The sequence below is a fragment of the Beta vulgaris genome, chromosome 9 (assembly GCF_026745355.1).
Source record: "Beta vulgaris subsp. vulgaris cultivar EL10 chromosome 9, EL10.2, whole genome shotgun sequence".
In the NCBI taxonomy this organism is placed as follows: Eukaryota; Viridiplantae; Streptophyta; class Magnoliopsida; order Caryophyllales; family Amaranthaceae; genus Beta; species Beta vulgaris.
Window position 1 is genome coordinate 8,953,279 of NC_079210.1, and position 144,179 is coordinate 9,097,457.

A 144,179-nucleotide genomic window follows, 5' to 3' on the forward strand; every position below is an offset into this window, starting at 1 on the left:
GCTCAATGGTGTAAGGGTATTTTGGGTTCCTATTAATAGTAAATCTTAGCTGATTTAGTTGGTGATCAGTATTACGAAGTGAGCAACGTCAATGGATTATTTACGCTGTTAGAAAGATCCTCCAAAAGCAATCCTTTTACTTGTGCAATTAAGAGAGAGTTTGCTACTGTAGAACTTTTGTAAGGAAATGTGAACTTTCCTTCTTCTAATTTGTTTGAGTTTCAAAGGGTATAAATAGTAGATTTTTTTTTCTTTCACAAACATTTGTATAAAACAGGCTACACTTTAAACAAATGGTGTGGCCAACTAATAAAAAGGTCCGAGCAGCAGGTAATAGCCTAGTGGTGTTGGATTCACTTCTGATCCCAGATGTCATGGGATCGAGTCTCACCCCTTACAAGGAGGGATCCCCAATTTTCCCCTTTCCTTGTAAGGGACTTCATCTTACCTTTTAAAACAAAAAACTAATAAAAAGGTCCAAATTAAGCCTTATAATGAAGCATGCGTCCCCTAAAAAATAGCATAAGCGTAAATCCATTTTCAGATGGGTTAATTTTTGTAAGCGGGATTACTTTTGAATCCGTTTTCAAAGGGGTTACTTTTTGTAACAGGGGTTATTGTTGGTTCTTTTTTCTTCTAATTTTTAGGTATTATTTTAAATAAAACTAGGAGTTACTTTTTCGAATGCTAAGGGGTTACTTTACAGAAACTAGGGATTGATTAGTTTTTGTAACGCTAAGGGTTTACTTTTACTGAAAGTATCAGTTACATTTTGTAATTATAAGGGGTTACTTCTATGGTTAATAGGGGTCACTTTTTGTAATTATAAGATGTTACTTTTACTGAAACTAGTGGTTACTTTTTACATTTATTATAGGGTTACTTTACACTTATGGAGGGGTTACTTTTTGTAATAGGGGTTACTTTTATTGAGAGTAGGGGTTACTTTTTCAAATACTACGGGTTACTTTTTTTTGTAATGTTGATGGGTTACGTTTTTTACTGAAGTATGAGTTACTTTTTGTTACTATAAGAGTTACTTTATACAAACACCAAACTATTTCTCAATTTCCCTCCCCTATCTTTGATCAAACCATGGAAGAATCACGTCCTCCTCCTCCCCATCACAATCACACCACCACCACAACCACCGACTCAAACAACCAACCACCATCATTGGCCTCTTAGCTCCTACATCAAACTGTTTCAAATGCGGAGCCTCCACTTCCATAACCCCGCCACCATCATTAGATCGCGAACGAGGTTCTTATGGCCTTATCAATTGGCAAAAAGGCGGCACCAAAATTGCCGAAAAAGCCTACAATCTTCAGTCTCCAGGGAAATCACGTTCACGAAGTCAAAGAACTTCGTGAATCTTGTCGGAGATCTTCTCCATCAATGACAACTACTCGTGGTACTCCTCAAGATCCGCCATTGTAGCTTTAATGGCGGAAGAAACTGAGGAGAGAGAGAGAAAGAGAATGGACTGTGATTTTTGTTGGGAGGAGGAGAGAGAGAAAATGACAAATGTGAGGAGAATAGGAATTGGGGCGGGGAAGGAGAAAGAGGAAGAGGTACAATAAAGAAGTCGAAGATTTGAGGAAGGAGGAGGGAGGAAGGAGGATGGGGATGCTTTGGCCGCATGGTTTGTTTGTGTGTGGTGTGTTTTACCAAAAACGAACTCTTTTTTTATATTGGAAAATAGATTTTTCAATGTTAGAAGAATTATAATCCTTGGTATTACTCATATTTCTCTTTCTCTCCCCCTATCCAATCTCTCTCGTCTATTGTACATTATTTCTTTCTTCTCTTATCTTTCTTGTAAGGAACCAAACATATAAATTTTTCCTTATAATTTTTCATTAAGGGAAAATTACTCATTTTATCCTCCTTTTCAATCCTCACTATAAGACAAGCCCCCTGTCTTATTTTTACTCGAATGACCTATCCCCATTAAAAATCTTAATATAGTTTATGAAAATCGAGTACTCTAATCTTTATAACTATGTTAAAGTAACTTTAAAACAGGTTTGAAGATATTATGTTTTGTTGGAATTTTATTAGTATACTTAAGAATTTTTTTAAATTTTTATCACCTTTTAAAATCACAATTTTCAAGATAACCACCTTATATAACCTAAATCTCTTTAAATACATACCAATTGATAGATTTCGTACAAGAAATTGGTCTTAAATAAGGGTTAAAACCTTATATACATTTTGATGAATAAAGGTGGAGGTGATGGAATCATTCTTAAACCCTTTTTAAGGATGATTTCCTTGACGGAATCTGTCAATTGTAGGTACTTAGACGGATTTAGGTTATATAGCGTGGTTATTTAATATAAGGTGGTTATTTTGAAAAACTTTATTTTATAAGCTAGTAAAAGTCAAAAAATCATATACTTAAGGTGGATTTTAAATATTAAAGTTCTTTAAGGATTTTAATGACTATTATGATAGTACTATATTAAGGGATACTATAGGTTGAATTTTTAATGCTTAAGAAAATTTTAAAATACTTTTTAAGAGGGTTAAAGTATTTTATAGTTGTTATAATTTTTATCTTAATTAGAGTATTAATACTTGGATGTTTAGTATTTGATAGGTGGAGACTTTACTTTGAGTAAATTCTAAGCTTGAGAAAGTGGCCTCTCATATTGTCTATACAAGGTACGTACATATCTATGTGTTATTAGACTATAGTATCATGTCCTAAGGTTAGGATTCATGTAGTATCATATATAGGGAACTTTTTATAACTCATACGTGGCTTATATTCAAGCGAAATTGCATATTTTATGCCGTTGTGTGAATCATGTTGCGTACGATGAATATTATATGTTTGTATGGATGATTCATGCAAGCATGTGGGATTTGGAAATGTTTATTACATGAGGGATTGATGAATATTATTTATTGGATCATGAATTATTTCATTTTATTTCCTTGAGATTTATTACTATATTTACTTTATAAGAATCGTGGACCTTATTTGGTAAAGTTGGATATTCACCTATTGACAGCTTGGTTGATTGTTGATTTAAGTCAACAAATAAAGATCGGTTGATTATTAATTAATTAATGGGATTATTCTTGGATTAATTGAGTTGTTGACACTAGTGGAAAAAACCTTATATGTCACTTTGTACCAGATGCGGTTTTACAAAAACCACATCCGAAAATGAACAAAAAATGCGAGGGAAGCTTGGCAAAGAAAAGCGGATGCGGTCCAAAAACCGCATCAGATTTATTAGGGGATGCGGTTTTTTCGTACCTGATGCGGTTCATAGGACCGCATCCGCTTTTCTGTTTAATGACTACCTTCCCTCCCACCAAAAATCCCGCGTCCAAAACAATTCTTCAAAAAATCCTTCGACCCACAAAACCCTTCACCCAACTGCGACTGCCACTCCCACTCCCACTCCCACTACCACTGCGCCTGCCCCACCAATGCCCACGCCGGCGACTTGTGCACCACCACCAATGCCGGAGACTTGTGCACCAACACCAACGCTGGAGACTGCCCCAGCTTCACACCTCAGTTTTGCACACCACCACCACAACTTTCGCGCCACCACTGTCGCGCCACCACTGCTTCTCCCTAGCTTCGTTCCTTTTTCTCCCCTCCCTAAACAACTACATTACCACCTTTTCCTAGCTATAGGTCACTAAAATTTCGTAACTTTTATTTTAATTTATTTGAGTTAATTTGAGTTTAGTTTAGTTTGGTTTAGTTTAGTTTAGTTTAATTTAGTTTAATTTAGTTTACTTTGGTCACTTATACTAATTTGAACTTTAAAATTTGTTGTTGATTATTGAAGCTAGCTAGTAACGGAGTGTTGAGTTCCATTTCCCTATTTACAACCTTGATATTGGTATGTTATCGCTCATACTTAACTTTCTTTAATTTCATATATTAGTAAATTGGTTTATATGTGTAAATTGGTTTATTATGTGCAAATATGTATATATGTATCGTTGAATTAAGATTAGATGTAAAATGCTTTGCTGTTCAAAAACTTATGTATATATGCATCATCATATCATATGCCTAGATACCCGTTCGAGACTTACTCATTAGGAGTAAGTCTTGAATAGTCCCCGGTTTGGGACTGTTCTTAGATGTTTAATCTCACTTAGGTGGTGAATGTATGTCTTTATTTCGATTCTATAGAGGAAAATCCTGGCTCGTCGTTTCCCTACTTTTGCTCTCTGGGTACATATGTAGATATAAGTAACTATATATCTACATCGTGTACTTGGAGAACTATAAGGAAATGTCGGATTTTCCGTAGAATCGAAAAGAAGACATACATTCACTAGTGAGATTAGACATCTAAGGATGGGTTAGGTTGGAGTGATAAGGATCCTTGGAAAGCATGCCTTATTTCATTGAATGTATATCGTTCATATATAAACTATAATCATGTAGTTAAGTTCGTTATTGACATGAGGTACTTGTTGCTTGTGTGTAATTAGAGGTGTGATTGAAATGAATCGTGCATGGATGTATGGTAGTCGTGACACGAGTGAGTTCGTGGATGGGGTATTTGAATTTTGTGATGATGCATTAAGTGTAATACCCCTCATGATTGCTTCAAAGGGATTTAGCAGGCTACTCATTCCAACAAGATGCATCTTTTTTTTAGGGAGCTTATTTCCTTAATTACTCCTCGTGCTTGGCTGGGAGTAGTCCGGGGATGGGTGACCTCCTGGGAAGTTTCTCAGGGTGCGCATGAGTGAGGACAAAATGCGCCGGAAGAACTTGTATTGGTTATTGAGGACAGTTGTTGGCCCTCGATGCGCATTGGTGACAATATACTCGACTCCGTATGGGTCGGGGTGTTACAAATGGTATCAGAGCAACCCTACGACCGCGTGCTGGGGCGACCCTAAGGCCGTCAGCCCGAATATTCGGAGTCCTCAAGCGCCTAGTGGGGGAGGATTTTGGGGCTGCATTGTCATAAGGAGCGATCTAGAGGTCGTCAGACCGAATATCTGGAGTTTTCGGCGATCAGTTTCAAGGCTGGGGCGACCCACAGGTCGTTGTGGCCAAATATGTGGAGTCCTCAGGCGCAATGAGGGCATTGCTGTTCTCAAGTGGGGGTGTATGTGATACCCCTCATGATTGCTTTAATGAGATTTAGCAGGCTACTCATTCCAACAAGATGCATCTTTTTTTAGGGAGCTTATTTCCTTAGTTACTCCACAGTTAGGCGTGCTTGGCTGGGAGTAGTCCAGGGATGGGTGACCTCCTGGGAAGTTTCTCAGGGTGTGCATGAGTGAGGACAAAATGCGCCGGAAGAACTTGTGTTGGTTATTGAGGACAGTTGTTTGGCCCTGGATGCGCATTGGTGACAATATACTCGACTCTGTATGGGTCGGGGTGTTACATTAAGTCATCAGGATGCAACGAGAACTGAGGGGTTTTATTGTCCTTGTGTTGATTGTGGCAATGTGGGGATGGTTAATAACATTGGGTCGCTGAGGGAGCATATCTTTCGTCGTGGGTTTAGGCAACACTACTATGTATGGGTTTCGTACGGTGAGGAGGGTATATATGATGGTGGGAATGCCGTTGTTAACGATGTGCATGAAAGAGGAGAATTTGATGTCATTGAGAATGACAAGAACCTCGAGGACGAATGTGAGAATATTGAGGATGATGATGATGATGGGGACCATGTCGAGAAGATGATGGAGGGGGTGGATGATCATGCTGGGAAACGACCTCGTATCTTTGAGTGCATGGATGAGGCATCTCGGAAACCGTTGTATCCCGGTTGTACGAGGTACAGCAAGCTGACGGCCGTGATAACACTCTTTAACATCAAGACGAAAGCCGGTATAAGTTACTCAGCTTTCACTTCCTTGTTGCAAGCCTTTGGCGATATGTTGTCGGACGACCATGAACTACCCAAGTCGAACTACTATGCGAAGAAACTGATGTGTCCCTTCGGTTTGGAGTACCAGAGGATACATGCTTGTCCAAACGATTGTGTGCTATATCGAAATGAATATACGGATATAGATGAGTGTCCTCGATGTGGGAAGTCGCGTTATAGGCGTGCAGGGGTTGGTGATAAGAAAGGGCCTCCAGCAAAGGTGATGTGGTATCTTCCGATTATACCACGATTCAAGCGCATGTTTTCAATCAAGAAAGATGCTAAGAACTTGAGGTGGCACTCAGAAAGAAGGACAAAGGACGGTTTTCTCAAACATCCGACTGATGCTCCTAAGTGGAAAGGTATCAATCGTCTGCATAAGACCTTTGCTGGCGAGGATAGAAATTTGAGGCTTGGCCTATGTACGGATGGGATGAACCCATTTGGCAATCTTAGTTCTCAAGATGGTACATGGCCGGTTCTTCTAGTTATATACAACTTGCCTCCTTGGTTCTGCATGAAATGGAAGTACATCATGTTGTCGATTCTTATTTCAGGGCCGAAACAGCCTAGAATCGACATAGATGTCTACCTCCAACCACTTGTTGATGATTTGAGAAAAATGTGGGATGAAGGAGTTTCTGTATATGATGCACATGCTGATGAGGTTTTCACATTGCGTGCCATGCTTTTATACACTCTTAATGACTTTCCTGCTTATGGGAACTTATTCGGGTGCAAGAACAAAGGGAAGAAAGCATGCCCGATTTGCATCGACGACACAGAATCTAAACACATTTCCACTTGTCACAAAGAAGTTTATATGCGGACCCGAAGGTTCCTTCGACGCGATCATCCTTATTGTAATAAGAAGAAGGCATTCGATGGAACAGTTGAGGAAGGGGTTGCTCGTAGGCCATTGACTGGTGTTGAGGTTTTTGATCAGGTCAAGGGTATGGAAACGATATTTGGCAAAGGAGCGGATGATGGTGGCAAGGGACTTTAATTACAAAATGATTGAGGAGATAATTCAATGTTAAGAGCCTTGAAAATTTTGGTTTGTCGTTTCTAAACAAGAAAAATGACGATTTTGCCCTAATACTAAACAAAAATCATGATTTTGCCCGTACACATTCTCCATATTTATGTGACCAAGGCCCCTTGTTCATTTCATCAGATTTAATTATATAAAACACAAAAAAAACTACACAAAACTCCTCCCCCTTCTTCACGCCAGTTCTAGCGAGTTGAAGAGTTGTTGTTGGCAGCTTGGTTCCTTTGGATTCTAGCTCTGAATCTTGCATGAAAATGTTGTCTTAGTCTTGTAAAGTTAATGTCCATTCTGGAAAATCGTTAGTTTTGAGGTTTGACTTCAGTAACGTCAAGAAAAATCAAGAAAGGTGAGTTATGGCTGAATTCCAGCACTTAGGAGATTTATTAGATTGAAATTTAATTATTTTGGGTTGATTGGTGAATTTTAAGTTATGAATATTTTATTTAATGTTTTATGGAGTTTATGGAGAAGTTCTAAAAGTGGTTAAAGAAGATTTGAATCCCAAACACTGGATTAATTTACACAAGGACCACCTTCAAACCCTACTTTCCTACTTTGTTTGTGTAGCATTTGCTTTGTGAAAATTTTGTGATGTTCGAGTATTTTTTGATGCAACCTACCAATTTTTAAATAAGTTTCAAGTAATTTATATCAATGTATTGCATGTGAATTTTGGTAATGATATTCGAGATATAAATCGATGCATGCCAAATTCCTCTAAAATCGATCAAACCTTGCTGCTACCTTGGTTGTACCTTGATTAATGGTCTCAATTGTTGCTGGTATTCCATGATTTACTTTTGAAAAATTCATATCTTGATTATCAAGTAAAACTTTGTTTCGTTTCCCCATCATATGTCACATACAACCTCCGTTTGAGAAGTACAAAACACTTGAAAATCTGATTTTCGCTTTGTTGCTTCTCGAGTTAATTAACCTTTGTTTCTTTCATTTCTCACATGCTTCTGAGTGATGAACACCTAATGCACCTATTATCTACTAAGTTGTATATCAAAACTTTAGCGAAACATAAAAGTTACAAGTGATTTCATGTGTAAACCACTATTCTTTAACACAAAACTGAAAACCATAAAAATTGACATATGTTCACTTGTGTGGCATAATCTTTTCATATAATTAAGAGCCTTTTTATAATACCTTTGCATGATGCCATGTCATGATAAGCATATCCTTTAACCACCTCTACTAATCTCAATATACTTTTGAAACCTTGTTGTTAAGTTACCTTTTCGCAACGGTGGAACTTGACATAACAAGCTTGTTTACGAAACTTATTTTGATAAGTTAAGTTGTTTTAAAAGTTGATACCATAAGTAAGAACGAGTAATTAAGTCACGTATTTGAGTATAAGTTTCTCATATACTAAAAAATTAGTTTTAGAAAGGAAGTAGCTATGTAAGCAGTGATGACCAACAATCATTAAGCAGGTTTGCTATTTAGGCAGTTAGAGCGGGTATAGCTCCGGAGAGGGTATTGCTCTGTTAGATAAAGTCATGACCTAGAATGATTGCAAGCAAGAAGTAAGAAAGGTGGGGAGACGTCCCTCAAAAGTCTTTGCCCTCCATTCTTGTTCCTTCCTAGAGTTGAAAATATTTTAAGACGTGTATAGAAAATGTTGAAGTAATTGTTAAGAAGGGTATAGTTGCTATTCATGGATAGTTTTATTGAAGATTACTCAATAAAATAAAATGAAAATGTTTGATACATTGATTATGTTGTTACATTAAAATAAAACCTATTTTAGCCACCTTATTCTTTTAGAACTGGTGGGGACTGTGTACTAGTGTAGACTGACCATTTTGTTCTCTTGATCGTGTCGTGGTGGTGGCAGTTTCAACTATTTTGCTTGAGTAATCTAAAGGTCAAGATTAACTTTGTGTGAAATGTTTGTCTTAGGTGTTATTCGGCTACGATATATGCTTGTCTATATAATATTAACTATGTTTTGTAACTTATGTTTTGAGCTCGTATATCTAAATACTTAGACTATGTTGTAATATCTAAATCATTTAGTTTGTTTTCACAACTATGCTTTGATATTTTCAGATTTCCTAACTCCCCAAGGGTAGGGTGGTGTAAAAGTCTGACTAACAACATCTCTAATTAGCAGCTTAGTTTCTTAAATAATTATAGTTATTGCTAATTAAGTTTTTATTTAGGTAGGGTTGTTACAAATTCGTTCTATTACTTCCCAACCCATCTTTGGTGAAATTACTAATATACCTCTACCTTTAGGGTAGACAATCCTCCACCAACTTGAGCTAAATCAAATACCCTCATTTATTGGAAGATGGGTTGGTCCATGAAATGGGCCTAAACAATTATCCCCACGCCAATCAAATGTAGTAAAAATCGCAATTTTTAGTGCGGTTGATTAGCGTAATAGCATAATAATATTTTTTATAGAGGTCGAGCGGGACCCGCGAATTCCCGTAGGATGAGTCGGTAGCCGAATATTTGCAGAGAAAGTCCTCAAGATCAAGGGAGGCACCCTTATGCGCTGGCTGAGCCACAAGGAGTACTCTATGCAGACAAAGGTCTCCCATGGGCCTATGAGGTGGGCCACGAGGCGAATGCTTAAGTACGTCAACTGTGCGCTCAATCCAGCACTCATGTGAGGCCCATTTAAGCCATGCACGAAACGCTTGAACACTACATTCAAAACGACACATGAACGCGCAACACATGCTTCCTACGGTCTCTATAGAAGGTTCTTCTCTTGCAGGCGAAGTTGGTTCTTAGACCGAGGGGGACGACTTAGATCGTAGCAAAGAGTCCCTTTCAGTCTAAAGGTATTAAATTATCACCTAGTCAATCAGAGTATATCTCTCTACAAGTAGTAATTTTTCTCTCTCCACCTCAATCACATCTGACTTGAACATCGTGGGATTCTCCCGGAAAACCCTGGCTCTAGGTTTTTATTTTATTTTGCAGGATTGGCGGGACCACTTCCCTAGGACGTATAGGACTTTTTGGTATATTAAGACTCTCAACACTATACTCATTTTTTACCAGAATCTATGCAGAAACAAATGGTAATTAAGGAAAAAGAACCCTGTGTAGACCCAACCTGCATGGTATGTTAGTCCAGGATTTACAGGCCAATTACTTGGGAGTAAGGGGAAAGATAAGGGGAATCTCCATTCCCAACTGCTGGATTTGGAAGGATCCATTTGTTGTGTCACACCCACTACACCAAGCAAATTTGATTCATTTGTTGTGTTACAATGATAATGATTCATTTGAAATATAATGGTAATATAAGTTATACATAATCGTACATGAGGTTGAGAGAAACAACATACACCAACTTCTTTTTTTGAAGATATGTTTTACTTTTTATTTCGGTCCTGTAGTTATCCCGACTTCCTAGACTAGGATTAAAACTGATAATCCGAGATTATTTGCCTAATAATTATCAATTAAGTTATAATTGTTACGTTTTGAAAAAAATGGTGAATTAAGGTGAGCACTATGTGAATCTTGTTGTAAATGTAGATATTATGTGTAATTAGCTAACTAATAACATGAACTATGTGATAATTGAGTAATCCGTGAGTTACATTAGGAGCATTGAGTATCGTTCCTGAGTTGTGGGATTTGTAGTAGTTATTGATATCACTCTGTTTTATAATATTTTGGAAAGTGAGATTAAGGACTTACTAAGCCAAGATAATTCCATTAAGGTATAAATATATCTTGGGCATTTAGCCAAAAATAATTAAGGATTAGAAAGTGATTGAGGTGATAATCCAAAGTTAAGAGCCTTGAAAATTCTAGTTTATTCCTAAACTAGGGAAATAACGATTTTGCGCTAATATTAAACCAAAATCACGATTTTGTCATTATTCATTCTCCATATATACGTGACCAAGGCCCCTTAGTTATTTAATTAGATTTCATTTCACAAAACACAACAAAAACTACACAAAAGCCCTCCCCTTTTTCACGCCAGTTTTGGTGAGTTGCAGAGTTGTTGTTGGCAGCTTGGTGCCTTTGGATTATCGATCCAAATCTTACATGCAAATGTTGTCGTACGCTTGTCAAGTTGTTCTTCATTATAGGCAATCGTGAGTTTTGAGGTTTCACTTGAGTCACATCAACAAAAATCAAGAAAGGTGAGTTGTGGATGAATTCCAGCACTTATGAGGTTTATTCAATTGAAACTTGATTACTTTGGGTTTAATTGGTGAATTTTAAGTTATGAATGTTTTATCTAAGGTCTTAGTGAGTTGCTGGAGAAGTGATAAAAGTGGTAAAATAAGATTTGTTTCCTAAACACTGGATTAAGGTATACAAGGACCACACTTCAAACCCTTACGTTCCTAGTTTGTTTATATAGCATTTGCTTTGTGAAAATCTTGTGATGTTCGAGTATATTTTGTGATGCAACCTAGTTATTTGTAAATAAGTCGCAAGTATTTGATTTCAAAGTATTGAATGTGACTATTGGTAGTGATTTTCGAGACATAAATCGTTGCATGTCAAGTTCCTCTAAAATCAATCGAATCTTGATGCTACCTTGGTTGTACCTTGATTAATGGTCTCAAATGTTGCTGGTGTTCCATGATTTACTTCTGGAAAATTCATATCTTTATTATCAAGTAAAACTTTATTTTTTTTCCATTATATGCCACGTACAACCTTCATTCGAGAAGTAAAAAACACTTGAAAATTTTATTCCCGCTTTCTTGCTTTTCGAGTTAATTAACCCTTGTTCCTTTCGTTTCTCACAAGCTTCTGAGTGACTACAACCTACTGCACCTATTCCTCTACTAAGTTTCACACCCAAAGTAAACATAAAAGTTACAAGTGATTTAGTGTATAAACCACTATTCTTTAAAAGTGAAAACCATAAAAATTGACATATGTTCACTTGTGTGGCATAATCTTTCATATACTTAAGAGCCTTTTTGTAGTACCTTTGCATGATGCCATGTCATGATAAGCATTTCCTCTAACTAGCTCTAGTAATCTCAATATACTTTTGAAACCTTGTTGTTAAGTTACCTTTCCGCAACGATGGAACTTGATATAGCAAGCTTGTGTTACGAAACTTGTTATGATAAGTGAAGTTGGTTTAAAAGTTGATACCATAAGTAAAAACGAGTAATTAAGTAACATATTTGAGTATAAGTTTCTCATATATTAAAAGTTTAGTTTTAGAAAAAGGATGTAGTTGCGTAATTAGTGATGAACAATAATCACTGAGTGGGTTTGCTGTCTAAGTGTTTAGCGCGAGTATAGCGACGGAGTGGGTATTTGTCCATTATGTAGGATGACCTAAAAGTCTTGCAAACAGGAAGTAAGAAAGGTGGGGAGGCGTCCCTCAAAAGTCTGGAGATATAGCTTTAGTCCTCCATTTGTGTTCTTTCCTAGAGTTGAAAATATTTTGATATGTGTATAGAAAATGTTTAAGTAATTGTTAAGAAGGGTATAATTGTTATTCATGGATAGTTTTGTTGAAGATTACTCGATATACTCATGATGCTATTGTTACTTTAAGGAGAAATTATCTTTGTAATAAAACAAAATCAAAAATGTTTGATACATCGATTATTTTGTTACATCAAAGTGAAACCTATTTTTAGCTACCTTATTATTTGACTGACGGGACTTGTGTACCAGCGTAAGCTGGCCGTTTTTTTCTCTTGATCCTGTCGTGATGTGTTCATATTCAACTGGTTTGGTGGACTAATATAAAGGTCAAGATTAAATTTGTGTGGAAATGTTTGTCTTAGGTGTGTTTCGGCCACCATATGCTTGTTTAATATTAGCTATGTTTTTTTAACTTATGTTATGAGCTCAGATACTTAAAAACTTAGACTATGCTGTAATAATTAAATTATTTAGTTTGTTTTCATAACTACCCTTAGATGTTTTCATATTTCCTAAATCCCCGAGGATAGGGTGGTGCGAAAGTCTGCACTAACAACATCTCTAATTAGCAGCTTAGTTCCTTAATTAATTATAGTTCGTCAGTCCTAATTAAGCTGCAATTTGGGGAGGGTTGTTACAAGTATGTTCTATTACTTCTTAGTTAAGCTTATTTCTCTTCAACTTTCTCTAACCTGCAAGTTGTTGGGACGGAGCAATACTATTTACTTCCTTTGCTCCAAAATTATTGCAACACTTTCCTCTTATAATAGTTATTTGATTAATGCAATACTTCTATAAATGGAAGAAAGATATACCCATACTCCAGAAACATAAATATGTCTCCCCATTTAACACTCGAGGCTGAAACATACAACCGTCCTACTTGATCAGGACCCAAGAGGAGGAATCATCAAAGCCTTGCCCTTTTTGAGTATCAAATATGTTTTAAAGGTCATGTTAAATAAACCAATTTCAATTCCTATCAATTATTCTCGATAATTAATTAATTTTCAAAATGAATCATTTATTTTATTACTTTCATAAAATCAGAGTTATGATTTAAGTCTATTATTCAATGATAACTATCAATAAAAGATAAGTCAAAACGGTTATTGAAGATAAAAATTAAACATCGAAAAAAGCATAAATCTGATGCATGCAAGGACAACGCGCTCTGCGACGATCTTGCGTCTGAAGTGAGGGTGTTGCATTAGCACCCAACGTCCATGCGACTTTGGCTCTTGCGTGGCACGCGACACTGATGTGCTAGCTCACCGATCCTACTCAGAGTGCAAGCTTCTTTTTTATCCGCAGCTTCTACTTTTCAAATTCTAATTGTATTTTTAACTATAAATACCTCGTTTTCGCTCGTATTTTCTTAGGGACTTTACATGCACTTCAGTATATGTAAACACTCAAGATATCTCCAAAAACACATTCAAACGCATTCAAACTATTATTTCATTCTTCCTTCTTTGAATCTAGCTTCCTTCAAGAACTCACTTTTTCAAAGCTAAATATTGATTCCTCCAATATTTGTACAGTTAGACTTCAGCAACAAAGAAGTAATTATTAATCATCATTTCCTACTCAGTTCCCTTTTATACTAACAATTTCATTTTCACAATGTAGCAATCAAATTCATTAAAACATGCAATCTTGTACATATTTTGTACAATCTTTCTTATCTCTTTTCTCATTATCATTTTCATGATTAGTTATATGTATGTCTGGATTATTTTCTATGCCTTCTTTATTGCAATTTTCCGATCACAATTATTATATTGTTTGCTATATATAACCTTCAAATTAATAAAATCATGCTTAAAAAGTTATTTTCGACAACATATCTAGGCACCTATTAATCTTTTAAATTTAATTAAGTGATCACAAAATTAGATCTTATGTGCTAAAAAACAACCTTGAACATATTTGTGTTTGTCTGCAATCAAACGAATCTATGTGCATGTATTTGACTACTTCATTTAATAAGTAAGCAAATTGAACCCGAGCTCAAAATCTCATCTTTTGGTTTTATTGATTTTTCCTGAAAAATTAAGTAGCACTCTCTTCGAAACAAAACATGATTATCACATGCCAACACACACTTTAGACCACTCACAGCAAACAACTTTTCTTTATGTTTTGACATAAATATCAACGCAATACTCCACTTCCAACTCCTTCCTAAATTTTCATGCCAAAGACAAGTGTTGCATTAATTTTGGAGCGAAGGAAGTATTATATAATATATAGCTGAATTTGTAACAATCATAACAACATTAAGAAAGCGAAAAATAGATTATCGTAGTATAGAAGTACACAATAATGCTACTTATATTTGATATTAATAATTTGAATTATATTATTGATTATATTATATTATTGGTTTATTGTTATTATTATAAAAAAATTCCAAAATTTTATTACATTTATTAATTATTTAATATAATTACCATTATTGTAATGATATAATACTAAATAATAAGTTATTGGACTAATCAAAAGTAGAATTTCTATAATTTCTTGGTATTACCTAATATAATTAGCATCAATAATTACAATAATATAATACTTCTCCCACCGTCAGAAAATAATCTGAATACTTTTATTTTTTTGTTTGTTACAAATTAGTTTTAACACTTCTATAATTGGGTCTTCCGTTATTATATTAGTTTTTTACATCATTTTTGGCCTCCCTAGCTCTTATCACATCTACTTTTGCAATAAAAAAAAAATCATCAACTCTTTTCACATACTCCCTCCGTTTCCTAAAGATTCTTCCTTCTTTCCATTTAAGTGCGTTTCCAAAGAATCTTCCCTCTTTTACTTTATTCCTTATTTGGAAATTTTTTTCTCTTTTTACTCTCTCATGTCCCTATCATATGGTCAATTCAATTTTACTTCCTTTCTCTCTCCTACTTTAACCCGTTTTTATTTGTTTATTTATCTTCTCTCTTACTTTACCCACCATATACCCCACACAAATGGATCCTCCTTGGTATCTGTAAGAACAGTAACAAGTAAGATCTTTAGGAAATGGAGGTAGTATATACTTGTCAATCAAAAAAAAAGTTTGATAACTATAAAACAACTTATCTCCTTAACCTACATGTCCCAACAAGTGTTTAGTTTTTCTGAGACAGATGAAGTATTATTTTACTAAACTAATTGAAACTCGCTATATTTTACTAAAAGTCAGATTCAAAAAGTAATAATGAATTTCAATCAATTCAGTAAACATCAACTATTGTAACAACCCGATATTCCCTCTTTTCCAAAAATACTTTTTAAATATAAAACTAAAGAATCGTCAAAACATTATCGCCCGTGTGATAACGTATCGGCTTATTCAGAATTTTGCAGCGGAAAACATATAACTAACTTTAGAATTGAAATTTAATATATAATAACAAAGCCAACTTTAAAACCAACCAATAACAACGTTGACGTTAACTTCAAACCAACTTAATATAAATGTATCAACTATAATACGATAAATTAATCAACATGCTGCACAAGTTCTCCATTCCCGAACCCACATGATGCATCATCTTCACACCTTTAAATGACAATGTACTAGAGAATCTGCTCACCAAGAATGAATCATCACAGGATCAATAAGGCAAAGTCATGATCAACACATACAAACAAAACACGTAATTAGCAAAGCTGAGTACATTTAATAAATAAATAAACATTTCTAACATAATACTAATAAATAGTAAGCAGAGATTAATAACAACATAACAATATGCAGTAACTTTTACTGAACTAAACTTTAACAACATTTTTATTACTTTAATGGAATAGTCATTGGACCGAGTTGTCTAACAAAAAACCAGCATTCCCTTTGAAAGACAAAATACGGGCGCGACTCTGAATTCCCATAACCTACGATATCGAGGAGTCTTTTAAATAAAAAACAAGAATGATGATTAATCCGAATCCAGAAAAAGTCATGGCCCGCTCACCATGTACCCCAACTCCTAATTGTCCAACTTCACACGTGGACCAGTCTAAATTTTATTACTAGCCAAGTTTCACTTTACATGATTTACCATTTATTACTTGTTATGACACACAAGCAACACAGATAATATATGATCAAACATTCATAACTTTATTTTTATCTTAGGATTAAATAAGTGATCATACAACTTACAACCCAAGATTAATTCCTTCTTTAATCCAATCTTTCTTATTTATTGAACCTAGCCAACAACCAACTTACTTTCACTTACCAAATAAGACCCTCGGTCCTTATAGAGTAATGAAATGATAATAAAAGGGAACAACATGATTCAATCATGATCCATACCAATAAATATATTAATTCCCCCATGTGAATTAATAAAATAAAGTTCCCAACCAACATGCTTGCATCAATCTTCCATACAAACATGATATAAATCTCATACTTAACATGTTCGCACACATACATAAAACATGCAAAATCCAACATAATAGCAATCATATATGAACTCACAAACTTCCTATACATGATACTACATAACTTTCCTTCCTAAAATCATGATACAACGCCAATCAACACATAGATATGTACATACCTTGTGTAGGCAAATTGATATGGCACTTTAGCAACTTTAGAAGTCACCTAGAGAAAATTTTCGCCTAAACAACCAATAAAAATTTATAATCAATACTCCAAATAAATTCCAGCAACTTTAAAATACTTTAAACCTCCTTTAAAATATTTAAAAAGTTGTTTCCATCATTACAACTCTAATTACTAATACTTTCTAACATAATACTACTATACTAGTCATTAAAATCCATAAAACTTCATTAAGAACATCCTTTTGAAAATTCCAGCAACATAGAATTTATTAAAACTCCTGTTAACATACCTAAACATACTTAAACTTATAAGTATAATCAATTTCAAAGTTTATAACATACTACTATGATTTTCCAATCTTTAACACCCTAAAAATTCATACTTTGATAATTAAAAATCCGATTTAAACATAATAATTAAATCTGAATTTTTATTTCTCCAATACATAAATTATATAATCATAAATTCATAATTAAATCATTAAATTAGAGCTTCTAAATAAACATAATTAACACTTAAAACAAATCATAAAAACATAATCTTTAAATAAAACTTGAGGAAGAAAGGTAATGAAACCAACACAAAGAAAGAAGAGGACAAATAGCGTCGGCTGGATGACATGGCAGCAGCAGGCGGAAACTCGATGGTCGGCGGTGGTGTAAAGTGAAGGAGGAAGGTTTCTTGTTGAGGAAGAAATCATTTCTTGAAAGAGAAGAAATGAAGAGAGAGAGAGAGAGAGAGAGAGAGAGAGAGAGAGAGAGAGAGAGAGAGAGAGAGAGAGAAAAAACGTGAGAATGAGATAAGGAAATAAGCACCAATTTTGTGAGAGGGAGGAGAGAGAAAGTTTGTGTGTGGTCAAATTTGGATCTAATGTATGTATATGTGTGTTTTCCTTTTGGGCTTAGGAAAAAGCAATTGGGCTTTAAATAGGGTTTCATGATAAATAGGATTGATGATTAAACTCCTAACATCACTAGAAGTCCTTTTTTTAATCTAATTAGTATTATGGTTCCTCAAGCCCATTTCAACTCGTTTTTCAAATCCAAAAACTATTTAAATGTTTTTCAAAGCATGTCTTAACAAAATAGATTAACTTCCTTAAATCCTTAAAATCATTCCTTTGACTTTCAAACAGTCAACCTTTAAAGAAATAAATTATTTTCAACTAAATTATGTATAAATATAAAAATATATATACTAAAATATATTTATACAATCCATAAATTTACGGGGAATTACAACTATAACCAATAAAATTCGATTATAGTCATCACTAATATGTTCAATTCAATAATAAGTTTAATTTAGGCAAAAACGCAGGTGCACGCAACACCATCGACTACGGCTTATAGCTAGAATACCGCCAAGTATAGAATTGGGTGCAGTCCGTACCATGAATGAGGTCGGAAACCTAATTTCTTGCCAGCCACGCAGGATTCTTGTTATTTTTTTAATTTTTTTTTCCGATTTTCACCCTTTTCTGAATTTCCCTTTTTTTCACCGCGTGACCTCTTCTTCTTTCTAATTCTTCCCCAACAGAAATACTGGGAAGGATCCCTAAGATGAAGCATTCATCAACATAGAAACCAATTTACTAAAATAATAGACCATCCATCCCCGAGAGCGCTACTTCAAATCTCACAAGTTTTGGTCTACTATCCACCTTGTAAAACCAAACATAATAAGACATATATTTCCTTTAATTTGGTTGAAACGACTTATAGATAATAAAAATGCTAATAAGGGGAAGATATCAAATTTAAAATCTTGCCAAATTTGTAAAAAATGTAGTCTTTTGTCCCCTTTTTCTCTCCTCGAAACTTTAAGTTCGCCTTCATCCATGGCGAAAAACTCTTCCAAGAAATCACCAACTGTCACTTCATTCATGTACTGGTGTTGGAGCTTCGACTTAAAGGACGCAGTGAAAGCGACTTAGGAATTGAGTCGTCTGACGAAAAATCGCCGAGTTTCAGAGCGAGATATGATTTTAGATAATTCAAGTTATTATGGTTTGAATCGGGAGAAGGAATATCTCCATAACGGAACTCGAGTCATTGATACAAGCTTTACGATCGAAAAATTTGGCGAAGATGGTGATGGAGGAGATGCTGATTTCACTCTTTCAACCTTAATCTATATTATATATATATATATATATATATATATATATATATATATATATATATATATATATATATATATATATATATATATATAAACCTAGAAAATTTTTGCCTACATGTCATGTCCACATCTCTTCCGTCCACATGTCAAGTGCAAATGAATTTTATGCCACATCAGCACAGTGTATTTTTTGGACAAGTGGCAACATGGTTGCAGTGGGCATTGAACTCACCAGATAATTTCCGTGCAAATCTCACCAAATCATGTCTAATTAGTTCCATGATCATTGCCAAGCTTGGTAAATTTCTAATGCTAATTTTAATTGCCGCTTTAATCTAGATATGTTTTAAATGCTATTTTTTTAATGCATCAACTAAAATCCCCTAAATATTCGTAAATTTATAATTTAATCTACCCATTAAAATTATTTGATCTATGCAAATATAATCACCACTACATAGTCCATATCTATCACCTTATTTTTTAAGGAAAGTGTCAAACAGAATATCCTAATTATTTTATAGTTCAAAAATGAAAGCAAACAATCAAAGACTCCCTACATCCAAAAGAGTCATTAGCCTTCGCAAAATTAACAACCTTACATAAGTTGAAGACATACTTAAAAGTAAGTAACTATTACAATATCAGTGGTATCATTATTCTACTTTAAATGCATTAATATAATTAATTAGCCTAATTTTTATTAATGTTAGGTATAATTGGTAACATTGTATATGCGAGTTCTATCACCTTGGCCAAAGATGGAGTGACATACCTACAAAATATTGTACTAATTGATAGAAGGTAACATTTTTTTTATTTATCACAATATGTTTATTGGAGCTATTCTTTTTTTAATGTAAAATAATAATTTCCATGTACTATGAATTAGTTGTATGGCATTTATGTTGACTATCTCAAGCCATTTTATATTTGGTCCCAATAATTGGACAACCTTAAAGATTCAATCAGTTGCCTTATTTGTGGATTAGTTGTCACGAGAAATTATGGTAATTGTATATCACTATTAATATTCATTGTAAAATTTTTTGTCAATTGGTTGAAAATAATTTTTAAAGATCCCATTATTTTATATGTCCCTACATTTTTATAACATTAGGTATATCTTCATTACATTGTGGAAGTGCTACAACTATAAAATGCAATCCAAGGTGTAAAAAATCAACGAGAATGATGCGTTGGTAAAGAACTTACAACATGAATCTAAGTTCTTCTAAATGTTTACATTTACTTATCTTTCAAATTAAGTTGTAACACGTTTCTTACTGACCGTTTTGTTCGATTAAATATGACACTGAAGATATCTAATGCAGCGAGAACAACAATTAATAAATTTATTAACATGAACCATGTATGTCAAGTTTAATTTACAACAATTCCAATATAATATCTTTTTTATTTTGATTATGTTTATGATATTTTAATATGTATAACAATATTTATACTATTAATGCATGAAATATGTTGTCGAATCGTTGGTCGATTAGTCCATATAAACATCGGTAGTATCAAATGGATTGATTAGTGTTTTTTTGTAATACATTATTAAATTACGTGGGGCCACATAATATTTACTAAATGTGCCAAAATAAGAATTTTCCACCAAAAAAAGGTTAACATACCTATATTACAAGTTAATGTACGTTTATAATAAATTACTAATATGTGCACTAACGTACTTTTGTATCTAAATTTCTACAGCATGTCATTGAAGGTTACATTGAAGGACAAGAGTGGATCCATAACTGTCACTCTGTGGGACAAGCAAATTGGCTTTCTATTAAATAAAAATGTTGAGGTACTCGATTATTTAGAGATCCATGATTTATTCGTTTAATGTTTTCGTAATACTTTAATTTTTTTTTAAATAAACATGGAGTAAGGACAAAAGATATTTATAAAATACTTGAAGCACATGTAGGATATGCTTATAACCTATGTTGATTGGGATGAAGAATGTGTTTATCATGTTTTTTGGAGTTTCTCATGATTTTATATTCTTGGTTGATTAATGCCAAAATTTTGGTTGCTTATTATTCGTGGCGTTATTTCATATTGTTATATTATTATTTTTATGTATGTTTACAATAACATACAAAATAAAGCACATCTATATGTATGTTCTAAATAATTAAAGTACAAAATAATGTTGAATACATTATTATTTGCTTGATTTTAATTTGGCTATTTGACAAGAATTATTAAACCACATATTTCTATAGTGTACATGTATCTAGTATGCCTAAATATATAATTACTAAATTGTTGAAAATATATGAGATCATGTTTGGGAAATTAATGAGGTTCAAATAAATTTACTAAAGGATAAATGAACATGTAGATTGACACGTTTTTTATTAAAAAAAAGTGAGGGTCAAAATTGAAAACTTAACACTCTTACATTTAGGGCTATTTTAAAATAATTATAGTTATCTCTAGACTCCAATATATATTTAGGTACATAGTAGATGAATCTTCTTTTTGTTATAAAATAATTGTATATATTTATCTCAGAACGCTAATCTATATTTAAGTACAAAGTGGATGAATCTTCTTTGTGATCTATATTATATATTATCTAAAGTAAAATTCTAAATCCTACGAGGCAAACTCATGTTCACCGAGTAATTCTAGAGCTTCACAAATACATCATATGTACAAATCGTTGTGCTAATCATGTTTTTTTGGTGTTTCTCATGATTTTTTTTTTGCTATTGGTCATAATGGACAAAAGTTAGAGGAGATAATAAATGCAAAAGATTGTCAATAATGTCGTATAAGCTATTGGTCATATCATAAAATATTTATAAAAAAAAGATTTTGGTGCACCTTTTTTTAGAAAAACTTGAACTGCTTGACATTATATTCAACAATATTACCTCACCTATATGCATATCTATGTCTATAATATTGAATCCTTATACTTGATAGCGGCTTCCCAAAATATATTTCTATATAATAATAATCAGGATCATATAGGTTTTTTTGTAGTCGGTGTATATCATATATAGATAGACTATTTGATTAAAAATTTCATCACAATAGTTTCTCTTTTTTATAATTAATCTTAAATTTTAATATTGTAATGTTAGGTTTTGATCATTGCTATTCCTGGATCCACCACTGTTGGTAGGTGATTTAGGTAATTAATCTAAATGTTAGACTTGCATTTCTAACTTTTGTTTAGGAAATATGGAAAGGTTTAAGCTTAGCACTTTTGACAACTCAAGACACGAATGAAAGTAAGAGAGAACAAATGGCCGAATTTGGTAAACGAAAACAGGAATTGAGTTTGGGCTTTAATAAAGTGATGTAGTTTAATAATATGATCTTATTAAGCTCAAATACTTAAAAAGTGGATCATTAAAATCCAAAACAATTTTAAGAAAATTTAGAAAACTCATTTCATAGATAATTACGACTATAATTGCAAAACTAATATTTATATTTAAAAAATAAAACCCGTATGTCTCGTAATACTTCAAAAAGATATATATTATTACATTGTTAAGCTCATAAAATACAATTAGCCTAAATAAAAATTGCTTGAAATTCGGGCAATCACATTATATGAGGCATTGATTCAGCTATTACAATTGTATAAATCTTCGAACTATTTAGTGAATTATTCATATTTTGTTGATTCATTATCTTCCCATTCCAGAAATTTATGTATCAACATTTCATGTTTTGTTGTTTTTTTCTCTTTACATTCTCATTCCATAAAGTAAGTATAAAATTGAAGGGGATGAAAAACAACCTTTAGAATCTATGTTATCTTTTTTTATACATGAATGATAAGTTACAAAAATCATCAAACTATATTTTTGAAGATAAGTTAAACAGTAAAAAAACTCAATAATAAATATTTCTTAACTTAGGCAAATTAAAATGATAATATAGTGGCCTAAGGCGGTGAAAATCGATGTTGCATGAGGGAAACAAGAGAGAGAGAGAGAAGGGGGGGGGGGGGAAGAGTAGGACTGTCGAAAGCGGGTGTATGGTTGAGTGCCGATGGTGGTTTGAGTTATGATTTATCTAGGCCTTTAAGAAAAAGCAGTAGGCAGAGCAAAGATTTAATCAACTTTTTCTTTTAAAAATAAAATCGTAAATCACATGATCCACAATGACATTAACTACGTCAACCATAGAATACATGGGTCATAAGCCAATTTAGAAATATTTCCAATACACTGTTATAAAACTTTAAATCACAAGCTAATATTCACAAGAAAGTTTTAGGAAAAACATTCTAAAATTGTAAATTTATAAAAGTAATTTTTTTTCTTGCAAATAGTACGGGTCTAAAATCTAAAATATTTATATTTTTTTTTAATCCTTACCATCCCATTTAAAAATTTTAAATTTTAGCATATTAATAAAACTCAATAGTTAAAACTTTTTCCTCCTAAATGCTCTCTAGGTGCACGATAAGGTGAAGTTCTATTGTGAGTTTTGCTGAAAAGTGAGTGCAAGATGGTAATTTTGACTGCAATTTTTAATCTAAAAAATTAAAACAACCGTCTAACTTTCTTTCTCCTTTCTCTCTCCTCTTTCATTTTTCACTTCTTTCTTTCCCCTTTCTCTCTAAAAAGTGTGAAAGCCACAGATTCTTGATGATTCTTGCAGTCAACAACTCTACGTACAAAAGCCAAACTAAAAAGTGTGAAATAAAGCTAAAAATTAAAGCCTAGAAGGATGATGATGATTCTTGATGATGAGGAGGATACTTGATGATGATGATTCTTGATAAACGATTGAGGATGATGATGATGAGATGGTGCCGCAGATTAGTTTTAGGATTTTGTGGGATGGAAGTGAAAAAGAAATAGGAGAGAGAAGGAGGAGAGAATGGGGTTCTGTAATTTGGGTGTTGGTAGGGGGTTATTATTATTATTATTATTATTATTATTATTATTATTATTATTATTATTATTATTATTATTATTATTATTATTATTATTATTATTATTATTATTATTATTATTATTATTACATTTGTAGAATTGCCTAACAAAAGATGAATGAGTGAGGATGTTATTTTAAAGTCGCCCTTGATTAACCAAGTCAATTAATTTTATTCTTGATCCCAAAACAAATGAACAAAAATAGAAAAGAATAAGTATCATATTTTGGACTATTGATTTCACATCCTCTACAATTAAACACAAACCTAATTCCCCTAAAAAAACACAAACCTAATTCAGAATGAACACTAGATTAATTAACACTGATTTTTACTAATCAAATTTGATTTAAACCGATTAAAACTGTTTTAGTAAGGAGAATTGATGGAAAAAGAAACACATTTACAATAAAACATTTTTCGAAGTCATTCTATAACTACCTCTAAAATTGATTAGTATTAAAGTACTTCTTTTGAGGTGAACATATAAGTATATATCTTTATTTATATACTTATAAGCTTTTATCTAACAGCTAAGTGTTACCAAACACATTTATACAAACAGCAGTCAAATCAGTAGTCGAATCCACTAAATAATCCATAGGGGTATATTGATTGGTCAAAAGGGCGGACTCCAAAGTGCTGATCAAGAGTTGCCATTTATAATAGAGATTATAAAACTGTTCTTGAATTTAACACGATAAACCCAATAATAGTTTTATAATTAGTAGATAAGAAGTAACAGTTATATAATTAGTAGATAAGAAGTAACAATTGTTAGATAAAAAGTAACAATTAGTAGCTAATAAGTAATAAGTAATAAAGAGTAGCTAATACTTCATCCATTTTTTTTAATTGTTACATTTCCTTAAATATTCTTTTATTTTTAATTATTTCATTGTTTAAACTTTTATTAGTTGGTGTACTTAGCCCACCAAAAAGTAATATCTCTTTTAGTTATTAGTCAATGTCTAAATTGTTGTGCATACAACAATGTAACAATTGAAAAAAAAATGGAGGGAGTAAATAACAACTATTATCTCATTACTCTAATTGTTATAAAAAGACTCAAATCAAAGAAACATTATCTCATTACTCCAATTGTTATAAAAAGACCTAAATCAAAAAAAAAAAAATTACTACATTACTTTGCATTTCTTTATTTTAATAATAAACCATGAAAGGAGTAATATGATTATTCAATTAGCACGGGTATAAAATCTAAAATATTTATATATTTTTTTTATCCTTACCATCCCATTTAAAGTTTTTTAATTTTAGCATATTAATAAAACTCAATAGTTAAAACTTTTTCCTCCTAAATGCTCTCTAGGTGCACGATAAGGTGAAGTTCTATTGTGAGTCGAGTGGTGGATGGGGCGGAAAAAGAAGAATTTCGGTGCCGGCGAAGGGTCATCGGAGGCCGGAAACTCTAATAAGTCTAATGGGGCAACTATTAAGCAGGTTGTGGGAGCTGATTTTGTGGAGGGCAATGGAACAGTAACTAAAGTATTGAGTTCAGCGATAGCCGAGGTTCAAGAGTCGGTGATAACAGAGGTTCAGGCATCGGAAAATGGGAACGATTTAGGTGAAAAGAGCCACAACTTCTGGAAGAGTATAACGCAGAGCAATGGTATGGGATTAAACTTTCTTACTCCAACTGTTGTTAATGGTGAAATTGTGGCAAAACTGGACAAAGTGGATGTTGATAGAGCAACTGAAAGTTGGCAACATGCTCTAATTGTCTACGGCATTGGACAAAATCCTAGTCTCATGGCTATAATCAACTACTGTAAATATCAGTGGGCTCCTAAGATTGAAACAAAATTTTTAAACATGATGAGGGGTACTTTGTGGTGAAAATGGAGACAGCTGAGGATAGAGATGCAGTGTTGTATTCAGGACCTCATCTGCTTTTTGGGAAAGCTATAATAGTGAAACAGTGGACCTCTAGTTTTAGCTTTAACCAGGAGATATTAAAAGTTATACCAATATGGCTAATGTTGCCTAACCTCCCTCTGAATTGCTGGAGTACAGACTCTTTGAGTAGGATTGGTAGTACTATTGGGGAGCCAATATACGCTGATGAATGCACAACAAAGCAACTTAGGATTTATTTTGCCAGATGCTTGGTAGAAATGGATGTTACTGGGAAGATACAGGAGGAAATTAATGTGGAAGATCCCAATGGGAGGGTGTTTAAACAGAAGGTTGGATATGCCTGGTTGCCCCCGTTTTGTGCTAAATGCCAGAGGATAGGACATGTTTGTGAAGAGAAAAAGAGGCAAGCTAAAGGAAAAATTACTCAAAAATGGGTGCCAGTTGGTCAGGCTAATGATTACCTACATCAAACCCAGTTTTAGAGGTTGATATTGGGGATGATAGGATTACAGAGACTGTGCATACAGTGTCTACTAATCCAACTCATCTTTCTAATGTAACCCCAGTGGTTACGCCAATATCTTCTACTCAGAGACAGGAATTAGATGAGGAAGGGGCCTGGAAATTGGTTACTAGGAAGAAAAAGATAAGGGTAAACAAGGTGCTTTTCAGATAGCTAGAACCTCAGTGGTGTATGAGTTACAGTCTGGAGGGGGAAGCTCAGCTACTGGTGCTGGGGGTGCTAAGGGGTCTAACCCTTATTTGTCATAATGATATGTATTTCATGGAATGTTAGGGGGATGAATGACCCCTTTAAAATAAAAGAGATCAAGAATTTTCTTTGTAGGAACAAAGTAGTTGTGTGTGTGTTATTGGAAACTAGAGTGAGGGAGCATAATGCTAGTAAAGTCCAAAAGAAAATAGGTAAGGAGTGGATGTGGATAAGTAACTATTCTCATTCTCTTAGAGGGAGAATTTAGATAGGCTGGAGGCCTGCCTGAGTTAATGTAACTTTGAAACATACTCAGGAGCAGTATATGGTGTGTTCTATCCAAGATCAGGTGCATCAAGTAAATTTGGTTGCAGTGATTGGGCTTCATACCATAGCTGACAGGAGAGTTTTATGGAGGGGATTATTAGATTATGTGCAGCATCAGGATCCTCTGATTGTAATAGGAGATTTTAATGCAGTGTGTCACTCTAATGATAGAGCAAATGGGGCATTGGTAACTGATGCTGAGACTGGGGATTTCCAAAATTTCTTATTACAATCAAGCTTGATAGAGACTAGGAGTATAGGGTCCTTCTACTCTTGGTCTAATAAGGGAGTGACAGGGTGGTGAGTAGGATTGACAAAGCATTTGTTAATCAAGCATGGATAAGGATGTATGTAGAAGTGGTGGTGCAATACTTAGTACTTGGGATTTCAGACCATTCTCCTTTGTTATTTACCTTGATGGCAGCTAGTCAACAGGGGGAAGACCCTTTAAATTCATGAATATTATGGCTGATCACACAGAGTTTTTAGACACTGTTGGTAAAGCTTGGAAGTCTATGACTGGTAGATATAGGTTTCAGTCAGTATGGTTGAAGTTAAAAGCTGTAAAAAGGGATTTGAAACAGATGTAGAGTCAGAAGGTGGGTAAAGCTCATGAGAAAGTAGAGGTTTTGAGGCAACAACTCTATGATTTGCAGAATCATGATGATTATAATAATAATGAAGAAGCCCAGATTACTGCTAAGGGTTTAACTAATGATCTGAGACATTGTTCTCATATTGAAGAGAGCATCTTTCAGCAAAAGTCTAGGATCAGTTGGTTGCAATAGGGGGATGCCAACTCCAAATTTTTCTTTACTGTTACTAAAGCCAAACATGCTCATAATAGAGTTGATATGCTAATAGCTGAGGATGGGAGAATGATAAATGATACTGAGGAAGTAAAAGAGGAAATTTTGGACTTCTATAGGAAGCTCTTGGGTTCAAGAGCTACAGCTCTTCAGGGAGTTGATTTGAATATTATAAGGGGTGGCAACAGTCTCTCTGTGCAGGCTAGAGAGTCTTTAATGAGGGAGATTACTAATCCTGAAATTGAGGATGCTTTGGCTGGTATTGGGAATGATAAGGCTCCAGGTTTGGATGGTTTCAATGCCTATTTTTTCAAAAAAAGCTGGGACACCATCAAACAAGATATATACACAGGAATTCATGAATTCTTTAACACTAGTAGAATGTATGCCCCTTTAAACTATATTGTCATCACTCTCCTGCCTAAGGTCCAAAATACAACAAGGGTCAAAGAGTTTAAACCTATTGCCTGCTGTATAGTGTTATACAAAATTATTTCTTAAATTTTGACCAATAGGATGAAAGGAGTGATTGGGGAGGTAGTCAATAAAGCACAATCAGGGTTTATTCCTGGGAGACACATTGCTGATAACATTCTACTTGCTACAGAACTCATCAGAGGATACTCTAGGGCTCACATGTCTCCTAGGTGCATTATGAAAGTAGACATAAGGAAGACTTATGATTCTGTGGAGTGGTCTTACCTGGAAACCTTGCTGCATGAATTTGGATTTCCCAACATCTTTATGGGCTAGATTATGGAGTGTGTAACTACAGTCTCCTATGTTGTGCTGGTGAATGGCATTCCTTCACACCCTTTTCAAGCAAAGAAGGGCTTAGACAAGGAGATCCTCTATCTTCCTTTCTTTTTGCTTTGAGTATGGAGTACCTGAGTAGGTGTTTGAATAACCTACAGAATAGCCCTGAGTTTAATTTTCATCCTAAGTGTAAGAGGTTGAATATTACTCATCTGATGTTTGCAGATGACTTATTGATGTTTTGTAGAGTTGATGAGAGTTCTCTCTCTTATATGTCTAAAGCTTTCCAAAAGTTCTCTGAAGCTTCTGGTCTAGCTGCAAGTAGTGAGAAAAGCAACATTTACTTTTGTGGAGTTGATGAGGATATAGCTAGAGATTTGGCTGAGATGGTGCAGATGCAAATTGGTGAGCTTCCATTTAGGTATCTAGGGGTTCCCCTCACCTCCGAAGCTGTCTTATGCCCAATGCAAGCCTTTAGTGGAGAAGATAACTAATATGGCTCAAACTTGGATGGCTCATCTGCTTTCCTATGCTGGAAGGCTGCAATTGGTTAAAAGTATTCTCAGTAGTATGCAAAACTACTGGGCTCACATATCTCCTCTTTCAAAAAAAATCTTTCAGGCAGTAGAGAGGGTTTGCAGGATATTTCTTTGGACTGGCAGCATTGATGAGTCTAGGAAGGCTCCTGTTGCCTGGGCAACTATTCAGAAGCCAAAAAGTGGTGGAGGATGGAATGTTATTAACATGTTGCACTGGAATAAAGCAGCCATGATCAAGTTGTTATGGGCAATTGAATTTAAAAGAGACAAGTTGTGGGTTAAATGGATTCATTCATACTATTAAAAGGCAAGGAGTACTTACTGTCAATCTAAGTAACCAGACTTCCTAGATTCTGACAAAGATAATAAGTACTAGAGATAGTCTGAGTAGTATTGGGGGCTGGAGTGAAGTGTACACTGGTGATAAATTCTCTATTTAAAAAGTTTACAAGCTGTTGAGTGATATTGTGGAAAGAGTGAGGTGGAAGCGTTTAATATGTAATAATTATGCAACTCCAAAGAGTAAATTTATCCTTTGGATGGTGTTGCATAATAGGCTTCCTACTGTGGATAGGATAAGGAGATGGGGTATCAATTGTGAAGCTAGGTGTAGTCTATGCAGGAGAGAAGAGGAGACCATACAACATCTTTTCTTCTCCTGTGATTATGCTTCTAGTATTTGGAGTGAAATATGCAGGTTGATGAAATTTGCAGACTCGGGGGGATATTTCAAGATGTTATCTCTAGTGTGCATAATCAGGCAAGAAAAAAAAAGGGGAAGATGTTTGTGATGTTCTTTACTGAATGTGTATATGCCATATGGCGCCAGAGGAACAACAAAATTTCCAAAGGTAGCTGTAAAGATGCAAATGTAGTACTTATACATTTTCTTTACAGTTGCTACTAGGTGTACTGATGTAAAAAGAAGTAAGTTGTTGCTGTAATTCTCCTATTGTGGATGTTGCTTGTCTGTTTCATGTGCTATGCTTTTGATGCACATGTTTTTTTGGTATAAATATATAATTTCATTTGCCAAAAAAAATTTAGCATATTAGTTATAATATAGTAGATTTCTTTGAATGATGAATCAAGAGACGTTTGAAAGAACAGGGACAATACAAAAGGAAAAAATATAAATAATAAGATATCGTACAACTTATAGTTACTTTATCCTTTTTTTAGATGCTTGAGAAAAATGTGTGGCAAATTAAGAGTTACGTAGAAAAACTGAATATAATGTACGGTCCTATGTCAATCTAAATTAGTGACCCTAATTTAATTAATTTATGTGCAACAAATATTACCAATCTTTTGTGATTACCTCGATATCCTTTATCAAATTTTATAAGCAAAATTTGTCCACGACAACAACTATTTACTTATATAAATCGATCAAACTGGAAACTTGCCACATGAAGCCTGTAATTCGTTGGGAGCTGAAAGTTAATAATGGGACAAAGAAAACAAATGAAAAGGTATATTGTATATTGTGTATGTATATTATTTTTTGAAAAGTTATATATATATATATAGTATTTCATTCACTTTTACAAATTCACAAAACATAATTTAAGGAGAAATATCATTAAATATATGATTTAATATATTATAGTTTATCAAATTTTGACGCAATTATTGAATATATGCACTATATTTAGTTTTGTTGGAATATTTTAGGTCTAAAGGTTAGAGATGAAATAGCATACAATATATTTTTACACGGGTCTAAATGCTAGAGACCTACTTATAACTTGGTTGTGAATATATAATAATCAACTGCTTAATAAACAAAATAATTCCCGCACATTATGCAAGGTCAAAATCATATTTACTATAAAACTTCCCGTGCATTTTTGCACGGGTAAAAAACTAGTTTGGGTAATATTCAAATTTATGGTTCATTGGGGGAAAAAAAGAGAATTTGGGTAAAAAAGATTTTGTCTTCAGTTAGGGAAGAATTAGGAAGGAGAAAATGGATCACGTGCCTATTTTTTTGTTTAAGTAATAAAATAAGGGTGAAAAGAAAAAAAATAAAAAAAGGGGGAAGGGGAATGGAAAACATAATAATAAATTAAGATTCTTACATTGCTGGTGCGAATGGTCTTCGACCTCATTTATGGTACGGACTGCACTCATGTTTGAACTTGGTGGTGTTCTAGCTATAAGTCTTAGTTGGTGGTGTTGCGTGGACCTGCACTATAGTTCAGGGCGTTGAGGCCAATTTTACCTTTAATTTAATAATTAATTTAATTATGTAAAAAATAAAGTCCATATTAGTAAAAATCAAATGAAGTGAACAACACCTTTAATTAACAGTCATATCTATATAGAGTAATTATTCTCTTCAACTTGAAAAAAATGAATTTATTAATTATTAGTTTTAATAATTAAAAATCAATGTTAATTTGTAAACATCATATTTATTATGTAAAAACAACTTCATTAAGTATTTCTTTGTTTCAGGGAGTAAAAATCAATTGCAATCAGCAGAAATAATTCCAATTGAATAAAACATAATACTATTCTCTAAAAATTAATCAGCCATATTTCTAAAACTCTAGAAATATTCAAACTGAAATAAAAAATACCGAGTTTCATTTTGGTAATGTAAGTGACCTGTACCTGACCTGCTAATAGTTGATACCTGATCTTGATCCAATACTCTATGACTTGAACCTAAAACGATACCCATCCAAAAAAAAGGACCAATAATTGAGGTGATTCGACATGACAATGATTTGTACACGTTTCTGCACTTGATCTTATTAGGACCTGAAACCCATTATAACTCGACCCAACCTATTATTGTCACGATCTGTTGCGATCCATTATCTGATTTACAAAACCTGTTGCGACTTGGTACATGGTTTTACCCGACTTGTTGCTACATCTTAGCCGATTTTACCGACTTGTTGATTTTTTATAACTCGACTTGTCATTGATTTCACCACATAGTAACATAAATTATAAACTAACAATACTACAAAAAGGCATATAACTAGATGAACTATTCAAGCGTTGATTTTTAATGAATTATTAAAGAATGATACAAATTTGAAGTAATGACACAGAAGTTTCATGACCCGTTTCATACCCGAAGCGACCCGAAACCAAGTATGGCACCACCCAATTATAAACAACACGCCAACCACCGACCTAAACTTGACTCGAACCTGACCCAAATGGTTATTCTTCTGACCTGATAAGTATCTGACCCACACATGACCTGAACATGAAAGCAATCGCTAGAAAACCGTAATAAACCCGACCTGATACCACATGACCACGAAAGATGATTTGTCCTAAAATTGACTGTGACGAACCCGACCGAACCTGAAAGAAGAAACAAAACGAGGCAAATCTAACCGAATTACGACCATTCCCGACCTGCACCTAACCTTTACCCGACCTGATTGATTTATTAACCTGACATGACCTGACCAAACATGACCTGAAACCTGAGATGACCCAACTTGGACCCGACTTAAGTAACTGAATTGACTGCTCTAGTCTCAATGTATATTTTCCAATTATCAACTTTTTGTAATTTTTTTTATTGATAATTAAATAGGTTAAGGTTCAAAATAGTGCACTGACAAGTGTGCATAGAGGAAACGAATCAACTAAAAAATAGAGAGGAAGTATAAGTGGGGGGGGGGGGAGATGGTGTCTCAGTACAAAAAAGTCGATATACCCCAACTGAAATTAAATTTTCATATCTTGTCATACGTATTGAACAAGTTAATAATGGAATTGAATTTGAATTCTCGATTAAATATTAAATTTGGGAGAATGATTCCTTTTCTTACATATGTGTGGAAAAACTCTGATAAACAATTAAATGGACAGTATAACTTGATTGACATAATCAGAAGCAAAAAAAATCAAATTTAATATTAATAATTATATACTCCCTCTGTTTTCTAAAGATCTTCCCTCTTTCCGTTTAAGTACGTTTCCAAAAGATCTTCCCTCTTTTACTTTATTCCTTATTTGGAATTTTTTTCTCCTTTTACCCTCTCATGTCCCTATCATATGGTCCACCATTATATTATTAATTCAATTTTACTCCATTTCTCTCTCCTACTTTAACCCCTTTTGTTTGTTTATTTATCTTAACCCCTTTCTCTCTCCTACTTACCCACCCCACACCCCACGCAAATTGATTCTCATTGGTATCTATAGTAATAGTAAGAAGGAAGATCTTTAAAAAACGAAGGAAGTAGATAATATTTTAAAACCTAAATGTTGAGTGTTTTTTAGTAATTTCTATTATATAAATCAAACTCTTCCATTTAATTAATATTCTACGATTGAATCTGATACACAAATTCTCACACTCATTTGAGCACGAGCTTTCTTCTGTTTAATACTTTCTTCTGTCAATACTATATTTCAATAATGATGAACAAATAACTAAAACAAACTAGCGAAACATTGATTTAAGAAAAAAAATTATAAAATTTATAAATGTGAGTTTGAATCAAATTTTTCATAACAATATTGAATAACTAATTGAGAAAATAATTAATATAACACGCACAGCGTAAAAAAAAATAATGATAGTTGAGGTCTAAGGGAGAGCTCCCGATTTTTTCAACAAAATAGCCTTTGACGAAAATATCTACGTTATCAAGGACCAAATTTTTTATTCTATTAAGACTTTATTCAGATTACTTTAGCCTTTCATCATCTTACGAATTATAATCTATTCAAATGTAATAAATGATACTTGTTTTAACATAATTTCAAAACTAATCTACGGGACTAAATTTTTAAATATTATTAGATTTTTAGTAAAGTACAAGTTGTAACTGATGTACTTTATTCTAAATAATGAGCCGTAGTTTTGCTAGGCGTTGTTTTGGGTGTTAATGTTATAATTTTTACATGGTTGAACTTTTGTTTATATTATTTATGCAAATCCTATTGTGTTCTTTGTTTTGTTTGTTATACTATGTATTTTATAAGTTGCGATACAAAATAACTAATTTTGACCAAAGTTTAGCATTATTTTTACTTTTGGGATATATATCAAATGCATTAATGAAAATAATACTCCAACGTTATGGCTGGATGAAGGAGATGATGACCACTGTTAAGACATATAAGGGGTTTGTGGACATGAGAATCAATAAAACATATTAAAATAAATGGTAAATGTATTGTAATTTTTATTTAGAGGTCAAAAATTCGATTTAGTACACAAGCATGTTTATTGAAAAATGTTGATGACCTGGCTATTTTGGTTAATTGCACATGTGGTAAAATTCTGGTGCAAGAGGGAGGGTTCCACGTAGCTCTACTCTAAATACAAGTAGTATTTTATCAATACTTAATTTCAATAACATTTTTATCCTCCTATAATATCTGGATCCAACGCGTCTTGCGTGTGGCAGTCCACACGTGAAATTACAGGTGTGGCCGCACGCGCGCCACCCTATCATCTCGTCAGCTCATTTTCAAATGGTTATATCTCACTCGTTTTTCATTGGAAACGAACTTTTGACCATATGTTGGAAAGCTACCGAGCCAAATTTTCATCTCCAACTTGAATCTTCCTAAAACATTAAGTGCGCTGTGAAATATGGCCTTTTGAAGTTGGTCATTATGCACAATCCCTTATGAACAAATGAAGTTACTCTTATGAATAGATGGAATTACTCTTACGACCAAATGGAGTTACTTGTATAAGTATGTGGTTACTTTGTACACTAAAAGGGTGACACTCCTTTAAAGAAATGTGGTTACTCTTATAAGCAAAATGGGATTACCTATGTGAACAAATAGGTAGGGATTCAGTAACCGGAAGTTTTGGTTCGCTCTTTTTGCGAACCGTAATTGTAACCGTTATTTAAATTATACTATTATGTTTTATTTAATGTACATATATATTTTCAATTTTTTTGTGCATATATTTTAATAATATATACTCTAATATAAAATGTATTATAAAGTGGATAATGAATCAATTGGAAAACATAACTAGCACTAAGAATTTACTTCATTTCCTAATTATAGTGTTTATATTAGTACTAGAGTTTCCAAATAATTACATACTTCCTCTAATTGTTGTAGCTTAGCAAATAATATAATTAGAATTAATGTAATTGTTTGAAAATGTTTCACAACAATTAAATAGAAAATTTTTTTTATGGTATTTCGGTTAAGCGTTCACTGAAAAATCATAACCGTAATCGTACCGTTTGACCGCTACTTTTATCGGTTCGGTAACTATACCGTTAAAACTTTCTTTTGTCGGTACGATAATAACCACCCATTTAGACCGGTATTTCGATTTCGGTTTTTTATGAACACCCCTACACATAGGGTTACTCATATGATTAAATGAGTTTACTAGTATGAATAAATTGGATTATTCCTTATGAGCGAATGAGGTTACTCTTATTAATAAGTGGGGGTTACTTGTATGAAAAATTGGGGTTATTGATATGAATAAATTATGGTTATGTTTGTGAACAAAATGAGGTTACTCATATGATTAAATGGGGTTACTAGTATGAATAAATGGCTTACTCCTGTTGAACGAATGAGGTTACTCGTATGAATAAGTGGGGATTACTTGTATGAACAATTGGGGTCACTGATGCAAATAAAATAGGGTTACTTATGTGAACAAAATGAGGATACTCATACATTAAATGGGGTTTACAGGTATGAATAAATAGGGTTACTCTTTATTAATGAATGAGGTTATTAGCTCGTATTAATAAATAGAGAGTTACTTGTGTGAACAATTGGAGTTACTTGTATGATTAAATGAGGTTACTAGTATAAATAAATGTGGTTACTAGTTTGATTAAATGAGGTTACTCATAAGATTAAACAAGGTTACTCATAAGATCAAATGAGGTTACTCATAGTATTAAACGAGGTTTCTCGTATTAATAAGTGGGGGTTTCTTGTATGAAAATACAAGATAGATATCAAATGCAAGAGTTTTTCAGAGATTGAATAGAAAGAGATGAAGAAGAGAGAGAACGACTGAAGCTTCCTTTGATGGAGGAGAGAGAAAATAGAAGAAATGAATTAAGGAGAGAGAAAATGTTATTAAAGAGTCTTGAAGAGATCCCGGAAAAGTAACATCGTCGTCGGTTTCAACCATGAGAGAGAATAGTTTGGTATGTAATTCACAGGAGAATCACGCGGAAGAAGAAGTGCTAATTTCCACATACGCTTATATATCGCCAAGCCACATGCGAAATTTCTAGGGTTGTACTCTGGATCATAATATGTTTTAGGAAATTAAGCCTTTTTCTTTCTTCGGTGTATTATGGATCATAATATGTTTTATGAAATTAAGCCTTTTTTCCCGGAAAATTAGAAAGTTAAGCTTGGATTAGCACAATTAATCTGATGTTGGGCATCCAATTACTTTCAAATATCGTCATTCACTGTCGGCTCATTGGATGTGGATCTTAAGAATTAGTCGCACTCGATTGGGCCTGGGACCCACCTTAATCTTGCCGACAATCCGCTTAGCTTAAGGGTCTTAAGGCCATTAATGAACCACAACGTCCCCTTATCTTTTCTTAGAATTTCCCTAATTTTTTTTTATATGAGAGATTCCCATATTTTTTATGCAATTATGTTATCTTGTTCTGGAGTACAAATACCTTACGTAGGCTATAATTTTGCAATCATGTCTCACTTGAGCACTCAATTATGCAAATTCAATGAAAATATATAACTGACGCTCTAAAAATCGACATGAAAATGACACCTTATTTTCTAGCTTTGAAAGCCCTACCATTTAGCAATGAAAAATGGATTCACAACCTTGGCCTTCAGTTGTTGACTTAATTTTGAAACTTGAAAGCTTATCCCTACACTCTTTTCTCTTTTTTAATCTATATTTTATATATTTTTAAGTCTCAATAATACTAACTTTTATTAAACAAAGCCATACAACATTTACGATTAGTAACAAATGACCAACGAATCATATCTAACAAAGCCAGAGAAAATAACGTTAACCGAACATTATAATCATAAAATCATAATTTACACCTAACTAAAAATTTAAGATCACCCTACATATTTACTTACATCACAAAGAAATATCCCTCAACATTCATTACCTACTTAGCTATTTTAAATTCTAAATAACATAAAAGAGTCAAATGAACTTAAGGTATATTCTGTTTAATTTATCTTTAATTATCTTTACAAATATTAGTGAGAAATCAAGAAAAATTCAAAAAGTTAACGTTTGGTACAATAGCCAAGTCTGAAGAAAATTTTGGAAAATTTAGAAAAGTATTGAGAACTTAAGAATAAACAAGTTGAATAAAAGAAATTGTTAATTAGAAATTAATCCCCACCCCCAACCACTTCCCCGAAAACTTCAACAATCCCTGACCCCCTCCTTCTAATGCTGACTCTCCAATGGAGGAAACTGATATGTCAACTCCATCATGAGCAAAACCCATATATTTTCTTAGCCCGTCGATTTAAATGTCCTACTCCGTCCATCTCATAATATAGTGCCCGCGTGCTTTTTGTGTGTCCTAAAATATTGTGCCTAATTTATTTTTCATTAATTTATGTAGACTAAATTATCCTTCATATTTAAAAAAAATTTCAAAATACGGCTATATTTCTTTTAAAATATGTGTGCTTATTTATTGATTTAAATCTTTCCAATGAACATTTATTACTTAACTTTAATTTAAAGGAAAAAAAATAAAGAATTAGTTCAAAGACAACAATACTAAAAAGCACTTATTTCTTCCATTAACCTTATATCTCGTAAAAAAAAAAATGAGAGATGTGCGTAAAAATGTATACATGCTACATGATACCTCTGTTACTCCACTAGAATTATCCAATGTGTACACAAGTCATGTTAATTAATAAAAATAAAATTAGCTTGCAACAAGATTTGAACCTATAACCTCTTGCAATTATACGTGACACAATTACCATATCAACCAACTTTTAATCATGCTTTAAGTGTTCACATTATTATATTTGTACATTTTGAATGTTGAGTTTTCCTTAATATATTTTAGTGAGAGCGGAAAAAAATACATATCAAGTTCGAAAAACAATACCAACCGGGAGCAATGCCCGAACCCAAATACTAGTTATATCATGAAATGAAGGGCGTATTTTTTTGACAAATGTTGTTTTTGATTGAGCATAATATTTTTCTGCTCAGATGTACACGCTAATACCGTGTCTATGTGCAGCACCTACTAAATGATTTTCTTTTTCCACATGTTTTAATAGTCCTTCATGTAGTCAATTTTATCGAAAGTTCATCTAGTTGCAAGAGGATACAAATATATTGAAATCATTGACGAGTTATGAAACATTTGTTGGATGTATCAAACAAGGGAACCGGATATACTACTTCAAGGTACGGAAACTACGCTTTCTTATTAGTTTAATTTCGTCCTTCTAAGATTATCGGGTTAACACGAAACAACTAATAAGATACAATGAAGAAAATAATTCACAAGATGATCTTCTATGTGAATCAACAAGAATTTTGTGTTTGACGTTTTTAAAGAACCCTAGAAAAAATTAGCAAGGTTCCTCTCAAATAAAGCAAGTCTTTTGGAATATCAAAAACTGATTTTCTTTTTTTCACCCCTCATAAGAATCACAAAGGTCATATATAAATATCACCTTCACAGATTAGAGTTGTTATTGCCGTAACACCCCTATAATCCACTGATTAAGAACCTTTAATCCTCAGATTAAGAATCTCAATAGTCATTAAAAGGATAACGTACACAATACAACGGTTATAAACCGTTCACGCAACTTTTCACGTCCCAAAACAGAACCCCGTCGCGAGTCGCGATAATGCACTGGTCGCGGCCAGCAACAGGTGTCGCGACCCGCGACGGCTCCCAGGTCGCGACCTGCGACGGGTATCGCGACTCGCGACTGACCTTTTGTTTTGCTTGAATTTCCACGTGATTTTGCGTACCTAATCTTAACATACTAGACCTCCTCCTCTTCTAGTATATGATCATATGAGCTTGTAAACCCATTACACTATAAATTGTCTAACAATCCTCCTCCCATTTATAGGGTAATGTTGAAAAGTTTTCAACTTGCTATAAATCACAAACAAACCATACTCATGCATCATCGAAATATCTTACGATTGAATCTCCACTTAGTAAAAGTAACTTACAACAATTTCGATCACAATAATAGACAAAGCTTTGAATCTCATAACCACCACAAATTATTGAAGATACTAATACACATTTGCATAAACATAGTTCTTAACCTCCGACACCTATTGAAGCCTTGGTGTCCATATCAAGTCAAGCCTTAGACTTGGTGAAGCGGTCAAACCTCTAGCTTATATAGGTAAATCTTTACGAACATGCTCTTATAGTTGAGCATTTTATCAAAGATTTATTAAGAATAAATTCAACCACTTAAGATTATAGCAACAAGTACTAACCTTGGGATGTATTAAACAAGTACTCCCAACCTCCTAGAGAAGTACTATCCTCATTGAATTTGAGATCTAACGTTGTATTAGACGTCAAATTGAGTTTTCATTCATCATAGGTTGTTCAATAGACTTAAGACCCATCCCTTTGTTCATTTTGTTTGCTAGTTCCCTTGACAACGGTTTAGTAAACGTATCCGCCAAGTTCAAACTAGAGCGAACAAAATTAATTGTTATACAACTATTCCTTATCATTGCACACACATAGCTGTGTCTAAATCCAATGTGCGTTGATTTGCCATTGTAGACTTCTCTATAAGCTTTAGCTATGGTTGATGCACTATCACAATGAATAGCAAGATGTGACATAGGTTTGACCCACAAGTCAACCTCACTCAACACATTCCTTGAACCATTCACCATCTTGACAACAAGATGCCAATGCAATGAATTCCGATGCCATAGTTGAATCCGTTATACATGTTTGCTTCTTGGATGCCCATGAAATAACACCTCCTCCAAGAAGAAACACCCATACACTTGTGGATGAATAATCTTCTTTATTGGAAATCCAACTAGCATCCGAGCAACCTTCTTAGAATAGAAGGTTCTCCTTTGTCAGTTATGACATAATCCAAAGTTTTATTCAAATACCTTAGCACTCTTCTCAATGCTTGCCAATGCAACATACTAGGATTACTTGTATACCTATTGAGCTTCCAATAGAAAAGCTATATCCGGCCGAGTGCTAGTCATAGCATACATCAAGCTTCCAATTAAGCTTGCATACTCCAATTGTGAAATGGAGTACCACTACTCGGAACCAAGTGAATACTAGGATCCATGGAGTAGCAAAATGAGTCGAATTTGACTCATTAACCTCTTGACCACTTTCTCAATTAATGAGATTGTGATAAAAAACGACCCTTTCCCTCTATTATTCTAATACCTAGAATAACATCCGCTTCACCCAAATCTTTCATGGAGAAGCTAGAAGAGAGAAAAACTTTGGTCTTTTCCACTTGTTCCAAATCAGTCCCAAAAATAAGCATATCATCAACATATAAGCAAATTATAACTCCTTTACCGTTATTATCAAATTTGCTATATACACACTTATCGGACTGATTTATTTTGAACCCACTAGACAACAAACTCATCAAATTTTTGATGCCATTGCTTAGGTGCTTGTTTAAGACCATACAAAGATCTAACTAATTTGCAAACTTTAGTTTCTTGACCTTTGACCACAAACCCTTCAGGTTGATTCATGTACACTTCCTCCTCCAATTCACCATTAAGAAAAGCAGTTTTTACATCCATTTGGTGAATTACTAGACCATGAATCGCAGCTAATGCTATCAATAGTCTAATAGTAGCTATTCTAGCTACGGAGCATAAGTTCAAATAATCGATACCATATCTTTGCCTAAAACCTTGGACCACTAACCGGGCCTTATGTTTTAGTATGGTTCCATCGATTTCTTTTTCCTTACAAAAATCCATTTCAACCTAGGGTTTGCAACCGGGAGGTAAATTAGCTAAAATCCAAGTTGTTTCCCATTATGAATCCATTTATCATTCACTGCCTCTTTCCAGAAAGCAAAATCATTAGACTTCATAGCCTCATCAAAGGTCCTAGGATCCTCCTCCATATTGTAACAATATGAAATTTGAGTCACAATTGACTCCCTTGACCCTTCAACTAAATATAGTTGAAAATCCGGTCCAAAAGATTTCTCTTTTCTAATTCTTTTACTTTTCCTAATTTCCGGTGTTGTAGTATCATGATCATTGTTAATGTCATCCACAACATTGGAACTAGTACTAGGTATCATGTCCTTTGGTCTTGGAATCGATGAGAATCGAGTCTCATCAAATATTGCATCCCTTGACTCTATCACGGAGGAATAGAGACAAAGTCATTTGGCTCAATGACATAAAACCTATAGGCTTTGCTATGTACCGCATAGCCTATAAAGATGCAATCAATTCCCTTTTCACCTAAATTTTCCTTTTAGGTCCCGTCAATTTGACAATTGCCCTACAACCCCATACCTTAAGGTAATTGAGATTAGACTTTTTGTTACACCAAAGTTCATAAGGGTAGTCTTATTCCTTTATTAGGAACTCGATTTATATAATAACATGCAGTTAAAATTGCATCACCCCAAAAACCGTCATTAAGACCCGAATTAGAAAGCATGTGTTTAACCATTTTTTTAGGACCCTATTTTTCCTTTCCGCTATACCATTACTTTGAGTGAGTATGGGCGGTTGTTTCATGAATTACACCAATGGAACTAAAATACTGGATTAATATTCACCACCCCTATCCGTCGAAGTCTTTTAATTTTATTAAGTTGAATTCCACTTCGTTTAAAGTCTTAAACTTTTCTAGTGCTTCATCTTTAGTAAATAATAAATATATGTAACAAAACCTTGAAAAATCATCAATAAAAGTTACAATATATTTTTATTTCCAAAGAAGGTGAACTATGAAAGTCACACAAGTCACTATGCACCAATTCAAGCAATACCGTTTGTCTAGTCACACTAGGATAAGGATTTTTGTAATTTATTTAGCAGCAAGTTTACACTTCTCTAACTTTAAATCAAAAGAGGTATAACAACTTTAGCATGTCATATGATCTACGATAATTCACATGACATAATCGATTGTGCCATAGAGAAGAAACATCAAGCATGTAAATAGAACTAGTATCAATTGCATTTTTAATTCTAAATTTAAACATCCCATTATAATAAAATTCTTGGCCTACATAAATACCACCCTTGGAAATAATAAACTTATCCGATTCAAATACAACCTTAAAACGAAATTTATTCAAAAGATCCCCCGACATAAGATTCTTCCTAACTTCCGGTACATAAACAACATCCCGGAGAGTTAAAGTCTTTCCGGAGGTTAACAATAATTCTACATAAATAGGCTTTGGTTTTAGAGTTATTTTTGTTGGATTTCTTGGTCCCATTAGACCCACCAACCTCTATCATATTCACGGTAGACTTAGGAATACTAGGAGTAGTATCCTTAATCCCATCTTGAGCCCGGATCCCCTCTTCAATACGAAGATGAGTTCATAATTGTTCCATGGACATATTTTCCTTCCTATGTTCAAGGAATGCTTAGTGTCTTTCCAAGCATGTGGTAATTTATTAATGATTGAGGCAACCGTAATTGCCTCATCCATCACCATACCATGTGATCTTATTTGGTTCAAAATATGATGAACTTCATGAAATTGCTCTATAAAAGGCTGATCATTAGTCATTTTAAATGAATTCAAATTACTAACAAGAAATTTCTTACTTGAAGCATCTTCAGAAATATACTTGGCCTCAAGTGCATCCCAAAGTTCCTTTGCACTCTCAACATTTTGGTAAAGATCGAACAAAGGGTCGGTAAGAGAGTTGAGGATGTGACCCCGGCAAATGTAGTCATCATTTTTTTCCCATTTTGTTCTCTTCCTTGTAGTCTCCATTGACTCTTCTTCTCCATCTTTCGAGAATGGTGGCATGGGTGTTGAAAGAACATACACCACATTCAAAGTAGTCAACAAGAAATGCATCTTTTGCCATCTTCGATAACTCACCCTCTCAAACTTGTTCAACTTTTGGAAGTTCATAGTCATGTCCTTGAGTGATTGAGCCATATCCGAAAAGAAAGAACTTAAACTAATAGATTGTTAGATGTGATCAAACAAGGAAACCGGATATACCACTCCAAGGCACGGAAACTACGCTTTCCTATTAGTTTAATTTCGCCTAAGATCACCATGTTAACACGAAAAACTAACGAGATACAATGAAGAAAACAATTCACAAGATGATCTTCTATGTGAATCAACAAGAACTTTGTGTTTGATGTTTGTGAAGAACACTAGAGAGAAATTAGTAAGGTTTCTCTCAAGCAGAGCAAGTCTTTTGGAATATCAAAAACTGATTTTCTTTTTTTCACCCCTCATAAGAATCACAAAGGTCATATATAAATATCACCTTCATAGATTAGAGTTGTTATTGCCATAACACCCATTTAATCGACTAATTAAGAACCTTTAATCCTCAGATTAAGAATCCCAATAGTCATTAAAAGGATAACGTATACAATACAACGGTTATAAACCGTTCACGCAACTTTTCATGTCCTAAAATAGAACTCCCGTCGCGGCTCGCGATACAGATTGTGAGTCGCGACATTGCACTGGTCGCGACCCCGTGACGACCCCCAGGTCGCGACCCGCGACGGGTATCACGACTCGCGACTGGCCTTCTGTTTTGCTTGATTTTCCTCGTGATTTTGCGTACTCTAATATTAACATACTAGACCTCCTCCTCTTCTAGTATATGATCATATGAGCTTATAAATCGATTACACTATAAATGTTCCAACAACTTTTGCTACTCGGGCAAAATTTTCGTAATATATAACATATATGAAAATATAAAACTAAAAAAATTTATGAATATTATTTTCAAATCAAATGAAAACAATCAAATCTAGATTTTACCAAAATATCAACATAAAAATAATTATCACCTGAAAAAGAAACATAAATGTCATACTCTCATTCGTGGAAAGAAAAATAAACTAATGTAGGACTCGACAATCATTCAAAAATCTAAAATCATCAATAATTTATTCAACATTATTTTTGAAATCATGTGAATATGTGTGCATTCTTTTTATACGAATTGGTTGAGTATGCGTGATTGTCGCCTACGCGGTATAAGCGTGTATTTGACTATTTCATAGTAAAGGTTTTGTGTTGAAAATTGTTTTGTATTGAAAGAAGTCGCCATCAATTCTTTAAACGAAGACTTATAAACCTAATTGGATATGGGGCGATCATAGGGATAATTTAGGGACTTATCCAAGAATTCTCCGTCATGATTACATTAATGGTCAATGAACCAAAGATTTAGTTCAGGGGTGAGGGTACAGACACGTTTAGGAACCATATTCGTTCATTGATGGCCTCTACTTAATATCAATTCATGTCAAGTTTTATGCAAAATAATAAGCAGATAATATGTTCAAGCACCCTAAAAATAGTAGTCTAAGTGGGTTGATTAAAGATGTCAAAAAGACTATTTTTAGTGACATGTTATTGAACAATCAAAATTATAGGGTTCTTGACAGGTTGTTCAAATTATGTGATTAGTGTTAAAGCAATTCCTTAAGTCTTGATTAGCAAAAATTACATGTGGCGTAATGAAAACACGAACAGGACAATAATAACAATATGCATGTATATATGAAAAATAGAGAGAAGAAACAGAGAGGTTAGAATATACAAAAGAATGGTTTTTATGCTAAAGATCTACATCATGAAAGAAAAAAGTTAGGAACTTCAATATTATAAAAATAAGAGATTTATTCAAGGAGCATCAGGATCATACCTATGTGACTTGGGTCTGAGAGAATGACAACCTTCGGGACAAGCAATCGTGTAGCATGAAGATCGATCGATCGAAATATGTATGCGTATTTATGAAGGTATGAGTTTTGTTTGTGTTTGAAGGTATGACATCTGAGAGAATTAGTAAGTCGAGTGCAAATAGTGCGTAAAAGTGTATATCAAAAGGTCGTCCTTGATTAAGGAAATCAGGGCGTATTATAGAAAATATTAGAAAATGATAGAAAAGAAACTGAGGGTCGTGTAGAGAATGCACTAGGCGCATATGACTCTAGGTGACGTAGAAAGATACGTGTCACGCGTAGATTGGTGCGCTTGATGCAACACAATCAGTGTGTTGCGTGCACGTGGCGTGCCAGACGACCGATTGCGTGACAACCTTTTCTTTAAACGCGCTATTTTTTTATCTTTTATCCTTCAAATGCGGAAATCAATTTTACGGGATAAAATCTAATTTAAAGTATCTTTGAAAATACTTATTTATTTATGAAAATATTAATTTAAAACAATTAATTATCAGGAAAAGTTAATTAGGCTTTTTAAATAGGATTTGAATCATTAAAATAAGCTTTAGGCTTTAAAATAGTTTTGGGTCTGGCTTTCCGGACTACTCTCCCCTTGAGTCGGACTATTTAATATCGCGGTATGTTTTAGCATTGGATCCTTAAATGGGAAGACACGATTATATGTCTACAGAAGACTCCACTTTGAATGGGGTTCGAGAATTCGAAAGTCAAAGTATAATATCAAGAAAGGGAACGATTCTAAACGCTTTATAGTTTAGAACTGATCTATATATCGTCGATTTTTGCAAAATAAAGTTAGTATGCAGGACAATATTTACAAGCAATCTGATTACGATTATTTCACCATATACCCGTGACAAAAAAATTATTCACCAAATACCCCAACTTTTTTCAAAATGCACAAGATACCCCTGACCTTTAAAACAATTCACCAGATACCCTTAACCTTTAAAAAAATTACACAAAAAATTCACCAAAGTTCACAAGCAATCTGATTACGGTGAATTTTTTAAAAGTTCAGGGGCATTTGGTGAATTTTAAAAAAAGTGGGGGTATTTGGTGAATAATTTTTTTTGTTTGTGGTATTTGGTGAAATAACCGATCTGATTACTTGCAGAAGAAGATTTTAGTAGATAGGTGAAAACAACTCATATAAGGCACATAATAAATGCAAAGATGCAAATTTAAATTCTCTAAGGATACATGAAACGCTAGACAAGAGTTAAGGTTATGCAAAAATAAGGGAGATAAAATGTCATGCAAAGATGAAATGTTATGTAAGGTCAGGGTTATGCAAGATTAAGAGGTATGAAATGAATGCAAGGTCAGGATTTTGCTAGGATGTTTGGATAGGTAGAAAGATAGAATGATTAGAAAGGGATAGATTGATTTTCCAAAACCGTTTTGATAAATAATCGGGGTTTGCAAGTGAGATCCATAAATTAGAATTTTTTGAGAGTTTGATTTAGAGGAACCACCACATTTATAGGAAGGCCCCACTTTAGGTAAGCTTGTCTAGAATTAGGCATTCTAAGCCTTGATTGGAATGTACTTGATATGTATTGAGTATTCAGAGTTCTTCACTGGGATTCTTCTTTGGCGGTTGATAGAGGCAAAGTCAGATATCGCCAAAGGCCATGAAATTGTCGGAAAGTGCCTCAAAGAAAAAGAGAGCTTGGAATTTGAAAAATGATAAGGTCGAAATATATGACTCGTATAAATGTAGGTGGGAAAAGGTTTTGAAAAGGCTAGATTTATACTCGGGTCTATGTCGGTATCTAAAAAGAGTATGCTTATGAACTCTAGAAAATCAATTCATGAGACCTTGATTAATTTTTTTATTGACGCGGTCGGACCTCGATATGAGATAAGGATTATTCCTATTTATCCTTGCAGAATAAGATCATTCGTACTTCTAGATCTGATTAATTTTTTTCTTTTGTGCCCTAACTTTTGTCTAGGCCGCCCTTTTCGGGTTTTCAACCTAGAGGGCTTGGACATAACTTGGGGAAGGAGTTAGGGTTGATGAAAGGTTGAAAGGCTGAGGTTTGAGGTTTTGATTAAGATTTAATTGGTTGGGCTAATGTAAGGATCATGGATTTCGATTACATAGTTAAGGTTTTGATGTATTTGAATGAGGGGTAGAACTTGTGTCCAAACCCCATAGCTCAAATGTTATTTCTTTGCCTTTGGCTTTTTCTTTTTGTTCTGTGCGATTTATTTTGCTTTTGCTCACTTTTTTTTTGCACTCTGAATTCTTTTACCTTTTTTGTTATTATTTTTGTTTGGCATTGATTTTTATATGTCGTGAGACTTGTACACAAGTTTTTGGTTATGGGTATTGGAAGGTTTGAATGATGTTTCATGGAGCTTTGATTTTGAAGGGATTATTTGGCTAATGGAGATGATGGTTTGAGGAATTTTTATTTTCTTAATTAGTCGAATGAGGATGGCTTATTGATGATGGTTGTTGGAAGGTGACGGAAGAAAGAGGGGATCCAAAGTATGTCCATTATTATTATTTTTTGATGCTTTTCTATTAATCGGAGTCATTTAGGTGATTTATTTTTCATCATTGATTTAGAAGCATATATGATATGATTGAAGGCCAGTGAAAATGAAAAGGAAAATGAAGATGAAAATACAACTATTTTATTCGTTAGATAAATGGAACAAGGTTGATAAATATTAAAGTCCTAAATGATATAGACTTGACTGGAAAAGGAAATAAAGAAGCTAGGGGAGTGACTCTCCGACTCAAGCTATAAAACTAGCGCTAAATGACTAAGCCTTCTGCATTGTTGAGACAATGCCCAAGGGGTTGTTGTTGTTGTTGACTTTAGCTTCAGGAAGAGCTGGAAGTCTACCAAGAGAATTATTTAAGGCCCAAGACACAAATGCTGGATTCCTATTCCCTTTCTAATATATGCAGTAAGAATTAGGATTTTACTTCTTGGAGTTATTTTCAGGTGCAGGATCTGGAGTAGGACCAATAGGTTGAATTGCTCCTCTTTCATGAAGATTGAAGCCTATTCAAAGCTTCTTCTAAAGTCATGCCTAGGGGAGTGAAGGCTCTTTAAGTCTTTTGATAACATCCCTTTTCAGTACTTAGAGCATTAAAATGATTGCTTTTGGAACTAGAATTATTGTTGTTACTCTTCTTGAAAGAGTTGTTATTATAACCCTTCTTTGAGGCTTGTACCTCCTCTTCGATTAGTAGGCCTACCTCATAGAGTTTCATGAAAGACTCTATGGGTTGGAATCTGATGTGATCTCTCCATATTTGGGTTGCAATTTACGGATCACTAGTTGTACTTGGTCCTCTTTGGTTGGCCTATTACTCATTTGTGTGGCCTTTTCCCTTCATCTTTTAAGGAAGGTGATGAAGTCTTTATTGGAGTTTTGTTTGGTTAACTCCAAATCACGGAGTCCGATAAGAAGATGGGTGTTATATATGTATTGCTTAACACTTTTTTGATGTAGTCCTAATCGTTTAGCGTAGTGTTGTTCAGTGATCTGGACCACTTGGATAGATGTGCATCCAAGGTTAAGAGAAAGACAAGCATGCAGGTCCTTGCTCATGCCTTTGAGAGCCATAGATATGGAAAAAGCTCTCAAATGATCATTTGGGTCTTTGACTCTCTTGAATTTTGGAAGCTTTTTCCTGAGTTTAGGATCAATATTGTCATGGACATGAGCCTGAGTTTTTTGAACCTCAATTGCTCGAGTTTTTTGAACCTCAAATTTATTTTGGACTTGATAGGAGGTGGCAGTGGTGGAGTGTCTTCCTCTTCTCCTTCCTCTGTCAGGTTTTCTCTTAGCGCCTTGATCTCTTTGTCTTGTTCCTCCAGACGAGAGTTCATCAATTGGAGATGAGCCATGTTGGCACTAAGTTATTCATTAGTGCTCCCGTTTCAGATGACGATTCGAAAGTTTCAAAAGATTCGTCTAAAAAACTGAGAATTCGATTGACGTTAAATCCCCCACAATTTTATGAATTTTATAAATAGATATGAAAGTATGTTCATGATTATATTTTAGTATTTAAATAATTAATTTCTTAAAGAGTTGACTATTTTAAGTCAAAAGGACTATTTAATGTTTTAAATAATTAAATATTTTAATTAGTCATACTTTGGAAGTTATTTTATAATTTAACTAGTGGAGTTGAAGTACAAGGATTTTAATCACTAGTAGAGTAAATGCTATTTGCTGCGGTGATATTGCTGCAGTTTTACCTATATGCAGCAATATAACACGTAAAAAGAAAGATAAAATATAAAATAAAGATATTGCTGCGGTTTCGGCCTAAAACCGCAGCAATATGGTATCAACAGGAAATGTTTTGAAAAAAAGTTGACTATTTGACCAGATATATTGCTGCGGTTTTTGTTAAAAACCGCAGCAATATATTAAAAAAATAATATTTTAATACATTGCTGCGGTTCTTCTCAAAAACCGCAGCAATATCATTAAAAAATATTTGAAAAAAATATATAAAAGATAGCATTAGGGTTTTTTCCTCACTCTTCCCTCTCGCAATTCTCAACCTCACACGCTCTCTCTCTCATGCCGTTTCTCTCTCCCTCTCAACCTCTCATCTCCTCTCTCTCTATTCCTCTCTCTTCACTTTCTCCTTCGAACGGTTTCCTCCGACGCCGTACCACCGGCGCTTCCTTCCCCAATTTCCTCACTCAATTCTCCTCATCTGAACCTTAATCTCTCTATCTCCTAAGCTTCGACCTCCATTGTTGAGGCACAAAAGCTTCGAATCTTGCTTGAATATCGAGTATTTTTTCAGATTTAGGATAGAGGACTAATTATTTTCACTTGGTTGCAAATCGTGTTAGCTTTTTGAGTGTTTTCGAACGGTTTTCAAAGTGGTTTGGGGTTTTAATTTTTCAACCCATTTCGGACAATTTTTTGACAGATTTCGCTGCTCCGGCACCGGTTTCCGACATCCTCAGGTTTCTCCGCCGTCTCCGGCACCGCTTCCTTCTTTGCGCAAGTCGCTTCCTTGTAGTTCGTCGCAATTCGCAATTCTCCGAATACTAGGGTTCCATCTTTTTTTCGGTTCACTTTTTTTTTCTTGTTATTTCGTTAATTTTCGTCATTGTATTTCGTCATTTTCGTGTAATTTATTTAATTTTGTCTGTTTTTGTTCTTCATGTTTTTTTATTGAATTTCATATTTTAGGAGAAAGATGAGATAAAGATCTAAGTAGAAAGAAGATCTTCAACTTTTATAGTTTTTTTCGTTTGTTTTTTTAATCTTAGTTTGTTAATCGGTAGCTATTTTCATGTTATTCGAATTTTGGAGTAATGCTACTCAGAATTTTGGAGTAACGGTTAGCTAGTTTAGTGCAAACTTTTAGCTATTATTTATGTAATTTTTATAAATTAATAAGATTCATGTATTCATGTTCGGTTCGTCTTGGGTTAGTTGTTTGGTTTTAATTTTTTAAATTTGATTGCAAAATGCAAAAAAAAAAAACAAAAAAATTAGTTGTACCGGGACCTATTGCTGTGGTTTTTGGCCAAAACCGCAGCAATATTCCTATTTTTTATTATTAGATACAGCATATTGCTGCGGTTTTTCCCTAGAAACCGCAGCAATATACTTTATAAATTTGATATAAAATAAATATATTACTACAGTTATACCTAAAAACCGCAGCAATATGTTCAAATATTGCTGCGGTTTAAAACTGCAGCAATATATTAATTACCTATTGCTGCCCCCTTAATTGTTGCGCTCCCAAAACCGCAGCAATAGGGAACTTTTTTACCGCAACAATAAGCATTTATTCTATTAGTGAATATTAGGTTAGAGGAGCCCAAACCTTATAGTTCCTCATATGAGCATCTTTATTAAACTTACCGGTCAAACCCCAACTCTCTTTTAGACCCCTAATGGGAGAACCTATAAAAACTCCATCATTAACAATTTCCGCCACATTAAAAATACACTCTATTTTTGTCATTTCTCCTCTCTCACGGTTTTCCTCCTTCCTCCCCTCACCCGATTTTCATCTCTCTCTCTCTCTCTCTCTCTCTCTCTCTCTCTCTCTCTCTCTCTCTCTCTCCTTCTCTTCTCTCTCTCTCTCGGGTCACCGACAGCTACCACGAGCCACCGGACCACCATCAGCAGTAGCCCAGCACCGGCGCTCCTCCCTCCTCTCAGTCCTGTCTTTTTCTTCCTCTCCTCTTTGGTTTAAAATATTTTAAAGTTGTTGGAAATTTATTAGAGTATTAATACTTGGTTATGTTGGAATTCGGTAGAAAGAGAATATCTTTGAGCGATTTCTAATGTTGTGAAAGTGGCCTGTCGTTTTTTCGACACAAGATACGTATATACCTATGTGTTATTAGACTAGTATCATGTCCTAAGATCCGGATTGATGTAGTATCATGTATAAGAAACTTTTTATAGTTCATATGTGGCTTAATTATAGTCAAGTGGTTTTGCATGTTTTATGTCGTTGTGAGAAGCATGTTGTGTATGATGGTTATTATATGTTTGTATGGATGTTTGATGCAAGCATGTCAGATGGAGAACTTTATTTTATTAATTGACATGAGGGATTAATGTTTATATTGTTATTGAATCTTGTTGTCCCCTTGGATTCTTATTATATTATATTTATTTATAGGGACCGCAGACCTTGTTTGGTAAGTTGGATATTCACCTATTGACAGGTTGGTTGATTGTTGATCTAAGTCAAAAAATAAATAATGGTTGATTATCAAACTAAGTAATGAGATTATTCTTGGATTACTTGAGTTGTTGATCACCTTATTTAATCCTAACTATAACAGCCTGGATTTTCCCGACCAGCTTACAGAGGATTAAGCACAGCGAAAGAGACTCTAGTCGAGATAGCCCGAACTATTACCATCACACTCACCAAACTACATCGGAGAGTGTGGAACTCAATTCCCAATTGTATTCTAATTGATTAACTATTACAACAACGCTATGATTCTCAGACTCTAATCTCACAAATTTCTACAGAAAATCCGGCAGAGTTCCCTTTGAAAATTTGACAATGCTAAAGTGAGAAATAATTTAAACCTGTTACAATTTCAATTTATAAAAAATATTTCCAAAGCCCAACAACCTCAAAGCTTTCGCGGAGCAACAACCAACAGAGAATTAGGAGCACTAGCTAGCGACTCTTAAATGAAGAAATAGAATATAGAAAATAATTATTAATTATTACAAAGTCAAGCGTCCTCACTTCGATAACAACTATAATATTGCTCTAGCTTGTATTAGCTTCAACTTGTAAAAGATTAACTTACGGCTTCAACCTGAAACATTTAGGGAAACTATCACCCACAAGTGACAGGCCACAGAAATAATAAAACAAAATATACACATCAGCAAAGCTGAGTACTAACCCGTAAACAAGAGTAACACATGCGTTGGTGGTTTTTTACTTGAAAATGACTCTCAACAATCACTATAAGCTCAACAATCACATCCATCAAAGCATGCTTAGCAGCAATAATCTTGTTGAACATACATATTGTATTTCTATCCAATTCCTCGTTTCACAATACATCACCAATCACATAGTAACAAACACGATAAGGTGACTCCCAACAATGACATGTTTCATATATTCTCATTTAATCAACCTTCACTAGTGGAAAAATGAAGAAGGGTTGCGCTGAAAAAGGCCTGTAGGGCTGCGCTTTTTGACAGCAGCCCTTTCAGTAGCAGCCCTTCACTTTTTAAGTAGGGCTGCGCTAGAAAAGTGCAGCCTAAGCTAGAAGGGTTGCGCTAGTTAACTTTCTTTTAACCAGGGGAAAGAGAACGCGGCAGAGGAGACAAAGCTTACACTCCGACAGTGGGGGTCGTCACCCAACCATTCGATTTACTTTTAGCCAATAACCGCGACTAGTCTGGAATACATTTTTCCGCTGATTTCATCAACCATCCATAGGTTTCACATTACCTGATATATCACCCGATTATCGCCCCGCAGAGCAATGGGCAGGTTTCCCTATGGGCCCCCCAAGTTTCACAGTCCATGGGGCGTTGTTCGTTTCACCTGATATGTCCACTCAGACGAGGCTACTTTCCCCTTTTAGATTTCTTATCGATTATCATTCGTAACATAATCAATCATTCTTGGAACTCGTCCGATAATACTCGTGATTCTTAACATCTTTTAAACAATCAAGTTTACTAGGAGACTTGCCTTAGAAAACTATAAATCACATATCATAGTTCTTCCATACGTAATTTAGGTTATATATATATATATATTAATTATATATATATATTATATAATATATATATATATATATATATATACACACACACATTTACGTTCAAACCAATTCCAATCATAAAACTTATAACCACAACCATATTCAACAGCATATTCATCATAGTGACAAAAGTCTCTCAGTTAGGATTAACTAATGAGAGTTACTAAACCATTCACACTTAACTCCTACTCATGTATATATGTATAGTTTAAATTCTTTTAGAAAATTTATTATTATCAGTCTTCATTTACCTAAATAATGATAATAACCGTTAACAAACACCAACAACAATTACTATAGGTCTCTCTCTTAGAATTAACTAAGGAGAGTTAACTTAAACAAACAACTCAAGCTTCATCGATCATCGATCAAAGGTTGGTTATAAGTAACTAAATATGATCTAAGTTATACCATTAGCTGAATTCTCATTAACATAATCAATAATAAAATCAATTACAGACCATACTCATGGTCATATAGAGAGAGTCGGCCCCCATTCTATGAAACATTATAGGGAAATTCCCACTGGTAACCCTGTACCATGGAACATTTGCAATGGAAAATCGTTTTTCTTTTGAGTTTCAAAAATAACCCTATACTTAGTAATATTATACAACCGTGACATTAATGATGCTTAAACCGTTAGTTCAATCGTTAGTATTATCGGTTTACCTAACCCAGGTCAACCCCAACCCCTATCCACCACCCTTCCCACTGATATCCCACCCCTCCACATAAACCCCACTCCAACTGAACACCACCCACCACCATTGTTCGACCCCCTGAAACCAAAGACTCATCGAAATCCCAACCTAGATAGCCTTGAAACAACTACCTATCAATCCAAAGCCAACTCTAACCACCAAAAACACCATTTAACTACTCGGAACCCCCATATCAACAAGATAAAGGAAGAAATAATCAGGGTTGGAGCGAAGCATGCAGAGGAGGAAGGAAGACTCGAGCAAGAGACAGAGGGGGATAACACCAACACCAACAAGCCACGGTCACAACAAGATTGACGCAATAACAGTAGCAGCACCAACGTGAAGGGGGATAGAACAGAGTGACGGTGATGATCTGGGGAGGCCGTAGCTAAATAGAAAGAGAGACGAGAAAAGAAGTCATGGGAGGCAGGGAATGATAAGGAGAAAGAGAAAGTCATCGGAAGAGAGAGAGTGATGAGAGTATAGTGTTTTCAGTGGAAGAGTGGTGGTGAGTGGGGATTTAGTGGGTTAGGTGGTGGTTTGGGGTTAATTTGGATTAGGATATTAAATACTAAATAGGTTTAATGGTCCAAGTAACGGTTTAACCATCATTAATGTCACAGTTGTATAATATTACTAAGTATAGGGTTATTCTTGAAACTCAAAAGAAAAATGATTTACCATTGAAAATGTTCCATAGTAAAGGGTTACCAGTTGGAATTTTCCAACATTATAACTTATTATCTTACTCCATTGTAGTCATTGAACTGAAATCCTTTATTGAACACATCCTTAAAAATTTAATACATAACTAGCCAAGTTAACTCTAATAGTCTTCACATTATTAACAATGATTAGTCCATCCTTTATAAAACCATTTCCATGCATCTCCAACCAACTTACATCATTTATTTAAGAGTCAGTCAAATTGACTCTCTCACAAGTTAACTTTGATTAACTCAAATCTCAATCATTTAACGAAGAAGTGAGTGACCTTTTACTTTATAACCTACATGGAAGTAGTTTACTGAACTATTAACTTTGTTTACTAATTATTACAAAAAGAATACAAACATCTTACTTCCATTTTAGTAAACTTTAACTAGTATGCTAACTTTATTATACTAATCCACACTATAGAGTATTCCCTCATCACACTACTAAGATATATTCACACCTAAACCTTGCTATTGGACTTTATGAGCTATTAACTACCTTTAACATTCTTAATAATTCGACACTTAACTTCTTCCTTTCTTACTTTAGTTAAATGAACTAACATGATCACTTGGGTTATAAAATATAGTGACATTGTTCTCGAGTAATTATTACGCTACTACATAATTGACATTATGTAACACCCAAAAAGTGTTACTTAAGATGCTTAAAATGTTACATTATATAATAGGTAACACTTTTTTGGGTGTTACATTTGCCCGTGTTATCTATGCTATTAGGTAACTCTTTTGAAAGACTATAGTAACACTTAAAAAAATGTTACTTTAAATTAGCTTTTGTAACACTTTTAATAGCTATTGTTACACTTTTAAAGTGTTACCTGAAATATCTTACGTAATACTTTTATATCTTTGTTAACATCTTATAGTGTTACCATAACCTATAGTAACACTTTATTCAATATTACGTATTACTTTTTGCTATTTCATGTAGTATCTCGTGCGTCATTAGGTAACACATTTTGTCATCTCCTGTGAGCACCTTGTCGATAATTAAGTAATACTTTTCCTTATAAGGAAAGTATGTATAAATATATAAATCTATACCGAAAATAAAAATACTAACAAGACTATACAATATTGATATACGAATTGTAAATTATATTACAATTAATGATATAATTTTTGTACACTTATTAATGCGATATGCCTATATCGATAGATAAAATAATGAAAAACATTATTATATTCAATATAAAATTAAAATCATCAGATAAAACATATTCATACGATAATCTAAAACTAGATCTAATACTCATATATCTCTTCTTCATCTTCAGTCATCTCGCCATATGCATACATTTTCCTAGCGTCCTGGATAACCTTTGCTACTTGTTTAAGACACTTGATTTGGGAATATTTGGTCACATATTTAAACATCAATCATAAGTATTACAAAATTTTACAGAAGTATAAAGCCATAACCATAACATGGTTGAAACAGGAGTTCTCATGTACAAGAATAAGTTTTTCATGAAGTACTTAAAAATATAATGTACAACTAAAACTAGGAATTGAGGAGTAGAGGCAAGAAAATTCTAAAGCAAAACATACGAAAACCAAAGCCAACCAAATAAATCTTATGTAAAAATGCTCAACGGAGAAAAGTTTAGAAAAACACAATGAGTAAAAAAGAACATCCTTCCCCAATCTAATTCATATAAAATGCAACATTACCTCCTCGATCTTTTCTTCATTATCGGCCACAAGATATAGAAAATTCGAAATCATAGAAACTTAAATAGGCTATGACATAGGGATATTTTAACTGCGGCACAACAGGAATAAAAAAAGTAAAAATAGATATTTAGCGAGGAGAGGCAAATAGATTTGTCCACAAACAGGTGTTCCATATGTAACTTACACTTTAAGATTCCAAATCATAGAAATTGAAATAGGTTGTGACCCCTCTAATAATAATTGGATCAGCAACAATATAGATTAAAGGGTGATAGCTAATATAAGGCAATGTAGTTTCACATAAAAAACGTAAATAAAATGTTGGTTAATCTTGTTAATGATGGCTGGTTATCTGCAATTTCTTAATCCTACTCCTAACAATGGGCATGTGTTTGTATGACTCCTCGAATGACATGTCCATTAGGAGATGTTGTCTCCCTGCCCATACCACTGACTACCTGAGTATATAAAGTTATAAACTACCAAATACCACTTCATCATGGGGTTGACAATCATCATATCTAGCTTAAACAATAAACTCATCTAATATTGCTGCAGCAATATGTCTGGTTTTATAGTTTCAGACTGTAGCTAGAACCAGAGTTAAGTGCTCTTTAAATCATATGTTTTGTTCTCTGCTGGATCAGAATATAGAAATCTGATACTTCTAAGGGATAATAGTTGCTTATTCTATAAGAGCAAAAGGGTTGTTTTAATTGAGTCGTGCATGTTAGCATCATAGAAATTTAAATTTATTTACACCACAAGATCACACAGTAAGTTTAATTTGTGTGAGATAGTTTTATCGCAGGCTTGGTCTCCATGAAAAGGAGATTGAACAAAGCACAATCATCGATTAGTGTACCAAAGAACGAACTTAACATGACAATCATAATTCATAATCATGCTTAAATAGAAGATAATGTTTTTCAGGAGACGTCATGAAAAGTAGTAGACAAGCATTTCAATTTCAAAACAATTTATCAGTTTTCAATACCAAACATCTAAGTAAAACCATATAAAACAAGATACTGAAGCAGTTCTCAACTCAAGGTGAGCCCTAGATTATCGTTTTCAGCTCCATTGTTATTATCGACCCATTTTCACTCAGCTTATCAAACAAGATAAACTCGCGAGTCTACTCAATGACTCTATAGTAGCACATTGAACCATATATGGAACAATCGTCTTTAGCACTTAGAAGATAGGGATGAGCAATATCTCTCCAATAGACTGGAAACAATACATTCCAATTCAAAATCTAACAATCATTCATATAGCTAACCTATAACTCAATGAAAAAATAGAACACAATAATGACCACAAAAATCAAAAGAATTCTAACAAACTGAATTATCCATAAGCTTGAGGAAACAAACAATTTAGATAATATTTGATTCAGATTTCATGATTTATAAACCACATTAACAATCTACTAAACTAACTAAAAAGTTACGGCGCAACCGCAATTCAAAATGGTGTTATGCAACAGTTTTAACTCATTAGACCACAAATTATGGCATATTTTAAAAACCATTACAGTAAATTACCAATCCAGGAAACTAGTATATTGATTAAAATAACATAATTTGAATATCAAAACCACCAAAATTAGTTTTTTTAATATAATTTAGGAATATACAAGGGCTTGTAAAATGAGAAAAGAACCTTACCTGTTAATTGTTGCTTATAACGTGTTCTTGATGCCGGTGGAGGGATGAAGATGTTGTCGAATCTAGTGCAGGCCCGTCGGCGGTGGGTAGGTCTTCAGTCTTGAGTCTCTTGACGTGAGAAAAGAAGAAGTTATTTTAAAGTCCCTATTTTAGTTTTTAGTGTTAGTATTTTAGAAGTGTTGCCTATTTTATAAATCCTAGTGTTACTATTTCAGATTTGTTACGTGTTATAATGTTTATAGTGTTACCATTTCAGAAGTGTTATTATAAAATATTACATATTATAAAAGTGTTACCTTAAATGTTACAAAGACAAAGTGTTACAAATGTGTTACTTAATGTATAGAAAATCTACAATTTGAAAAGTATTACCTAAATGTGTTACTTAAGGTCAATTATATAGTAGTGATTGTAACCATTACAATCTTCTAGCTGCTATCCTTTAAACTTATAACTCAAGCATGAGCTTCAACTACTACTATACATTGACAATATAAAATCCTTTACCAAGATTAGCAACTTTCTATCAATATTAGGACCGAAGAAACTTAGGTTGTCTTTTACTAACTCATAACATTCCAATTCCTTAATTACCAAATAATAACAATTAAGATAATATTCATTATTAAAGAATTGAAAATAATGAATATTATCTTAATCCTACAATCAAATTACTTAATAAATTAGTAAACTAAATGATAATGTTATAAATTAATTCAATACATATTTACAACAATAGTAATAGCATATATTCAGATTTTTGCTAACTTGATACTAACAATTAAATCTGAATTAAGCATTAAGGTTCAACATCAAGTTTCAACCCAATGTCCAAATCATTAGTTCCATGTAAATTTATCAACACTAGTAAGAATTCGGTTATTCAACTCATTTCTTTACAACATGTGCAAAATTCAAACTCAACAAACAACATAAATATCACAATAACATTTATAGCTCATAATTAACTAAACTTAATGGGTAAAGCAAGTTGGACAACCACCACCAAGGCGCTGGTAGCAGCAGCCCACGATGGCGCCAACAACGCCATATCAACAGCGGCGACAACAACAATGGCAGCAACAACAACGACACAAGAACAGGGGAGAGATATCAAGGGCATGGGAGGAGACGTCGTTGGTGACCGTAACACCAATAGCACCGCGACAAGTGCTCAGATTGTTAGATGTTTAACAACCACCAAATATTTTAGTTAAAATAAAATAGGAAGTAATGCAATCCCTTGAAAAAACTTAGAATGCCCAAAATATTCAAGGGATACATTGATTTGCTAAATTTAAGTAATCATTTTTAGAAAGTTAAAAACTATATATACGTAGTTTGAAATGATGATCATCCCAAAAACAAAAAAAGGAAACACAAAGAGAAAGAGAAAAGCTTTAAAGAGAATGTTTAGAGAAAAATTCTTGGGTGTAATTGGGGTGTGTATGTATTGTGAGTTACAATAAGTGTTGTGAACACTTGTGTATTATTTATCTTTTTAGTAAAAGTTTCACAGCGTATTTAGAGATGATAACACTTGTCGGATAATTAATTTATTTGTGTGTGTTATTTAAAATATTATTGTTATTCCTACTAATCTGATTTACAAAGGAAGTTGCATAATTTCCTAACAACTGGTATCAGAGCCGAGTTGGTAAATTTTGTTCGTATCCATAAACGAATCGTAAAATACGATCCAAAGAAGTTAGATTTGAGCGGGAGCAATGGCTGCATATGAAGGAAAGATAAAACTCGAGAAATTCGATGGTGCAGATTTCGGGTTTTGGAAGATGCAGATCGAAGATTACCTATACCAGAAAAAGCTTTATGAACCTCCTGAAACTAAGCCAAGAGAATGAAAGATGAAGATTGGTATCTTCTCGATAGACAAGCCCTCGGAGTTATCCGATTAACGTTATCACGCAATGGTGCTTTTAATATAGCAAAGCAAAAGACCACGACAGGTCTTATGAAAGTTCTATCGACTATGTATGAGAAGCCATCAGCCTCTAATAAAGTTCATTTAATGAGGCGGTTATTCAATTTGCGGATGACGGAAGGTGCATCGGTAGCTAAACATCTCAACGAACTTAATTCAGTCACAACTTAATTAAGTTCAGTCGAAATAGATTTTGAAGATGAAGTTCGAGCATTGATACTTTTGTCTTCATTACCAGATAGCTGGAGTGCTACAGTCACAGCTGTGAGTAGCTCGTCAGGCAGCAATAAGTTGAAATTTGACGATGTTCGTGATCTGGTTCTCAGTGAAGAGATCCGACGGAGAGAGTCGGGTGAATCATCAACCTCTTCAGTTTTACATACAGAGTCAAGAGGAAGAAATACAACCAGAAGGAATGAACGTGGAAGATCAAGCTATCGAGGTAAATCCAGAGATAGGAGATCAAAATCAAGAAATCTCAATAATTCCATGAACTTGAAGTCTATCGGGTGTTGGAATTGTGGGAAGACTGGGCATTATAAAAATCAGCGCAGGAGTGCACTGAAAAACCAAGAAGCAAAGGCAGAAGCAAATGTTACTTCTACTGTAGAAGGAGATGATGCGTTGATATGCTCCTTAGAGAGCAAGGAAGAGTCTTGGGTGTTAGACTCTGGAGCATCATTCCATGCTACATCAAAGAAAGAATTCTTCGAGAGGTATGTCCCCGAAAACCTTGAAAAGGTATACCTTGGTGATGACCAACCTTGTAACATTGTTGGTAAAGGTGTAGTTAAGATTAAGTTAAATGGGTCAGTTTGGGAGCTGAAGGATGTCAGGCATATTCCCGACCTAAGAAAGAACTTGATCTCAGTTGAGCAATTGGCTAGTGAAGGCTACACTACAAAATTCCAAGGTGATAATTGGAAGATTTCAAAGGGAGCCATGTCAGTTGCTCACAGTAAAAAGAGTGGTACTCTTTACATTACAGCAGGGGCATGTTGTACGATTGCAGTTGCAGCAGGAAATGAAAATTCCAAATTGTGGCACCAAAGACTAGGCCACATGAGCGAGAAAGGAATGAAGCTTATGCATTCGAAGGGAAAAGTCTCCGGTTTAAAATCTGTTGAGATAGACATGTGTGAGGAATGCATACTTGGAAAGCAGAAAAGGGTAAGCTTTCAAACTACTGGCAGAACCCCAAAGAAGGAAAAGTTGGAGCTTGTTCACTCCGACGTTTGGGGACCAACAACTACTTCATCCATCGGTGGAAAACACTACTTTGTGACTTTCATCGATGATCACTCCCGAAAGGTATGGGTTTACTTTCTAAAACACAAGTCTGAAGTGTTTGAAGCTTTCAAGCGATGGAAAGCTATGGTCGAAAATGAGACAGGTTTGAAAATTAAGAAGTTAAGAACCAACAATGGTGGTGAATATGAAGACACCACATTCAAGAAGTTTTGCTATGAGCATGGAATCAAGATGGAGAGAACTGTGCTATGTACGCCTCAACACAATGGTGTAGCTGAGCGTATGAACCAAACATTGACAGAAAGAGCCAGAAGCATTCGTATACAGTCAGGTTTACCGAAGCAATTCTGGATAGAAGCAGTCAACACAGCAGCTAACTTGATCAATCGAGGACCATCGACTCCACTAGAATATAAAATACCAGAAGAGGTGTGGACTGGAAAAGAGATAAATTTGTCTCATCTAAAGGTCTTTGGTTGTGTAGCATATGTGCATATTAGTGATCAAGGCAGGAATAAGCTTGATCCTAAATCAAAGAAATGTACTTTCATTGGCTATGGCGGAGATGAGTTTGGATATCGTATCTGGGATGATGAAAATAAAAGGGTGATCCGTACTAGAGATGTGATCTTTAATGAAAGAGTCATGTATAATGATAGACATAAAGTTGATGCCAGCGACTTAGATCAGAGTGGGCCAATATTTGTAGATCCAAATTCTATCCCAGATAGTCCTGTTAGAAGAAATTGTAACTAAGTCCTCAAGAAGGAGAACATTGTGGACACAATAGTACGCAACAATCCGAAACAACACAACCTTCTATTCCAGCTCCTCCTGTACTTAGAAGATCCTCTCGACCTCATGTGCCTAACAGAAAATATATGAATTATCTGTTATTAACTGATGAAGGGACCTGAATGTTATAATGAAGCATGTCAGACCAGTGATTCTAGCAAGTGGGAGCTTGCAATGAAAGATGAAATGCAATCTTTGATATCAAACTAGACATGGGAACTAGCTAAGTTACCCATAGGTAAGAAGGCCTTCACAACAAATGGGTATATCGAGTGAAAAAGGAGCATGATGGTTCCAAGAGATACAAAGCTCGATTAGTAGTCAAAGGATTCCAACAGAAAGAAGGGATTGGCTACAATGAGATTTTTGCACCTGTTGTGAAACTCAATACCATCAGTACTGTATTGAGTATTGTTGCCATTGAAGATCTTCATCTTGAGCAATTAGATGTGAAAACTGCATTTCTTCATGGAGATCTGGATGAAGAAATATACATGCATCAACCAGGGGCGGATCCAGGAATTTTTTATTGCTTGGGCCATATAAATCGAACAAGAAATTTAACTAACCAAAAAATAAGAAATATGAATTTTTGAACGACAAAGATCCACAATCATATGATTATATGTTCCAAAAACATTATTTGATACAAACTATTCTAGTCATCCAAATTGGACTCTCCTTGTTTTCATAGAATTGAAATCATCTATGATCGAGTCAATTGTAAATTTCTCAGCAATATCCTTCTCTATATAGACAATCAAGTACTCCGATAGAAACGTCCTCCATCTTATTTCGCAGCGAGTTTTAACAATTTTCATTGCTGAAAAAGCTCTCTCAGAAGTTGTCGTACTAACCAGAAGAGTTAAAATTAGTCGAATCAATCTATCAACTAAAGGATAGACATTGGACTTACCAATTTCAGCTAAAGTTCGACATAAATCAGTTATGGAACTCAAAATTTTCATCTCATCATGATTAGAGACACATCGGTAAAATAACTGAAGTTGGTACCTCAAATGAAACTGATCATCTTTAGAAAAGTCTGCAGGATAGTACTTTTCTGCAAGACGGCAAATGTTATCCACATTGAAGTATTTATATCCCTTGTTAGGATTCAAAGATGCACTTAAGACAAGAAGCTCTGTAGTTTTCTCACTGAAACGACTATTTAGTTCCTCCAATTGCTGATCCATAGTAGTTGTGAACACATCAATTTTATAATGATGCTCCACTGATATGCTATCTTTGTTACGTCGAGATCGTATTAAGTCAGAATAACTAGCTTGCATATTTGGGACCAGAGTGCCATGTCTGTTGCAAAATGAGAGTACTTTGTCCAAAAGATCTTTCCAACCTTCATCTCTGAGATCTTGAATTGAGGATTTTGTATCAACAAGTAAATCCATAGCATGCAAAATATCTTTTTTTTGTTGTAAGGCTCGACAAAGTAAATCTGTGAAGCCATGAGTTCTTGCATCATATGCAAAATGAATACAAAATCAAATGCTAATAATTTTTTAAGAGCATAATTAGCATCCCCTCGTTGTGAATATGTGGCTCGGCGATCAATGGCTATTTTCTCAAGTATTGTACGTGTCGCATTGAACATTCTTAGTAAACTGCAAATTGATTCAAAATGTGAACTCCATCTAGTATCTTCAGGACGTTGCAATGTACCAATTTGATTCATCCCTTTTCCGTATCAACCTCCTCAATTTCAATCAGGTGCTCCAACTCAGCTACTTGACTATCATGTAACTCATCATGACGCTTGGAAGAAGAACTAACAACATTCACAATAAAAATTAAATCTTTGAAAAATCATGAACCTCAGATACTTCTCTTGCGGCAGAATAAGAGATAATTGCAACTGATGGCCAGACAATCCACTAAATATGCATAAGGGCAATCATCTATAAACAAAGCTTGTAAACCATTCCACTCCCCATGCATATTGCTAGCTCCATCATATCCCTGACCTCTAAGATCTTTAATATTCAACTCATGATTAGACAAAACTGTTGTTATTTCATCTTTGAGGGTTCTAGAACTTGTATCTTTGACATGCACCAAGTCCAAAAATCGCTCTTATACAATACCATCTTTATTAACAAATCTTATAACAATAGCCATTTGCTCCCTTTTAGATACGTCTCGTGATTCATCTATGATTATGCAAAATTTTGAATCACCAATCTCCTTTCGGATTTCATTCTGCACTTTCTTAGCAAAGACATGCAAAATTTGCTTTTGAATTGACGGAGCAATATATTTGGCATTTTGTGGTGCATTTGCTAGCACCACGTCTCGTACATCCTTGTTATAGGATGCAATGAGTTTTAACATCTCTAGAAAGTTTCCTTGGTTTTTGGAGTCGGCATTCTCAACATGTCCCCTAAACGCACACTTTGGAAATGTGAGCCATTCTACAACATTTATTGAAGCTGATAGTCTTAAACGATTATCTGCAATCTGTTTTGGAGTGAGATTTTCAAAAGCAGCGTCTATATGACCTTTAGTTTTCTGAATATTCTCCCAACATTGACCATAATATCCATGAGCTGAATTAATGTCTCTTCCCATATGGGATACAAATGCACAATCTTTTCCACCTACTCTCTTCCAATTTCTAAATCCTTGTACTGTAAAAGTATCTGAACCAGCTTTCCCCAATGGTTTTTTATCGAAAAGAAAGCATAAACAATAGGCAGCATCGTCAGTTGTTGGTGAATACTCTAGCCACGTAAAAGTCTTAAACGAATTAGATACAAATCGACGTGGATGACTTTCTAGACCTGATAAGGGATACTCAGATAAACGAGTTTGGTAAGGTCCAAACTCAATGAACTTGCCCACAATTTCTCGTTGTATCCCCAAGGGATAACTACTGATTGGCTTACGCAATGCTGGATCACGCACAAAAGAAGTGTCACTACTATTAGGTTGTTGATTCGGTATCTGAGTTTGATTATCTGGAATCACATTGTTCGTCGTTTCATTAGGATCATCAAAGTTCACGTTATCAACATTTATTTCTGGAGTAGGTTTTTGTTTTTGGAAGTACGAATCAATGGTTTTTCTCTTCATATTTTAAACCTAGAAAAAAAATACTGAATTCTATTAATAATATATCAGAATAAGACATTTTGAATAAAAATTATATGTTAAGTGCTAAGAAAAAAGTTATAATATACTTTGTCTAGCAATTAGCAATTATCAATTATCCTAGTTAAGTAATTTATTAATGATATATAAAAATTAACTATTAAATTAATATGCAATATAACAATAACATGATACAACTATGCAAGTCAATTAGTCATACAAGCAAAGAGTTAAAAAATAAAATAAAAACATGGTTGCCAATTTGGAGTATTGATCGCCAACTATGCAAATGCAAGCTACTGCCTAGTGCCTACTAATTGCTAAAGAGGTAGAAAGTAAAGGTGTGTACAGAGTATTGATTGATGACAATCATATTCATGGCATCAGCATTCATAAAGGGTTGCAAGAAATCAAGAAATAATAAAATATAAAAAAAAGTTAAAAGCACCTAACAATTAACTAATAAAATACTATAGAATAAAGAAAGAAAGTATTGTACTTCTAGATGAAAATCTGAATTTTGCTATTGTACTTGCAGCACTGTTGCTTTCGCTGAGAGCCTGAGACGCCTACTTCACGCTGCAATTACCCTACTTCACGCTGCAATTACCGACTTGTCCGACTAGGGTACTAGGGTAGGGACTAGTATTTTCAGTTTTTTATAATTGAATATCTTTTTTAAACCTTGAAAACTCCAATTTTTTGGTTTATTTTATATCTATTATAATGGGCTTTTATAATAGACTGATTTTATATTGGACCATGGGGGGGGGGGGGGGGCCAAGGCCCGAGTAGGCCCCCCCCCCCCGGATCCGCCCCTGGCATCAACCAGAAGGTTTCTTAGAAAGTGGGAAAGAAAATATGGTGTGCAAACTTAAGAAAAGTTTGTATGGCCTAAAACAATCCCCAAGACATTGGTACAAAAAGTTTGATAACTTTATGCATAGGGAAGATTTCCAGAAGTGTAACGCTAACCACTGTTACTACGTCAAGAGATATCAATCCAGTTACATCATATTACTACTTTATGTCGATGATATGCTAGTAGCAGGCCGGTTCGAATATGGATGATATAAGAAGGTTGAAGCAGCAATTATCAAAGGAGTTTGACATGAAGGACTTAGGTCCAACAAAGAAGATTCTTGGAATGCAAATTACAAGAGATAAGCATAAAGGTACTCTGCAGTTATCTCAAGCAGATTACATCAAACGTGTTTTACAGAGATTTAATATGAGCGACGCTAAGCCAGTCATCACACCCTTAGCAAGTCACTTTCGATTATCCAAGGATCAGTCTCCTCAGACGGAGGAAGATAAAGATTATATGGCTAAGGTTCCATATGCCTCAACCATTGGAAGTTTGATGTACGCAATGGTTTGTACAAGACCATATATTGGACATGCAGTGGGAGTTGTTAGCAGGTTTATGTCAAATCCAGGAAAAGTTCATTGGGAAGCAGTGAAGTGGATTTTGAGGTATCTACGAGGTACCACGGAAAAGTGTTTGTACTTTGGTAAAGGCGAATTAAAAGTGCAAGGTTATGTCGATGCAGACTTTGGAGGTGAAGTCGACCATAGAAAAAGCACCACCGGCTATATATTCACAGTTGGAAATACAACATTTAGTTGGATGTCGCAATTACAGAAGATTGTTGCTCTATCCACTACAGAGGCTGAATATGTAGCGGTAACTGAAGCTAGTAAAGAAATGATATGGCTTCAAGGTTTGTTAACTGAGTTGGGATTCAAGCAAGAGAATAATGTACTGCACAGTGACAGTCAAAGTGCAATACACTTAGCAAAGAATTCAGCATTTCATTACAGAACTAAGCATATCGTACTTCGATATCATTTCATAAGATCTATGTTAGAAGATGAAGTGTTAAAGCTGGAGAAAATTAAAGGAACTGAGAATCCGGCAGATATGTTAACAAAGACGGTGACTATTGACAAACTGAAGTTGTGTTCAACTTTAGTTGGCCTGCATGAATAACATAAAGAGAAAGCTCGATTGCATGGAGTAAGGTGTGAAGACAGATTAAAATCAGCCTTCAAGTGGGAGATTGTTAGATGTTTAACAGCCACCAAATATTTTAGTTAAAATAAAATAGGAAGCAATGCAATCCCTTGAAAAAACTTAGAATGCCCAAAATATTCAAGGGATACATTGATTGCCTAAATTTAAGTAATCATTTTTAGAAAGTTAAAAACTATATTTTACGTAGTTTGAAATGAGTAATGATCATCCCAAAAAACAAAAAAAGGAAACACAAAGAGAAAGAGAAAAGCTTTAAAGAGAATTTTTACAGAAAAATTCTTGGCTGTAATTGGGGTGTGTATGTATTGTGAGTTACAATAAGTGTTGTGAACACTTGTGTATTATTTATCTTTTCAGTAAAAGTTTTGCAGCGTATTTAGAGATAATAACACTTGTCGGATAATTAATTTATTTGTGTGTGTTATTTAAAATATTATTGTTATTCCTACTAATCTGATTTACAAAGAAAGTTGCATAATTTCCTAACATAGACATGGCGGAGCACACAAGCAACACCGCTCGCACAGCGGTGAAGAGGAAGAGAACAGAGTATAGAGAGAGAGAGAGAGAGAGAGAGAGAGAAAACGAGCACCCCACACACAGTAGAGAAACGGAACACATGAAAACAACTCCGGCGAGCTTAGCAGAACCGGTGAGGTAAGAGCACAAACGAGAGAGAGAAACCGAGGGGTTTTACAGGGAGGAGATCAGAGAGAGGGTTTTGGATTAGGGTTTCTCGGGTTATCACGGGGTTGGGATTGGGGTTTTCTTTTCTTTTTTCTATGAGATAGAAGAATCGAGTGGAATGAAATGGGTTGGAGGTGGTTTTGGTTTCTTTAGTAAACCGACAAAGGGTGTAATAAGGTATCGAGTATTGGTTTCCTTAATTGGCCAAACACCCCTCAACTAATTGCACACTAGAATTTTTTGCACGCGATGCGTGCTTGAATTTTTTTCGAAACAGAAACTTGATTTTCTTCGGTATAAGAGTCAAAATTTGAACATTAGACATATGAAGTATAGTTGTTTTTATTTGCAAAATTTGGTGGTTTAGTTTCTATCACTTAAGTCTCTCACCATCCTTTTTGTTTTTCAATATTTTTCAAAGTTAAATTCTATGAACAAAATAGAAATTTTATTGAATTTATTTATGATTTCTAATATTATAATTTTTTAGTTGATTTTTGAATTAAGTACAGGTTTTCATAAATTGTAAAGAAAGTGGACACTTTGATTTCAAGTCAATTTTTTCATAAGTTGTAGTTTGTAAGTGAATTTTTAAGTTTTTGTAAAGCTTCCTCATTTTAGTGATTTGCATAACGCAAATTATGCAATTTTATTATTTTAGTTGACTTGTGAGTGATTGTTATAATTATATTTTAGGTATCTTTGTTTGAAGCCCCCTTTGATTTGTAAGTGAATTTGTAATTTAGAATGGGAAGGGGGTAACATAGTCTCTTCATTCGGGGACACCATAGCTCCCCCTTCCAGCCTTCCCTTATATAATAGAGATATGTTGTACTTTAATTCTTGAATGATATTTTACATAAACCTTTTTACCTTGATAATTAATCGCTATTATATATAATAGAAAAAGATAGGTCCAAATATATGTAAAAGTTTCATTATATATAGGAAACACTATAAAAAAGTAAATATTTTTTTCCTTGTCTAACTTCTAAATTCTGATTTCACTACAAATACACCTCTATTTTTTATCATGACCCACCATTAATTGTGAATGGTTCTTGAGAATAGTGATTTGTAAGTAAATTTTTGTAAATGTTTTTGTATGTATTGACGTTTTAGGTTATTAGTTTTAGTTTGTATGTTAATTTTAAGTTTTAATAAAGTTTCCTAATTATTTGAGTGATTTGCGTGATTTTATAACGTGATTTTCTCAATTGTATGAGTGATTTGTAAAGTTTCTTCTTTTAACTGATTTGTAAGTGAGTGTTGTAAATTAATTTTCGGTAGTTTTCTTTGACTGTCGATTTTGATTTTGACATTCCTTTTGTAATTTAGAAAGGAAAGGGGAACAAAATAGGCATTTCAAAAAAGGACACCATTGCTCCCCCCTTCCCTTATATAATAGAGATAAAACTCCAAATATAAATTAGTAATAATAATAACTTCATTAAATTAAATAATTTAATATATTACAAACACGACATAATTAAATACTCATATTCTTAACCCAAATATATTAAAAATATTCGAAATATAATTAACTTAATAATTGTAGTTAGCATTTAATAAACGCCTTTAAAAACAAGCCTGTTACACTAACATAAAAATGGAAATTTCGTGTATCCATGATATTTATGTTGGTTGTCCTACTTTGTGAGTCACAACAAATAAATAATTCACTAATAACTTAAAGTTGAAAGTGAATAGGAATAAGCGTTAGACTTGTGCATGTCTGAAGTGTTGGACTAGTATGAGTTGGAGTACATGGTGGTAGCCCATGGCTTTTCTTAGGACCGCATTGATCACCATGTTCTATTTTATCTGATTCTGTACCTTGATAGCGTTGGTCGCGGGTGTATGGATTCGCGCCCGTATTTCATCCTCTAAATTGAAGACTTGTTTGGTATGAATAACTCTATCCATTGCCTATTCACTCTAATTATAATTAATCTATTGGTTGTGGAGTCAAGTTTAGTATACTGGTGAATCTGTTATTTTTTTTATTTTATTATATATCATTGAGTTAATGTTTATCAGTATCATGTTAGGTTTTATATTTTATTTATTATATAGTACATAGCTTTGCTGATTATATGCTTTTTTGTGTGTCGATCATGGTTGTGCCTTATTGATCCTGTGATGACCCATTTGGTGAGCAGTCTCTCAGTATCAATAGAGGATCGACCATTCCAAGTCTTAAGACGATGCATCCTAGGTTCAGGTTTCGTTGTAGAGCTTGTGTTTTAGTTATTTGATGCTTTAATAATTCTGATTTGGTTTGAATAGTTAACTTTAAGCTGGTTCTTTTTTTGTTTGGTTTTGGAATTGAGTAAGTTATTTATGTTTTCAAAGTTATTTATAATTTCCGCTGCAAAATTTTGAATAAGCCGATATGTCATTACACGGGCGATAATGCTTTGATAATTCTCCAAGTTTTATATGAAAAAGATATTTTGGAAGTTAGAGAAATGTCGGGGTGTTACAAAGTGGTATGTTGGAGCTTAGTTCTTATTGGCCTTTCGTGCCGATCTTTTTTTTAGGTGCCTAGTTACTTAGAACGAACTTCATAAAAAACGAGCTCCTACTTATTCGTTGTTCTTAAATCATTTTTCAAATTCAAAACATGTTTCAAAAAGGGGTTCGAAATTTTGGTTAGTTCGAAAAAAAATTTGGTTCAAATTTTTTTAGTCCGAATTTTTTTTTTTTTTGAACATCACTTATTTAATTATTAGTTGTTTATTTTAGTACCTCTAGTTTATTTACTAATTTTGTGAGAGATAGGTAGAATAGGAAGGGCATATAAGATAGAATTATTATATGTTTGTTCAGCATGCTCATACTTTTCTTCCATGCTTAACTGTTTAATGTTATTGCTGGCTTTGAATTATCTATTTATTCTTATTATTTATTGTTGGCAATATACGCTAAGTGAGGATATTTGATAATTTATTTAACATTAATTGATGAGTACATCCCAACCCAACAAATAAAAAAGGTATGTTAAAAACTACGCTATAAATTGATTTATAAGAAAATACATACTTGATAAATAAAAATTGATGGCTGGCACAAAAATCTACACTTTTGCTTGAGTAATATACTAATCGCTTAATCGTCAATTATTCACATGAGTGATCAAATTGATATTTAGCAATATTAATGTTACTTGTATGGAAAGTGAATTAAGGGTCATATACTCATATAGTATTGTTTTAATAATTATTTAGACAAAAGCACATGATTAAATTGATTCAATTTACAATGATTATCGAAATGGTGGCAAGTTGGAAATGAAAAACATAGTCATAACCCCTCCTTGCTTTTTTTTTAAAAAAAATGAAAAATCTATTAATAGAATCATACTCCCTCCGTTTTATTTTAATTCTTACACTTTGACATTTTGCACTATTCACAAATTGCACTTCGATCTTCGTTTGTGATTTATACGTGAATAAAAACATAGTCATGTGAGATCTTGTTAGATTCGTCTTAGTATATATATTTTATTAATATGTACATTATATAATTTTTACAAATACAAAACTACAGATATATAACCTCAAAGTTTTGCATTGACATGCGTGAAAAGTGTAAGTATGTAGTTTAAAATGCAACGGAGAGAGTGATGGGCAACCGTGTTCAGTTTCTATAAATTTATAATTATCAATAACCAATCAATTATATCATAAAAAAGCATTGCCAAATTAATAATAAAAAAGCTAGTAATGTATGCAAATACCTATAACCTAAAAGATCAATTGATGCACTGAAGGCTGATGTTATGGTGTTTCTTCTCCCGTTCTCCAAATTGACGCATAATGCAATCTACATAGTCACTGTAAATCTGTGCAAAAAGAGTAACTTTTGAGAACCTCGTGTAACGTGGATTCTTGTTATTTTGGCCGATCTTTTTTGGGCAGTTATACGTCTGACTATTGTATCGTTTGGATTTGAAAGAGTAACTTTTGCAAACCTCGTGTAACGTGAATTCTTGTTATTTGGCTGATCTTTTTGGGTAGTTATGCGTCTAACTGTCATACTGTTTAAGTTTGGACCCTTTTTTTTTTGGCTTTACTAAACAACGCCCTATAATTTCCTAGTAACGCCCTACATACGGTATTTTTATACCGTATTTATATACTTGTATTTCTTTCTCTCTCCTCCCTTTCTTCCTCCACTTTATCTCCCATCTTCTTCCACTCACCACTACAATCACCGCCGCACCACCACCGCTCAACCACCACCACCGGAACACCACTAAACCACCACCACCGCACTACTACCCCGACACACCACCACCCCCTTTCTCTGTTTTTTTTTTCAATGAAAGGAAAACTTGGAGACCTGCATATTTATTATAGTGCACAATCTCTTTAAGAATGCAGAACTCCATCAGATCTCCACCATTAAAAAACAGATCTCTTGAAGTAGTTTTTTCTTAAAGAGATTATGCACAATCTCCACCACATCTAGCGATACATCTAGCAAAATTAAAGTACCGCCCTTGAATCTAGCGATACAGAATGAGAAGGTAAATCCTTCTTCTACCCTTTATATTTGTTGAGATTTCTGGAATTCTGGGTTTACTTAACTAAGTTGACATTGTTGAATTTTTTTTTTTCAATTTTACAGTGAATTTTTTTTAAAAAAAATTAAGGGGGCGTCCACCATGGACGCCCCACCACCGGTGGAGGTGCCCATGACAGGCGCTCCACCACATGGTGAGGCGCCTGCCATGGGCGCCGCCACCAGTGGTGGGGCGTCTATGGTGGACGCCTCTTTTTTTTTTAATTTTAAAAAAAAAAATTAAGGGAGGCGTCCACCATGGACGCCCCACCACCGGTGGAGGCGCCCATGGCAGGCGCCTCACCATGTGGTGGAGCGCCTGCCATGGGCGCCTCCACCGGTGGTGGGGCGTCCATGGTGGACGCCTCCTTAAAAAAATTTAAAAACAACCGGATGTCTGCCATCGCTACGCCGGGATGTTCGTGAAGGTTTTGCCGGAGGCCGGAAATATGCCGCCGCCAAAGTCGTTGCTATCGTGTCGCCGGAATTCTTGTCGCCGGAGAGCTTGATTGATACTCTTTCTTGATGATAGAGATGGAGTAAAAGAGTTAAAGAGAGTGGAGATGGAGAGAGAGTGATAAGTGAGGGAGGGTGATGAGAGTGATGGAGAGTGGTGATGAGAGTGTGGGAGGGTGGGAGAGGGAGGGTGGAAGAGTGAAAGTATTAAAATACAACTTATGTATTTGTGTACTAAAATACAGGGCATTAGTAGGAAAATCTAGGGCGGTGTTTAGCAAATGAGTTTTTTTATCAGGTTAGATATCAAGTTGTATCAAATTGTTTTCCCGAAAACCTTTTCGGAGCCAAGCCCAATCCCGACGTCATAATCCTTATTCTGTACCTTCCTCTTTCTCTTTTGTCTATTATCTTCCCTCATTTGACTAATCCAAACAAATAAGCAATATTGTTTTTTTGGAATATGTTTTTCACAGACTTGGTTATTTTCAAATGATTTGCAATAATACCCTTCGAAATGTTTTCCACAAATTACCAATTCTTAACTGAAAATATTTTAAATCAAATTTATCATTTTCCATTGTTATTGGTCCCTCTGTCCTTGAGATAAACATTGTACATTATTAACGAAATAGGACAATAACGAGTATGCGTAACAACGAAGAGATCATCCATCACATGATGGTAGGAGTTATAAGCAGAAACTGGAAAGGACAAAGATATTAATAAACAAGCAAATTATCTTATGCACAATCATTTACATAGAAAGAAGCTGTGATTAAGACACAGATGATATACATATAAATATTAAATTTACAAGGCAGGCTAAAAGCTGGCATATGCAACTATAATTCATATTTTTACAAATAGCACACTTCAATGACGCATTGAGAGTTGAGACCAACATTTCTTCCTTCACTTGCCACATATAGTTAAATCACCTGTTAGCATCTATAAACATCAAAAGTTTGGAACGATTTGAGTAACATACTCAAGGAATATGTCCTTAGACATCTCGACAATTACTAAATATTAATAGGAGTTATATTATAAAGATAATAAAGTTAATCATTTTAGTAATCATATTTTCTTGCTAGAGAATAAATATGATTAATAGGACAATATGAATTTGGCCTATTAGTAAAATAGATTAAACGTATGAGGTCACACATTGTAACACAAGTTGGACAAAACAATCCAGATCCATTTAGGATTAAAATTGGGCCGATCCAAAGGAGAATAGGAATAGAATTAGTTCTCCTAATTAACTTATGACTCTTCTAATATATATATATATATATATATATATATATATATATATATATATATATATATATATATATATATAGGATATAATATTAGGATTTAGGTGATCAATTCATTAATCAAATTTTTTTCACAAGAGAGAGAAACCTTAAACTATTTCTTCTACACCTACGCCTATACCATCAAAAGCAAGAGAATTTCTTCTCTTCGGTTCTAGTAGACGTTGGTGTTTAACTAATGCTCGTGGAGTGATTAGAGGAACAACACTTGGGACTCTCAAATCTTCAAAGTTTGCATACAACAGGAAAATCACGCTATAAAGGTTTGATATTTAATCCCTATTGAATGATTCATGTGTTTGATTATGTTTGCGATCTAATGATAAATGTTAAGAAATTGTTTCCTAAAAATCCGCTATTTGCAGCTATATATTCCTACACTACAACCGAAAGGAAATCACAAAAAGAAAACATATTGTTATGTTTCAAATTCTCATTTTTACACTAAGGTTACACATCACTGATTGATACAACGAAGAAATTGCGAGAATTCCAAAGAATAAAGCATCGCCTAAAACGGTTTGCAAGTACAGAACTACACTCAACGCATGCAAACCTAGATTTGGTTGCCAAAGCACTAAATCCCTATTTAAAAAACGCCAAACTGCAAGACGCTCTACGCCTCCTATCTCACTAGCTGGTCTTCCCCAATTGAGAGGGTTATGGACTTATGGTTATGTGGGTTAAGTGTACACCAAACTGCAATACTAGCAGGTCTTTCCCAATTGAGCAGGGTCATGGTTAGCGGGTTTAGTGTATATCGCACACATGCATGCCTATATATTTTTGCTTTAACAAGACTCCTGGCTATTTGGGATGCGTTCTCTTCACTTTAGAAATTTAAGTTTAGACGTTCATATAAGTTCCAATAACTGCCAATGAATTATAGAATAAACTTCAATAAGTTTAATTCAGAGAAGTAGAATGCCTAATCAATTCCATATCATCCGTCCTCTTTAGCTTTTGTTTTCTTTGTTTCAACTTCCAAACAAAGATCACTTAAGACATCAATCTACTATCCCATCTGAAATATCATTGCTGTATACGTATTACTTATCATCTTCTCAATAGGAATGCAATTATAAACAAATTTTTAGTATGATGTATCATGTATGCATAACCTAAATTGAAATAGTTAAGAGTATTGTCTGAAATAAAGCAATTATTGACATTCAAAATTATAGAGCACCCTTCAAGATGAAGATAATTTCATCAGATGAGTATGGTTTTATGTGCTAGCAGATATCGTACCTCAAAAAGATAGAGCCAGTACCTCAAAAAGATAGAGCCAGTCATTTACCAAATCTCAAAGTGCTCAATTTTTTCCAGACTCTAACCAAGCTAACTAGTTAAACGCTAAGTGACCTTCCTGAATCCTGTGAGTCATGACTAATTTAAAAATTCCCCAAATGATAATTCAATATTCTGACCCTACAAACTGCAAAGCTTTATCATTTAACCAACACTTCTTTTTCAAGAACACATAGTTATAACCGTTTGGTAGGCGATACTAAATGGTGCTAATATCAAATGAAATTTGCAAGAAAAACTAACTACTAAATTCTATGGTAATGGTATCTCGTCTCTGAACACGTGGTTTCCTTTGCAAATTTTCATTCCCACTCGATACCACCTCTAAAGTGGTAATGGATAGTCATGATATTTTGATGAATAAGATCAGATGATTGGGAGTTGACAAGCATTGCCATGGACATTGACAAGTACTATACAAGCTACACAAGTTTTGTTACTATTACCATTACTTATTACCATCTACCAATAGACTGTTAGCCTGTTATGTGTTTGCGTTGGCTTGGACATCAAGAATCCATGTTGAAGTATAGAGGTCCGGACGTATAAAGCTTCCAAAGTTCCATTTCTAACTCCATATAAAAAGCACTTGGCAACTGTATGGAAATACCATAGTTACATAAATCACTTCTCAACCACCCTCTCAGCTGTGCTACATTTGTGTACAAGCATCAAAAAGAGGTTACCAGTTATGACAAATTGCAAGTCACTGGTCAATTGGGTGAGAACTCAAAGTAGATACGTCAATTTAAAGAGGGATTAGGACAGATGATCAAGGGAAAAGAATTAGCATTTCAAAAAAATTACACAAGAGTATTTTGTATCAGACTAGAAATTTACCCCCCATGAAACACATGATGGCAAGTGGAGTAGCTTACTCGTACCATTTTGCAGATTGTAGTAAACAATTTCCGAGGTAAGAACGTTGGAGAAAAACAAAATATACAGATAGAGGATCAGAAAAGTTCTCTAAGGAAAAATGTAAGGAAGCTTACATGATGGAGTTCCACGAAGGCAGTGCTGGAAAAAACTAATTTGGACGCCAGCTTTGAGGTAAGGATAATTACCCTGTAGAGTCTCTACATTTCCGACCCTTCTCCCCTTTCATGTCAGATCAATTAACAATGCCCTTGCAAAATAGAACTATGCATCGGAAGTTTATAATACATCTCAGTTAAAATACTTTCAAAAGAGCACATAAATAGATTAATAATGTAGCTAACAGCCAGAGATATTCAATACCATTTGGAGAGCTAAACCATGAAGAAGGTACCGATTGTGGTTTGACGAAGAACTTTAGTACTTCGATCTAGGCCATGAGAAGCCACCTAAAAGATAAAACATTAGTGTGCTCGAATTTGAAATAGATACATAGTACTAATGCATGACAAAAAGAGTAACGACCAATATAGAATCAGTTAATGAAACAGAAGCAAACAAAAGATGTTGGGTATTCACCCCTCACCATGTATGTCAAAGCTGCATAGCGTTCCTCATTCAGATATAATGGTTTGCCCCTACGCATCTCAACATCCTGCGAGAGAAAGATATAGTACAAAGAAATAAGCTGCCAAAACCCAAACTTCTCTTTTATTGTTTTACAGTTACACAACCTATGCTACTCAGACTATTCATTTTACATCAAGCACCCATGTCAGATCCTCGAAATTTTGACATGAATATGGAAACTCTTGACACTTGCTTTTTGGCTAATATGATGGAAGTTTTTCTTCAGACAGGAGATGCACACTTGGATACGTATCCATGTCCGATGCTTCCCAAGTGTGACAATGACACAGAGCCTGTCAATTTGCCCAATGATAGAGACGCGTCTCTAATAATACTGATTATATCCAGGATATTGTTCGACTAATAAGTGAAAGCAACCGTATAGAAAAACCATAAACTAATCTCACTAGGCTTTGGATGAACAAGATAGCAACTTAAGCAAATAAATTTCCTCATACATTACCTCTTCACCAAATGCATCAAGGTAAGGCGAGTGCCAAGGAGCTTGTCTTGCATTGCGCTGAAGCAAGATTGTCGTTTTCTATTGACAAAGGAAACAGCTTAAAGATATAGTATAAAGGGCAAAAGAGGACTAGGGGGAGGTAGATATACTGTCGCCATATAATAAGTCATATGATAATAGGCCAACAGCGAATAACAATGAAAAAATAGTAACTTGGAAGACGTCATGGACTCACCCTAATTAAGAGGAATACCCCAGTCCCAGCACCACACAACGCTGCATGAGCTTGGCATCCACTTTCACTACAGAAAGAGAAAGTTGATTAATAAATGCAGCGAGATAATATAAAATGAGCACTCTCTACTGATGCAAAAGAATGAAAAAAGTGATTCTGAACCTGCAACAAGACTTCCATGCTGGAGAACATAGTCTACCACATAAAAGGCACAAGGCAGGCTCCTCTTGCATAGTTTCACAGCTAGGGCATTGGACTTTAATATACCTGAACAAGAAGATGTGAATTTATAAAGAGTTGCAACATAAAGCAATCAGAAAGAATATACGAATTGGCATGTGGCTGTCAACAAAAGAAAACAGAAACCTCTGCATAAGATCCTGGTAAACAACAGGAAGACGCATCAACTGAAATGGAATTGCTGGAGTTGCACGCAGAGAATGTTGAACACGTTGGTCCTCAAATTCCATAGAAAAATGATGAAACCATTTCAACATCATAGAACGTAGACCTCCATCTTTAAGAACTATATCCAATGTAGGAATTTTGAACATATTTCGCAATTTACTAATCTCATCCATATCTCCAAGGACAACACTAGCCGCCTGGCAATCAGAGATCTCCAATGATTCATCAAAGTCACCAAACCTTGAAGCGGAAGGTGAAGTGGCAGAAGACTTCAGAAGTTTCCATAACAACAGGCATCTTCGCAAATATGGTAAGCTAAAATTATCAATCACATCCTTGACATGACAAGAAGGATCAATATAATTTGAAATGAAAAACTGCTTTGTAATGGAAGATTTTCCAGCTAATTTGGCAATATCATTAACCAGGCAATCATTAAAGCCTAAATCATTCACGTTGCAGTCTGAGTATGAACAGTACGTGATTACAGCCTGCAAATTTTGAAATTTTTCAGAGATGAACATACCATAAGCAGTAATAAAACAAAATTTAAGAAATTGTCACACACCTGAATAATAGACACACCATAAAAGACATGCACGAGAGATAAGAAAGACTCTCTTGATGAGAGGAATGGATAGGGAAGGCAAAATAGAATCCACATCAATGTCGAGAAAGGATCATGAATCAGAACAGGATTTGAAGCTTGGTCCCAAAATTGCATGTCAGGATACAGCATCTCCCCGTTTGTATGTTTTAATATGCCCAACACTTTACCTGACAAATTTAAAAATTAGATGCAGCATTTTCATGCAGTAAGCTCAGGTGTCTCAAAGACCAAATTAACAGAAAATAACAGCAGTAGACAATTCATACAAGATTGAAATCAAGTTTCAGCACAAAAATAAAATAACATCTCAATTTTCAAGTAAAAAATTGATCACATTTACTGTTTGGCTTTGGAGCACTATGCGTTAGAATCCACCTTACCTAAGCTTGTACCTACTTTATATTTTCCTTTCTACTTTCTAGTATTTTCTTCATTTTTCTAGGATTTATGACAGCTTTCCTTCACTATTATGTTTCTGGCTTTCTGGTTTTCTGCTGTTCAAACGTAGTAAAGACTAGCCCTGTCCCACAATAGGCTTGTATCCTGGTTGGCAAATGGCAAAAGTGCACAGCCGGTTTAAGTGTCCAACCGTTCGGCAGTGACACTGTGCCTCTCAGGGTTAGGAACACTATACTTGTTTACACAATTTTAACATGCATCAAGAATAACATTTTGTCATGATTATCAGACTCAGCAGACAAATATTCCCTAATGAAGTTCAGTTTACAGGTGACCTACAAGCCATATTCATGATTCAGTCTTGGCTACAATTTTCAAATCAAAAAAGGCAGATTCCCATCAAAGAAGTGTCAAGGGTTTTTCCCTTCAACAAGCTGCCTCCGTCAGTAGCTGTGATTCTTATCACCAAGATCAATTATAGGCTACAACATCTCAAAAATAAATGTCTCATAGGCATCCAAGTATAGATGACTCAAGAATGTTCATGTGGTCATCGTTAAATAGAAAGATCAGGTAAGTGAAACATTTTGTTTTAAGCGAGTGCACTGTGACACTGTCCCATAAGCCTATTTAGAAGATCTTCAGTGGAATTAAAAAGAGAAGTCAACTATAAGCCCACAACACCTAGCAGGAACTGAAAAAACCAGACGTGAAACTCCAATGAGGGAAACACATTTACAGACAAATTTGCAAGAGATAATAACCCCATCAATGTGACTTTCAGCTTTCATTATATACCACAACATGAAAATATAAGACTAGGCTTTTCTCACCCACCATGCGGTAATGCAAGGGTAATGCACTCATCGACAAAACTGGTTCTTCATGGATACAAAAACAAGGAAATACCCATTGATATTGAAAGGAATACTCATACCTTCTCCACTGATTGCTCCCCCAAGATACTTATCACTGGTAATGCCAGAACAAATAGATGCTGAAAATAGTTGAAGGCCTCTAAATCTTAATAGCAAATCTGGCAAGTTTTTGCTCCTAGTGCTTTGGATGGTTTTTAGCAGCAATTGCAATACAAACCCACTAGATGACCTAAATTCATCATACAGAGAACTAATGCCATTCCTTGCACTCAGAGAGTTCTTTCCGCAGCGAGCAGCAATTTCTGTTGATACAATGGAATACTTGAGAGTGGTCCACATGAGAGCAGAGGGGCTCACTCTCCCCGATTTTGAGAAGACATCCTGCTTCCTTGGAAAATACATCCCGCTTAGCAGTTGGAAGACAGGTTCAAGATTAGGCCTTATCCTTCTGTTCCTCTGCATAGGCAACGCCTTCAGCATTTCGCCCGTTGAAACAAAGGAAGCTGCAGTTTGTAACATAGACAAGGCATATTGAAGCCGCAATGAAACACTCTCCTCTTCAGACGCAGTCAAAGAACCAAAAGAATGCGCTGCAGAGATAGTGGGATCTGTTGGCTGCTCCCAAAGTTTATGAGAATCACCTGCCGCAGCAGGTAGTGTAGAGTTCGCAAGGCGGCGACATACTGGACAGAGAAACTCACCCTGTAAAACAGCAATGAGTGAAAGATGACAAAGACCTGGAGAAAAACAGTACATAAGATCTTATAAAACTTTACTTGATCTGGATCGACAATATGTCCACCTTCAAATATCATTCTTCTGATAAGTCTGCACATAAAATCATCAAAATATCTGTAAATACACCAGATAAAGAGAGTAGGAAGAAGACCAGAAGTTAAAGACGAGATGTTTCACCACAAATAATATACCATACTCTCATTAACTGATTGTAAAGAGTTAAACATGATCAGCAATGTTCAATACACAGCAAGAGGTAAATAATAAGAAGACATAACTACACAGAGAGCAGTACAAATAGTATAGTCTATAGCTAAAGCGGAGTTGAAGTGTACTATCACCCTCTTTTTTCTTTATAACGATTAGAAATACAAGTATAAAAAGGATATTAAAGAGACATCACCCAGTACAAAAGGACATCTACAACACAAAACCAAAACCCCCAATGGCAAAAAAAAATTGATAACCAAAAATTGAAATGCTTATAAACACAAGCAAAACAAACACTTGTATCGAATTCCGGTAAGTGTACCCTTCATGGTGTATGAGCTATATGATGTGGAGAGATTTTCAAGCCAGAAATAATCATATCCCACCCCCCACCCCCCAGAAAAAACAAAGGGTGGCACAGTGGCGTCATCTGCTAAACATTAGCAGCTGTTAATTGTCTTCTTCTACCATTTAAATAGGACACTGTGAAAAATGCCATCGCCTGCACGACCATGAGTATTGTATTGCTCAGACAGAACGACAGTTCACATGTTTGATCACTCACAATCGGTACAATGCTGACAGCCAACATTGTGGTGGAAGCGATGATGAGGCAGGAGTGGCTCGCTTTTGTTGCAGAGCTTGTTGTGCTGGTCAATTTTCTTTGCAAATTAAAATTACAGCTATCATATTAGGATGACAAATCTAATCTACTACTCCCTTCGTTTTCGAAAGTTCTTCCTACTTTAAACAATTTCCTCTCACAAAAAAATTCCAAAGAAAAAGGAGGGAGTACAATATACTAAGCAATAACCATGGATGACAAATCTATTACAATCTCAATCTGTGTGATTTATGTGTATGTATCTTACTCGTATAGTAGATTCTACCATATAAACTTGAAAGTCATCTATTCTCAAAACATGAAGACAACCTTCTGATATGTTTTTGGTTAGAAGAAATCATGACCTTACATAATCCTTTTTTTGAAATAATTGGTGATACGTCATAGAGTTATTATCCAATGTTATTTTATTATAAAGTAGATGTGATTGGAGTCGATGGGGTATTTTGAATGAGAGAGAAAGTTCGGTTGTCTGTTATTGATAAAGATAATGTTTGGGCCAAAGAGATGTAAAAAAAACTAATATAATAATTATGGGATCATGCCAAAAATGATAGTGGTCAAACTAATTTGGAATAAACATACAAGGAAAGTGTTCAGATTACTATGGGACAGGGAGTATATTGACTAAAAAGGTTTACACTGCAAGGACCATCAATACACACATTCAATCTTTGAGTCAGACACACAAACATATAATACAACATCGATGATTATGCAATGCAACTATATATCTACAATGAAAGACGAATAGCAATTATATACACACACCCACACACACCCCCACACAAAAAAAAAAAAAAAAACAAAAAAAAAATATATGTCGGTGATTTTATAAAATTGAATGAGAGAAATTTGGATAGTTTTTATTGATAAAGATAAAGTGTAGGCCAAAGGGGTGTAAGAGAACTAATACAATAATATTGGGACCATGCCAAAAATGATAGTGTTCAATCTATTTTGGAACAAAAATACAAGGAAAGTGTTCTTCTGGGATGGACGAAGTAGTATTGATCTCAAATTACGCTACAAGGACCATCGAATACACCATTCAATCTTTGAGGCACACACACAAACATACAATGATTATGCCGTGTAAGTGATGTAACTGTATCTATGTTGAATTAGAATAGCCAAAATATGTCCAAATTCATTAATAAAGCGGGCTTTAGAAATAGTCAGTCATATCCAATTACAAAAAGAATCCTATCCAAATTCATTCTAAGGCTAACTAACAAATTTTGCATTGGTCAAATTTCAGCCAACGATATGGAATCAATATTGCAGATTCTTAACAATAATTCTTAATAATACTGAATATTTAGAATAGAGAAAAATTCTTAATGAATTTGAAAGTACATCAATAATAGGAAAAGTTAGACCTCTCAAAAGGGTCCGTCAGGTCGGGTTAGAATAAAATATTTTCGAGTTAGGGTTGAACGATGCTTGTTCAAGACCTAAGTGTTTAGATCCTAGTTGACTGACGAATTACAGCAGTCGCTCTTTCTATTTTCATTTTTGGGTCATATAATAAATATACACAATATATGTTAGAAATAGGTAGTTTTAATTAATATAGTGATAAAAGGCCAAATTTAACCATATCAATGACATCTACATTGAACAATAGCCATTATTAAAACCAACTATTTCAATAGTTGAAGGTACCATCTGACATAAAGTTCGCATAATTTCATTCATGTTTACATTCATATATAACGGAGATTGGGTCAAAAAAAAAAGTTATCTAGAATCTAAGTCCATTATTTCCGAGTCAGTTTCGAATCGGGTTTGGGGCCAGTTTGATTTTTTACAAGTCTAGGACTAGGAGTCTTGTAAAGAACAACTAATACAAAAATAATGTGTGCTAATCACAATGAATCTCATTTAAATCTAGGCAGGGAACTCTCCCAATCTAAGGGTGTCTTTATCCCTTAAAACTCTCTTCTATTTTAAAGACTATGCCGCATCAGATTTCCACCAACTTTTTATTGTTCATAGTCACACAAGATTTACTCCAGTTTTGTATTTTATCCCTCAGACTCATTAAATAAAGTTGTTGGATAAATGTGGCACAATTCAATTGGAAAAGAAAGTAATTGTGGGATGCATAGAGTCTTTACGAGAGTCTTGATTTTTTATCTCTTCTTTTGGCATATTGCATACACAATCTGAACAAAGTCTCTAGTTAAGACTCCCTTCAACGATTCCCAATAATCTTACCCTCAAGTACTACAATGAAGCAAAAAATATCATTCCATTCCACATAGTGACCCTTATAGAAGACCTACCTAGAAAGTCCACTACTTGCTTTCCACCCACATCACCAAGACTTGATAGTGTTTTCCTACTCTAGTGCCTTCCACAGTTAAATAAATGCACCTAAAGATGCACTGTAATAGACCTTGAGCATCGATACCCATCGCCAAGCTGAATACCACCAATAGCAAATAGCCAATTCGAAAAAAGGAACACTAACTCATAATATATACTTCCTCCATTCCTAGTTGCAACACTTCTCTTTTGCCAAACATTTCAAATTAGTTAAACATTACTTATTTGACAATGGGTTTTCTTTTATCCCTCTCATCATCATATTCTATTCCTCTCATCATCATATGGGTCCCTCTTTTTATCTCTCCTCTCTTCACCCCCTACTTAGAATTTGTCCCCCCCCCCCTCTTCCATGTTGAAACAAATTTGGAACAGAGTACAATCCTTACCACTCGGGGAAGTTTAGCTTGGTATATATATTAATATATATAGGGTTGAATTTCACTAGGAACACTACTTATATGGAAAAACATCAGAACACCATGTAGTACTCCTTTTCAGCCAACAACTAATCTGTTTTGCCAAAAATATACCACTTTTTCCCTTGTGAGGCCAATCTTGTAAGAGAGTTACATTTTCATGAAGTATTACCATGTAATATTTTAATAACGATACATTATTAAAAGATGGATTACTATTCCACCATTCTCACGTTCTCATCTGAGAATTGTTCTAACATGAGCTTTATTTGATGTATATATATGGCCATATGGGTCGGATTCCTCAACATTAAGACAAGAGACACATGCTAAGAAAAGACACCTAAAAGGGTCGCCATTAACACAGATTAACAGTCCCGAAAACGCCTTAATTTTTTAGAAACTTTAGCTTTCCAGAAACGATTTATAAGTGAAAAATTAATACTAGAAAAGATGGTGAGGAGGTGTTTGAAAAAAGACCTTACGTTGCATGAGCTTCAGAACATTGAGATATTTTCCTAGAATGGAGACCCTTTAAGCCTCTAGTTGAGTGTCCCTAGAACCTAAAGAAAGGAGGTCTTGCCTAGATAGGAATGGGTAATTTTAGGTTTTACTATTCTTTAATCTGCTGCGAAGAATCAATCTCAACAACAAAATGGTAAGTCTAAGTTAGGTAGCAGTCAGAAAATCAAAGATACGAAAAAGAACACAAATGACCGAACTAGCTAGCTGAAAGTACCTTTCTTTTAATGATGACAAATAACGATCAAGACATCCTTGATGAACTGCATGGCCACAAGATGAAACATGAATGCCATCACAATCTGACGGGCCAAATCCATCATAAGAAGGAATCTGCACAGCAGGCTCCACTCTGGGTACATTGCCATTTTGTGAAGAATCCTTGAACTCTTTTGTCAGAGAAGCTATATATTTTCCAAGCAACAGAGGGGCATGGTAAGATGATCTTGCAGTATCCTCTTCAGAAGAGATTCCTTCACCATCCTTGATAAAATCAGAGCCGTGAATAGAACTAATCTCTTTGTGAATTGACGAAAATAAATCTTGCTCCAGCGATTCAAATGAATATGCAGTCTTCTCCCTCTTCTCAGTAAATTTATCCGGGCTAAGATTCTTTCGCACCTCAGGAAACTGATACTTGAGATAATCAATAAAAGCATTGAGTTCGGCAGGTAGAGCCACAGCAGCAAACTCACATATTGCACCTTCAACTAACTGCACCAACTGGGAAGATGATGAACTCTCCACAAACATAGTTTTAGCACCCCTAGTTGAAGGCTCTGTCCTCACACATGCCGATACATAGTTGTCCGTACCATCAGACTGCCAGACTTGGTCCCATGAAGGAGGACCTCTGTCAACAAACTTTACTATCCTAGATTTCTGGGTTTTTTTTTTTTTTTTTTTGCAAGAACAAAAGCAAAAATTAGCTACTAATAATTACAGTAAAAATGTAATTTTCACAATGACTATAAATTCTCTTCAATGCTTCATGAATACATATCCTTTTGAGCTTATGCCCATATTTTATTATTTAAGTTCGAAGTTTCGAATTATCAGCAGAAATAATGAAATGATTCTGGTAATACTAGTAATTGAACGTTTTACAATTAGTTAATTCTATATCGTGCCACCCGTATTTTCATACAAATTCACCCATGATGATATGCAAATGCAAAAATTTATTCCTCAATGATAAGTGGATAGCTGGATATAGAATATCATGTTTGTCGAGACCTATGCAGTTAGATATATCTTTGAAATCGTTTTGGTTTAAACCGAAAACGGAAGTAAAAGAAGAGGGTTTCTTGGGTTACCAAATGATTAATAGCACGATATAGTCAAAACAAGGTATTTAGCCAATACTCCCTCCGTCATTTTTTAGTTGCTACATTTTGCCATTCTCGGGTGTCCCAATTTACTTGCTACATTTGCTAAATATTTCTATTTTTAGTATGTGGTACCCCACATATTATTTACCTTTACACCCTTACTTTTGTCTTCATTACACTAAAAGACAACTACTTTATGCTCTATTTTTCAATGGTCCCCACATGTTTCCTTGGCCATTGTGCAAAAGTGAATGTAGCAAACTAAAAAAAGACGGAGGGAGTATTATAATAAGAACTCAGCAGTGCTGTCTGGAGAGTAATTATCATGTATTCGTGGTAGCAAATCTTGACAGAAAATGCAGAGAAAGAACTTTGTAGTCTAATTTCTTTTTTTATTCTTTTAAGTAATGTAGAATTAGATGATAAAGACACCAAGGGGGTGAAGCCCGTTTACAAAAAGAGGGCTAATGACAAAAAGCTCAAGCACTCATGTTATAGTGGAACATATTATGTACAAAACAAGGAAAGTGAAGTGAGGCTCAGTACTAAAACTTGACTCCAGCTATACAAAAGACTGAAAATTGGAACTTGAAAGCTTCATGAGAAAAAGCTAAGCCCTCAAAAATCTGTTGGTTTTTTTCCTTCCAAGTGCACCACCAAATTGCCAACAGAATCATCTTCCAAACATCGGCAAGCCAACCTTTTTCCGTCCTTTTCCAGGCAATGACAGCATCTTTCACAAACAAGGTTAGACCCAACTCTATCAAAACAAGGTTAAAGACAAGTGCCAATACGAAAGAACCCAAAGACAGAAGAGGAGGAGAGGATAAACAGATTTCTTTTCGTTAAGGCAAACTGCAACTAGTAACAAAAACTCCTTCTCTTAAGAACCTCCTCGGTAGGAATCTTATTTTTTACCACTGCCCAAGCAAAAACAATCCCGCATTGTATCATATCGCCCGTGTCGTAAAGGTTTTCAAATCTACCGAACCGATATTAACCCACATCGTAAAGGTGTAAAAAACTGCATTTTAGGCGGGGTTTAGGGATATTTCATGGTTTAAGCCGATATTCAGCGTTACGACAACCGCATCACCATGACCGTTACAACGACCGTGACCGAAACCGTATTTTTGAACTATGCTACCAAATATCAATAGCAGAGAAGTCCTGTAAACTATTTTCAAGGAAGAAGCAGAAACTCTGACAGAAAAAAAGTCACTCTTGCTATGACGCCAAAACATCTCATCATTCCATTCTTTGAAAGCCTCTTGAAGACTTGAACAGAAAGGCATTCCTGAAACCTTGAGATTGAGTCTTCTTTCCAATCGTTAGGAAGTCTCGTAAAGGTAACATTTTAATGCTTATAATTACGATTCTAAATTAACTCTTGGAATTGAACTCTTTGATTTAAAACAATTGACAGGTTTGATAAAAAAGCTGGGTCGACTGAGCAATGCTAAAAAGCTCTTGGACAAGTGGGTTACTAAGCTAGTTCAGCATAATTGCACCTTATATATTCTCCACATGGATTTTCCAAGATTCACGGCCATAAGTTGGTAAGGAGTTCCTCCCCAGACTTTAGCATAGATTTACTTTTGGCTTCTCTTCACTATGAATTGAACCTATGTGGCAGTATGTTCAACAGCATTGGATTACAGGAGAGAAGCCACCCTATGCATCCAAGAATAACATGTTTCAAGAAAGTGATGCAAAAAGGAATTTCTAAACATAGATAAGAAATTCTATCCTAACAGAATCAGGGGAAAAAAAGCCTAAAAGAATGTGTCCTGGACAGGATCACTTTATCTAACAAGAAAACAAGACGTATTCAATGAGGATACATGAAAAAGGGAGCTGCTACGATTATGAAAGAATCCTGTTAGAAAGAACTTGTATCAATTTCTGTGTCAGGATGAACTCAATGCGGAACTCCCCCCACCCTTTCCTCCAAGGGAGGAAAAATATATAAATGTATAATGTCCTTGTCTTCCTAGATATGCCCGAGTTTATTGGTCCAATGTCCAATCGAGGTACAGGCAGGCCATGGTTGAAGCCTTTAGACTTAAGGATTTACCTTGAAGCATGTAAAGCCCATCCATTCCTTCACCATCTCATAGTCGAGACTCGAGAGAACTCGACAAATGATCCTTTACCCCATCCCATCAGCCCAGCCTTCTTTTCCTCCAACACCCAAAAAATTTGAACAAAATGTCAAAAGATAGAAAATTCACTCAAAAGTCATTCTCCCAAATGGGATTTTTGACCTGCCTTTCAGTTGTTTTTGCATTCACCCCTTCTTTAAAGAAGAAAAAAAGCATATTTACCTTTATGCCAAAAACACGAAGGCCACATAAAATAAATAAATGACTTCTATCACACTTAAAGCATAACTAAGGACGAGCATACCTGAAGCAATATAAGGAAAGAAACCGGGTTTCTGGAATTAGGATCATGGCAAAGACAACAGACATGTGTTTCCTCTGAATCTTGTGGTACATCAGAAGCATGCTCCTCTTTCCCAAATCCCGAGTCATTTGACCCAGCATCTACGGAGGACTTTAGGGTTACTAGAAATTTGGACTGCTCAGCTCTCATTTTTGCCTGTGCAATGCAAGAGAAATCATATTATGAACAACTACCACGTCACACTAGTATAGCAAAAATAATAAGTCCGCCTGGCCAAGAAAGTAGCCATTCCGGAAGTTTATAGAAGTATATCACTTATTCAAGAGAAGCTGAAAAATGACATAAACTGAACAGGAAAAAGAGCACAATTTAATAATGACTAAAAAATTGAGGTAAGAATCCTATAATTGACTAAACTTTTTGTCCTCCATTCTTTCAAGATCCAATGGCAGCATTGTTAACGCAAAAGTGTTGTAGTTGTACATCTCATACTCACTCGTTCTAAATGATGTTCACAATCTCCTTCATGGATAAACTTCAAACTTCTATTTCAAGATAAATCATCTTCTCAATCATAAAGCCCTTTTATCTCCACTGCAATACTTTCGCTTACTTTTCCCCCACTACCAAATTATTAATTCACATTTAGAAACAATTTTTTATTTTTCTTGTCCAACAAACATGTGAAGTTATAGAGAGGGAGTAGTAGTATATATGGCATGCCCTCTTACCAATATGGCAGCTTGTCTTTCTCTGGCTTTCATTTTCCGCTTCTCTGTATCAGATGCTGAACGGACATCCACTCTTTCGTCACCTTTGTGATTAACAATTTCAGGAGCAAACTGATGTAGTTTCGTCATGCAAATGGAGTCTAACTCAGCAAACTTCTTCAATAGAATTTCTACAAGGGATGAAATATTGAAGTTCCCTGCTTCCATTGAGCTACCCATGTTTTCTTTCCTGTGAGCTTGCATCAATAAGACTAAAAGTGATAGTAGACTCTGACAGCCAGATTCATCATCCAACCCCACCTCAATTTCCTCGGTCGCGATAGCCAGAAACAGACTGCAATCCCCACCATGAGCAGATAGACAACCAGATTTTCTCTCTAAAGAGCAGATATCCAGTGCTAGCGACAGCAAGTGCAGAGCTACAATAAGTACCCCGTCAGGAGCGCGTGATTCTGCTGATTTAACCATAGAGACAGCATAATAGATGACAGCCCGAATAACCTGGAGAATAGTTTGGCAGGTAGCTATTCTAGCTATTCCAATTAGTGGTTGATAAATGTTGGTCCATTTTGGCAATTGAGCACTCAGGGCAGAAACACCACAAAAACGGGAGTATCTTTCTTCAGCAACCTGCAAGTCTCTGGGATTCCAGCATGGATGATACAAATCAAGTTCTTTCCAGTACGACATTCGTAAAGCGTACTTCCCCTGCAGTACAAAGAATATGTATGAGGCATTAACTACACATATACAATGAAAAATAAAGCCAAGAAAAGAGCGGGCAGATAAGAAGTGAACCTGATTCATCCCTGATGGATTAGAATATTGAGCAATGTTATCTAAAACCTCCTGCAGCTGATCCAATTTAGATAGATCCTTAGGTAGGGCCTTGACAAGTTGGCTGTGTGTAGCATCACCAGTTGCAAGCTTGCACACTAGTTCTCTTTCCAGACTTTGAGATGATGTCATTCCACTAAATCGCCTCTCTTTGACTATCTGCATTATGAGAGTGAGCATTTCCTGCATTAAAGCAGGTTCATGCCTGCAAATTAAAAGTAAAGTGTAAACCAATTTGATAAAAACAGAACATAAGCATCATTATCAAGCAACAAAGGACAAGCCCAGCACATAAAAATTTGACCAAAATGTAAACAGAAGACCAAATGGACTAGAAAAGTATAAATACGGACAAATAAGCGAATCTGATTTCAAACTATTGATTCTCGAACCTCGATCAAATGATGTTTATTCATACCTCCCTTGAAACCCATGGTGGCAACTGATTGTTGTGAAGGGATTAGAAAGAGCTTTGACTTTTAGATTACAACAGATACCAAAGTAGAAGTATAACTGGCAATTTTTCTAACTCAAGATTACAATGGACTAAATCATATATGATATATCTCACCAAGCCGGATTTAATCCTTAGTTGCCATCAAGTAATAAATTAGTCCACTGCCTTTTAGATTTCTGTCCCCTTGGGTAGGTTGTTATAAAGTGGTAATGATAATGAATTAATAGGTAGATTTGTCAAGGGAAGTCTAATACCAAAATCCATGGCAACGCTTGTCCATCCTTGAATACCTGTTAAATTTCATTACCATCCATTTCCATTTCTGTAGGGAGTGGTAATGCAATAAAGCTCCATTCGTGGTACTTACCTACATATCTACTAGTATTAGAGCCTACCAAATTATTCATAAGTGTCTACCAAAAATATATACAGTTGTCACTGTACAAGTATCAATGTGCATGTATGACCCCCTACACAACTTGTATCATGGTCCACATTCCAATACCACAAAATTCTGATTCAATTAGAACTTTTGAACATATAACTAATTAACTATGTACAAGATAGTTTAGTCTTTATTTTCAAATTATCTAAACTGTATATTTTAAAAATTCACTAAATTCAAAACAAACTTTTACTATCTACAAGATACATTCTTATATTTTCTAAATGATTTACAATATGCTTAGAAGAAGATGCAGGCTCCATAAAGATAACATGTGGATGGAAAAAAGAATTATTGTGTTCTAAAGTTTATTCAACGATTAGGTCATAATCACATTTGTAATTCTGGGATTCCTCAACATCATTAAAAATTTTCTCTCTCCTGCCCGTGGACGTAGCCAACATCCCGTTGGTGAACCACATAAATAATTGTGTTTTTTCTTTGTTTTGCATTCAATATTTGTTTTTTCTCACGACCGTTATAACAAATTGGTATCAAGAGTTTTGGTTTTCGACCACAGTGACAAACATGTGTGGGATGAATGTGAAAATCGATAAATTCACCGGGAGAAACAGTTTCAGTCTATGGTAAATCAAGATGTGAGATTTACTGAAGCAACAAGGGTTGTGGGAACCGTTGGCAAAGAAGTCAACAAATTCAATTACCGAGATGGCCGTTGTGGAGGAGAAGGCACATGCAACGATTATGTCGTGTCTTGCTGACGACATAATTACTGAAGTTGTGGAGAAGGAAACATCATGTGGTCTGTGGTTGAAATTGGAGAGTTTGTATACGACAATTTCTAACCAACAAGTTGCTTTTGAAGCAACGTCTATTCAATTTGTGCATGAATGAAAGTACACCTCTTAGAGATCACCTAGATCAATTAAATACGACTTTGTAGAATTGCGTAATATTGATGATAAGGTGGAGGATTAGGATGCTACTTTAATTTTGTTTGTTTATTTACCATTGTCATATAAGAATTTTATGCAATCCTTTATTGTTGGTAAAGATTATGTGTCCCTAGAAGAGGTTAGATCATCTCTTCATACTAGGAAATTGCACCATAAGACATCTCGTAGTATAGGTACAGATAATCAGGCTTCTGGATTAGTGGTCAGTAGCACTAAGGGACATGGGAATTCTGTGAAAAAGAATTTCAGAACATCCAAAAATTCCAAAGGGGGTCCTAAGCCTAATAATATTTGTAATTGGTGTAAGGAGAAGGGGCATTAGAAAAAGGAATGTCATAAGAAGAAGCATCAGGAAAATAAATCGCTGCTGTTGCAGCAGAAAATTCGAATTGTGATGATGATCTTCCTTTAGTTGCTAGTGAACAAACACATTGCAGTGATGTGTGGGTTTTAGATTATGAAGCGTCATATCATATGGGTCCTCGTAGGGAATGGTTCACTACTTATGAGCAGGTAGATGGGGGTAATATTTCAATGGCTAATAATGCAGTATGCAAGACAGTTGAAATTGACTCTATCAAGATCCGGACACATGATGGTACATTTTACACATTGAACAATGTTAGGCATGTTGCACAGATGACTAAGAATCTAATTTCACTTAGTGTGTTAAACAGTAAGGGGTTCAGTTTTAGAGGTGGGGGTGGAATTGTGTATGTCTGCAAGGGTTCAAAGGATGTGTTGAAAAAAGTGCCACACTTTGTATGTTTTGCAAAGCTGTTGTTTTTCATTTGAAATTCAGAAAGAGGATATGACCAAGCTATGGCACATGAGACTTGGGCATATGAATGAGAGAAGGATGCAAATCCTCTCCTAGGCAGATCTTCTAGGTGGCCAAAAGGCCACAAATTTTAAGTTTTGTTAGCATTATGCATAATTCAAAAATACGGTTTCGGTCACAGTTGCGGTAACTGTCACAGTGATGCGGGAACGGGGATGATGCGGTTGTCGTAGCGCTAAATATCAGCTTAAACTATGAAATATCCCTAAAACCCGCCTAAAATAAGGTTTTTGTACACCTTTACAATGCGGGTAATATCGGTTCGGTAGATTTGAAAACCTTTACGAAGCGGACGATACGATATGATTCGACCTTGTTTTGACACCTGTTTTTTGGAAACTACATCTTAGCAAGTTTCCTAAGGGGATTCATAGAACAAAAGGTACTCCGGATTATAGTCACTCTAACTATTCGGGTCCTTCACGTGTTGAATATCCGCCCCCAAAATGTCCCCATCAACCACTCTAACCGTCCCCACCATTCAAGAGTCGTCAAGGGGACGTTTTTCCGGCGTACCCGTTTCGTACCCGTACTGTATCTGTCCTTGGTACGGGAAACGACACTCCGGGGAAGTACCTGTGCTTCATAGGTACGGAGGCAGTTACATGTACGGAGTCTTAACCATTGGCTTGGTGCAATGGGAGATAAGATGGAGTCACTTCATACGAACGAGACTTGGAGCTTATGCCTAGGAGGAAAATTGTTACTTGTAAATGGATTTTCAAGAAAAAGAGAAGATGACATGTGCAAAGGGGGTTAAGTATAAGGCTCGACTAGTTGCAAGAGGGTTCACACAAAGAGAGGGAGTGGCAATAGTTGCACATGAGGATCTTAAGGCTGAGAAATTGGATATAAAAACAGTTTATTTCTACATAGAGAGTTGGAAGAGGAGATATACATGGCTATGGTTTTCGAGGAAAGAAACTTCTGTTTACAAGTTGAAGAAGTCTTTATATAGGCTAAAGCAGTCTCCGAGGCACTGGTACAAGAGATTTGATAGCTACACAATGGAGCTAGGCTACAACAGTTCATGTGATTGTTGTGTGTATTACAACAAGTTGAGAGATGTATCTTTCATATACTTAGTGGTGTATGTAGAAGATATGTTGATAGCAGCTAGGAACAAGCCGGATGTTCAGAAGTTGAAGGAATAAGTGTTGAATTTGAAATGAAGAATTTGGGTGCGGCTCCGAAAATTTTGGGTTTGGAGATCTTTAGGGAGAGGGTTCAAAAGAAGTTTTCCTTATCACAGAAACGCTACATTGAGATAATATTGTCAAGGTTTGGCATGTCAACAACTAAGCCTATAGATACTCCAAGTGCGGCCAATAGTCATTTGTCCGTTGCTTTTGCGCCCAAGTCGGAAAACGAATACATGAGTCGAGTTCCTTATGCTAGTACAGTGTTGTTAATACGTTCATGGGTGGTCCTGGTAAGGAGCATGGGCAGACGGATCTTAATGGGGGAATGCCTGGCCTGGCCCCTGTAGGGAAAAAAAAAATGTGAAGCTTGTAGAATAGAGCCCAAAAGCCCAGCATACAAAAAAAAAAAAGTTACACTCCGTTCTAAATGTTTCCCAAAATTCCAACCCTTGCACGTTGGAAAACAGAAAACCTGAAAAGTGAAAACCAATAGGGAAAATTTGCAGCTGTGTTAAAGCAACCGCAACTCTGTTATCAGCAAATAGGAACTGCATCTCTGAATTTTGGTATTTATCTTTTGTTCTTTTTCGATTCATTATACTAATTATTGCACCGTTTTTCTATTTTTATGAATATTGTTAATTGTTATCACAATTCACACGACACTCATCATAGTATTTCAATTTTGATCTTTTTTTTTTCAATTGAAAACTTATTCATGTTATCATGTGTGATGTGTGCTTTGTTTGCTTTATAACTTATTGCAGATTCAAGCAATATTATTGTGTTCTTGTATTATGTAAATGTTAAATTATACTACTTCCTCAGTTTTGTTTTTTAGATGTTACACTTTCCAAAAATTGTGGTTCCCTAGGCAAAAATTGGAGGAGTAATTAGGAGAGAATTAACATGGGGTTTAAGGGAAGGGAGGAGAGAGAAAAGAGGACCCCTTGGGTTCCCCACCACCACCCCCCAATAGCCCAGAGAACTCCCACCACCACCCCACCACCCACCTGAAATTCGAACCACCCACCCAGCCACCGAAAACCCCACCCCACCCACCCGAAAACCCCACCCCACCCGCCGAAATCCCTACCCACCCACCCGAAAACCCCACCCTATCGCCGAAATCGCCACCCACCCACCCGAAAACCCCAACCACGCGCCGAAAACCCACCCCAGCCTCGCGAAACCCCACCTCTACCATCGCAAAATTCCACCCCATCCTCGAAAACCCCACCTCTACCGCCGAAAATGGAGGCCATGGTTTTGCACAAAGAAAATTGCGTGGTTTTCGGTAGTTGGGGGTGGGGATTTCGGTGGCTGGGTGGTGATTTCGGTAGGTAGGGAAGGTTTTCGTGGGTGGGGTGGGGTGGGGTTTTGGGTGGCTGGGTGGGATTTTCGGGTGGGTGGGTAGCGATTTCGGGTGGGTGGTGGGGTGGTGGTGGGAATTGGCAGGGCTTCTGTGGTGGTGGGTAAGGAGGCTGCGAGGTGGGGGAAGGGATGGGGCAGCTGAGGTGGTGTGGGAGGGGTGGTGGAAGAGAAGGGAGGAGGTTTAATTAATTTTGGATTAGTATATAATAAGGTTAAATTAAGTTAGTTTAATTTTGATTAATCCTTATAAGTAAGGGTAAGTGAGTAATTTTACAGCATAAAACTTTCCAATTTAGGAAATAAAAAAAAGTGTAACATCTATTTAGAAACATGCAATTTAAGGAAAGTGTAACATCTAAACAAAACAGAGAAAGTATATAAAATGTAAGTATATATAACTAGTTGATTTACTAATATCAATTTGATTACTGATACAAAAAAATTGACAAATTTAGGTGATTAATATATTATTCAGACAAAAGCATAGATCTTTGTGCCAACGCACGTTTATTACTTATTAGGTATGTATTATCTTAAACTCAATTTATAGCTTACTTTTTAACATATTATTTGTATTTGTTGAGTTGGGTTAAAATTGATTAATGTTATGTGTATTAAGTCTTGAACCAACATTAAAAGTAATACTTTTAGCTAAAGAACGTCTAAATATCATTTCATTGGATTTGCAATCTCCAATTATAAGAGCTGAATCGTAGATTTAACGACAATGCCTTGGAGATCTTGACCTTGTCGTCATTGTGAGAACCAAAGGATGGTTTCAAAAAAATTGATATCAGTAGAAAACTATTATCCAAAAAATTTTACGAAGGAGAGGTACAATATGAAGAATCAATTGCAACATTTCATTTGTGAAGTAAAAGATGATCAAAAATTGAAAAATTATTCTACTTTGAAGGTTGGCACAAACCTGAAAGTCAAATGTATATTTTTTGTTTGACAGATTAATACGTCTAAGATTGACTCTTCCTGTGTCGACAATTACCATTGAAAGAGCATTCTCAGTCATGAAAATCATGAAGACAGACTGCATAATAAAATGGAAGATGAGTTTTTGACGGGTAGCTTAGTTGTTTAATTTAAGGAAAATTTCCAAGAGTTTTACCACGAAGTCAATTATTGATGATTTTAAAATTTTGAAAGACCGTCGAGCGTTACTTTAGTTCTTTTTTCAACGGTGAGATCATGACACTTGTGGTTTAAACATTTTTATATTTATTTTATTCCGATATTTCAGTTTAATCTATATTTTTACATTGGATTTGGAAGTAATATTCATATGTTCTTATAGTTTTATACCTTCATATATGTTAATATGTTATAGCAAATCTTTCAACATCCAGATCCGCCAGTGATTAGTAGGCATCAAGAGGATCTTTCGTTATCTTAGAGGTACGTCATATATTGGTCTTATTTATGGAAGTGATGTGAAATGTTTAGTTACAGGTTTATATGATTCTGATCATGTTGGGGATGTGGACGGTAGGAGATTTATGACTGGTTATGTGCTCTCTCTTGGCGGTTCTGTTGTGAGTTGTAAAGTATGGCCTTGACAGCAGCTAAGGAGGAAATCTGGATAAATGGGCTAATCAGTGATTTGGGTCTACATCATGATCAGGCAACAGTGTATTGTGACAGCTTTAGTGCGATATGCTTGGCCAAGGATAAAGTTCGTCATGAGAGGACTAAACACATAGATGTCACATATCATTTTCTAAGAAGTGAGACAAGAGTTAAGGTGAAGAAGGTAGGTACAACTGATACTACTACTGCTACTACTTCACCAAACCGGTTCCGCATAGTAAGTTTCAACATTGTTTAGACTTGCTCAATGTTCGTGGTTGTTAGGTGTCCTTTGGGGTCAAGCCTCGGCCTTTACGGGCTAATCTGGTGTTCTTAAGGGATAAATCCAGTCCTGGTTGTCTTTCGGGGTAAATCTGGTTAGAGGGACAATATGGGCGTTGTGATCAATGCATGTGGTTATCTGTTATTTGGTTATCTGATTTGTCGTGAGACGATTCAAGTCAAGGTGGAGATTCATAGCGAATAATGTCTTGAATCTGGTTATCTTCAAAACGACAAGTCGCGGCACGGTGCCAGCTCGCGGCACAATGCCAAGAGCATACCGCGCCTCGCGGGTATACCGCTGACTCGCAGTTCTCAATGCGCCTCGCAGTTTTGCGGAACGCGTTGGCGATTCCTAATCGTGTTATATCAATCATTAATCCTATTTTGTTTATTCGACGATTAGGTCATAATTAATAAAAACTATTATCTCCTGTCGGTGGACGTAGCCAACATCCAGTTTGTGTACCACATAAATCTGTGTTTTTTTTCTTTTTTTTTTGCATTCAATATTTGTTCTTTCTCACGTCCGTTATAACACCGGGAAAAGACTTGGACATGAGGTTTCCCCGTTTCGAAAACATTACCATTTCTGAATTCCCGAGCCACTTCTTCTATGCAACATAGTTTGTAAGCAACCCTACTTTGGACTCGCATCACCCAAGAGACCATGATCCCCTCTGCGCAAGTGAACGCATCTAAAATTGGTGCAATTGGTGTTCATATAAGCAATGATGGCCGAAGAGAATAGGTAGCCTTCAAGTCTGGTGGTAAGTCTTCCAATTTATAAGAGAGATATGGAAATGTTTCGATAGCAAAGCTAAAATAATAGAAAAGGAGGTGACTCTGAGAAAATTCTCTCTCCTTCTCTCATCCCCCTCCCTTTCGACCTCTCCACCCTCCCCTCTCTCTCCTCCTACCCCTGCCCTCTCTCCCCCTTCCCCACTCTCCCCCCCCCCTCTTTCTCTCTATCTGTCTCTACCTATCTATCTACATGTGTTGTTAACTTGAGTCACCATGACCAAGGAAAAAAATGGTGAACACAACCACCTACCTGTGCCAAATCATCTTATACAGGTCTGCACTCTGTATAATAATCAGTTGCTTCCACACAAAGGTTGCTTATATGCATTGCTGGCTACAAGTATGAAGCACACAGTCAAACAAGAATGCGACATGATACATTAGGCAAGCCTGATTTTTAGATACAAGGAAGGACCTACGCTAGATGTGAATTGAACTTAGTGAACCCTTATTTGTACTTAGGTTACTCAGGTTCCAATATGGAACCTATCTGAACTTGTCTCTTATCTTACTAATTTTTAGTTGTGAATTGAACTTAGTAAACCCTTATTTGTACTTACTTATTGCAAAATTTAGGTTCAAGCTGGAAAAACAAGCCTACTGAGCTATTTGTATTAGAGGATCTCCAAACATTAAGGGGAAATATATGCATGAATTTATTCACCATGCTTTACAAAAGAACGGTATTTGTATACAGTTTGAGGCGAAGACATACTCACTAGAACGCTTGAGATCCAAAGCAAGGTAATTGGACAGTTGATAACGTTCCAGGATTCTTCTTACATATAGATCAGCTGGAGCAAATGCAGCACATAGCTGCAGCAAAAAAAGATCAAGTTCTAGCTCATGATCAGACCTGCAAAAAAAAAAATGTTAAAAGGACAAAATGGGCAAGCAGCAGTACTTAAATAATTCCTCAAAAATGCTGCACAATAACTGCCTGCGCACATGCATTCACTCTCATAGCCTCACGGCCACACCCCACCACATATGTCACGACCAATTTTACGTTTAGATGCAATGTAATATATAGATATACCTATGTTTACAAACTACTTCTACGTACCAGCGAATAGAACGATACCAGTCGCAACATACTATTGCAGCATCACCATTTTTCCTCCACATCCCAGCACGAACCTGGGAGCAAAATACCCTGCTTTGCAGAGGATGCTCCATCATGAGAGAAGAAAATCCGTATGGATGACAGCCTTTAAGTACCTTTTGAAAGAAATCAACGTGATCGGATGATAAAGGATTTAGAGAAATGACAGTGCCCTTATCTATCAGTACAGATTCACCATAATAGTGTCTAAGAGCCTCCTTCAAGATTAGAGACAGTAATCCATGCAAGGGCATATGCAGTGATATCTCCTGTGAACTTACATCATAGTCAATATCTTGCCAATCAGATAAACTCAGCAAAGACAAGGCATCTTTATCAGTGGATTTTTCAGTTTCCATGATACTCACATCCTTATCCAAATCCCCAATATCCATTGCAAGCCTGTAATGCCTACCAGTAGAAGAGCATTGACTTCCAACACCTGAATGGCTATGCAGATTGATCACTGAGGAGCCATCAGCTGAACCTGAAATGCACTTTCCCTTCTTCACTCTCAATAAGGCTTCCTTAAATGCTGATAGTTTGCTATTTGAAATGTCACTCGTTACATGAGATACAACATTACTCCCTGCCAACCAAAAGTCTATAGCCTTTGTTGACTCATACGTCAACTGCATGACAGAAGGCATAACTACCAAATCACGATCACCGTCAAGCTTCTGCGCTGCAGATTCTGATATGCTACTGTGGCCCACTGAATTGCAGATGGAGCTTTCTTCAGAAAGCCTTCCAACTTTAGCATGCCTTTGGCTGTATACATCATCAGTGTCTTTTCTCTCTGTCTCGATAGAAGCCTCATCATCCATCTCTTCACTACCAGCAACAGAAAAAGCACTCTTCACCAACAGCAAATGAATGTTGGCAACAGAGTTGCAGATAATAAAAGGCAGATGTGCATTTTCATGTTCTTCTTCAACATGGATGCTAGTCTCTCGCTTTAGGGGATTCATCCCTTGTACTAAAGAAAAAATTTGCAACCAAACTCTGACAATGTCTGAACGTTCATGTGTCACATACTTGGCTACGACAGAATGGCTTAAAACAAACTTGATGTCTTCCATCACACGGATACATGTATCAAATAAAGCAATCCATTTGCTAAACTGCATAACAAAGTCCCACCAGTATGTACAAAAATTATTAGCAATTTCAACTAACTGGTTATTTAGACAAAGCAAAAAGGCTAACATTTTTCAGAAAAAAAATGAAGGATGCAAAATATTTGAAATTTTAGCTGGCAAGATTTTTGACATATGACAAAGTCATAGCATATACCACATAAACCATCAACGCAAATGCCCTCATTTTTGAACAAGACTATCAATGAAAATCAAATGACACTGACCACATCAACCATCAAACCAGCACTTCTTGGTTCTTGCTCTAAACAGAAAAGATCTATTACCAATACATCTGGATAAAGTATCTGACAAGATCAATGTCGTTCTCCCTTCCTTTTTAGAAACTTAGCCCAGCCACAAAAACAATAGCCCTCTGAAAGTCCATCACATTGAACTCCAAAGCTTGCACAAGTCCGTCAAAAATTGCAAACGAAAAATTGGGAGAAGAAATGTCCATTACTCAGTTCTTATTATATCAGCACTGCTTTAAGAAAAACACACCAGAGTCGGCACAAAGCCCAGAGAGAGGTTTCAGCTTCATAATGTTAGATAGCCATAGACAAAGAGGGAACAATAAACCAAGCTGATATGCGCGCCAAAACCCACCACATACCTCTGCTGATGTTCCTCATGACTGTGACTGACTTCATTGGTAGTACTGAAAGAATTTTTCTTCTAGAATAGAATTATAGACCTGCAGTTCACTTATTTTATTCCTTAGTGACGCAATTCTTCGTTTTCCCATGTGATCTAGGCCAGACAAGTCATTTATATGTAATGGCATCGTATCCGCCCAGGCTCCACTTTCGGTTTCAAATAATCGTACCCTCTTGGGGTCCAGGGACAACCGGAGAATGTAACTATTCTTAGTCGAGGTGACTTCGAGTGTGGACAACTTAACCTTGAAGTTCGATTTCACTTCTACCAGTGTCTTAAGAGAAGGGTCAGCGTACTGCTTCTCAAACCATTCTGGATGGATCATGGTTTTAGCCGGTCCCTTGAATTTAATCACATTATGCTCGTCCACTGTTTTCAAGTAATATGTTTTCGGTGCTACAAACATTCCTTTTTCTACCCTTTCCTCCAACATAAACTTACCTCCATAAGCAGAGGGAAAACTGTAACACTGTTCCCTTATCACTCAAACTGGACTTCTTCACGTCATCTCTCACCCAAAGATATAAATCAAGACCCTGATGTGTAGTCAACTTAAGAGTTCTAGAAAGAGCTATTTGTAATATACTTCCTTCGCTTTCTTTTTACTTGCGACATTTTCCATTTTAAGAAGTTGCATATTACTTACAACATTGACCTTTTTGGCAATATGTTATAACCAACCAACAAAACTACTTGTTACAAATAACATCTTGTTGTTGCATTGAAACATATAAATGTTGACTAATCTGGTTAACATTGAAGTTGGTAAAATGAAATAGTTAGAATATGGAAAAATGAGATTATTCAAGAATACACATTGAATAATGAGATTACGCATTCTCTCCTCTCCTAAATTCTTGTGTCATACTTCAATGTTGCAAGTGAAAAAAATGAAGGACGCTTGTTTTGAATCACACTACAATATCGTTTTAGACAGATATGTCACAGCATCTATTAAACCTGTTCTGCTTAATTGATACTACCATAACACACAATAAAGGAAAAATAGTTATAATGCCCGTGCATGCAGATATTACAGCTTATATGCAGTGTTTCTAAGTTATTATTTTTTTAAATAATCTTAGAAACTTATAGTAATTAATTCTCATGCAATCTGTTATGTAAGCACTATTATTGTATCCATCCTGTAATTGCTACAACTATATCATTGTTCATATTAAGGTTTCATGGATGTATTATCTTTATCCATTTCATAATTGCTACAATTATACTTCTCCGTTCCATAATTCATACAACACTTACTATTTCAAAGTCAGACTTTCTAAAACTTTGACCACAAATTATCACCTTAATAAGGGGAAAATATAGCCATGTGGTATCTTGTCGAATTCATCAATGTGTAGTTTTCATATGTCCGAATTTTATGTTTTTACTAATACTCCCTCCATTTTTTAAAGATCTTCATACTTTCCGTTTACGTACATTCCTTAAAGATCTTCTTACTTTTACTTTATTCCTTGGTAAAGTTTTGTTCCCTTTTCACAATATTTTACTCAACTTGTTGGACCCACATAATTTTGTACTCTCCTATTTTATTTTATTTATTTATTTATTAGGAAATTAAGTCAGCCCAAGGCTAACCCCTACAAGGCTACTAGCCTGTAGGAAACACCCATTGGCTGGTAAGGCATGCATAGCATGCTAAGGAAATACCCCAACATAATGCTGGGAGTAAGGATCGAACCCCAAGGGCCAAGGGGGAGCGCTCTATCCACTTGAGCTAACTCCTATCCTTTCCCTCTCTTCCTTGTCTTGGTTTTTGTGCTACAGTAGATAGGAAGATCCTTAAAAACAAAAGGAGTATATAATTGAAAATATTAGTTGTTAAGGTAGTGCACTGAAATCATGAAATAGCAAATGTAACATAAATTATAAAACGGAGCTAGTATCACTTTTAATTAATTTTTATAATTGCTACAACTCTACTATTATTCATTATACTCCAAAAGATGAATTCTTAATGTGATTAAAAAAACTTACTTTTTGTTAGTTTTAGCACTCAATTAGTAACATAACTCTCAACATGACATACGTCTCCTTAAATAAAATTCTATACACGAACCAAACTTACTAATTTCATCTTAAAATGTTTCTTAATATCATGATAATGATGTTTTGTATCATATTGTTATTTATTTCACTTACGCAAGTATGCACAAGAAACATAATATATTCCAAGGGCATGAATGTCGCTAAATTATTGACCGAGTCATTGTTCCGCACCACTCAAACCGTCATTGAATAAGTATAAAGACAAATCATGTCACAATTAGTACCCAAAAGAAAATATATCATCATCAAATGATTATACCTTCATAATCCTCATTGCATACTTAAGTACTTAACAATAATCGCATAAAGATTAATTAATAGATTCCTACAAAGACTATATAATAGTATTTAATTAAATACATTATGATAATACATATTACAGTTGGCTCGGTACTCTAACACCACATCAAACTTCAAGGACTCCAATTTGAAGTTGGCAAATCATATGGCACGCAAAGCCTCATATTGATCCATAAGGACTTACTTATACTAACTAATTAAATAAGCTAACATAGATCAACACATGACTTCAATTCAGACTTAGTAATTCATATGGTAGTAAAAGCCTTATATCAATAAATATGTGTTAAGAGTTTTATTTTTTTCACAGTAAAATAACAATACTATAAATAAGTCTTAAATTGAAATACCAAGAAGGATCCAATCGTTTAAAATTGTAAATTCATGAATTGTGCAACTGAAACTTACATTTATTTATAGGAGAATAATCATCAAATAATTATCTGTGTTTTATTAAGAGCCAAACTCAAATTCTTTTCCTCATCATACAATCTAGTTTTAAATCCTCTGAAAAAATAGGTTATAGTTATGTTGTATAACATAAAATGCTTAGGTGGCACTCTCTACACTATTGGAAAATCCCTCTTTTATATACACAATTAGATGGAAAAAAAATAGATTTGTAGTACATGTTGCATTCACAGTATTTTTGTTTTTGTCTTTATCAATATTTTTCCATAGAACTTAATATTAGCAAGTCAGCTTGAAAATGTGAAAACAATAAATCTAAGGATGTGGAATTAAAAGAATTCCGGTAAATGTTATATTCATATATTAAGAAATTAAAGAAAAGATATATTTTTGTGTATTTTATACTCCCAAGGAAATTATGTTTAACGAGTAGGATTCAATAATTTTGAAATATCCAGGAAAAACAAATTTGAATTTATTGTACATCTGTATCGTAGTATGACAAAGCCACCATAATTTATTCTACAATATAATTTACTTGCTCTGTTCCAAACTTAATGCAGCATTTTCATGGTCTCAACTGCACAACTTTGACAGATAATATCTTAAATTATGCATTATTAAAATTGTAAAAATTACAGATTGTAAACTACACATTGCGATTTATCTGATAGGATCCCATATGCCCATTATTCTTCTTATATAGTGCTGCGATTTTATGATAAAAGTTTATAAAGTTTACCCTTCAAAGTGCAAGTGTTGCATTAATTTTGAAACAATTGTAGTTGTTTAGTGTCCTACGTCCAACTCAAGAAACTCATGTACTCCCTTTTTTCTATTAAGCTGTTACGCTTTCCATTTTAGTGCATCGATTTTTGTTGGTTACACTTCTCTCTCGCCCATTTTTAAAGATGTTTTGTTTTTATTTTTATTTTTTTACTCCCACCTATCATACTTTATCTCACCTTCCCCTTTCTTGTTCCTTAGAAAAAAAAGAATCTCACTATAACTTTTTCTTACTTTACCCATATAATACTATCTCTCTCCTCCCCTTTTCCTTACTTTACCCAACAACACTTTCTCTCTCCTCTTTCCATAATATTTGTGCAAATAGTAACTGCAGCCAAGTATATTAATATGGTTTTCCATAACAGAAATTTGGTTTTTTAAGTAATTGAGCTTAGAAATTAGTTATGTGTATCTATTGAAAACCCTTGTGATTCGTGATACTTTTCTCCTACCTGCATAGGTTAAATAAACTAAACTTCTGTCATTAAATTGTGTTCTAATATTAAGTTTTCACGATCCTGAAAACAAAAAAAACAGTATAAATTTTCTGTATTATTATTTAATAATATGTTTAGGCCTTTAACAACTAAGATACTATTATATAAATCATCAAGTTGTCCATTCTCTATTAAATTACTAAATCAATAATAAACAAAGATAATCCAATCAAAAACTAGTAAAAAAAGAAAAACATATGCATGGAAAGTGTAGCACATAGATGTATAAGAATTTCCGTTTTACACCCGAAGATACCCACATTTTAAGATTATATCTACTTCCTCCGTTTTTTTTTTTACATATTACACTTTCCTTAAATGGAATGGTCCAGAATACATGTTACACTTTTTTTCTTTCCCAAATTGGTAAGTTTTGACCTGTCAAATTACCAACTTGCCCTTACTTATAACAATTAACCAAAATTAAACCTACTTAATTTAACCAAAATTAACAATTCAGAATTAACCACCACCCCTCCCCCACCCACCCCAGCAGCCCAACCCTTTCCCCCACCCCAGCCCCCCTTCCCACCACCCCCGTGCACCACCGCACCCCACACAACCCGCCAGAAAACCCCACCCCACCTCGCCCTCGAAAAAACCACCCCACCCCCAAACCTCGAAAACACCACCCCACTCGCCAAAAACCCCACCACAGCCCTTGAAAGGGTGTGCTAGGTGCGCGACTGCAAGGGAGGGTTGAAGGGAAGGAGAAGGGGAAGGGAAAGGGGAGGGGGAAAGTATCGGTGGTCGATTTGGTGGTGTGTGGTGTTGGATTGGTGGTGTTAATTGGTTATGGTGGTCGCAACGGTGGCTCACTGGTGATCCATTTGGAGGTGGTGGCTTAGTGGTGGTCCCCACTCCCTTTAATCCGCCACACTTCTTTTACTTAATGCTCAATTAAATTTTTGCTAGGTAACCGCGATTTTCAAAAGTGTAATATGTAACAAGAAACGGAGGAAGTAGGTTCATTTGAGACTCTAAGGACTCAGATGAACGTTACGAGAAAGATAGCCTTAGATATAGGTACATACTACACTCGGGTGTGTGATGCATGCATAATATAGATCAACATATCCACATATCATTAGAACTTGACTTTCATGTGTGTTAATGCAGAATCTTAACCATAATTAATTTTTAACCATCTACCAATTAGCATCATAAAAAGTTTATATTTTGAAAATATTTATTGAGGAAAAATTCAAAAAATATAACATAACAATATTCATTTTTACTCACTCCGCTATTCTTTTTGATCTACACACTTTTTTTTTATTTGTTTCTTTTTAATCTACACATTGTTACCATTTCTATTTATTGAGACATGTGCCATCTATTTACTCCTCTTTTCCACCCCTATGATCCACTTTTCGATACTATAACCCACCTTAAAATGTCTCTCTCCGCCTTTTTAGTTTCTCTCTCCATCTTTTCAGCCTCTCTCACTTTTGAACTTCCTCCTTAATTTTTCCCCAAAGTGAAACGAGAAAATAGAAAGAAACACTGGAAGTACATGTTAGATTAAAATAATCAAGATTGGGTTCAGTATCGAAAGTCAAAGTAAGACAACTAATAACATAATGAGAGAGTAATTATTAGAGTGACTGATACCACAATAAACCTACAATTATTAAGATTCTCTAAAGCTAAAATTATTACCCCGACTTCACACTGAATATCATGCTACTTACACAAAACAAATAAAGCCAAAGAAAAGAAGTTAAATCCCATCGAAAATTCTGAAGTCATTGCCTTGAAATGACACCTTCTATTAGCTCATAAACCTACCACTTACAGCTTCCTAATTTCTCAGCAAATTCTATTATAGTTCTTTGTACTTAATAGTCTGTAATAGAAAAATAATATCGTATGATATAATCTAAACACAATAAATTATATTAATAGCCTTGGTACCCAACAAATCCATTAGCTTTTAGCCTTTTAAGCCATGATAATGTATGGCTTTTGTAGTATTTTAAAATTATATATCAAAAATAAAAGTTGTTTACTTCCAAATCTTTTTATTATATTGTAAGTGGATCTTGATTTTTGAAGTATATTTCGAGCTAAATATGATTCTTCTTGTGGTTTATTCAGAATTATGCTTTGTGTTCCTATTTATCTTAAACTCTTGTTGTATATTTTAAAAATTATTTAAAACAAAAAAAATTGTTTAAATGGATCTTAATTTAAGATATATTAAAGTTGAATCTAGTGGCATAAAAAACATAATATTGAGTTGAATAGCTAAAGTTATGGTTAGTACTCTTTGAACCACTTCCTATTAGTTTACACTTTACACTTTTTGACAACAACTACCTAATAATTTTATTTAAAACTACTAACTATTACCAAGTTTTTCTTTGAGTGGCACCCCAAATGAATTCCATGAGTGTACCCCAAATGAGGAATTAAACCCTAATTCCAATTTTTGAAATCCTAATTTGCAAAATTTGACCCTAATTTCAAATGTCATTGCCGTATAGATGAACAATATCCCCGAATCATAACCCCATGCATGATTATACCCGATTTTCCAACTTTCAAAACCCTAATTTGCAAAAATTTTGAAAAATATAAAAGTAACCCAACATTTTATGAATTTTTGAAGAGATACACAGTTACTTCCTGCTAAATGCACAATTCAAACATTCTTGATCTTCGATTTTAACGCATGTATTAGGGAGATGAAGGATTCGAGAGCATAATCGGCAAAAAGTGCCTAAGGAAGACGGTATTCGAGGCCTATAGATGGAATTTATTAATGGTTTCCATCAATTGGTGGTGTCACTCAAAGAAAAAACTTGATAATCGTCGGTTATTTTCATTAAAAAAAATAAAAATAAACTTATTAGGTTGTTTTCAAAAAGTGAAAATTAAGAGGTAGTGTTTCACAAATTTTCCTTTATATAATACAACTTTTCTTGCATTTTATTACGAACCAGACCTTTTTTTTTCTATCTTAGTTCTAATAGTCTTATTTTTATTATTTTTTAATTATATATATTGTGCGTAGGTGGACGTGACATACTCTCCAAAAGTTATATACATACATACATGTAAAATGAGCGGAAGTTTGCTAAAATGAGCAAAAGTTTCTTAAAATGAGCAAAAACATGAAATGAGCAAAAAAAAAAAAAATGAGCATAAATCTGCAGAATGAACAAAAAGGCCGGTTTTCAGTTTTCAGCTTAAGTGTAGTTTCAGTGGATCCTAACTCTATATATATATAATTAAAATTTAGATTTGGGCTCGTATCTTAGTTACTACAAATGTTTGGATCTGCTCTTCCAAATAACATAATGCTAAACACTACTAATGCTTGCACTCGTAGACCCTACTATATCTCACCTCTTGGACACCATGAGCAATCGTTGTTACTATGACTTAGAGTCACAAAGCACAAAGATGTAGATGAGCATTGATTATAGAATCTTGCGTACCACCCACCATAACTTTACCAACTAAGCTAGCAGACATCCCCACTATCATCTCCTATAACAATATTATTCACATTCAAAAAAAACCATATCATTTTGAAGGCTTAATGCCACCCACTACCACGTCTAGCACTAAGAAGAAGATGGGGAGGAGAATAAAATCCAGGGTATATTCGTAATTTGGGTAAGAAGTGTTAATAAGTTCAAAGTTATTAATTAACTTTTGTAGATTAGATCAATCAATAAAAAGGAAAAAGATTTTGGGGGAAAAGAAAGGAAGGCCTCAAGTTGGTTTCATTATGATTCCTCCTTTCTTTTTGTTATTGTCTTACCCCCATCTGCCGACGTTTGTTTTTGTTGGGGGAGGGGGGAAGGTCAATTAGGTTTTTCGCATTTGATTTGCTGGTGTTTAAGCATTTAGAATATAGAAATATTATGATTTGAGCAGTAAACATGATAAAAGATCAATTTTTATGAGCTGTTCAAAGAAAGTAAACCTGGCGAGCAAATTCGAGTGCTTTCACATCAAACCTAGCACTTTGGCTCTGGAGACCCCTAGGCCTTGAAATGCCTCATGCTTTCAGAGCCAGGGTATCAGTCAAACCACAGAAATATAGCCATTATAACACTATCAATGCTTAACTCTCCTTGTCCCCCAGGACAGCAGAGTTCGAATCTCGTTATACGAAGATATTACGGCGTGTGCATTATCTTAAACTAAATGAATGACCTTGGCTCATTTGCTTATAGATGTAAAATCAACAAAAATCAAAGCATTAAGAGCTGATATAATTTGAAAAAAATAATAAATTACCTGAAATTGATCATCCTCTCCACAGCAAGAAAAGAGAATTTCCCCAAGACATTCCAAAAGCACAGCCAGCAGATTCCGTTCTTTTACAAGATGTGGCGTCAGCGTTGGTACAGTAAAAATTTGCACAGCAAACATTGGCAATAGTGGAAATCTTCTAAGAACTTCATCATCAGATGTTCTCAGAGCTTCAGCTATAGGAACTGGATAATAATCTATGAATACTTTGGCAAACTCATGCTTGAACACAGGTTCACCCAGAAGCTTCAGAAGCAGCTCATGCAACATTTTCGTGACCTCGGTACTCAAGAACCTCTCAGCTCTCACCAACAAATGCAGTAAATCAACTGTGTCAATCAACCTCTTAGAAACAAAATTCAGCAGACTTTCACTGTGACTACAAAAATCCAGAAGCATCTCCAGCACAACAGAGGAAAAATCGATAGTAGTTCTTCTCCGCTCAGTGTCATGCTTGTTGGTTGCATTACCCCTCAACATGTTATCAGCAACCAATAGTTTACCTTTCCAGAAGATGAGAAGATGATCCAATACTGGTCCAACTGAATTAGCAATCTCAGCCGGCAGAGGCTGTATTTGTTCTGCTCCTCTGTGCTTAGAACAGAATCCCTCTCGTTTCCAGGCAGTCTCATCACCACAATCACAGCAACCTCCTCCAGTATAAATGATAGAATAGTCGTGATTCTTGTGATTTCCATTCTGGAAACAAGGAACACAAATAGCACAAGTGGGGTCATGCTCACAGGTTTTACAGCGAAATGCTAGATCATTTTTCCCCCAAACAGCACCACAAACACCACGCTGACCAGCACTCAGATTAGCCAGGCTCTTTAAAGCAATACTTGGTTCCTGCTCAAACATCAGCCACTTTAGCCAAATTATACTTTCATGATAGAAATCTTTCAAGTTAGAACGGTCCAAAGCGTTCTCAGATCCAAAATTCCCTTCACTAGCCACTCCTGCAGTATCTATGTCCGTAGGTAAAATGGCTGAGACTATATCAGGCAACATCCAATTCTTGTTTCTTATAAAACGAACTAAACCAGGTTGAAGCTCTTCTGAGTACTCCTCAGGTACTCCAATTGATGCTAGTCTCTGCCAAAGAAGACAATCTTCACAATCTCACAAGATATGATGTCAAGATAAATGTACATACTTACTAGATAAAAGGTCGTGTGTGTGTGTGTCATTGCATGCATGTAAGCTCTACAGCAATAATTTGATGTCAATACCCATTGGCAAAGCTATGAAGGGGCCAAGGTGTCGTCAACCCCCCCCCCCCCCATTTCCCCAACTCCTTCAAAGTTTGGTATTTACAATTATATATTACAAAACAATATTTTTTAACCAGTGTCTAAAAATTACTAATTATTTCTCCCCCTCCCCCCCCATGAAAATTATCTAGCTTCATCTCTTGACAATATTCAACATTGAAGGCATCACAACTGCACATTTTTCGATTACATTTAGTGGGATAAACCAAATGTCTCACTGAACTATTACCTTACCCTTATTGAGCATGAAGTAGTAAATAAGCAATATTTTCCGAGTTATGGGAAACAGCTATCAGCTTTAGTAAGCACACGAGGCACAAACACCAATGGATTTCTGTAGAGTGCTGTGGCTACAGAGGGATGACAGAAATACTCAAACCACAGGTTTCACATTGACACTCGTTATGGAGTTGTCTCCTTAGCTTCTTGGTGATTCTCAATGCACCAATTATTATACCGATCATAGTGCGGTCCACACTCTCATTTGTTATATAATTATATTGATTAGTAAAAATCATTTCCATTTCTTCAATTTTTATAAAACTATGGCGTTTACAAAAAATAAGGACTTATCAAAATATCCTCTAAGCAATAAGGGTTAGAGCTCCCCTCCCTGCATAAGCAGAAACCTCGTGAGAGGAACAAATGCAATATATGATCTGCTTGCCACCACGCAAATTTGTATTGATATCACTTCTCAAAAATGATCCAGCATTTACTCTGTCATAAGCCCGTGGCTTAAAATAAGGGCTCTAAAAATTTCCACCACATGTAAGAGCCCTTCCTCCAGATACAGTAGACATGAAGTATGGCAATCCCTCATGAGTAATACTTTCTTAAGAATCAACTCACCCCAAACATGTGGAACTCTTATGTATACAATTGATAATCGAGATCAATTCTTGAGACCTACAGACATACTATAGATTAATGATTAAAAGAAAACTGAATAAATTAATCCCCAGATAATACTATTACACATTAACATCTATTGTCAGGGTAGCCTGGCAGGGATCAATACAGAAGATCTAAGGTCAGACATAAACATGAATCCACTAGCCTCCAACCTGTTTAAAATTCCCACTGCCTCCATGCCCCTCAAATCAGCCCAATGCGAGCTTCTCTGTTTGTGTCCAACTCGGTTCTTTAATAATTTTGCATTTTTAGGTTCTAATTAAAATGCGAAGAGTCTGTGCAAGAAGCATGCATTCCACACCTAAGCCAATCTATATACTGCATGAAGTGCCATGCATGAATAATCTATCTGCAGTTTCTCAGTAGCACTTAGCCAACCTCTTGGAACCTTTGACTTCCATATGAAATTTGCAAAATTGCATCTGGAGAAGTCCAAGTCCACCAGATTGACCACAGTCTTTGATCTGAACTATCAACAACAGAGCCATATCTCTAGGCCTCCCATACAACTATACCCCTCTATCTCTAGACCTAGCACATCAAAATCACCTAACTTACATCCTAACCCGACAACTAGTCATGACCATAAGTACAGCAAAAAACCACCTTATATGCAAACAACCCCCTCCCCCCAATTCCGCACAAGGCAACAACAATAAGCTCAAGACATTCCATAGGACTCCTTGTTCCAATCTTCTAATAACAAGCAAATGATATGTAATCAATCCCACCATTGCCACTGATTCAATTGACTTCTAGAATCTCCATACCTACTTAGTTCTTACTCCCTCCGTCCCATAATATAGTTTGAGAAAAATATAAAAAGATAATATTATTAAATTACACCTTGAGGCGATTCTAACAAGGTCCCACATGAATATGTTTTCTTATATATACAATGAGAATATTTGGTCAAAGATTTTAATGTTTGACCTCAAAAGAGCGAAACAAGCACCATATTATGGGATGGAGGGAGTAGTACCTAATCATCAAAAGCCATTACAATACTAAGACCCAATGCAATATGGGCATCCATTGGTTGGATGGAATGGTCTTAGTTAGTTAGATGCTTTATGGACCTCATGAACTTATCCTCATTGAGAAAATATCTATGTTACCAAGACTCGGCAAGAAGTGTTGGATATGGGTACAGATCCGAGTGTCTGGTACGGCACTTCCAAAAAATCAGGACACGGAGACTCTGTCCGATATTTGGACACAGGTAGGGGTATGCAAAATTAATATTTTATAATATAAAATTTAATAATTAATCGCTAATTTATATTTTATGATTGTCTATTTATAGCATATTTATAAAATTAAGGTATTTGTCGATAGGCAAAAAAAATAAAGAAGGAAAGCATAACAGAGGAGGGAAAGGAGAGAAGGAAAAAGAAAAAGAAAAAGAAAAAAGAAAAGAAAGAGAAACAAAGTCACGTGGACAAAGGATGAGAAGGAAAAGAAAGAAAGAAAAGAAAAAGAAAAAGAAACATAGTCACGTGGACTTGCTTCCCCATCTACTGTATAAAGGACAACAAAAAAAAAGAAAAAGAAAAGATGCGAAGGTGAAAACCGAAGAGATAGAAGATCGAAGAGAAGGAAGAGAACGGAAGAAACATGAAACTTACCGGCGAGTTCGATGCTCCGACGGCGAGTCAGATGAGTTACCCACTTCTCCTCTTCACGTTCGAACTTAGGGTTTTGAGTATCTAGGGTTTAGGCCGCCGTGTCCGAGTGGAGGTTGCCGGATCTGACACGTATTTCGTACCGGTGTTAGTGTCATGTTGTACCGACGCCGGTATTTGGCAAATTTTGCCGAGTCCGTGTAACAGAGGAAAATATGTTGTCTTCTTTATTCTTCCTTTAATTAAAAAAAATCCATGAGATTTATCCCAACTATAACCGAACTTCTCAATAATTTCAATTTAGGGTTATTCCATTTTGTGCTCGAACTATTGGGAACTCCTTTTCATAATGATCTTGTGACTTGAAAATTTTATTTAGAGGTCAAATGATGATGCGTCAAGCTCTAGATGGCACGGAGAGAGAGGACAAGAGAGAAGGGGAAAAAGATTTAAGAAACAAAGGAAAATTAACCATTTAAACAAATCATGAGTCACTTGAGACCATTTTGGTAAGGTGTGGCCCCTAGTTGGGATTATTATAGGAAAACCACCCACAATTAATATTTTTCTTGTGAACCATGCATTAATTTAAGGAGCATATAGCCATATACTAACGTAACTAGTAGAAAAGTTGATTATCCTATCACTTCTAGTTTTCCTAGACTAGAGCTACCACAACGACACTTCCCCATTATCTCGGAAACCTAAGAAAGTAATTCTCACCACACAACAAGCAACAAAGCAACGAATGCCCAAGTTGGCAATACCAATACGGCAGTACCTAAGCAAAAATCTCCTTACTTGACCATTATTATACAATCATATACAAAAAGGTCCTAACAAAGGATGTCTTGACAGCTTGAACTAGTGGTTAAGATTGAAGTGTTGTGAATGATAGATCAGAGGTTCGAATCCCCCTCCCCTTCTTTGTACTTTGTATTGCCTTTGTGGCTCATATGGATCAATAAATAAATAAATAAATAAATATATGTATGTATATGTATGTATATGTATGTATATGTATGTGTGCATATATATATATATATATATATATATATATACATATATATATATATATATGTGTATATATATATGTGTGTATATATATATATAGGGTTGGGATCCAGTGAGAATACCCCCTCATGTGAGAACACATACTTATATGAGAACACTTTAAAATTTAGAACACAAACATATTTTTTTAGAACATGAGAGTATAATCAATACATATACATATATACATGTTCTGAAATATCAAACTTATGTTCTAAATTTATTCAAACATGTTCTGAATTATTTCAATGATATTCTGAAATATTGCAAGTATGTTCTAAATTTATTCAAACATGTTATTTGTTATTTCAAACATGTTCTAAATTATTTTAATTGTGTTCAAAAACTTTTCAAACATGTTCTGAATTACTTCAAACATGTTTCAATTAATTTTAATTATGTTCTGAAATATTTCGAGTGAGAACATATATCATATGTGAGAATAAAGGTAGTTCAGAACATGATGTACATTATTTTGAACATGATGTACATCGTTTTAGAACATGATGTACAACGTTTTAGAACATGATCTACGTCGTCTTAGAACCTGATGTATCCGTTTTAGAACATGTTGCTCAGTATTTTAGAACATGATATACATTAATTTAGAACATGTTGCTCAGTATTTTAGAAAATGATATACATTAATTTAGAACATGATATACGTTTTGCATGCGTTGATCATGTATGGTGATAACGTGACTATAATCGAAACGATATAATGTGGAATACCAAAATTTCAATCAATACCACTATAATATTTTTTTTGTTTTTCTGGTTGATGAAGTAGGAAGGTTTCCTACTTTCGTTCATTCATTTAAGTTGGTAAAAAGGATAAATCATATAGTAAGAAAACAAAATTCAAACAACAATTTGCCCTTAAGATGAATGACACCATTGAAATCGAACAAAATCGAACAAAAATCTCCATTGAAATCAAAAAAAAAAAAAATCGAACAAAAATCTATAAGTCAAGATATCATATTAAAAATTTCGAATAAAACCTCTTGAGTTATGGAAAGAATAGTGTGGAATCCGCAAAAAATCGAACTAAAACTTTGAAAAATTACTCCATAAATGACGCCATAGAGGAGAGAGAAAGCTGTGCAAAACCTAGAGAGAGAAAAAAATGACGCCATAGACGTGAAAGTTTGTGGGGGAAGAAGGGGAGTAAGGGTAAACCTAATTACAAAAATGCCATTACTCATAAGTGTATTTAGAATAGTTAGATTAGATTACATCTAAATGTCTAGATGTGTTCTCACATAAAAAAAAGTGTTCTTCTTAGGTGTTCTCACAACAGCCCTCCTCTCTCTCTCTCTATATATATATATAAAGCTAAAATTTAACTCATAAACACCCAAAATCTCATTCCAGTTTGTTGTTCATCCTACCCGATCCCCTTCAAATTCTCTACATATAATCTTAACTAAAATTCAATTCATAAACACCCAAAAATCAGATAAACCCTAGAATCCAAACCCAGCTTTAAAACTTCAAATTACACCATACCCACCAAAAGAAATTCAAAAATTGATGAAAATGGGGCAAAATATCAAGAATTTGATAGATGCTAGAAAGAACATTGAATCAAAGGTGCATAAGAAGAAAACATAGAAAAAGAAAAAAGATGATGCATGACCTGTATGATACGATGGCTAGGAGCAGGCCCGTCCCTGAGCCAGGGCAGGAGGGGCGGCCGCCCTGGGCCCGGGGATGACAGGTCATTCATTCCTGATTTCCAGCCACAACACTTGAAAAAATGATCTGATGAAATTAAACAAGAACAAGTGAACACAAATATGAGCATCTACAAATTGTAACATAAATTTTCTTATCATTTAGTTCCATGAAACAAAGATGAATTAAGAAGTTATACAAAAAATTCGAATCACAAGTTATAGCATGTAAATTATCACTAAAAACATGAAATAACATATATGAGATAAAGAACAAATAAGTTGAATTCATGAAACAAACAATAACAGCCGCATAAAACCAATCGCATGAATAATCAGATGAAGTAGATCTTAAAAATCGCAATTCCACACCAAAATCCGCAACAAAACAGGTAGATTCATCTAAGGAACAAAACAAGAACCTGGAACGAGCTTCTGCGAGCTTTGGAATTTGTGTATGAGTGACGAATTTGCGTATGACTTATGAGAGGTTCTAGCCTTCTAGGGGTTCTAAGGGAATTGAATTTGCGTATGAGTTGGGCACCGGCACCGTCGCCGTGAGCGTCTTTTGGAGTGTTACTCGCCTATAGGCTAACCTATGTAGTTTAAGATTATTATTTTTTTATGCAAAACACCGAATATGTAACACTCCAAAAGATTTAAAAAGAAAAAACTTGAATTGACGAGTTTATAATAATTTAATGGAAAATTCTATATGATGACTCTTAGCTTTTTTAAATTCTATTTGGTAGACAATTGTTATCTTTCCTCTAATTGGTAACTCTCTACTCTATTTTTTTTATTTTCTTTAACCTTATTGCATATTGAAATTATTTTTTAATTAAAAAATTGATTTTTCAAATACAAAAAACTGATTTTGAAATTAAATAAAAACCCAAACCCTCCCCACCATAACCACCCATCCCACCATCCTTCCCCTTTTCATTTTCGGCCACATCTCCCCTTCCCGTTCCCGATTTCATCCCCCCAAATCCCCGTTGTCGATTTCGGCCACCACGTCAGCAACAATAACACGGCGACGAGAACCACCAACAGTAGCACCGTGACGGAGGAGAGAGAGAGCACACGATAACCACCACCACCAGCGCAGAAGAAAGACGGGAACAGGGGAAGGGAATTCGGGGCAGCAACACGCCAACACCACACAACTCCAACCACTAACAGAGGATAGAGAACATAGAGCTCTGGTGAGAGAGAAAGCATGGGGAGGAGAGAGAAAACGGTAGGGAAGGAGAGTTGGTTTCTGGGAGGGGGTTGTTTTTGGTAGGGGGGGCTTGGAAATGGAGAAGGGAAGGGGAGGGGGTGCCGGAAACGGTGACGGGAAGAGGGGCAGGGTGTGGGGGGGTTTGGCGAAGGGTGTCGGGGGGGAGGGGTGAGTCAGGGTTAGGCTAGGGGAGGAGAGGGGGTGGTAGGATGGGTGGTTATGGTGTTGGAGAGGGTTTGAGTTTTTTTTCATTTTCAAATCAGTTTTTTGTAATTAAAAAATCAGTTTTTATTTAAAAAATAATTTTAAAATGTAATAAGGTCAAAGAAAATACAAAAAAGAAAGGAGAAGGTTACCAAATAGAGGAAAGATAAAAGTTGTCTACCAAATAGAATTTAAAAAAGTTGAGTGTCACCATATAGAATTTCCCTAATTTATTATATACCGAAAATTTATTATGACTCTAAATATTATCATATAATCTCTATTAGATAAGTCAGGGGGAGTTATGGTGTCCCCTTTGAAAAGACTTTTTAATCTTTCATTCAATAAAAAAATATTACCTATTAAGATTTCGACATTTTCCTCAATAATAGCCCCTCCTAATTTATAATATGTATATCAAAGGAAGTTCAAAGTAGCTAAAATAAACTTTTATAAAAATATGTGTAGTGAAAGAAAAAGTTTGTGATTGAAGAACAAATTAATACTATAGGTAAAGCAATTTTCAAATCAATTACAAAACCAAAGACATAAAATTTAAAATTTACCTAAATTTTGAAATGCAATAACACTACCAACATCCATTAATAAGTAATAAAAATACCAAGAAAACAACTTCTTCATCAAGTAATTTTTATATTTTGTATTTACACCACATAATATTTAATTAGAACTGATGATGATTGTAAATTACATCCTTCAAAATAACATTTAGATGAAATTTAATAATAAGTGTCAAAAATAATTCACGCACGCATCGCGTGCAAAAAAGGCTAGTAGGATTATTATGTTCTCTCCATCTTATTTTCAGTTCAGTTACAATTAGTTGGACTCAGGCATCATTTAGTAGGGTGTAAAATATTTTCCAAGAAAATTAGTTTTCCTTTTCCTCTCATTTTTCGTTGTTTGGTTGCTGAGGGGTGTGAAACAAATTTTCTATCAAAGTAACTATAGGTGAAAATTATTTTCCTTTAAAAAAGAAGGAAAAACAAAATTTTCTCTTCTCTCCTTAGCAACCTTTATTACTCTCCTCTTATCCATCCTCTCTATGGATGGCAATGGGGAGGGTCTAGGTCGGATCCGCCTGTACCACCCGTTTATTTTTCGCAGACCTAGACCCGCCCCAGATCCGTGGGTCTAGATTTTTCAAACCCAGACCCAGATTCGCTGGGTCTAGCGGGTCCTATCTGGGTCCTTCTTAGTTTTAAGTTTTCATCATATTTTTTAATATAAGCAATTAAAAAATTTCGTCCTGATATATATATGTTCTTGTATCCATGGTTAAAGCATTCTCTAAATAAAATTTTAAGAATTACTCCCTCCGTCCTCTATTAGTTTACCCGTATTCCTTTTAAGGGTGTCCCTTATTAGTTTACCCCTTTCTTTTTTTTTGCTGTTTTTGGAAATGGGACCACAAACTTTTCATCGCAGATACATTCAACTTTAATATAAAATAATAGTTTCTCTTTCTTTCTATGACCCACAACATTATTTCTCCTAAAACTCTGTGCAAAATAAAGGGATAAACTAATAGAGGACAGAGGGAGTAACTCATAAAATATTAGAATGTTACAACTTACAAAGTTACAAGTCTTAGATGGAGTTAAAACACTAACGAGTTAACAAAATCACAACTCATAAAACCTTAGAGTTCAGGTATAAAAAAAATTCTAATATGTAAATAGGTCCGCGGGGCGGGTCTGGGTCTAGCATATGTGGACCCGGACCTAAACCCAGACCCGACCCATGCTCTTCGGGACCCAGACCCGACCCGACCCATTGGGTCTAAAATTTCTGGACCCAGACCCTTATAAATGGGTCGGGTCCTAGCGGGTCTAGGTCGAGTCCAGGACCCATTGTCATCTCTAATCCTCTCCCTTCCCCTTCTATTTTTCTCTTTTCCATAACTGTTTATAGATTGAACCTAACAAAAGAAAATTAGCTTCACAATTGGATTTTCCATGTAAAATGTTCTACGTTGAAAATGTTTTACATTCAACCAAACGTAGCCTCGATTCCAATCAGTTTTGTTCAGTTCCTAATTTATTTCTCTGATAATAAAATAATAATAATATTATTATTTATTATTATTATTATTATTATTATTATTATTATAACAATTACGATTATTTTATCATTAATATCATCATCATCATCATCATTATCATCATCATCATCATCATCATCATCATCATCATCATCATCATCATCATCATTACTATTACTATTACTATTACTATTATTATTACTATTACTATTACTATTACTATTACTATTACTATTACTATTACTATTACTATTACTATTACTATTACTATTACTATTACTATTACTATTACTATTACTATTACGTAGTTATGAACTAGTAACTATATTGTTATTCCACAATAGGTTCTTTGATGGAGACTTGTGCAATGATATCATGGTCAAATGATCCCGAGACTATTCATAGTGTTTGGAGTAATTGATGTACCATGAGGTCACCCTAATTTAGGGGTACCTGATTGGTTAAGCAATAAAAGCATGACACGTGGAAAGCAATGATTGGGAAGTACACATCATCCAATCATATGCCAATGCTATTTTGAGATCCTAGGCTTGAGTGTGTACCAAGCAAAGGAGATGGGCTGGTACTTTTCCTGAATAGGGATTTGTACTTCATCTACTATTCTTTTGGCCTGGTACTTTTTATTTGCAAACAGGAGACACATGGAAGCTCCAGATGAGTTCACGTGTCCGGTGGAGAACCATTGATTTCCATGTTACAACATTTGCCCCTAAAAGAGGTTTCTTACTGTTTGGTGCCAAGACGGTTAAAAATCTCTTTTATCTTAACAGAACCACCCTATTTTTCAAAAAAATGTTAAAGGGTACTATTTTGCCGGTCTTAATTAACCGGTCAATTATCAATGATCCTTGTATACAACGGCTATATTTTACCGGAAGAGCAGGTTGTTTTTACCCCTCTATAAATATGGACTTTTGTCCTTTCTTAGACCATTTCACACCTTGAGAGAATTTTCTTAGAGAGAGAGAGACTCTGCCTTTTTTCCGATTTTCTAGTGAGAGAGTCCGTTCGTCCAGAATCCTTTAACTTCCCCTTTCTTCTTCTTTGCTCTCAAGTATTTATTTTTTCTTTTTTGAAATTCAAAAAATGAATTCCTCTTCTTCGTCGAATAACCTAGGCCACCTCATAGTTGGTCTTGACACTAGAACATATAGCCTTCCTTCTTTGGTACATTCTAGAGTTGGACCTATTCTGGCCGGTCATGCATTTTATTTTTATGGATATGGACGACAAAAATCAGACGACCCAGTCTTTACCTGTGAAAGGTAATCTGGCGCGCGTCAAGAAAAACTGTCTGTCTTAGACGCGGAGTAACCCTCCCAGCCTCTAGTTCTAAGATGGATACGTCAACTGGTAGAATTTCCGATGACGGGGAGCACGAAATCCAAAGTGTCAGGTCGGCACCTGAGCATTCTTCTCCTGGTTTATGAGGCTAGTCCATCTGGAAGAGACATGGAGGTGGAAGAGGTCAATGATGTAGAAAGCGAATATGGACCCTCCAACAATTTAGACGATCCATCCGCAACTTCTTCTGAAATTAGAAGACGCCTAGGTCCTCTTTCTGACCCTAGATTCATTTTAGCCAACAATGGCTGGCTAGGACGTGAGGTACTGATCCTAGGCACTTTTCCTCGGCCATTCCCATGCCGGGCTATTCTTTCGTCTTGCCAGGTAAAGACGATACCATTCTTAGTGCTCCTTCTGGCCACTTTGTCGTCTATTGGCTGCCTTTAGACGCGGGACTAGGATTTCCCCTTCACCCTTTCATTGGTCGGCTGCTACATTATTGTAGCATCGACCATAATCAATTAGCCCCTAACTCTTGGCAAAATAATTTAACTTTCCTGGTCATTTGTGAGTTAAAGGGCGCCCCTCCTTCTTTGCCGGCCTTTACCTAGATACATTATGTATCTAAGGTTCCTAAAACAGTAGAAGGAGCCTGGTTTAGTGTCTGTAACCATCATGGCTTCCTTACACCTTGGGATAAGTCATCCAAGATGCCGCCTAGAAAGCTGAGTTTTTTAGAGCTGGAGAGCAGTTCTGACGAAGGGATCGTCCAACTAGATACCTTTTAAGGAAATGTTTATAGTGATAACTTCCTGGTCGCCGCTGGCTTGCGGTCGGCCGAAGATAGAGGTATAATTTTTAATTCTTAAGTAAAACTCTTCATCTGAGGACTTAGCCCTACTAATGATATGCTTTCTCTTACAGCTCCTGCCAAAGTGCTTTTGTAATACCCCGTATTTTTAGGCATTTATTGAGATTATTTTAAACAAAAAATTATCTTCAAAACTCATTTCAAACTATTTTAAAATCACATTGGAGGGAACATTTGGAGGAAATATAGTTTGAATTTTAAAGGTTATTTTAGTAATTTTTAACATATTGCTCTTGTCATTATCTTATTTATTTAATTAGTTATTTAAACAAATATTTGATAAATAATTTTATAAAATCCAAAATTCATTTTTGGGTAATAAAATTAGATTATACATTTTAGTATGTAATTTTCGGATTTTTTTAAGTGTTGTTTTGAAAAAATCGATTCTTTTAAATAAAACCGAAAACTTTAAATATTTAAAATATTTTGTTTAAATCTTATAAAATCAGATTTTTATGAGATTTATATTGAGTTAGAAAGTATGGATTTTAATTGATTTGGAAGATTTAACAATCTCTTTAAAATCAAACAAAATTGATTTTAGGAAAAAATTTTTAAAGGGAAGAGTTTTTATAAAAAAAAAATAAAAAAAAAAAAAAAATTTTTTGCTGCATTCTACAGCTGCTGCACGGCAGCTTTAGATGTTGCAAAATTTTTAAATTCTTTTGCCCTAATTTTAATAATTTAGGAAAGTTTTACCTCTTTTCTACCCTAGTTTACACTATAAATACCCCTCTAATCCTTCACTTTCTCTTCACCAAAAATATTGAGAGTTCCTTATAAAGTTTTCCCTAAAGTGAGTGGTCTCTTTGAGTAGTTTTAGTTTTTCACCGAGGAGTTTTAGCGGGAGGTTTTGTAAGTACTCTATTTTTTAAAAGTTGTTTTAATTCCTAGTTTTTGATCTTTTTGAGTTTTATAAACATGTTTTAATTGTTTGAGCATGAATCATGTCTATAATTAGTTAGTTGCATAATTTTCTTTTAGAGTTCATATATTGTTCATCGTTTTGATTAGAACTAGTTTATAATTAATAGGAGGATTTCGTTCGTGAACATTCCCTTACTAGTTGATTTTCTTTTTCGTGAATTATCAAGGTACGTTTACGTGGCTTGATCTTTAATTATTATGTATACATTAGTTATGTGTGTTTTAGTATAAATTATATGAATTGGTATATGCAATTGGTTTAATCAAACTTTCTTATATTTAGGCTAGATAAAATTAAAGCTTGTATTTTCTCTTCTTTGTGACTCGTAGATATGCTAAACAACCAAATATTTTTTGTTTTTTTAGAAAAGTAAATAAAAAAAAATTAGTTTGCATGTATAATCCATTTTTTTTTATGAAGGAATCCACTTTTGCAAATCAGTGGCTTTGAGTAACTCAAAAATATTAGCATGAGTTTTAGTTTTAAAAGTTTAAATTATCTTTTTTTAATTCCCTATAATTAAGTTTGTTTATCATAATTCTTTATTTGAATTAAAGGAAAGGTTTACCCCTACTTATTCTTATTACAATTACCCTTGGCTTTGTTCAAGAAGGGTTCTTCCAAGTCCACTAGTTGGCATTAAGGTTACTCCAATGTCTTTGTATTCATAAAGGATACTAGCTTGGGGGTGTGCACACTTAGGATCCGCGGATCAAGGAAAGGGTTTAAGTTAAGTTCTTATATTATTATTTTCCACTTTTAATGGAATTATTAAAGGAGATATATTCTTTGGTGTAACGTGAATTTAATAATGGATTGATCTTATCTTTTGTTATCACTAGAATTGTGAAATAAAGCATGTTTATGAAAGTATGTGAATTATATATTTACAAGTTTACAAGTCTTGCACGTAATTGTACTCAGTATTTCAACTGACTCGTATTTCCTATTTGTTTTGGCTTTGCCCTACTTTCCTTACGGGAGTAGTTTGCAGGTCTATTGATGATTCATGATGCATGGGAGGAACCTTTTGGGTCATTAGAATTAGATCACTATTTTAGTAGTCTTTAGACTTTTCATATTAGTATTGTGGTTTTTGGATAATAATATTATTTTTATAAATAAAGTTAGAAGTTTGCTGCATATTTGTGTATCAAGTTATAGTATTGCCAAAATATATTTATATTTGGTGGTAATACCCTTAAGTTTCTCCAAGTATTTTACGAAAGTATAAGTTTTTAACTTGGAGAAATTTGGGGGTGTTACAGCTTTGAAGAAGTCTTGGAAGGGAGACATCAGTATGTCTAAGTTTACTAACTCTCTCTGGAAGGAGTTCAACAAAACCGGCTCTAAAAAAAGGACGGATACTTTGGTTAGTTTTTTTTTTAACGGCCAGAACAGGCTGATTTTCCTCGGCCTGGACCCTTCGTCCAGAGTATATGACCTGTACTTGGGAGGAGTACCTTCAAAAGAGATATGTGGCCACCGTGGTCGTCCTTACCTCTGAGGCCATGTTCAGTTTTAGGACGAGACTCTTTCCCAAAGGGAAGGCGACCAGTGATCTTTTGGCCGACTTCCTTCTTCGGGTGGCCTTCGTCTGGAGATTGAGGCCCTTGTCTAGTTTTAGGACGAGGCTCCTTCCTAAAGGGAAAGGGACCAATGGTATTTTGACCTGCTTTCTTCTTCAGGTGGCCTTCGTCTAGGATTGAGACTTTGGTCTAGTTTTAGGACGAGGCTCCTTCCCAAAGGGAAAGCGGCCAACGGTCTTTTGGTCAGCTTCCTTCTTCAGGTGGCCTTCGTCTGGGGACTGAGACCTTTGTCTATTTTTAGGATGAGGATCTCCTCTTTTAAGGAGGACAGTCAGTCCTTTTGACCTCTACTTGCTGACTACTTCATGCCGACTTCCTTCTTTAGGTGGCCTTCGTCTGGAAAGCAAGTTAAAGCTAACTATGCATTTTTTTGTTTTCCTTGTTTCTTTCTTAGACGATCGATTTTCTAACTTGTGTTCTTTTCTTCTTTTTTCAGAAAAACGCCCCAACGTCTAAGGCGTTGGCAGAGAAGGCGACCATCAAAAAGAGGCCAGCCACAACGGGGGAAGCTCTTCCTCCCAAAAAATCTAAGGGCTTCACGGCTAAGAAGAAAGGCGAGTGCCCATCCCTTCCGAAGGTTGAGAAACCTCCAAAGACGAAAGAGACAACAACCATCGTTCCCTTTGTCGGGGACGGGGCCCAGACCCCCTCTACATAAATAACCATCAAACAGCCGGATGCGACTAAGAAGGAGGGCTCGGCCTTTAATGGCCTGATAAGAGGTTTTTAGTGTGTCGTTAGGGCACTAAGAACCGCTTTCCAAACAATATTTATAGTCCTAACAAGGAATTACTAAGGGAATAGTAAGGGCAAGTCAAGGGTCGATCCACAGGGAAATAGGGATTGGTTAAAGTCTATCAAGTCTAGACTACCTAATTGAAGGGTATTTGGGGGTTTGAAAGAGTTTTGGTATCTATTAAGTCTAACTAATAGCACGAACAAGCAAATAACACGAGTTTAAATATCAGATAAAAGACACTAGAGTTAAGGCTACTAGTATGAATAAGAATAGCCAATGAATGCTAACGCGATTGTGATGTACGGAGATGATTATGCAAGGTTTAGTTTCCCTCTAAATTACTTGAGTCCTCTCTCGAATGGTCCTCAAGAATAATCACTTAATCAATCAACTAAATCCTCTCTCGAATGATCTTTAGTCAATTGATTAAGAGATTCAATAAGTTCGGAAAACACCTAAAAAAGGATCCCCATAATTTCTACCCAATATCTTAGCCTAGAAATTAAGTTGATTCTTGGGGATGATAAAAGAGTTCAAAATTTGATAGGAACATTTGAAATCAGAATACCAAAGTATAAATGTGATCAATATCTATCCTAAGGTTTCAAAACACCAAGATCAATGCATAAACTTCTCTAAACATCACAATCACATCAACATCATATTTAAAACCCTAATTCATACTTTCACCCTAACCCTAGATTATGAAACTACTCACTAATCATGGAGTTAAAGCAATTAAACAATGAATCTATGACTAATCTAAGGCTAAACATGATTAAGTAATGATTAAACTAATGGAAATTGCAATTATGAAACTAAGAGAATGAAGATCTAAATAATCTAAGAACAAAAACGAACACCAAAAGAATGAATTAAAAACTGAAACTTTGAATTAAGATGAATGAAAAGTACCTTCAATATCAATGGAATCACAAACTATGATCACTAATCTCAATTACCAATGAAAACTCAAGTGTTTTCTCTCTAATACAAAACCCTAGAATGTTGTGTAAAAAAACCTAGAATAAAACGTAAGTCTCTAAAACTAAAAGAAAAAAGGTTTTAAATGAAACGGAGAGTTTTTCCGGAATCGCATGGTGCGGGCGCACCATAAGGGTGTGCGGGCGCACCATACGTCAGGTGCGGGCGCACCTGACCCTTCTGCCTCAAGGTGGAAATCCTCCGTAGATGGTGCGGGCGCACCATGGGTTGGTGCGGGAGCACCAGACACAGGTGCGGGCGCACCTTGTGCTTGGTGCGGGCGCACCAATGTCGTCTGTTTTGTGCTCCAAAATTGGTCGATGGTGCGGGCGCACCAGTAGCGTGTGCGGGAGCATCATCGTGTGCGGGGCATACCAAGCGCACCTCAAGCGCACCTCAGGCTACCTCTCAGCCTCTAGCTCGTTCCCTTGTGCCATGTCGCGCATTTCTCGGCCCCGAAAAGGGTCATACTTGCAATAGAAACACGAGCAAACATGGTGAAAGCATATGTGCTAGAAATTCGATCAAAATAGATCGAAAATCTAGCAAAATGTCACTATGATCAAGTATGATCAAGTGAATGAAATAAAAGGGAAAAGTGAGGAGAAAGAGGGAAGAAAAGGGGAAAAAGGGAACCAAAACAAGCCAAAAGGAAGCCATAAAGTGCGTTAAGAACGCACTTATCAAACTCTCCCAAGCTTAGCGTTTTGCTTGTCCTCAAGTAAACCAAGAGTGAGAATGAAGGAAAGAAGAAGAAAAGGAGAAGAAAAAGAAGAGGGAAACCTGCACCAAACTAACCTATATGCTCTAAATGCAAGGTTACAAGCATGACATGCAAGCTAAATGAGTTCATAGCAAGATTTAGGAGACCAACCAAACACAAGAGGGAAGATGATTATGAAGCACAAGAGTGACTTTAAGGTCTCAATCCACCGATCAACCGAGTCTTTTTGAAAGAAAGCCTTCCAAGAATGATTTCTCTCTCTTCTCCACTTCCAAGACCCAAGTTTGACTCCTCCCTAGGGATGCTCAACCATAATTGCTCGCCTCTACCACGTTTTGATGACCCTCATCATGACTTGCACAAAATCTCGCCCGCCACTACTAAATAGATCAAGTCTAATCTAGAAGTCAAAAGGGAGTTTGTTAAGGTTGTAACGGGGCTAGGTTAGGGGTGTGGATTATATTCTAGGAATGTGGTGCAAAAAGGGTAAGTGGAGTACAAACTAGGGGTGAATACTCCCCCAAGCTAGTCCTAACACCATTCTCGATTAAAGAAATCTCACACATAGCCTTGAATTTCACTTGTTTCTTTTTCACTTTGTGAACTTTTTCATTTTTCTCATCTATTTGATCTTTCTTTCTTTTCATTTTCAATAATAAACCAAATCAAACAATAAGAACTTTCTTTCTTTTATTTCTTTTGTCTATCTTTTTCACAAATTTTTTTTCTCAACTTTTGCGATCATACAAGCACATTAACTCACTTTCAACCAAGACTTAATATCAAAACAACTTAACTCAACACAAACTACACATGCACTCCACTTTGGGAAAGTTTGGCCATGACTCATTATGTGGGTTAAGCAAAAATAGGATAGAAAGGCTCAGATGGGTTGAGAAGTGAATATTATGCAGGTATTCAAGATTTTGGTTTTGTATCTCCTATTACTAGCAAAAGAAACGCCCTAAATCATTCTCCTAGAGGCTCGGTCTTATGTAATCTTGGGGAGCTAAAATGCAAGTCACAAGTTATGCGATCAATGGTGAGGGTTGTGAGTGAGTCTTACGAGGTTCTTGGCCCTCCTTCAGGATTTGTCGCACAAGGGGCAAGGCAATCCATTCATCCAACTCGCCTAATTTCAAAGAGACTACCAAAAGTTATCATTTTCAAGAGACGCTTAAAGTCACAACAGGGCTTCCAAAATCATCAAGTCTAATATAAGGAAGGTCTTCCAATCAAGTCATGAACACTTTTAGCCACCAATCATGCATGCAACCAAGCTAACCTAAATGCAGAAAAAAGAAGGAAAAGAATAAAAGAGGAAAATGTTTTTGTTGTTTTTTTTTTTGTATATGCAAAGCAAAACAAAATTACCAAAGCAAAGCTGTACAGGTGAAGAGAAGTCAGCAGGGGTGGGGGAAGTCAAAATCAACAGACAGGATCAATCACCAACTGATACCGAAAACCAATGGGAACCCTAAATTCTAACCATCGATGACCCCAAAACTCCCAAAGATATAGACATACATGCAAGTCCCACAAGCTTAAGCAAAACTCCGCGCTCGGAGTTGCAAAAGGAGGGAGAGGGAGGGGGGTTATGAAAAGCTCCTAATAGTTCCCACCATTACCCCCTTCGGGAGGGGGTAAGGAGGGAAATACCCACCAGAGTACCCGTCAGGATAGTAAGACGGGTAGTGGGGATAAGGACGGAAAGAAGGTTCCTCAAACGGCCCTTCTTGAGGGTCGAAGGAAGGAGGATAGTGGGGATGGTTAGGGAAGGGAGGCTCATGTCCGGAGCGGACATTGGCGAGCTGAGAGCGCCAAGCCACCCTAGACACATGGTCAAGGTCGGTGCGGATACCGGCAAGAGTAGCAATAACCGCACGGTGATTGGCCTCCTGAGAGGCCTGCATCTGGGCTATGGCCGCCATGACGGAGCCCATGTCGAAGGATTGAGAGGAGGAAGCTTCGGCCACCTCACTCTCAGGAATGCGGTGGTCGGGCCTCGGACCTCTCGAAACGCGTGGAATGCGCTCCGTAGGGGTGGGCTCAGGGACAGCCCGTGGGATGTCATGGGAAGGGGAACCCGCCAACGGTTTTCACAGTTAGCGGGGAGGTCCCAGATGAAGTCGAACCCTATAAAACAGTGAGGTCGCCCCCCCCAAGCCAAATGCAGTTTTCCTTCTGGTAATTGCGCAGAAATTTCATCTGCTGCAGACTGGCACCATCCAATTTGTTGGACTGACCAACAGTAGGCACGTTAGCTTCCAAGCGAGCCAGGTCATCGTCCAACTCGAGGTAGGATGCTAGCCGGGTGACCATTCCACCACAAACGATCTCCCCAGTTACCGTAGTGCCCCCCGGAATCTCCTGCAGTCGGTGAAGGAGGAGAGCAGCAAAGTTAATGCGGGCTCTATGGTGGGCCCCGTCAGTGGCCAACCAAAGAACCAGCAGCTCGTCCTTCCTCAACTCCCCGACTTCCTGTTTAGGAAAGATGGTGTAAACCAACATCCTATGGAAGTAACGGAGAGCAAGATGGATGATCTCCGACACTTTGCACGAGTTCGTCCGAAACGGAGTCGTGCCGTTGGTGATCTTTGCCCACCATTCTTGCTCATTGTATCCCTGCCAGATGGTGCCCAAAGGGGCATCACAAGGAGCTCGAGAATCCATCCCGAATGCCTCATAAAATTCGTCAAAAGTGAGTGTTCTAACTTGATTAAACATACGAAACTGAATAGTTAGAACACCCGTGACCGTACTTATGTTCAACGTACACAAGAATTCGAGAGTGAGTTGATCATAAGTAGGTTCATGGATGTCAAGGAAGTCCGATAGCCCGACATTACCTGCCATCTCCTTTATCATCGTTTCGATGTTAAGATAATTACAGGTAGTGTAGTCATAGAACTTTGTTGGACGAAGTGTGCGCTCAGAAAGTTGCGTAAAAATTTGTTTATGAGCGGCATTGGGGAATTTCAGAGCATATAGGGGAGGGGGATTAGAGCTAGACGAGGGTCCTTGTGAAGAGGACCCAGTTTTTGCTCTCTTAGACCTAGAGGAGCCTTCTCCACTATTTCTTCCTATGGTGGTAAAAATTTTTGTTTTGCAAAAGGAGAAGGATAAGTGATGATCTGCTGCAACGACACACCACAGAACGGACTCTCCACACAAAGAAACACACAAAAAGAAAAATCAAACCACACAAAAAGGAAAATAAAAAACTAATCCTAAAATCTACCAGCTAGCCAACCACAATCAATAGCAACCAAGTTGCTAACAAGCAAGAGTGTCACCACACAAAGAGACTTTAAAGCCAAATTCTCCAAACCAATCACAATTAGTGCACAAGAATCAACAACACCTAGAAATTCATGCAATGTGGTTCACAAAAAGTCAGAATAGTATGAATTTATGACAAACCACATAAAATTGCACTTGTTCACCACATCATCAAACACAGATATGAGCAAAGTTCATGAATAATCAAGAAAGATAAGGAAAACAAGCATGCAATCTAAAAGAAAACACACTAGAACTCCAAATTACTAGATTTTTGATGAAAAATCAAGGATTAGAAGAGAGTTACCAACATGGAGATGAAAATCCCCAAATTTGAAACCCTAGAAATTCAAAACCCTTGCAAAGCCCCAATTTTGGTGCTCTTGAATGTTGTAGAGAGGAAGGTGATGAAGATTCCGGTGAAAATTGCCGTTGAAAGTCGCCGGAAAATAGTAGTGGTGGCCGGATCTAGAGGGGAGGAAGAGAGAGAAAGTGAGTGAGCTTGAGTATTTTCAAAAAAAATGAGGAGGAATAAGGAAGGAGGGCCGAAAAATCGAGGAAACAGCCCGTGTTTGGTGCGGGCGCACCTCGTCCTGGTGCGGGCGCACCAAACCAAAAAAAAACTTCAGAACACGTTTGGTGCGGGTGTACCATGAATAGGTGCGGGCGCACCAAACCGTCTGTTTTTTTCTCAAAATTGCAAAGGAACAGGTGCGGGCGCACCAAACCTTCTGTTTTTTTTGGCAAAAAGTTTTCGAAATCTGGTGCGGGCGCACCTTGTCGAGGTGCGGGCGCACCAAATGTTTTTTCGAAACCTTTCCACAGGTGCGGGCGCACCTTGAGGAGGTGCGGGAGCACCTAATCTTCTGTTTTTTGGCAAAAAAATTTCGGAATCTGGTGCGGGCGCACCAAATGTTTTTTTTTTCGAAATTTTTCCACAGGTGCGGGCGCACCTCGAGGAGGTGCGGGAGCACCTTTTCTTCTGTTTTTCTCATAAACATTCTTAAAACATGGTGCGGGCGCACCCCAAACTGGTGCGGGCGCACCGTGCTCAGTTTTCGAAATTCACCCTTCTCCAATTACTCCTTTCTCACTCCATTTTTCAGAAAAATCATATGTCTCAAAGTAGCTCACACAGCCAGCTGATCGATCATAAGTCTAACTAACAATCAAAAGAAAAATAAACTAAAATATAAGAAAGGGAAGAAGAGAAACGGGTTGCCTCCCGTGTAGCGCTTGTTTTAAGTCATTAGCTAAACTAAAAAGGAAACATCCATCATAAGAGTCGCTCAGGTGAGCGAAGAATCAAGCAACCAATGGAACCAACGACATGAGAATCATGGTAGAGCTTCAATCTTTGACCGTTCACCCAAAATGGACCGTTCTCACCCATAACTTCATAAGCTCCGTACGGAGTAGTCTTCAACACGGAGAAAGGACCCGACCACTTGGACTTTAACTTTCCGGGAAAGAGCTTTAGTCTTGAGTTGAACAACAAGACTTTGTTCCCAACCCGGAATTCTTGTTGTTGAATCCGGCGATCGTGCCATTTCTTCATTTGCTCTTTGTATAGTCTAGAATTCTCATACGCGTCAAAACGAAGTTCTTCCAGCTCTACTAGCCTTTCTTTTGTAGCTTCTCCCGCCAAGTGAAGATCCATGTTGAGCTCCTTAACTGCCCACCAAGCCTTGTGCTCCAGTTCAACCGGCAAATGACATGCTTTGCCATATACAAGGCGGTAGGGAGTGGTGCCTATTGGTGTCTTGAAAGCCGTGTGAAGAGCCCAAAGGGCATCATCAAGCTTCAAAGAGTGATGTGTCATATTTTTATATAGGTTTTAGTTGTATTTAGGTTGCATTCTAGGAACATTTAGGTTTATTTTAGTTCATAATTGCACGCTTTTACTTAATTTGCGAAATATTACTCCTCTTGTACGTTTTTGGTATTCCTTGATGAATTTCAGATATCGAGAACATAATTGGAGCATTATTGGGCAAGCTTGAGTACTTAGGATCAAACGGAAGCAAACTACATTGATAAGGATCATTTTGGATGTATTTGAGTGCAAATTGGAGCTCAATTGGAGTTGAAATTCGTTGATATAATTTGTGGAAATTGAGTCATGCTCACTCTTTTATCGATAACTTCTGACTCGATGCTGATATTGGGCTGATTCGAAAGGCATTGGAAAGTAGGCTTGAAGAGCTTTCCAACGATAGGCTGCACGGCCCAAGGCGAGTTATATTCTAGGAGATATGGGCCTTGCAAGTTGGCCTAGTTTTGCTGAAATTTCCTGGACACGCGGACTGCACGATTTCGGACTCTTAATGATTTAATTAGATCTTCCTTATCTTGTAATTAGGGGAGGGGCCACGAGTATAAGGGAAAAAGATTAATTTTTAGAGATTTAGAGAGAGAGATAATGTGAGTTTTACGGGGCTTTTTGGCTTCTTCACGTTTTCATCACGTTTTGTCCATACTTTCCTCAAGTCTTTGTTTTCGACATTCAAGTTTGCAATTTCATCAATTAATTCAAGTATTATTTTCTCTTCTCTTCTCTATTCTATTTATTATTATTGTTAATCATGCTTTCTTTTAATATTTATTTTGTTTATTCAATCATCATGTGTGAGTAGTTTTCTATTCTAGGGTTAGGTTGAACCCTAACATGAATTGATGCTTGTTTAATTCCCAATTCCCAAACTTGATTAATTTATGATTCATTTATTTTAGGGTTGGTTTTAATTATCAATTTATGACTAGAAATAATATATTTTGAATGTGATTATTTTTGCAACGAAAGTTGAATCTTAATCGAATCTAGAACCCTAATTTAAGATAAAGAAAATCATCACGAAAGTAGTTGATGGAACTTATTAGGATGTTAGGATGCTATGTCTAAAGTCCTTAATTTGCATGACTCCATGAAAATAGGCATGATTGCATTATTAGGGAAGCTATTGATTGATCGAAAGAAATCCTTAGTATTATTAGGGCGCGTCCATCCTATGAGTTATCTATTAGTTAAATAAGGGAAAAGGGATTATTTGTGGTATTAATTCGTGTTAGTGGGGACACTTAAACCTAGATGTCTTTAGTCTTTGATTCACTCTTCATAATTTCATTTGCTTTTAGTTACTTAGATTAGTTCATCATCACTTATATTGATTACTTGCTTAGTATTAATTAGAGTCAATTTAGCTACTTTGAATCAGTTAGTCTCTTGGGATTCGACCCTTACTTGCCCGACTACATTAGTTAGGAGGAATAGTTAGGTTATTTTTATTAGGTACGCGACAAGCCTTTCAAAGAGCAATCCTTCCGTGTCCTATTGACCACTCTCTCAAGGATGTTTTTGACCTCTCGATTCGAGACCTCAACTTGGCCTTGGGTTTGGGGGTGATAAGGAAGACCTACTTTGTGATTCACCCCGTATTTCTTCAATAGTGCTTCTAATTGCTTTTTGGCGAAGTGTGAACCGCCATCACTGATCAACACACGGGGTACCCCAAATCGAGGGAAGATGATCTTCTTCAAGAGCTTGGTCACTACCTTATGGTCATTGGTAGGAGAGGCAATAGCTTCAACTTATTTTGTCACGTAGTCGACCGCAACAAGAATGTACACATTCCCACAGGAAGGAACGAATGGACCCATAAAGTCGACTCCCCAGACATCAAACGGCTCAACCTCAAGAATGTTCTGTTGAGGCATCTCATGCCGCTTTGTGATGCCACCACTCCTTTGACATCTATCACAAGCCACCACAAATTCCCGGGCATCCTTTTGCAATGTCGGCCAAAACATACCACATTGGAGCACTTTAGCAACAGTTTTGCTTGCTCCACCGTGCCCTCCACATGCCAAAGTATGGCAAGACTCGAGTCATCTCATGATTAGGCACACACCGCCTAAACACTCCATCAGCACACTTCTTAAAAAGGAGCGGGTCATCCCAGTAGAACCTTGAAACCTCTTTGAAAAACCGCTTCCTTTGTTGGGAACTAAAACCATGAGGCTCAATCCCACAAGCCAAATATTCGCATAATCCGCGAACCATGGAACCTCACTATTCAGAATGGCGAATAATGCTTCTTCTCTCAAATCGTTCTCGATAGGAATCTCCTCCAGATTATCAAGAGGGAGGCGAGAAAGATGGTCAGCTACCACATTCTCCGTCCCCTTCTTCTCTTTCATCTCAAAGTCAAACTCCTGAAGAAGCAACACCCACCTAATGAGCCTAGGCTTGGCATCCTTCTTACTCATCAAATACCGGACCGCAGAATGATCCGTATACACCACCGCCTTATTACATGTCAAGTAGGACGAACTTGTCAAAAGCAAACTACGGCCAACATTTCCTTCTCCGTAGTTGCATAGTTCCGTAGCATCATCCAGAGTCCTACTTGCATAGGCTATCACATGAATCCTTCCTTGCGTTGCCCAAGAACAACTCCCACTGAAAAGTCACTAGCATCGCACATTAGTTCAAAAGGCAAGCTCCAATCCGGAGCTTGCACAATGGGGGCAGAAGTAAGGGCTTTTTTAAGAGTTTCAAAAGCCTTAGTACAAGACTCATCAAACTCAAAATCAACATCTTTTTGAAGTAGATTCGTCAATGGTTTGGCTATTTGAGAGAAATCCTTGATGAAACGCCGGTAAAAACCAGCATGTCCAAGGGAAACCGTCACCGAGAGTTCGGTGGCGGAAGCTTCTCAATAACCGAAACCTTTGCCGGATCTACTCAATACCCTTTTTCGACACTTTATGCCCAAGACAATGCCTTCCTCGACCATAAAGTGACACTTTTCCCAATTTAGGACGAGGTTCGTCTCTTGACACCTTTTTAACACACATTCAAGATTAACCAGACATGTGTCAAAAGACGAACCACACACACTAAAGTCGTCCATGAACACTTCAATGGAATCTTCAGCATGTCAGAGAAGATTGCTGTCATACACCTTTGAAAAGTGGATGGGGCATTACACAAACCAAAGGGCATCCTTCGATATGCAAATGTCCCATACGGACAAGTAAAGGTGGTTTTCTCTTGGTCATCCGGATGAATGGGGATTTGAAAGAATCCGGAATAACCATCAAGAAAACAGAAGTGTGAATGACAGCAAGCCTCTCCAACATTTGGTCAATGAAGGGAAGGGGGAAATGGTCTTTTCGGGTGGATTTGTTCAGTTTTCTGTAATCAATACAGACTCTCCACCCAGTGACAGTCCTAGTTGAGATTGTTTCTCCTTTCTCATTCTCAACTATAGTCATGCCTCCTTTTTTTGGAACCACGTGAATCGGGCTCACCCACTTGCTATCTGAGATAGCATAGATGATTCCCGCGTCACGTAGTTTCAAGATCTCCTTTTTCACAACCTCTTTGAGGTTGGGATTGAGCCTTCTCTGATGCTCGATGGAGGAGGCATTACTATCGATGAGATGGATACGATGCATAGCAAGAGAAGGGCTTATCCCCTTAAGGTCATCAATCGAATACCCAATGACATCTTTATATTTTTGCAAAATTCCAATCAGTTTGATATAGAAATGTCATCAAGACTCGAATTGACAATAACGGATAAGTCATGCATCATCAAGAAAAACATATCTAAGAGAGGAGGGAAGGGTTTGAACTCTACCTTGGGAGGAGGCTTAGAACACTCCTCTTTATCAGTGGATGATGTAGCTAGAACCTCAAACGCCTCATCTTGCGTTTCATCTTCCATGTCCAAGCTAAGGGTGTCGGTAAGTGTAGCATACAACTCGTCCCAGAATTTCCACACTCATGGGTCCTCTACCTCATCTTCCACTAGGCTTACCCGGCAAATTTCTCCATCATAGGTCTCTTCAATGTCTTAGAGAACTCAAACACCACCCGCTCATTAGCTACCTCAACCGTGATTGTGTCGTTTTTCAGTTTATCACGGCACCCAAGTCTTTAGAGCTTCTCTTCCCAGAATAAGAGGAGTCTCAGGATCTTCCTCCATATCCATCACCACAAAGTCGCATGGTACAAACACATGCCCAACTTGAATCGGTATATCCTCCAACTCACCACAGGGACTCTCACAGTGCGGTCCGCAATTGAATCGTTTTGCGCGTAGGATGAAGAGGAAATTTAGGTGTCTTTGCAATAGAAAGGGGCATCAAATTGACACTTGCTCCAGATCGGCCAGTGCACCCTTAGGCTCTAATCACCTATCTTCACCGGCAAGGTGAAACTCCCGGGATCTCTTTGCTTCTTGGGCATAGTTCGTTGCACAAGAGCACTCACTTGGTAAGGTAGGGAGATAAGCTCATCTTCAAGTTTTCGCTTATTGGAGAGGATCTCTTTCAAGAACTTAGCATAAGCTGGCATTTGAGACATAGCCTCAAGGAATGGGATGTTGATTTGCAGGCTCTTCATCACATTAAGAAATTTAGTGAACTTGTCACTCAACTTTCTCTCTACCAACCTATGAGGATAGGGAACCGGAGGCACATATGGTTTGGTTGGTGGAGGTGATGGCAATGGGTTTTTGTCACCAACTTGAACATATGACTCATCTTTTTCCTCAACTCCTTCCTTCTCAGTTTCCTCAGCTTCATCCTCCTTCTCAACAACCTCTGCTTCTTCATCCTTCTCTAACTCCCCATTCGCATCTTAGGACCCGCATAACTTGTTCCCGACCTCAAATTAATGGTTTTGGCTTGATGGGGGTTTGGGTTAGGAATGGGTTGGCCGGAAGTTGATTTGTGGGGGTTGAGGGATTTTTCTCAGCTACTTGGGCAATTTGGGTTTCAAGCATTTTGTTGTGGGCTTGTAGCTCTTGAAACCTTTGCTCATGGTTTTGGAGAATTTGGTTCATGGATTGGAGTTGTTGGAGAATTTGGAGAGAGGTTGGATCGGAGATGGTGAGGTTCGGGATTTTGTTTGGGGAATGGAAGATTGGAGGGAGGTTTTGGGTTGTTGGTCCTTTGATGTGGAGCTTGGTAAGTGTTGGACCCTTGTGAGGAGGAACCACCTTGGTTATAGTTTTGGTTTTGGTTATACCCTTGCGCAAACCCTTGGTTGTGAGCTTGGTTGTACCCTTGTTGAGGTTGATTCCATCCTTGTTGAGGTTGGTTGAATCCTTGGGTGTAGTTTTGTTGAGGTTGTCTCCAACCTCCTTGTTGATTGTTCCTATACCCTTGGTTTCCTTGATATCCATCTCCTCTTGAATTATTCCCCCATGCCACGCGAATGGGTACCTCCACAATAGAAGTATCATGGTTAGTACCACCACAAATATCACAAGAAAAAGAGTTTACCTGTGAAGGAGTAGACGATGCAAGATTGATCTTGGAGAGCTTCTTGTCGAGTTGGTCCATCTTGGTTGAATTTGATCCATGGGGTCAATTTCAAACTTTCCGCTCTTCTTAGGTTGAGCACCTCTTCGTCTTCCACCCCATGAGTAGTTCTTGATCACTTCCTCAATTGTGGACTCAAGTTGTTCTTGCGGGATCTTAGATAGTTGACCTCCCGCTCCAGCATCAAGGTTGGCCGTGAAATCGGATCAAGACCATCATAGAAAAATCGCATGAGTAGATTCTTGTTGAACTCATGGTGTGGGCATGAAGGATCATCTCCTTGAACCGCTCCCAAGCTTCGGCAAGTGTCTCATCGTTCTCTTGCTCAAATGAGGAGATCTTCCTCCTTATTCCGCAGTCTTCCACTCCGGGAAGTATTTCTTCAAGAAGGCCATTGTGACTTCTTCCCATGTAGTGAGGGAATTAGCAGGCAAGCTCTTGAGCCATGACTTTGCTTTTCCGGTAAGAGAGGACCGGAACAATGCATCTTGATGTAGTCAGGAGAGACATCATTAGTTGTTATCATGGCACAGATCTCAAGAAACCTGTCGAGATGGTCTAGAGGATCTTCATCTGACCCCCCACAAAATTGCTCTACTTTCACCATCCGAGTATACTCAGGGTGAATTCTGAAATTTGTAGTGGTGGTGGGGGTCGAATTCCACCTTGAAGAACATAGGAACCCGGATTTCCGAAATCCCTAAACAGTTGTGGATTTGCTTCACCCATTTCTGATTCAACTTCACTTGATGTACTTGAGATTGGTGAAGAAGGCTCGGAACCCAAAGTCAAATTTCCAAATTCTTCCGAAGCTTTCGCAATGTACGGTCGATTTCAGATCTAGAGGCAATGTGGGTGAACCGTGAGTTCTTCTTCTCATGTAACACAACAAAGCTAAGCAGAGGATTAGCAAATAACAACCACAGTTAAAAAGAAAATAAAAGAAAAATCAACTAAGCAAACTAAACTAAAATATACTTCAATCAATAGCACAATTTCCCCGGCAACGGCGCCATTTTGATAAGAGGTTTTTAGTGTGTCGTTAGGCACTAAGAACCGCTTTCCAAACAATATTTTATCCTAACAAGCAATTACTAAGGAATAGTAAGGGCAAGTCAAGGGTCGATCCACAGGAAAATGGGATTGTTAAAGTCTATCAAGTCTAGACTACCTAATTGAAAGGTATTTGGGGTTTGAAAGAGTTTTGGTAACATTAAGTAACTATACAAACGAACAAGCAAATAACACGAGTTTAAATATCAAATAAAAGACACTAGAGTTAAGGTTACTAGTATGAATAAGAATGCAATGAATGTTAAGCGATTGTGATGTACGAGATATTATGCAAGGTTTAGTTTCCCTCTAAATTACTTGAGTCCTCTCTCGAATGGTCCTCAAGAGATAATCACTTAATCAATCAACTAAATCCTCTCTCGAATGGTCTTTAGTTAATTGATTAAGAGATTCAATAAGTTTGGAAAACCCCTAATGAAGGATCCCCTTAATTTCTCCAATATCTTGGCTAGAAATTAAGTTGATTCTTGGGGATGATAAAAGAGTTCAAAATTTTTAGAACATTTGAAATCTAAATACCAAAGTATAAATGTGATCAATATCTATCCTAAGGTTCAAAACACCAAGATCAATGCATAAACTTCTCTAAACATCACAATCACATCAACATCATATTTAAAACCCTAATTCATACTTTCACCCTAACCCTAGATTATGAAACTACTCACTAATCATGGAGTTAAAGCAATTAAACAATGAATCTATGACTATCTAAGGCTAAACATGATTAAGTAATGATTAAACTAATGAAAATTGCAATTATGAAACTAAGAGAATGAAGATCTAAAAATACTAAGAACAAAAACGAACACCAAAGAATGAATTAAAATCTGAAACTTTGAATTAAGATGAAGAAAAGTACCTTCATATCAATGAATCACAAACTATGATCACTAATCTCAATTACCAATGAAAACTCAAGTGTTTTCTCTCCAATACAAAACCCTAGAATGTGTTGAAAAACTAGAATAAACTAAGTCTCTAAAACTAAAAGAAAAAAGGTTTTAAATGAAACGGAGAATTTTTCCGGAATCGCATGGTGCGGGCGCACCATAAGGGTGTGCGGGCGCACCATGCATAGGTGCGGGCGCACCATACGTCAGGTGCGGGCGCACCTGACCCTTCTGCCTCAAGGTGGAAATCCTCCGTAGATGGTGCGGGCGCACCTTGTGCTTGGTGCGGGCGCACCAATGTCGTCTGTTTTGTGCTCCAAAATTGGTCGATGGTGCGGGCGCACCAGTAGCGTGTGCGGGCGCACCATCGTGTGCGGGGCATACCAAGCGCACCTCAGGCTACCTCTCAGCCTCTAGCTCGTTCCCTTGTGCCATGTCTCGCATTTCTCGGCCTCGAAAAGGGTCATACCTGCAATAGAAACACGAGCAAACATGGTGAAAGCATATGTGCTAGAAATTCGATCAAAATAGATCGAAAATCTAGCAAAATGTCACTATGATCAAGTGAATGAAATAAAAGGGAAAAGCGAGGAGAAAGAGGGAAGAAAAGGGGAGAAAGGGAACCAAAACAAGCCAAAAGGAAGCCATAAAGTGCGTTAAGAACGCACTTATCATGGCCATGTTGCGAGGGTGGTGTGCCAGATGCCCCCAGATTATAGATCTGCCTCGCTGTCATTTGGTGAGTCTTACTACTCCAACGTGGTTAAGACACTGCGTGTTGGCGGACGTCCGATGAGTCTGTCCAACAGACTAGCAGTGGTCATTCCCGTTAGAAACACTGACGATTCTCTTTTTTCAGATAAGGGCAAAGGACCGGCTGAAGCTGCTCCTGAAGCTTCCCCTGTACTTTCAGACGATGAATCCTCTGCTGCCTTTTCCAGGATGACTTCGGTCGATCGTGAGAAGCTCAAACAGGAGCTCTTCAAGTGCTTTCCTGAGCCTTAGATCAAAGGCTTGAGAGGTGTTTCTTCTAGGTTATGTAGGCTACATGTCCCAGCTTACTGCCGAGGTATATTTATCCTTTCTCTGCCGTTCTACTTGTGTACTTGTAAAATATTACATTTTTCTGGATCGTCTTGTTAATTTTCTTTATCTTTGCCTTTTCAGCTCTTCACTCGCAACATCATAACTGTAAGACTGGGCTAGAATGCTCAAAAAAGAAAATAAAGAGCTCGTCCGCCAAGCTACAATGGCTGGGGGAACAATCTATGTATGACATTCAGATGGTGGAAAACTCTGCATCGCCATTCTAGAGAAGCTTGGGAGAAACGCTCGACTGAGCTGGAGTCAGGCAATAGAAACTACCTCATTCGCATCAATAGTCTTTTCCTCGAGAAGGACTAGTTGGAACTGGATCTGAAAGCTAAGAGGAACACTGCCCTGTTGGCCACTGTCCAACTTAGAAGGGAGAATAGTTTCCTAAGGGCACAAAACCACCAGCTGAAGGAGAAAGCGACCCAAGCCTTCAATGATGTCAAGGAGGCTCTAAATGAGGTCCTTGACACCTCCAAAACCTAGGTTGTGAAGGCCTTTGAAATGCTGGCCGAAGTGGATGACGTTCCTCGCTATGAACGTCGTCTAGACTTCCAAGAGAGTCTTCACAGAGCCACGGTGGCTGGCAAAGAGCCACCGATTTTTCAGGCATCGTCTGATGACAAGGAGGAGGAAAAGACGGTTGTAGAAGAGATTCCAGCAGATGACGCCACCATTCCCCTACTGATAGAGTTCATAGCTTTGGCTCCCCTGTTGTTGTAATTTGGCCGGAGGCCATTTTGTACTTAGTTATTTTTGTTTTTCTTTTGTTTAGGTTGTAATCTTTCAAACAAATCAATATATCTGAGTTTTTTTGTCCATTTTTGTCTTTTTTGGCTAAGTACCAAAATGACTCATCCAATTCTAAGGACAAATTAATTCAAGTACAAAAATAACTCGTCCAATTCTACTATAACTGATGGACGAATTTAATCTGTACTTGAATTTTTCAAGTGCTGAAGTCCCTCGTCCTTAATCATAGAAGTGGTTCATTTAAACAGTACTATGATGATTAGTCAACTATTTCTTACTAGACGAGTCTTGTTTACAGAATTTTACAACTATTGGCGTTGCTCGTCTGACTTTACAGACACCTTTTGTCTTCAGACGGTTTGTAGAGAAAAACCCCTTCGTCTAAATGATTGGACGACCAATGTTTGCTGGATAGGTCTTAACACGAGTTTTCCAAGAGCCAGAGACACTCGTCCACTATTATAGACTAGTTTCAGCCTATGTGCTTTTTAAGCCAAGTATCAAGCTTTTTAAACCGTCCATGATCATGAACTGGTTATTTCCTTAGTCGAGGCTAGTCAAATAGCAAGTCGTCTTAGCTTTTTAAACGATTGTTGTCCTTACTGATTCTCGGACGGATTGAACTTTAGTTGAACCCTGAATTACTCTATATCTTGGCTCTCCCTCCCTTCTTGGACGAAGTGAATGCTATTGTAAAGCCACCTTGTCTCAAGAAGGAAAACGGCAAAGAGTATTAGGTACCGATGAATTTATAAAGATAAGAGTGTTCGAGGAACTGATGGCCCTGTCCAACTTTCCTCATATAGTCGTTTTTTATCTGTAACAACTTGCTCCTTTACTAAGGTAGTTATTACTTGGTCGACCTTATAATTGAAAGTAAGATCCCTTTACTAAGGTCTCCTATTTTTGGCCGCTTTCCTTTAGGAGATTGATGTTGCTCTTTTTAGGAATACCATCTGTCACGTACCAAATCTTATAAATTTGTAACATGTTTGGCCGATCTACTTGTGGAAGCAATGTGCGTCAAGGAAATTAATATTTCCTAGCTTTGTTGATAATATGGACATTTTTGCCTTTACTTACTTTGTTACTTAGTTAAAGTTATTTATTAGACCACTGACCTGGCTGGTGGTAAGATGCCCCTAAGTAAATAACTTTAAGTAAAAAGTAAAGAAGCAAGATAGTGAGAAAGTAGAATTGTATTATATGAATTTTTCTTGGCTAATCACCAAGGTAAATGTATATATACATATCTATCTCTTCTTTTTTGTGCCGAAGCACTTGCGTTAAAATCTATTAATCACAAGCCCTTCGCACTTCTTGGACGCTTTGATGGTGTCCTTCCCAATTTGGTGTTAGTTTGCCCAATTGTTTTCCTCTTCATACGACTTCCATCTTTCTTAGGACCAGATTGCCTACTTTGAGCGGTCGTCTGGCGACTCGTTAAAATGCCGAGCCAATCGAAGCTTATACAACTGCATTCTTAGCAATGCATTGCTCCTAAACTCTGGTACCTGATCCAAGGTCGTGCATAGGGCAACCCAGCTGGCCTCTTCTGTGTATATCATGACTCTTAAAGTAGGTTCTTCTATTTCGATGGGTAATACAACTTCAATGCCATAGACGAGCATGAACAGGTCTCCCTTGTAGAATTGTTAGTTGTAGTTCAGATGGACCATAATACCAACTGCAATTCCTCCACCCGCAGTCCTTTAGCATCACTAGTAGAAAAAGGATGATTTGCGTCTCCCCAAGTGCGTCGCACTACAATGAAGACGGCACAAAAACTTAATATGCGTCGCATGGGAGCCTGAGTGTGACGCAAAACAACTGCTCACAAGCACCGGATATGAGCCATATGCGTCGCACATCATTAAGGTGCATTGCAAAAGGTTGATTTGCGTCGGACAAAGAGGTCCATCCGACGCAGATGTGTTGGGCGAATTAATGATTAAAATAACCCTAAAAAAAATATTGCGTTGAATGGCCTTGTAAGTGCGACGCAGATAGGCTCACAATAAATAACCCACTTTAACTCTCACTTTAACTTTCAGCCGTTTCCATCTCTTAAAACCCTAGATCTCACTTTCTCAATCCAGCCGTTTCCATCTCCATTTTCTCCTTCAGTTTCTCGTTCTCTCAGGCGACTCCCCATTCATTCTCCGGCGCGTCTCTCAAACTCAAAATTCACGGTAAATGGCTCGATCCTCTCCGATCCGTTCGATGGTGGTTCCGTGGTGGTATACAGTGATGGTGCTGCTGTTGGAGATTCGCAATTTGAGGACCCGATTTTACTTTTTTTTTTCTTCAATTCGTTATCTATTGATTCTTTTGATTTTGTTGTTTCTTTTATTGTTAATCTTTTTCGATTTTTTTGTTGTCAATTTTGTAAACCTTAACTTCTAGTTTTATGTTTTCTTTGTCGATTTTGATTGGAAGACTCAAGTATCAAGTATGGCAACCTCATGTTACTCTACTTTGGCAACCGCCCGACCCTCGTTGTCGCCTCCGCAAGTGCATCCGAGGAGATCATCAAGTCGCAAGAAATATTTTTCCTCAACTAGCCTAAACTACGGTTCATATATTGACAGAATCTTGAGCAAGTATAACAAAAAATGGAGGTATAATTTTTTACCTATCGCTTCAAATTAGTAACCAAATAAATGATATGGAGGTTGGTTGGTTGATTGTGTAAGCCGGCGAGTCGAAGAAGACACGGTTATGAATTCTGAGTAATTTATTTCTTTTTTTTTTAAATTAGGCTTTCACCCGTCTTCTCAAGATCTGAGTAGTATCTTTAATTCTGCAATTTCTCTTTTATGAATTTTCTGTAATTTTCTCATTTTGATTTTCTGTAATTTTCTCCTTTTGTTTTCTGTAATTTATGTATTTTTTTCGTAATAAGTGTTTGTAAAAAACATCCCTTCTACTCAATGTAAAACACTTATACTTTTTTTTAATTATTGTTGAAATTCCAATTGATTTTATGTAATTTATGGTTCATGAAATTATTTTTTTTAAATAAAAAATAGCAATTTGCACCGGATGTGGAGTTATGTCCGATGCAAATCACTGTTTGAGGGGCAAAATAAGGTCTAAGACCTGGGCAACATGTGAGTGTGAGCTTCGCAACACATGTTGGCAATGTACGACGCAAATGGCTCCTCATCTACGTCGCACTTTGCCTTGCATTCCCCGCAGATGCTTATCATTTTGTGCATGTTGGGTGGATCACGTGCGTCGGACATTGCTTAGTGTCCGACGCAAATAAGCTATAATCTACGTCGTATCCTCATCCAATGCATATCATATCTCTCTCATTTGCGTCGTGACCTGTGCCGTCGGA

At 35.9% G+C, this 144,179-nt stretch overlaps 4 protein-coding genes, 1 long non-coding RNA gene and 1 other non-coding gene across 10 annotated transcripts; 2 read left to right on the plus strand and 4 right to left on the minus strand.

Moving 5' to 3' along the window:
- The first annotated feature begins 5,379 nt into the window (after positions 1-5,379).
- LOC125493794 (uncharacterized) lies at positions 5,380-6,894 on the plus strand. Its single transcript, XM_048637317.1, has 2 exons — positions 5,380-6,555; positions 6,631-6,894. Exons 1-2 carry the CDS (start codon positions 5,380-5,382, stop codon positions 6,892-6,894), a joined length of 1,440 nt encoding a protein of 479 aa, XP_048493274.1.
- A 48,828-nt stretch (positions 6,895-55,722) lies between these two features.
- LOC125493459 (uncharacterized) lies at positions 55,723-58,134 on the minus strand. Its single transcript, XR_007270031.1, has 2 exons — positions 57,990-58,134; positions 55,723-55,980 (listed from the first exon to the last, which is right to left on the minus strand). It is a non-coding gene; the product is annotated as an uncharacterized LOC125493459 (long non-coding RNA).
- A 4,505-nt stretch (positions 58,135-62,639) lies between these two features.
- On the minus strand, positions 62,640-63,386 carry LOC130590146 (uncharacterized). Its single transcript, XM_057392145.1, has one exon. The coding sequence runs from the start codon at positions 63,384-63,386 to the stop codon at positions 62,640-62,642; it is 747 nt and encodes a 248-aa protein (XP_057248128.1).
- Positions 63,387-64,068: 682 nt separating this feature from the next.
- LOC104902931 (uncharacterized) lies at positions 64,069-65,067 on the minus strand. The gene has a single exon (XM_057392146.1). It carries the CDS (start codon positions 65,065-65,067, stop codon positions 64,069-64,071), a length of 999 nt encoding a protein of 332 aa, XP_057248129.1.
- An 8,473-nt stretch (positions 65,068-73,540) lies between these two features.
- On the minus strand, positions 73,541-116,383 carry LOC104902895 (E3 ubiquitin-protein ligase PRT6). 5 transcript variants are annotated; one of them, XM_010690830.4, is made up of 20 exons: positions 116,187-116,383; positions 115,728-115,852; positions 109,204-110,313; positions 99,039-100,201; positions 98,688-98,828; positions 90,091-90,334; positions 89,293-90,000; positions 88,562-88,756; positions 85,039-85,703; positions 80,750-80,801; positions 80,033-80,675; positions 78,655-78,863; positions 78,045-78,577; positions 77,841-77,945; positions 77,679-77,745; positions 77,444-77,521; positions 76,937-77,005; positions 76,714-76,799; positions 76,467-76,614; positions 73,541-73,776 (listed from the first exon to the last, which is right to left on the minus strand). In XM_010690830.4, the coding sequence occupies exons 2-18, from the start codon at positions 115,815-115,817 to the stop codon at positions 76,725-76,727; spliced, it is 6,147 nt and encodes a 2,048-aa protein (XP_010689132.2). In that variant the 5' UTR covers positions 115,818-115,852; positions 116,187-116,383; the 3' UTR covers positions 73,541-73,776; positions 76,467-76,614; positions 76,714-76,724. The 5 variants fall into 5 exon arrangements, with proteins under 5 accessions (XP_010689132.2, XP_057248073.1, XP_057248070.1 ...); XM_057392090.1 differs by lacking the exons at positions 115,728-115,852; positions 116,187-116,383 and adding an exon at positions 115,090-115,601 and having other exon boundaries at positions 76,467-76,600; XM_057392087.1 differs by lacking the exons at positions 115,728-115,852; positions 116,187-116,383 and adding an exon at positions 115,090-115,598.
- A 20,886-nt stretch (positions 116,384-137,269) lies between these two features.
- Positions 137,270-137,375, plus strand: LOC125493888 (small nucleolar RNA R71). Its single transcript, XR_007270215.2, has one exon. It is a non-coding gene; the product is annotated as a small nucleolar RNA R71 (small nucleolar RNA).
- Positions 137,376-144,179: the final 6,804 nt, after the last annotated feature.

Excerpts from the sequence above, each read along its gene's own strand:
- LOC104902895 (XM_057392090.1), bottom strand. The coding sequence starts at position 115,293 with ATGAGTAATGGCATTTTTGTAATTAGGTTTACCCTTACTCCCCTTCTT. Across the intron at positions 77,522-77,678 it reads GGGTATTCCTCTTAATTAGG|AAAACGACAATCTTGCTTCA; the intron begins GTGAGTCCATGA and ends CTTTGTCAATAG. Across the intron at positions 77,006-77,443 it reads TTGATGCATTTGGTGAAGAG|GATGTTGAGATGCGTAGGGG; the intron begins GTAATGTATGAG and ends TTTCTCTCGCAG.
- LOC130590146 (XM_057392145.1), bottom strand. The coding sequence starts at position 63,386 with ATGGATTTACTTGTTGATACAAAATCCTCAATTCAAGATCTCAGAGAT.
- LOC104902931 (XM_057392146.1), bottom strand. The coding sequence starts at position 65,067 with ATGAAGAGAAAAACCATTGATTCGTACTTCCAAAAACAAAAACCTACT.
- LOC125493794 (XM_048637317.1), top strand. The coding sequence starts at position 5,380 with ATGGGTCGGGGTGTTACATTAAGTCATCAGGATGCAACGAGAACTGAG. Across the intron at positions 6,556-6,630 it reads ATGATGCACATGCTGATGAG|AACAAAGGGAAGAAAGCATG; the intron begins GTTTTCACATTG and ends TTCGGGTGCAAG.